This window comes from Antechinus flavipes, chromosome 2 (assembly GCF_016432865.1).
Source record: "Antechinus flavipes isolate AdamAnt ecotype Samford, QLD, Australia chromosome 2, AdamAnt_v2, whole genome shotgun sequence".
In the NCBI taxonomy this organism is placed as follows: Eukaryota; Metazoa; Chordata; class Mammalia; order Dasyuromorphia; family Dasyuridae; genus Antechinus; species Antechinus flavipes.
In genome coordinates, this window is record NC_067399.1 from 278141614 (window position 1) to 278264020 (window position 122407).

Genomic DNA, 122407 nt, shown 5'->3' on the forward strand with positions numbered 1-122407 from the left:
TCTCTGCCTCATCTGGTCCACTATTTCAGAAAGGGCCCAAGAGAGATACTTCACTTCCTATTTTCTGGCCAACTCCTTTACAATCTCAACAAGTTATCCTTTATTCCAAAGCTGCTTAAGCTGTGGGTCATGACCCCATATGAGATCTCAAAAAATTTGGTGATAGTAAAAGATATCAAATATTCTGCCAAAAGTTAATTATTTATATAAAACAAACAAGCACATCATTTCATTAGCATACAATTTACTTTCATCCTTAATAAAGATTATATATAATATATATTTATATGTACACATATACACACATACATATACAAATGTATATCAAAGAATTATCTTAACATAAATTTCCTTATGATTTATTATCATTTGTAAACCTGTTTTATATTCCTCTATATTCAAGGTTGCATAAAAATTTCTTGGGTGAAAAGGAGTCTTGAGTGAAAAAAGTTTAAGAAGTCCTGCAGTTTTTGAAATTAAGAACTATAATCCTATCTTTCTGCATCTGCAGAAAGAATCCAGCTGGCATGTCAGAGCCTTGATGCCTCACCTGACCTGCTACCTATAGAATTGTGTGCCATTGTTCCTGGATAGGCTGCATCAGTCTGCTCTCCTACAGAGTCACTTACCAGATGGATAACTTTTCAGACAAAAATGCTTCTCCCTGGCCACCACTTCCTCTGAAAAGTGTTTCCTCAGCAAGTGTTTCCTCCATTAGGATATAAACTCCTTGAGATCTATGATCATCTTTGCTTTTATTTGTATCCCTAAGTTTTATCTTAATGTTTAGACACATAGTAAACACTTAATAAACATTTTTTCATTTCATTCATTCTGACTACTAAAATGGCTTGTACTAATATTGTCTTAGTAATTAAAGTCCCCAGTGGTAATGACCTCATCAAAAAACAAAAACAAAAAAACAACAAAAAAAAGGAAAAACTCAAAAGGAAATCAGTCTTTCCCTTTTGATTTCCTCATTGCATACCTGTGTCATTGCTAGAGTTGAAATGTTATTATATATAAAGATAATGTAATGATATATATTACATATATACGTATTTGTGTCTGTGTATGTGTGTATGCGCATATATATATCTTGCTTGTATATAATTGTTTGCATGTTGTCTTGCCCATTAGACTCTAAGCTCCTTGAGATCAGAGACTATCTTTGACCTTTCTTTGTGTCCCCAGGACTTACCACAAATGAATATTTACTGACTACCCAACAGTTGGAAAATGGCTGAACAAATTATGGTTTGGCTGCAAAAATTGATGCAAAGTGAAATGAGCAGAAGTAAGGAGAACAATTCACATAGTAACAAGGACAAGAAAAACTTTTAAAGACTCAAGAATTCTAATTAACTCAGAATTTTTTTTTCTTTCTCTTTCTCTTCCTAGGGGAAGAAGGGAAAGGAACAAGCATTTATTAAGTGCCTGCTATATGCCAGGCACTATGCTAAATTTGTGAATATCAATTACATGTTATCAATCAATTTTTGCTTATTGAAAATATAAAATTAAATTAATTTTTTCAATAGCATTTTATTTTTCCAAATACATGTGAAGATAAATTTCATCATTCATTTTTGTAAGACTATGTGTTCCAATTTTTCTTCCTCCCTTATTCCCCCTTGCCCAAGATAGTAAGTAATCTGGTTTAGGTTAAATATGGTGCAATAAAATTAAATTTTTAAAAAATATTTCACTTGTGAAACTTTTGTAATTTTTATGTTTGATGGATACCTGTGGGCCCACTTACACACCTCTTGCTCCATAAGCCAGATACTAGCTTTGATGCCTTGGAACATAACAGCAGTGTTTACAATTTACATTCCAACTCAGACAATCACTGTCAGAATTATTACTTTTTTTTTCCCTTCCCACCCTTTTAAGGTATTTTCCCAGGCTGGTATTTCATTTCCTGTTTTAACTGCTTTTGCAGTCTCAGGCATCTGCAGAAAGAATCTAGCTGGCATGTCAGAACCTTGCTGCCTCACCTGACCTGCTACCTATAGAGTTGTGTGCTTTCTTTCTCCATTTACCCGATCTCTTCCTACCCCTTCCTTGGTACTCTGGACTTTTGCTCAAACCTTGCTGAGTTACATTCTTGGTCAGATTCTCTCTCTCTTGATCAGAGGGGTTTTTCATTCCTCGGGCCCTTCCCTCTGCAGGGATGAGTACGTCACACACATGGCCTCATCTCATAGAATTTCAGGTTTAGTTAAATCTTGTTCACTGCGATGGGCAGGCAGGCCCAACCACAGTGTCGTAGGTAGCCCCAACTAGGAACATCATTCACTCTCACCTCATCAACTACTCTCTCAGGAAAGCATTCCTCCCCTTACTCATTCCTCGACCATTAGTCCTTTCATTAAACCATGCCTGCTTTAGCCTACACCGTTTGTCTCCCTTGGAGATTCAATTCTGACTCCTCTTTTTTTCTTGAAGTTGCTCATATATGCCAGATACAGTGGATGGAGACAAAAAAGAGATCAAGGGTCCCCCAGCTTGATATCTCATAGTTTACCTCATAAAACACTGGGGAAACAGATCCTTGATGGGAAGGGAAGATAAGAGCATTTTGGAATGGATGAATGCATGTTAGGGCAGGAACTTCTTTTAATAATAGTTTTTTATTTTCAAAATATATGCAAAAATAGTTTTCACATTCACCCTTGCAGAACCCTATGTGACAAATTTTTCTCCCTCCCTTCCCTCCACCTCCTTCCCTAGACAGCAAGTCTTATATATGTTATATCTTCTCTACATATTTCCACATTTATCAATGCTGCACAAGAAAAATCCGATCAAAAATTAAAAAATGAGAAAGAAAACAAAAAGCAGGCAAACACCAACAAAAAAAGGTGAAAGCACTTATATTGTAATCCACATTCAGTCCCGTGGTCTTCTTTCTGGATGCAGATAGCTCTCTCCATCACAAGTCTATTAGAATTGGCCTGAATCACTTCATTGTTGAAAAGAGTCACATAGGTCAGGAATTCTTAACCTGCTTTGTGTATGGACCCTTTGACAACTTGGTAAAACATATGGACCATGTTTCAGATATTTGTAAATGCATAAAAAACAAAGGGAACCAATTATATTGACATAGAGCTATCAAAATATATTTTTTAAAAGCTTGCAGAGCACAGGTCAAGGACTTCTGGTTTGTGAGACAAATATTCTTTTTCCTGGTGGCCTTAGGGTGTCTTTGCAAATAGGTCACTGGACATTCCTGGACAACCTATCTAAAGGTGATGTCAGGTACCACTTAAGACAAAAATATGAGGAAGCATACCCTGGAGCCAGGACAAAGAGAGAAAGAGATTGGAGGGAGGGAGATGGTGAGCTCATCAGCTAAGAAACATTTCCTTATTGAGGGAAGACAGAGACCCTGGAGCTCATTTCCTCTTTGGTCTCCCCAGAACCAGGGGATCAAGAGAGCCATAGCTGGGAGGAGGCTTTGGACCTCACAAAAGCACTCTGAAGCCCACCTCTGAGGTAAAGCCAAGTGAATACCAGAATAGGGGCCCATTAGATGGCTCTGAAAAGGAGGAGATCACCTGGCTCACGGCGAGGGCAAAAGGGATCCATTTAACCATTTAACTAATTTTTCTAGGTAACTAATGTCAGTCGTTTCTACTTTCTGGTGGACAGGCAAACACAAAGTGTAGCTACATTGGCTTTTCCCTCCCTCCCTTCTCCTCCTACTTCTCCGTCTTCTTCTTCCTCTCTCTTTCTCTATCTCTGTCTCTCTATGTGTCTCTGTATGTTTCTGTGTCATGGTATCTTTCTGTCTTGTCTCTCTGTCTCTCTTTCTCTTTGTCTCTCTCTAAGACTTTCTCCTTCCCTCCCTCCTCCTCCTCCTTCTTCTCCTTCTTCTTTCTCACTTTCTCTATCTCTCTATGTGTCTCTGTGTGACTGTCTTTCTGTCTCTGTCTCTGTCTCTGTCTCTCTCTCTCTCTTCTCTAAGACTTTCTTTCTCCCTTCTTTCCTCCCTCTCTTCCCCTCTCTTCCTCTTCTCTCCCTGTCTCTGTCTGTCTGTCTGTCTGTCTCTTTCTCTCTCTCTCTCCATGCCAAATCAATGAAGTAAAAGCTCTATCTGTGTCTTCTGGTATATTTTTTGGGGTGAGGCAATTGGAGTTAAGTTACTTGTCCAAGGTCACCCAGCTAGTAGGTGTTAAAGACCAGACTTGAGTTCAGGCCCTTTTTACTCCAGAAATGGTACTCTATCCACTATGCCATTTAATTGCCTCTCCCCCTCACCCCCCTTCTGAATATTAGCACACTTGCATAGATAGATGCCCTGGAGTCAGGAAGCACTGAGTTCAAATCCAGACTCAGATAACTACCACCTGGGCAAGTTACTTAACCCCTGCTTGCCTCAATTTTTTCATCTTTAAAATGAGGATAATTACACCTGCTTCCCAAAGTTGATGAGAAGAGCAAATGTAAAACACCTATCCCAGGACCTAATACATAATAGGTTTTTTATAAATGTTGTGTAAGGTAAAAGCCCAGGCACCCTTATTTACTTAAGAGCTCTGGACCCAGAGACCCATTCTGACCTGACACTACTATATGGGGTCAGCTCAGTCCATAGGCTGAATTGCAAGTTTGAAAGATCCCACAAGAATACAAGTTAGTTCAAATATTGATCTATCATTCTGATTTTAGGAAGACCCATTAAAAGTGGAAGAACCAAAAGTATAAGAATATCCCATATATCTTGGGATGGGGACCCCTGTAGTCTTCCAGGGTTGGACAACAAATTGAAGGGTCATTTCAAATTCTGCTACATCCCAATCTATTTTAGAGATGGGGATTATATTAAAATGTCAAACTGATTTCCATCTACTGTTTATGTAGTTTAATGTGCTTATCTTATCTCCCCCAAAAGATTGGAATTGCTTTAGGGTCAGGGATTATGTCTTCTACTTTCCAATTGTACCTTGGAATATAATGCCAAGCACACGATGAAAGCTAAGTAAATGTTGACTTAATGATCAACTGATTTCACTGAAAAACAAGGCACAGAGAATAAGAAAACAGAGGCAGCAATATTGACCATACATCAAAGTCAAATAAACATCCTTATCTTGCCACCTTTTAGGGGCTGACCTAATTAAAAGGAAGAGTTTTTCTATCATGTCCTGAGAATCAATAAATCAAGCAAGCTAAGTAGAACTATATTTTCAAAAACAAAAACAGTAAAATGTTATCCCTAGATGAAAGGTAACTGCATCAGCAACTTGAAATGTAAGTCTAGAGCAGTAATTCATAACCTTATCTGTGCTGTGGACTCTTTTGACAATTTGGTAACTGTCTTCTTAGTCATTGGATTGACCCCTTCTCAGATTCATGTTTTTAAATGCATAAAATAAAATACAAAGAATTATAAAGGAAACCCATTATATTAGAAGGTTGTTATCAACATAGATTTAAAAAATAAAACAAGGGACAGCTAGGTAGTGCAGTAGATAAAGCACCAATTCTGAAGTCAGGAGGACCTGAGTTCAAATGTGACCTCAGACATTTAACACTTCCTTGCTGTGTGATCCTGGCCAAGTCATTTAATCCAGTTACCTCATCAAAAAAATAAAAAATAAAATAAAACAAAACCAAAAAATTCACCAACTTCCTGGACTCCAGATTAAGAACCCTTGGTAGAGGATATTCCTCCTGGAGTCCTGGAGATACCACTAAGAGAATCAGGCACCCAGAGTAACATGAATTTCTATAGAAAAGGAGATGGTGGGAAAAGGAATGTTGCCATAGAAGGGTGAGGAGAAAGAGCTAAAATAAGAAAAGATTATACCAGCAAAAGCTGAGCAAAGGGTTGACTGATTGAAAGATGATAGAAGAGAAGGTGAAGGAAGAATTAAGAAAGAAAAAATCACTATAATTCTGGGAGGGAGGATGTCTCAGCCAGAGAAGGGAAGGAAAAGAAGCAGTGGACTTGGGCAAGAGGAACAAAGCTAAGCCTTGAATAATGGTGGTTTTTCCCCAAAGAAGGAAAAGGAAGTGAAGGGTAAAGATGAATGGAACTGAATTTTCCCCTGGCCTGGGACTAGCTTCTTAAGAGAAGGAAATGAGTTCATTGAGTGGCTCAAGAGATGGAGTCAGGCACAGAGTCAGGAAGACCAGAGTTCTTTTTCTCTCTCAGATAAACACCAGCTATATGACCCTTCATAAAACACTTAACTTTTCTCAGATTTGGTTGTAAAATACAATTGTATTTTGTAATAATTGTAACGATATGTATATAAAATACAATTTATAACATCTGTCTATTGGGGTTGTTGTAAGAACCAAATGATATAATATTTATATAGTGCTATATAACTGGTAGCTAAGGGTGAAAATATTATTCTTTAATGTGTATTCATTTTCCACAGCCCTCTCTTTGAGTGCAGATGGCATTTTTTTTAATCCCAAGTCTGTTGGAATTGCTTTGAATCACCTCATTGTTAATAAGAGTCAAGTCTATCACAGTTGATCATCATATAATCTTGTTGCTGTGTATGGTGTTCTATTGGTTGTACTCACTTCATTCAGCTTCAGTTCACGTAAGTCTCTCCTGGCCTCTCTAAAATCATCCTATTGGCCGTTTCTTACAAAACAATAATATTCCATAACATTCATACACCATACATAACTTATTCAGCCATTCTCCAATTGAGGGGCATACACTTAGTTTTTTTAGTTCCTTGCCACTGCAAAAAGGGCTGCCACAAACATTTTTGCAAATGTGGATCCTTTCCCTTTTTAATGATCTCTTTGGGATAAAGATCCAGTAGAAACACTGCTAGATCAAAGGATATGCACAGTGTTATAGTCCTTTGGCATAGTTCCAAATTGCTCTCCAGAATGGTCTGATTATTTCACAACTCCACAAACAATGCATCAGTGTCCCAGTTTTCTCACATCCCATATAACATTCACCATTATTTTTTGCTATGATTTTAACCAATCTGAGAAATGTGAAGTGGTATCTTGGTTGTTTTTTTACATGATTAGAAATGACTTTAATTTTATCATCTGAAAAAGGTTGAACAAAGGATTATTTTGCCTTTCTTTTTCTTCTCATCAAGTTACACTTCCTCTGGAACAGAGTGGTCAGTCAGTCAATTAACGTGTGTTAAGCTTCTACTATGGGCTAAGTACTGAGGATACAAAAAGAAGCAAAAGACAGTCCCTGCCCTCAAAAGCTCACAATCTAATGGGAGAGATGACAAGCAAACAAAATATATAGAAACAAGCTCTATACAAGATAAATAGAAAGTAATTAAGGAGGGAAGGCATTAGAATTAAGAGGAGTAGGGAAAGCTTCCTGTAGAAGGTATTTTAGTTGGGACTTTAAAGAAGCCAGTAGATGAAGATATAGGGTCTTTTTAATTTATTTTTTTATTTAATAATTACTTTGTATTGACAGAATCCCTGCCAGGGTAATTTTTTTACAACATTATCCCTTGCACTCGTTTCTGTTCCGATTTTTCCCCTCCCTCCCTCCACCCCCTCCCCTAGATGGCAAGCAGTCCTATATATGTTGGATATGTTGCAGTAGAAGATATAGGGTCTTTTTTTTAAATTTAATTTTATTTAATAATAACTTTGTATTGACAGAATCCATGCCAGGGTTATTTTTTACAACATTATCCCTTGCACTCGCTTAAGTTTCGTTTTTTCCCCTCCCTCCCTCCACTACCCCCCCAAGATGGCAAGCAGTCCTATATATGTTAAATATGTTGCAGTATATCCTAGATATAATACATATTTGCAGAACCAAACAATTCTCCTGTTGCACAGGGAGAATTGGATTCAGAAGGTAAAAATAACTCGGGAAGAAAATCAAAAATGCAAATAGTTCACATTCGTTTCCCAGTGTTCCTTCTTTGAGTGTAGCTGTTTCTGTCCATCATTTATCCATTGAAACTCAGTTAGGTCTCTTTGTCATAGAAATCCAAAAAGATATAGGGTCTTAATAATTTTTTTTCCCCCTAAAGTGACTTAGGTGACCAAGGTCACAGGTGACTAAGGTGAGAGGTATCCTCGGCTTATAGCAAAAATTCAGTCGGGACAGTGTTTCTTAAGAATCTGGCTTTTTGGCCACACTAGTTTTATGGTCTTCATGTATCTCAGGGTCATCTATTGAGATATAACATCCATTTTAGTAATCTGTGTGGTCTCTAACTAGAAGGGAACATAGATAGAGAAGAAAGAAGGTAGGAGTGGTCTTGTCCCTGAGATCTTGTCTAACTTGACTAGACAAAAGGCAACTAGATAGTATAAAATGAATGGGATGAGTAAGGGATTGCTTGGCTACAAGCCCTGCATTTTATATCCTGAGCAAATCACAGAATCTCAGTGCCTCCAGGGCAGTTCTCTAGCATAAACAACTGTGGCTAATGAACATAGGGAGTGAGAGTTCTCTCCCTGTGAATTTCCTAAATCCATGGATACAGCTTCCAAAAAACCTCAGTCTCTCTGGCAGGAAGGACTGAGAGAAAGCAGAACAAAATCTAGGTGATTTTCCTTCTCCCTTCCACGCCCTTGATTGTTTCTCAGTTCTGGTCTCAGCTCCTAGGAAGTAAATGTAATCAGTTCCATCCCAAACCTGGATGTCATTCAATCCAGAATCCCTTAAGTCAAATCTCCCAAGCCTGCAAGAGAACTTGAAGGGATTTTCGGCCTAATTTGGGATTTATTCTAATTCCTAAACCTACACCGTATCTGGGAAAGAGTGAAAGAGCAGAACTGTTTGTGGCCTGGGAGTCATCCAGATGTTCTTATGGAAGAGCACATAGACTCATAAGACCATCAGTTTTTCAAATCAATAAACATTTATTAAGCATCTACTTCGTGCCAGGCACTGTGCTTAGCGGTAGGGAAACAGAAAGAACTAAAAGACACTCCTTGCCCTCAAAAAGTTTGCAATCTAATAGGAAAGAATTTAAAGCTGGGAGGGATTGTAGAGATCATAGAGTCCCACCCTCTCACAGAAAGAAACGGAGACCGAGAGAGCCCCCAGCTAGCCATGTCTGAGGCAAGGCTTGCACGCATCGGCCCGTGTCCTTTGCCCAGGGCAATTTTTTATCCTCCGGATTACTGCACTAGCCTACTGGAGCCTCTCCACGTGGCAGTCCGCTGCCTGTTCAGCTCCGGCAGGGACTTCTCCCTAAGGCAAGTCTGCTCATTTCGGAGGTATCAGCACCTGTAGGATCAAACCCAGAAGGGTGCATTTGGCGCTCAGAGCTTCCCAGAGCTCACCTCTTTCTGCCTTTCCTGGCTCTCTTTGAGAAAGGCACCAGGATACAGTGCAATGGCTTACTGACCCAAAGGAAGGTGGCAAGCCCCATGAGTAGATCTTTTAGGGATTTCTGACAAGGCTTGGCAAGGTGGGAGTGCTGGAGACCTCTAAAGAGGGTGGGCATCAGGGGTCTGACATAACTTGGATCTCAGACTGGATGACCTCCCCAGAGGGTTTGACCATGAAGCTAAACTGATTTCTATCAGAGCCTTCTCCCTGCCTATCTCTTTTCATTGCACTTTGGGGGTTGCGTCATTAACTAATTATAACATATTCCAACAAATGTACCTAATCTTATCTACATAAAACAAAATCCAGTGCGTACCAGATCCAAAACAGTAAACCCGTGCCATCTGTAGTCCTGTTTCCCCACAGTATCAATTACAGGGAACATAGGTTGATCACTGTTCACTATTACCTGTTCAAAGAACACTGCAGGGAATTTTTTTCTGAATAAGTTGATTTGTGTTTTTTCAGAGAAAATGAGATTTATTCCTAATCAAACAATATACTGAACCAAAAATGATGTGATCACTTACTTATGGGAAATATCTTGGTGCTTCAGGCCAACAACTAATTTTTTTACAACTCTTTACACACCTCTCCTATGATCCTTACAATAGCCATATAAAATTGTGCTGCAGATAAAATGCCCATTTTGCTGAGGTGGAAACTGACCCCTGAGGGAAATGAAAAGATTTCTCCAATATCACATTGGTAGTTAAGTAAGGACCTGAAGCAGAATTGAATCCCACTCTGACTGAGGCCTTTTCTGGGAACCATCCATCTGGAATTTAGCTTTTTAAATGAGGACCTTGGAGCTGTAAATTCATGTTGGGATTGGCTTTGAAAGAAGTAATCAGATTGTTGCCTCCAGTTGAGTAAGAAAGCTACTTAGCCATTTCTTTTCCTTCTTTGTAAACAGCCTATTCTCAGTAACTGGACAAGTATCAGCCAGCTGGAAAAGAAAGGTGGGTTTTACCACTGCTGCAAGTCACTTCTGGACTTGGTTTCTGTTTGTGCAGGCAAGGGTGAGCTGACTTGGGGGAAATTTTCCCTAGTGCAGCTGGGGAAAGATTTGGCCAATCAGGCACTTCAGATTCCACTTCTGAAAACTGCTGCTTGTATGACTTTGGGCAAGTTTTTTTTTTTTTTTTTTAAATAATAGCTCTTTATTTTCAAAATACATGCAAAGATAGTTTTAACATTTACCCTCACAAAAACTTGTATTCAAATTTTTCTCCCTCTTTTCTCCCCACCCAGGCAGCAAGTAATCCAATATAGGTTAAACACATGCAATTCTTCTAAACATATTTCCAATGGCAGAAATTAAGCATTGGCCTACAGTTAATATTATATACCAAGATAAGGTTGAAATGGGTCCATGATTTAGACATAAAGAGTGATATTACAAGCAAATTAGAAGAACATAGCATATTTTACCTCTCAAATCTGTGGAGAAGAAGGAATTTGTAACCAAAGAAGAACTGGAACTCATTATTGGACACCAAATAGATACTTTTGATTATATTAAGTAGAAAAATTTTTGTATCAACAAAAGTAATGCAGACAAGATTAGAAGGGAAGCAATAAATTAGGAAAAATTTTTACATTTAAGAGTTCTGACAAAGGCCTCATTTAAGATAGAGAATTGACTCAAATTTATGAGAATTCAAGCCATTCTCCAATTTGATAAATGGTCAAATGATATCAACAATTTTCAGATGAAGAAATTAAAACCATTTCTAGTCACAAGAAAAGGTGCTCCAAATCACTATTGATCAGACTAATGCAAATTAAGACAACCTTGAGGTAACACTACATACCTCTCAGATTGGCTAAAATGACAGGAAAAGACAAGGATGAATGTTGGAGGGGATATGGGAAAACTGGCACATTAATACATTGTTGGTAGAATTGTGAATAGATCCAAGCATTCTGGAGAGCAATTTGGAACTGTGCTCACAAAGCTATAAAACTGTGCATACCCTTTGATCCAGAAGTGTTACTAATGGGCTTATATCCCAGGGAGATCTTAAAGGAGGAAAAGGGACCCACATATGCAAAAATGTTTGTGGCAGCCCTGTTTGTAGTGGCAAGAAACTGGAAACTGAGTGGATGCCCATCAATTGGAGTATGGTTGGGTAAATTGTGATATATGAATGTTATGGAATATTATTGTTCTGTAAGAAATGACCAGCAGGATGAATACAGAGAGTCCTGGAGAGACTTACATGAACTGATGCTGAGTGAAATGAGCAGAACGAGGAGATCATTGTACATGGCAACAACAAGACTATATACAAAGATCAATTCTGATGGACGTGGCTTTTTCCAACAATGAGATGATTCAGATCAGTTCCAGTAAACTTGTAGAACCATCTACACCCAAAGAGAGAACTATGGGAACAGAGTGTGGTTTACAACATAGCATTTTCATTCTTTCTATTGTTTGCTTGCATTTTGTTTTCTTTCTCAGTTTTTTTTCTTTCTTGATCCAATTTTTCTTGTGTGGCAAGTTAACTGTATAAATATGTATACATATATTAGATTTAACATATATTTTAATATATTTAACTTGTATTGTATTACCTGCCCTCTAGAGGAGGGATTGGGGGGAAAAAGGGGAACGTTTTCCTATAGAAGACGGGATCTTACCTGAGCTGTATGTACTCATACAGCACATGAGTACTGAGATTCTGAAGCAATTTGTCATTGTTGCTTCTGGTTTGGGAGTAGGGTAGGGAGAAGTAAGGGAGAGAAATCCTCTTCCCCTAACCTTCACTACAAAATCAAAAAGAGGAATTGCATAAGAGCTGATAGTCCCTAAAGTATGTTCAGTTTGCCTTTATTGGCCAAGAGGGCAACTGCTCAGGGTATCCAGATTCCTTCTCCACCCTCCACTTCCCATACAAGGTCTTAGATAATTGCCTAGAGCACTTGAAAAGTGGTGATCTGTCCAGGGTCACACACAACTAGTACATAGCAGAGGCAGAATTTAAACCCAGTTCTTCCTCCCACCATGCCTTTGCTATCTTTTGTTCCTTCACTCTATGTGTTTAAGATGTTTCATCTTATAAAATACAAATTCTTGAGGTAAGGGACTGTTTGTTTTCAGAGGCCTGTTGAAGTAGACAGAGATTTATGCTGGAGGAAGGAATATCCATAGATGACATAGTAGATAAGAGTGCTGGGCCCGAAAGTCAGGAAGTCTCATGTTCCTGAGTTCAAGTCTGGCATTCACTAGCTGTGTATCCCTGGGCAAATCACTTCACCCTCTTTGCCTCAGTTTCCTCATCTGTAAAATGAGCTGGAGAGGGAAATGGCAAATCACTTTAGTAGCTTTGGCAAGAATATCCCAAATGGGGTCATGAAGAGTCTGACTGAACAACCACCACAAAAGGAAATCTGAGTTTAAATTTTGCCTCAAGACACTGACTAGCTATCAATTAACCTCTATTTGCTTCAGTTTCTTCATATACAAATTGGGGATAATAACAGTACCAATCTCCAAGGATTCTTGTGAGGATCAAATGAGATGATAATTATAAAGCTAGGTCTGACCTAGCTCTCTAGAGAGCAAGCATCTATATTGAAGAGGTTTTTTTTTTTTTTTTTTTTTAAGGCAGTTTATGAGGGTAGTGACTATGCATCATTTATAGGATTATAATTCTGTTGGCTCTGCAAAATGAGGCCCTTGTGGCAGGCAGTACTGTAAAATGAAAGAGCTATAAATGTTTATAGCATTGTATAATGGATATAGGAGATTATTTTTTGTGATACTCTATTACACAGAACACAACCTATATAATACATCTTGGTGAGTTGCTCTGGCCAAAACCACTCATTACTAGCTGGCCAACTGTTGGGGGATGGGCTTTTCTAAACTTAGGATAGATTGCCTATGTCAGTTTATATAAGACTTAGGATCCAGGGGAAACAACATTGGTTTTGGAATCAGAGGGCCTACATTCAAATATGATGCCTGTTCTTACTACTTATGGGATCCTCTTGGGCAAATCACTTTTCTTTTTTGAGGCAATAGTTAAAATGTGAGAAGGGACAAGAAGGAGGCTTGTACTAGATGATCCCTAAGATCCCTTTCTACTCTAAATCTGTGCTCCCATAATTTTATGATTAGTCCCATAATCTATTAAAAAAAAGTTTTCTCCTCTTAAAAAACCTTTTTGAGATAATGATGAAGTCAAGGACAAACATTGCCATTTCAATTTAGAAGGATACTATTTTTTGAGATCTTGTCATTCGAAGTCTCATTCAAACATATCAAAAATCTTAAACCTTAAGTCCAGCTTCAGTCTAATTTCAAGAGCTTGTGTTCTGCTGAAATAAACTTTAAGAAGCAGAATCTGAGAATTTTAGAAAGGAACTTTAGGGATCATTTCAACTAACTTTCTCATTTTAGAGATGAAGGACTGACTCCCAAGGAGGTAAAATGTCTTGTTTAAACTCACACAAGTATTAAGTGTCAGAGCCAGGACTCAAAACCTAGGATTTTTGACTCCAAGTCTTTTTAAAAATTATTATTATAGCTTTTTATTTACAAGATATATGCATGGGTAATTTTTCAGCATTGACAATTGCAAAACCTTTTGTTCTGATTTTTCCCCTCCTTTTCCCTACCCCCTCCCTTAGATGGCAGATAGACCAATACATGTTAAATATGTTAAAGTATATGTTAAATACAATGTATGTATACATATCCATACAGTTATTTTGTTGCACAAGAAGAATCAGACTTTGAAATAGTGTACAATTAGCCTGTGAAGGAAATAAAAAATGCAGGCGGACAAAAATAGAGACATTGGGAATTCTATATAGTGGTTCATACTCATTTCCCAGAATTCTTTCGCTGGATGTGACTGGTTCAATTAATTTCTGCTCTATTGGAACTAATTTGATTCATCACATTGTTGAAGAGGGCCATGTTCATCAGAGATCATCATATAGTATTGTTGTTGAAGTATATAATGATCTCCTGATCCTGCTCATTTTACTCAGCATCAGTTCATGTAAGTCTCTCAGGCCTTTCTGAAATCATCCTGTTGGTCATTTCTTACAGAACAATAATATTCCATAACATTCATATACCACAATTTACCCAGCCATTCTCCAATTGATGGGCATCCATTCAATTTCCAGTTTCTAGCCACTACAAAGAGGGCTGCCACAAACATTCTTGCACATACAGGTCTCTTTCCCTTCTTTAGTATCTCTTTGGGATATAAGCCCAGTAGTAACACTGCTGGATCAGGGTTGCATCAGGGTATGCACAGTTGATAACTTTTTGAGCATAGTTCCAAATTGTTCTCCAGAATGGCTGGATGTGTTCACAATTCCACCAATAATGTATCAGTGTCCCAGTTTTTCCCACATCTCCTCCAACATTCACCATTATCTTTTCCTGTCATCCTAGCCAATCTGAGAGGTGTGTAATGGTATCTCTTAATTTGAATTTCTCTGATCAATAGTGAATAGAGCACCTTTTCATATGACTAGAAATAGTTTCAATTTCTTCATCTGAAAATTGTCTGTTCATATCCTTTGAACCTAACCTCTTCCACTGATCAACTAGTCTATTTCTTAGCCAATACCAAATTATTTTGGTAACCGCTGCTTTATAATATAGTTTTAGATCTGGTATAGCTAGGCTACCTTCATTTGATTTTTTTCCTTAGTTCCCTTGAAAGTCTTGACCTTTTATTTTTCCAGATGAATTTTGTTGTTATTTTTTCTAGGTCATTAAAATAGTTTTTTGGGAGTCTGATTGATATAGCACTAAATAAATAGATTAGTTTAGGTAGTATTGTCATCTTTATTATATTTGCTCGATCTATCCAAGAGCACTTAATATTTTTCCAATTGCTTATATCTGACTTTATTTGTGTGGAAAGTGTTTTGTAGTTTTGCTCATATAGTTCCTGACTTTCCCTTGGCAGATAGATTTCCAAATATTTTATACTATCGGCTGTTACTTTAAATGGAATTTCTCTTTGTAACTCTAACTGTTGGATTTTGTTAGTGATATATAAGAATGTTGATGACTTATATGGGTTTATTTTGTATCCTGCAACTTTGTTAAAGGTGCGGATTATTTCTAATAGCTTTTTAGTAGAATCTCTGTGGTTCTCTAAGTTCTCCTTTTTCATTTTTAAGATTAACAATTTGATTTTCCTCTTTCCTTTTTCTAATCAGATTTACCAAAGGTTTATCTATTTTATTGGTTTTTTCATAAAACCAACTCTCAGTTTTATTTATTAATTCAATAGTTGTTAACTTTCAATTTTATCAGTTTCTCCTTTTAATTTTAGAATTTCAAGTTTAGTATTTGATTGGGGGTTTTTAATTTGATCTTTTTCAAGCTTTTAAAGTTGCAAGTCCAATTCATTGATCTTCTCTTTCTCTATTTTATTCAAGTAAGTCTCTAGAGATATAAAATTTCCCCTTATTACTGCTTTGGCTGCATCCCACAAATTTTGGTATGTTGTCTCATTGTTGTCATTCTCTTGGGTAAAATTATTAATTGTGTCTATGATTTGATGTTTCACCCATTCATTTTTTAGGATAAGATTATTTAGTTTCCAATTACTTTTTGGTCTTTTTACACCTAACTTTTTGTAGAATGTAGTTTTTATTGCATTGTGATCTGAAAAGAATGCATTTATTATTTCTGTCTCTCTGCATTTAATTTTGAGATCTTTATGTCCTAATATATTTTTGTATAGGTTTCATGAACTGCTGAGGAGAAAGTATACTCCTTTCTGTCTCCATTCAGTTTTCTCCAAAGATCTATCATACCTAACTTTTCTAATATTCTATTTACCTTTTTAATTTCTTTCTTATTTGTTTTGTGGTTTGATTTATCTAGTTCTGAGAATGCAAGGTTGAGATCTCCCACTATTATAGTTTTGCTGTCTATTTCTGCTTGCAGCTCTCTTAACTTCTCTTAACAACTCCTTAACTTCTAACATAGTTAGATGCTATACCACTTGGTGCATATATTTTTAATAATGATATTGTTTCATTGTCTATGCTACCCTTTAGCAAGATATAGTTTCCTTCCTTATCTCTTTTAATTAGATAAATTTTTGCTTTTGCTTGATCTGAGATAAGGATGGCTACCCCTGCTTTTTTGATTTCACCTGAAGCATAATACATTCTGTTCCAGCCTTTTACTTTTACTCTATATGTATCACCCTGCTTTAAATGTGTTTCCTGTAAACAACATATTGTAGGGTTCTGGCTTTTGATCCAGTCTGCTATCTGCCTCCACTTTATGGGAGAGTTCATCCCATTCACATTTATGGTTAAAATTACTAATTCTGTATTTCCTGCCATCTTATTATCCCCAGATTATGTTTTACTTTTTCTTACCTTCTTTACCCCCCTCCCCAGTATTAAACTTATGGGCACCACTTGCCTTACACAGCCCTCCCTCTTTAGAATCCCTCCCACCCCCTTTGAATTCCTTCCTCTTTATTATACCTTTCCCTTATAACTCTTTTCCTTTTCCCTTTTCCTCTCCCACTTTTTAATGAGGTGAGAGAAGTTTCTCTATAACAAATATGTCAATGATTTTCTCTTTGATCCAAATCTGATGAGAGTAAGATTCACACAATGTTCCTCCCCCTCCCTAAATTCCCTCAGATATGATAGGTTTCCTTTGCCTCTTCATGGGATGTAGTTTCCCTCTTTTTATCTCCCCTTTTCCCTTTTTCTGATACTATCCCTTTTCCATTTTTACTTCCCCTTTTTTTTATATTATATCAGTAAAATCAAATTATACATGAACTCTTTATGTATGTATAACAGAAATACAGTTCTCAAGAGTTCTTTTTACATTTTTCTGTTTTTCTTGAGTCCTATAGTTGGAAGCCAAATTTTTTGTTTAGCTCTGTTTTTTTCATTAGAAACAAATGGAATTCGCTTGTTTCATTAAATGTCCATCTTCTTCCCTGGAAGAAAATGCTCAGCTTAGCTGAGTAATTTATTTTTGGCTACATTCCAAGTTCTTTTGCCTTTTGGGTTATCAGATTCCAGGCCCTTCGATCCTTTACTGTGGAAGCAGCTAGATCTTGAGTGATCCTTATTGTGGCTCCTTGGTGTTTAAATTTTTTTTTCCTGACTGCTTGTAATATTTTTTCCTTAGTCTGATAGCTCTGAAATTTAGCCAGAATATTCTGCAGTTTTTATTTTAGGGTCTTTTTCAAAAGGTGTTTGATGAATTTTTTCAATGTCTATTTTACCTTTTGAGTCTATTACCTCTGGGCAGTTCTTTTTGATGATTTCCTGTAAAATAGTATATCGGCTCTTTTTTTCATCATAATTTTCGGGAAGCCCAATAATCCTCAGATTCTTTCTCCTAGCTCTATTTTCCAGGTTTGTTGTTTTTCCAAGTAGATATTTAACATTTTTTCTATTTTTTTGTTTGTTTTACTTGACTGATTCTTGATGTCTCAATGAAGCATTCATTTCTATTTGTTCAGTTCTGATTTTTAATGAGTTGTTTTCTCCATTAGCTTTTTTTACTTCTTTTTGTATATGTCCAATTGAGTTTTTAAATGAGTCGCTTTGCTCTATAGAATTTTTTCCATTTCACTAATTTTTTTTTACTGAGTTGTTTTTTTTCCAATTAACAAATCTTATTTTCCTGGGAGTTCTTTATCTTTTCCAATTCACAAATTCTGTTTCCCTGCACTCCCTGGGAGTTCTTTACCTTTTCCAGTTCACATTTCAGGAAGTTGTTTTCTTTTTACACTTTATAAAATTTTTCTTTAAGTGAAAAAGTACTCTCTTGCATAGCTTCTCTTTCCTTACCCCATTTTTCTTCTAGCTCTCTTTTAAGATCTTTTATAATTTCTTCTAGGAGAGCCTTGTGTGATGGAGACCAGGTTACATCCCCCTTTGGGGTTTTGTCTGGAGACTGTCTGCTATTAGTCTCCTTGGGGTTGAAAACCTACTCTCTTTCTGTATAGAAGCTATCCATGGTTAGCATATGCTTGGCTTTTTTACTCATTTTTTAAAAAAGCCCTTAGAGTCTGCTTTCAGGGCAGGGATGCTATTAGCTTCTCTGCAGAGCAGGGATAGATATATGGCCAGTAGCTGTCCTGCAAACGAATTGCTAAGAGCGGCTGAGCTGCGGAAGTGCCCTGGGAAGAGCCCCACACTGTAAGTGTCACTGCCCTGGGAAGAGCTCCTTGGTGATCAGAAGTGTGACTGCCCTGGGCAAAAGCCCCATGCTGCAGAATGGGGCTGCACAGCTGTGCTGTGGTCTGTGCTGAGTCACTTCTGGTGCTGGGTGGGTGTGGCCAGGTCCTGTTAGATTCTGGTGTTTTGGGGTACATTCTCCTTTGGGCTTTAACTTCTCCGCTGATCTACTGCTTTGCAACGAAAGCAGAGCAATCAACCTGTGCTAGAGTCCTCCCTGCAAATTCTCCACCTGTGGAGACTGCCCCATCCACTCAGTGTGCTAGCCTCTGAGTTCCACCTCCCTGCCTGTGCTGGCCTGCTCCCACTGAACAGGACAAACCTTTTCTGGCAATCTTCCAGATCATCTTCGGCTGGTAATTTGTTTTGCTCCCAATATTCATGGATTTTACCAGTCAAGCAGTATTTCTGAGGCTGAATTTGGTGATTAGTAGTGAGGATAGAAAGGGAGCTTAGAATGATGCGCGTGTTTCTCAGCCATCTTGGCTCTGCCTGACTCCATGTCTTTTTGCTATATTCTCATTGGCTCTAGGGCTACCTCTGTTTGCCATGATTGAGGCATGGATAAACAGCCTTAATTAAAAATAACTATTCTCTTAGCAACCTGGTTCTAAGATGACATATCTGCCAATGATATTTTCTAGGATGTGGACTTTATCACCAGATAAGGGAAGGCACTGTTAGAATTCTTACAAGGTGCTAAGTCACTGGAATTGATAGGCACTCTGGGAGAGTCACAAATCAGGATTCAGTTGGGAGATTCACAAGTCACAGCTTCCACAATCCTACTCTCTCTCGGAGGAGTCAACCTTTGAGTTCACACCTTTAAGAGATCATGAAAAAGGAGCTCCCACAAGCCAACTAGAGACTTTTGGGACATTGAGAAGCCAGGATTCAGTTGGCAGAACCAAGGATTCAGAGAGAGCTAGAGGCTGAAGCTGGCAGAGGCAAAAGGACTAGCAATAGGAGCTCTTGGAACCAAGGAGGGAGATAGGCCTCCCAGAAAACTAACCAGGCTATTTTGGAAGAGACAATAAAGGACTGGACTTTAATTCCTGGATGAATTTTAGGTGATTATTACTCTGAACTGAAACTAAGGCTGTCTCCAGAAGCCCCCCAAGAAACCTGCTCCCAGAGAATGATTATATTTTTAGAAAAGAGAATATTACAAAGCACCAAAAGTTGGGGTTTGGTCATGTGAAGAACTCACAATAGCCATTCTCTTTGACAAAAGGAAGATTTACTTAGGGGAATAGGTAACATACAAAATGAAGGCATACATAGACACTGGGAATGGTAAATATGAAATAGTGGGAGAGCATATGAAAGACAAGTTCCTCAGTGGAACTCACAACTATCCAGAAAGGGAGCACCCCATGTATAAAGGGATGAAACTCTTGAGTTCGTGCACTGAGGTTCATACAACTGAGCACTTAAGGCTAATTACTTATTGGACAATACTCTATTAGCATATGCTTGGAAAATGGCCCGCCCCACCATTCTGTGCTGGCTCGATGATTGGTGTATACAGAGAATTGGAGAAGGGATTAGAGGGTGGAGTAAGACTAGCCAGGGTGACTTCTGGCCAGGAGAGGAAGAGCAGAGGCACGGAGATTCCTGTGTCCATTCCTCTCACTTCGACAAAGAATAAAGATGAAGGACTTTTGCTTATCCTGATACCGGCTGATTCTAAGGTATCCAGGGTGCTAACATGGTCTTCACACCCATGAGATTTGGGCCTGCCCTTAGCTGGCAGGTTAAATCCTGAACGGGGCTTAGCACTCTAAAAAAGTTAGCTGTAAGGAGGAGAAGTGGGATCGGGAAGCATAGTGGAGTTAGGGGAGATACCACTTGGCATGGAGCGGGTAGGGAGAAAAAGCACCACAAAGCAGAGAATCCTGGCAGACTGACCTCAAGGAGAGTAGTAGCCATGGGATGGTCCATAAGTAGATCTTACAGGGAAAATTTAACCTCAGAGAAGTGACTGGGATTTCTGAGAGAGTTTCAGGAGTTTGACATAACTTGGATGACTGGGTAACTCCTTCAAAGAGCTAAACTGTTCTTTATCAGAGCTTTCTGCCTGCTTGCCCCATGGATCAATTCCTCTATTAACCACCTAACCCTGAAGATCTCATCACCCTGATTTAATTTTTTCTAAGAAAGATTTTTCTCTTAAAGATATTTACTAGTGCCTTGCCAAAATTTATTCAGAGAAAAGTTTCAGGGAAGAAGGGGTATCAAATAGACATGTACAATTTTAGGAAGCATCAGATAGAAAGTGGAAGACTAGTGAAGCAAATTAAGGACCCTTCACTTTACCCAACAAATAAGGTTGGAAGACAGAAGAAGTATTTGTTTCTATAAGAGGAACATGCAAAACAGTAAGGAATTAAATACTTATATTTACTTCCACACAGAGTTTTTACCAGGGGAGGTTATAGGGAGTGAGCCTTTAGAACTGCTACTGAATCTCCCTGTAGGGGGTGTAATCTTCTCAGTTATGCCTTGGTCCTTCCTCAAGGAAGGGATCAGCAAGGAGTTCATAACCAGGAAGATGAGCAAGGGGATTTTCCAGAGAGCAAGACTTAAAATGAATAGGATCAGGCCGGTGACTAGCAGTGCCATCTGGTGGTTAAACCGACATTTGTCTTCTCTACTCCACAGTGCTTTCCTGAGAGAGGATCCTCTCCCTGAGCTCTGTGCCCTCCTCTTCCTCCTGGGCAGAAGGCTAGTCCCGTATCTTCCCCTGTGTTTGTGGGTCGGTGGCTCGTTGCAGTGTTTCCCACTACATTTCTCACCTCTCCGTAGGTCTTCCACACTGCCGTCTCTCTGCTGGCTGGGTAATGCTGTTGGGGTGGTGGTTCAGTTGTTGGCTTGTGGACTACTCTGTAACTGAGGACCACAGCATGCCAAGGCTGCCCCTGGGGCTCTCCTGGCAAAGAGAAGTGGCTTGCCTTTCTATCTTTAGTGGATCAAGGAAACCATAGGTGTTGTCCAGAGTCACACAACATGTAAATGTCTGTGGTCAGATGTGAACTCAGGTCTTCCTGACTCCAGGCACAGCACTCTGTCCACTGAGGCATTTAGCAACTGAGGATCATTGTAATCATATTCTCTAATGTTAGTTCTTTGTTTCTTTCCTTCTTTCTCTTTTTTCTTTACTTTCTTTAAAATAATATTTTTTTTCCTAATACATGCAAAGATAGTTTTCAACATTCATCTTTGTAAAACCTTGTATTCCAATTTTTTCTCCCCCTTTTTCCCTCTCCCCAAGACAGTAAGCAATCTAATACAGGTTAAACATGTGCAATTTTTCTAAGTATATTTCCATATTCATCATACTGCACATAAAAAAACAGATCAAAAGGAAAAAAAAACCATGAGAAAGAAAAAAAGCAAGGAAATAATAACAAAAGGTAAAAATATTATACATTGATCCATATTCAGTCTCCATTGCTCTCTATCTGGATGTGGCTGGCATTTTCTATCACAAATCTGTTGGAATTGTCTTAAATCACCTCATTGTTGAAAAGAGTCGAGTCCAAAGTTGATCATAACATAATCTTGTTGTTACTGTGTACAGTGTTCTCCTAGCTCTGCTTACTTCACTCAGTATGTTAAATATGAGTTTATCCAGACTTTTCTGAAATCAGCTTGCTCATCATTTCTTACAGAACAATAACATTCCATTACATCCATATACCATAATTTACTCAGGCATTCCCCAACTGATGGATATTGACTCCATTTCAAATTTTTGTCACTACAAAAAGAGTTTCTACAAACATTTTTGCACATGTAGGTATGATCTCTTTGGGATATAAACCCAGTAGAGATACTGCTAGATCAAAGGATATGCACAAGTTTTGGGTTGTGGTTTTTAAAAAAATAATAATAGTTTTTATTTTTTTCAAAATAGATGCAAAGATAGTTTTCAACATTTATCCTTGCAAAACCTTGTGTTCCAAAATTTTCTCCCTTCCTCCCCTTTTCCCTTCTAGAAAGCAAGTAATCCAATATAGATTAAACATGTTATGCACAAGTTTTATAGTCCTTTGGGTAGAGTTCCAAATTGTTCTCCAGAATAATTATTTCATTCTGATATTCTTCCTGAGGTCTTTGTACCAAAGATGAAGATCTAAACTGAAAGCCAAGACAGCTGAATAGAGGAAGCACTACAGCTGAGGTCTCCTAATATTCCTGTCCAAGTAACTTAAAGTACCTCTTTAAATCAAATTCTGGAGCAGCAGAATTAACAAACAGTTGGGATGAGACACTTTTCCAACTCAAGACAAGTGAGGAGGTCTGACAGTGGAATGGAGGATGGCCCAGAAGAGCTCAGCCTCTGCAGCCCGTGATGGGCCTCAGAGGCACCTGGGACAGCAGCCTCAGTTTCAGAGCTCTCAGTCAGAGACAGTAAGTGGATTAGACTAATCAAGTGGTCAGAGAGAGATTATAGGATACTCCAGGGCTAGCTCTGGGTACAGGATCAGGTGCTGTTCAGCAAGACCATTACACATCCCCAGTTCCAGATCACAGTCCCAGGGTGAGAGGAGGGCTAGAGTTTTTGGCACAAGGATGCCCTTCCTAAGTGGAGAGCAGGAGAATGGTGACTATGCCTCTCCCAAGTTCACACCACACTGGAAGCACCGAACACTAACAAATCTCCAGAACTAGCTGTGAAAACAGCTGCAAGAAAAAGCCCAAAGCTTGGGACAGTGCCATCTATGCCCTGCAGGTGAGCAGTGATGGGCTGCCTTTTGTGAATGCCCCTGCAGTGGGACAGGGACTACAGTGTGCCTGGTGCTGCTGCCACTCATTCCTGCTTTATATCTGGAGACACACTGCAGGCTGCAAAGATCTGGCATCAAATTGATTTCCAAACCAAAGAGAGATATGGTCAAATCTGCATTTTAAGAAAGTCAACTTGATAATTGATTGGAGAGTGCATTAGAATAGAGAGAGACTTCAGGTAGAGAAACTTCACCAGTTGTAGTGTCAGAGGAGAGACGATGTCACAAAAGAAAAGTGTTGAAAACTGTAAAATATACAATTATTGACCACTTATTGGATGTGAGGGGGGAGGGAGAAGTAGAGGATGATCTTAGGTTTGGGCCTAGGGGTTTGGGATAGTGGTATCTCCCTTGACCATAATTGGGAAGTTAGAAAAGGGGAAAGTTGGGGTGGGGAGTAGAGATATAATGATTTTTGGACATGTTGAGTTTAAGATGTCTATGGCACATCCAGTTTCAGATGTCTAAAAGACAGCTGAAGATATGAGACAAGAAGCCTTAAAAGAAGATAGAGCTGGACAAGTAGATCTTAGAATTAGCTGCATATTGTTATTTAGTCATGTTCTACTCTTTGTGACTCTCATTTAGGGTTTCCTTGGCAAAGGTACTAGAGTGATTTGTTATTTCCTTCTCCAGCCCATTTACAGATGAGGAAACTTGCCCAGGTTCACACAGCCATAATATTTGAGGCTAGATTTAAACTCAAGTCTTTCTGACTACAGGACAGGTACTCTATCCACTTTACCACCTAATTGACACTGGTATAGTTGCCATATCTACATAGAGATGATCATTGAAATCATGGAAGCTGAGCTGATGAGATCCCCTAGTGAAATAACACATTTTAGGGAAAAAAGAAGATGGTCCAGTACAGAACCTTAGGGGAAATCCCATCATTATTGAATGAGATGCATATAAGATCCAGCAGAGAAAACAGAAAAGAAGCCATCAGACAGGTATACGGAGAACCTGGGGAGCAGGTCACAAAACCTTAGGAGAAAAGAGTTTCAAAGAGAAGGTGGTAGTTGACATTGACAAAGGCTTCAAAAAAGCCAATAGATTCTGAGAACTATGGACAGGTCGGTTGTAAAATTTGGTGATTAAGAGATTATTAAGAGAGGCCTCCTGCCTCTAGAGGCCTTCTTCAAAGCAGCCTTCAAACAATACATTCTTCATTCAGATGTATGATCCTATCACACACTTCAGTAGCTATCTTAGGATAAACCACAAATTCCTTAATAAACCTGGCATTCAAAGCTCCTTACAGTGTGATTCCAATCTGTCTTTCTATCCTTATTTCACAGTACACTCCTTTGTCCACTCCTCATTCTAGCCAAACTGAACTACTAGCCTGATCTTGTATTTCCTCCATTCATTTGTATAAGTCAGATCTCATACCTGGAATTCAATCCCTTTTCACCTTATGTCTATTGAAGTAATTTTCTTCCTTGAAGGCCAACTTTGTTTCACCGCAGTAGTAATAGCAACACTAGATTCTTGCCATATAGGGTAAATTTGTTTTTTTTCTAAAAGGCAAGGAACTTGCCTTGAAAACTGAGCTGATCCAGTGCACTAAGGCTGCAGTTGTTGACAAAGCTTCTAGGTGGCCTACCTCATGAAAAGCCCTGCCCCACAGGAGTCAGGGATTCTCCAATATTATGGAATTGCTACTTGGTGATTTTCTCTCCTCGTCCCCTCTGTCTGTCTCTGTCTCCCTCCCTCTCTCCCTTTCTCTTTCCCCCCTCTCTTTCTATCTCTCTTTGTCTCCTTCCCTCCCTCCCTTGTCCCCCTCTGTCTCTGTGTCTCTCTCTCTCTGCCAGGCACACTTTGTAGCGAGTTAGAGTTTAGTTCCCCCCAATTATCACTCTCAGCATATTCATTTGGTATCAAGATAACTGTTGTACACAGAAAGCCACCTCATCTCTCTGTCTTCCACTTTGCCCTTGCTAAGCCAGTCCAAGGTCATTTTCAAGATAAAATGCTCACCAGCTTGGGTAGCCTCAGCTTTAGTATCATAGTCTATCTGGAAATGGGAAGTTAGGGTGATGGATCAGTTCAGCTTCCCTCTTTAAGATTTTTCTGATCATTCTTACTGAGGGGCAACATCTGCAGGATAAGTGGAATCCATCCACTGGGACAATCCCGTTGGTGGCGGTGGCAGTGATGGAGGGGGTCTATACGAGGACCTATCTTTTCTCTCCCAAGGAATTAAACTTACTTTCCCTATCCAAAATTAATACCCCCTCTCAATCACCCAGAGTGTTCCCGCTTGACCTCTCCTAAGCCTGGTATCATTCACTCTGTTCCTGGAACTCTTTTCTACTAGGATGCATGGGAATGTGCCGACTCCTAAAAACAAAACCTGATTGAATTGAAGGAATTGAAACAATTCCTGATTCTTACAGTACCTTTGGACAGATGGCTCGAGGTAGCAACAGTCTTGAATACTGATAGCTTCTTAGAGGTGACCAGGGGATAAGTGGGGGCCTTTCTCTGCCTTCTCCCCAACCTTAGAGAGCCTCAATCCAGGATGATGGTGAGCAGCCTGGGCTGTCTCATATATGCCGGGGAAATCCTGGGATGGGGGAGCCCAGCCCAGCCAGTCCCTTCTGAAGTGGCTCCCATCACCAAACAAGTAACCCGGTAGAGAAGATGCCAGGGCCAGGCCTGATGCCACAGCACAAGGGGTACAGATGCGACCAGACAAGTGCCTGAAGGACTTGGCTGGCTGGAACGACGGGGTACAAGGAGGGCTGCCCTTGATCCCTGGGTCTGGTAGCTCCACGGAGCACCCTAGGAGCACAGGATCGCTGGAGCCCCAGCATCAGTGTGTGGGCTTCAGGTCCCCTTCATGCTAAGGTGGTGGGTGAGTAGGAGAAGGTGCAGGGACACAGCTCAGCGGCTGATGTTTGGAAGCCAGCTAGCCTGAAGGAATGGTGCATTCTGCCCCTGGGCCTCAGCCCACAACAACTCCGGGGAGCCCATTTCTCTCCAGGTAGACTTAGGTCTCCCAGACAAGCCTGAGATTCTGGCCTGCTCCAGCACCACAGGCAGGGGCAGCCTCAGGGAGAGGTGCCTGCTGCACACTCCAGGGAACCCTCCGCACAGCACAGGGATGGGGGCTTCCTGTTCTCCCAGGGCAAGCCATTCCCTGCCCACTGCTCCGGGCCTCCGGTTACCTGGTCAGGGGGCTGGCCAGTAGCCGCAGCTACAGCTGGAGCTGTATCCCCAGACCCTGGTAAGCAGCCCCCTCAGACTCCACCAAGAGCAACCCCATCTCCTCCAACGGAGGCACTTGAGAGCCAGGCCAGGAACCCTGTGGTGCTGCCCCAGAAGTTTCTGCCCTCAAGGAGCTTGCAGTCTAATGAGAGGGGACCACATGCAGACAAGCAGGTACAAAGTTGGCAAAGTAATGGATAAACAGTAAATAATTAACAGAGGAAAGGAACTAGATCTAACTGGCATTGGGGAAGATTTCAGGTAAAAAAAAAAAAAAGATTTTAGTTGGGACTAGTCAGGGAGGTCAATAGTCAGGGCAGAAAAAAAAGTGTTCCAGACTGAAACACAGGGTGTACTAAGGAATATAACATGAAATAAGACTAAAAAGGTAGTTTGGGGCCAATTTGTGGAGATTTTTACATGCAGGACTAAGAAGTCTTATTTTAGACATAATAGGGAGCTACCGAAGGCTTTTGAGCAGGTCTGTTACCTATTAACTATTAACTACCTATGGCTACTACTCTTTGAGCACTATGTTAACATATTAAAATGCCCTTTCTTAGTTGAACTGAAGATATTGAGCAACAAATATTTCTTCAGTATAAAGAATATAAGTATAATAATATATAATAAAAGTATAAATCGAGATTTATCACAATGAAGTTTTTTTAAATCCCAACAGCCTTGTCAGTATTTGATCAAACTTTGAAGAAGAAAATACTTCATGAAAAAGGATTAAGAATAGTAACTAGACTTAAAATAGAGAAATACCTTACCTCTATTTAAGAGCATAACCTTTCTCCTTCCCCAAGGGAAGAATGTATTGATCTGAGGAAGGAGGTCCCTTAATTGCTTATATTTACCTGTGGCCAGCTTATAGTGGAGATGGGAGGATTGGAAAGAGCTTTTGAATTGTTGTTATTGTTAGTCCTTCATTTTCGAAGTAGACTAATCATATCTTAGGTAATATTTTTACTTTCTAGTGAATTGGATTTAAGTTATGCAGAGTTGTACAAAGTGGTCAGCTTCACTCTCTCTTCCTGAATCATTAAAATCTAGTGGCAGCACACTGGTATTGGCCTAGGAAGTAGTGGATGACCTTTGATGTCTGACCAAGCTACAGCTTCACAGCATCTGCTTCAGCTGCCCTCATGGCCATTAGAACAAAGTGTTCTCATCTGTTTCATCAGGGAAAGTCTTCACATGCTTGGTGGTCACAGAAGGGCTGAATGGTTTTAGGAGAATGATTCCACAAGATTAAGTGAATATTGTTCAGGATTGACTAAGCAAAAAGCTAACTTTTACCTTACCTTGAGTTGTGCAACAATGTTTTGTTATATAATGAATTTTTTTTTGTTTAAGATTTCTTTGAATGTTATTTCAAAAATATTTTGTGGTAGAGACACATATCCTAGAGCATGAGGGAATGCTGTATTTGGATTGATTTATAATATCTCTTTCTCTCTGTCTCTGTCTGTCTGTCTGTCTGTCTCTTTCTCTTTCTCTCTCTTCTTTCTGCCCTTGCTCCCCGCCCCCAATAATGTGTGAATTTAGAATAATGATTACAGTAATAAAAATTGTTCCTTGCACAATTAGGCCTGTAACACAAGAGTATAGTTTTTCTTCCATACTACTTTGCATCTTTTTTTGGTCCTTATTATATTTTCTCTTGAATTATATTTATTTGTGTTTGGGTCATATCTATCATTTTTATTAGATTACTTTTTTAAACATCTGTATTTTTAATACCTGAAAGTAATAGGTATAAAACAAATGACGAAATGAAGATAGTTCACTTGCCTTCTTCTTCATAAAACTTTTTTTCTGAGATACCTCACTGGAAGTACTTCTCTCTCTTCTCCATGTACAATCAATGAATTGATTGATCCATAACAATTTATTGTCTAATGTGATATTACATCTTTATTGTAATTATTTTCTATATATCTTCCCCCCAGTAGAGTGTAACTTCTGCTTCTGTTAAAAGTACCATTATCCTTCCAGTCATCTGGGCTCAGAATTTTAGTCATCCTTTTATTTTCCCTCTCATTCCTGCTTCTCTATCCAATTAATTCCCAAGTTCCATCAATACTATCTCCAGAGGACTGTATCACCTTCTCTTCACTCCATCATCAGCCATCGTCTGGCTTCAAACCTTCATTAACTCTCATATGGGCTATTGTAAAAGCACCCTAATTGGATTTCTCTCTTTTATTACCTCCCTTTCTAATTTGCCCCCCATACAATTACCAAAAGAATATTTCCAAGCTATAGATTTGACCACATTACACTCCCACTCAAGAATCTTCAGTGGCTCTCATTGCTTTGAGCTTAAATTCAAGCTTTTCAGCTTTTCAGTTAAAGCCAGTGTCCTGTCCATTCTCCAATGATAACTATTTAAATGTTTGTATATTTTTCCCTCCCAACAAAATTTAAGGTACTTGAAGGCAGAAATCATTTTTCTTTTTCCTTTTTTTCTTTTTGTATCCACTTAGTAGGGGTGATACCCACTTAGGGAGTGAAAAGAGTGCCAAACCTAGAATCTGGAGGACTTGAATTCAAATCTGACTTGAGACACTTACTAGCTATGGGACCCTGGGCAAGTCATCTAACCCCGTTTACCTCAGTTTCCTCCTCTGTAAAATGAGCTGGAGAAGGAAATGGCAAATAAACGTCACTATCTTTGCAAAGAAAATCCCAAATGGGGTCTTGGAGAGTTGGGCCAGCCTGAATCTACCACCATCCACTAAGCTGAGGTATTTAATAATTGCTTCTTGATTGAATTGTCTCTTTAAGACTATGTTGATATTAGTCCTGATTCTACCTTTTGTGAGTTCTGCTTTAGGAATTACCTGGAAGAGGGCCATCTCTGTGTTATGGCACTCTGTAGAACATTAACCTCAATTTCTCCATCTGCAAAGGAGGGAGGTGATAAAACTTTTACTACCTATTAAAGGGTTTGTTGTGAGAATTGTTAGATGGTAAAAGTGAGATTCTGCTATACTGTGAGCTCCTTCAGGACAAGAACTATCTTTTACATTTCTTTGTATCCCTAATGTTTAGCATACTATATGACACACAGCAGGTGTTTCAATGCACGTTGACTGTCTGAATGAAACATTTGTTGGATTGGACTGAATTGTCTTATAATCCGATAAAAATGAGTTGTTGCCTTAGAGACTGCCTACTAAAGGGCACTGTATATACCGTGTAGGTACATGTTTTTTAATATTGCATCTTTGAGAATAGGAATTATATTTTTGCCTTTCTTTGTATCTCTAGTGCTTAGCATCCTGCCTAGCATACAGTGTTAGTATTTATGCTATATTGTTTGTTTGTTTTATTTACCAAGCACTAGTTTTTAGTAACTTCTTGTTGACAATTTAGTAGAAGAGCCAGCTATATACGATTCAGACTTCACTATTCTCTGGTCAGGAAGTCTTAGTCATAAAAATGCAAGAGGAAAGGAGAGATGGAAGAAATATCATCAAGTATGAGAAGAGCATTGGACTCCAAGTTCAAGATAACTGAATTCAGATTCTGGCTCTTCTATTAATGAATTACCGATGTAATCTTTAGCAATTTACCCCACTTTCCTAAGCTCAGGTTCCTTTTCAATAAAATAAGATGAACTTGAAGCTCCCCTTGAGCCCTGGCATTCTATGACTTTATGGGAATTTAGGGGAAAAAAACCAACCAATCTACAGTGACCACAAAGTTAGGAAGATCTTGAATCCAGTCCTGTCTCTGACGCATCATAGCATGTAATACAGGACAAGTTATTTAATGTATCAGTGGCTTAGGAAACATTCTAAAACTCTTAGCCAAAGTGCATCTTCATTCGAAGAGGAATTTTTCTTTTTTTGGAGCCAGTCAATAAATAGGAATTGTGCCAGGCACTAATGCTAAGTACTGGGTATATAAGGAAAGGCAAAAGAGAGTCCATGTTCTTAAGTAGCTCACATGAGATAAATTTTCAGAGGGAAGGCACTAATATTAAGGGAATTCCCTTTCTCCAATGAAATCATAGATCTGAGCCAACCAATCCATTAATAATAATAATAGTAGACATTAAGTGACTCCTACCAACCAATATACCAATAGTAGCTGACATTTATATGGCACTTTAAGGTTGTCATTTTTCATACTTATCTTAAAATAAAAAGATAGCTTGTGGTAAAAAAAGGATAAAGTTTTGGCCTTGGAATCAGAAGACCTGCCTCAGATACTTCCTAGCTCTGTGGCCCGAGGCAAATCACTTTCTCCTCCTCTCCATCATCATCATCATTATCATCACCACCACCCTGGGAGATAGCCGCTACAAATATTATGATCAAAGATCATAATCACTCAGAGAGTGATTTTCCTGGCGTTACATAGCTACTGTCTGAAACAGGACCAGTGCCTACTGGTCCAGCATGAGTGGTTTTTTAATTAATGTTTTTTTTTCCAATTACATGTAAAAACAATTTTCAACATCCATTTTTTGAAAGATTTTGAGTTACAAATTCTCCTCTTTTTCCTCTTGTTCCCCCTAACCAATATGGCAAGCAATTTAATATAGGTTATACATATATACTCGTAAAATATTTCTATATCAATCATGTTATAAAAGAGAAAAACACACAAAACAACTTCTCTCAAAGAGTAAATAACGTGCTTTGATTGGCATTCAGATTTCATCAGTTTTTTCTTTAGATGTGGATAGCATTTTCCATTGTGGGAAAATTGCTGTCTTAGATCATTGTATTGCTAAGAAGAGCTAAGTCTGTCATAGTTGATTATCAAACAATGTTACCATTAACAATATTTCTGTTATGATGCACAATGTTCTCCTGGTTCTGTTCACTTCACTCAGCATCAGTTCATGGAAGTCTTTTCTGGTTTTTCTAAAATGCTCATTATTTCTTACAATAATATTCCATTACTTACATTATATACTACAGCTTGTCAGCCCAACTGATGGGCATACTCTCAATTTCCAATCCTTTGCCACCACAAAAAGAGCTGTTATAAATATTTTGTACATGTGGGTCCTTTCCCTTTTTCTATGATCTTTTTGGAATACAAACCTTGTAGAAGTATTGTTGAATTAAAGGGTATGGATCTGTGCCCCATCCTTTTCTTAATCAATAAACAATTATTAAGCACCTACTATGTGCCAGATTGTTGTTGTTTTGTTCTTTGTTCTTGAAGAGTACCAATATCAGGAAAATGATACCATGACATGCAAGTGAATTCTATTTAAGTGAAGGAGGGCTGTGCAAGGTCACCTACATTACTTTCCACTCAGAGTCATTTGGGTCCATTGGCAAGATGTAGATCAAGATGACTGGAGATAAAACTGTCGATATCTTTTAACTCAATAATACCAGTATTGGGTCTGTATCTCACAGGTATCAAAGGAAAAAGAACAATATCAACAAAAATATTTATAGCAGCTCATTTTGCGATGGCAAATATTTGGAAACTGAGGAGAATAGGAGAATGGCTGAACAATTTGTGATATATAATTGTGATGGAATATTATTATGCTATAAGAAATGATTAGCAGGATAGTTTCAGAAAAACCTGGGAAGATTTATATTAACTTATGCAAAGTGAAGAGAGAAAAACCAGGAGAACACTGTATATAGTAACAGCAGTATTGTAATGATGATCAACTATAAAAGACTTAGCTACTTAAATCAAAAAAAAAAAAAAAATCCAAGACAATTCCAAAGGACCCATGATGAAAAATGCTATCTATCTGCAGAGAGAAAACTAATGAAGTGAGTGCAAATTGAGAATACTTTTAAAAAGTTTCTTCATCGTTATGGAATATTATTGTTCTGTAAGGAACGACCAGCAGGATGAATACAGAGAGGACTGGTGAGACTTACATGAACTGATGCTGAGTGAAATGAGCAGAACCAGGAGATCATTATATACCTCAACAATGATACTATTTGAGGATGTATTCTGATGGAAGTGGACCTCTTTGATAAAGAGAGCCTTAATTGATCAAAGATGGACAGAAGCAGCAACACCCAGAGAAAGAACACTGGAAATGAATATAAACTGCTTGCACTTATGTTTTTCCTCCCGGGTTATTTATACCTTCTGAATTCAATTCTCCCTGTGCAACAAGAAAACGGTTTGGTTCTGCACGCATATATTGTATCTAGGATATACTGTAACCTATTCAACATATAAAGGACTGCTTGCCATCTGGGGGAAGGGGTGTAGGGAGGGAGGGGAAAAATCGGAACAGAAATGATTGCAAGGGATAATGCTGTAAAAAATTACCCTGGCATGCGTTCTATCAATAAAAAATTATTTAAAAAAAAAGTTTCTTCATATTGAAACTATTTCCACTCATATGAAAATGTTCCAAATCACTATTGATCAGAGAAATGCAAATTAAGACAACTCTGAGATACCACTACACACCTGTCAGATTGGCTAAGATGACAGGAAAAGATAATGACGAATGTTGGAGGGGATGTGGGAAAACTGGGACACTGATGCATTGTTAATGGAATTGTGAACACATCCAGCCATTCTGGAGAGCAATCTGGAACTATGCCCAAAAAGTTATCAAACTGTGTATACCCTTTGATCCAGCAGTGTTTCTACTGGGCTTATACCCCAAAGAGATACTAAAGAAGGGAAAGGGACCTATATGTGCCTGTTTGTGGCAGCCCTGTTTGTAGTGGCTAGAAACTGGAAATTGAATGGATGCCCATCAATTGGAGAATGGCTGGGTAAATTGTGGTATATAAATGTTATGGAATATTATTGTTCTGTAAGAAATGACCAGCAGGATGAATACAGAGAGGCTTGGAGAGACTTACATGAACTGATGCTGAGTGAAATGAGTAGAACCAGGAGATCATTATATACTTCAACAACGATATTGTATGAGAATGTATTCTGATGGAAGTGGATTTCTTTGACAAAGAGACCTGAGTTTCAATTGATAAATAATGGACAGAAGCAGCTACACCCAAAGAAAGAACATTGGGAAATGAATGTGAACTATTTGCAGTTTTGTTTTTCTCCCTGGGTTATTTATACCTTCTGAATCCAATTCTCCCTGTACAATAAGAGAACTGTTCGGTTCTGCAAACATATATTGTATCTAGGATATACTGCAACATATCTAACATACATAGGACTGCTTGCCATCTGGGGGAGGGGGTGGAGGAAAGGAGGGGAAAAATTGGAACAGAAGTGAATGCAAGGGATAATGTTGTAAAAAAAATTACCCTGGCATGGATTCTGTTAATATAAAGTTATTATAAAATAAAATAAAATAAAATATATAATTAAAAAAAGGTAGATAGTTGATAGTTGTGAAAATCTAAAAAACATTAAAATATGGATTTTTATTATTAAATCAATATTTCTTCTTCACATTATTAATAATTAAATATTTAAATATTGAATAAATAATAATATATTAAAATATAATAATAAATATATTATAAATTATAAGTAAATATAAAAATAAAAATAAAATAATAATAAATTAAATATTTAAAATTAAAAAAAAAAAACCAAAACAACGATACTGTATGAGGATGTATTCTGATGGAAGTGGATCTCTTCGACAAAGAGAAGATCTAACTCAGTTTCAATTGATCAAGGATGGACAGAAGCAGCTACACCCAAAGAAAGAACACTGGGAAATGAATGTAAACTGTTTGCATTTTTGTTTTTCTTCCTGGGTTATTTCTACCTTCTGAATCCAATTCTTTCTATGCAACAAGAGAACTGTTCGGTTCTGCAAACATATATTGTATCTAGGATATAGTACAACATATTTAACATGTAAAGGACTGCTTGCCATCTGGGGGAGGGGATGGAGGGAGAGAGGGGAAAAATCGGAACAGAAGTGAGTGCAAGGGATAATGCTGTAAAAAATTACCCAGGTATAGGTTCTGTCAATAAAAAGTTATAATTATTTTTTTAAAAAAGTTTCTTCATTTTTCATGCTTTTTTGTTTTGCAATATGGCTAATATGGAAATGTTTTACAAGACTTCACATGTTTAAATGATATCATAGAACTTGTCTTCTGAATGAGTGGGGAAGAGACGAATGAGGGGAGGGAGAGACCGTGAAACTTAAATTTTTAAAAATAATAATTAATGTTTAGTTGTTGGTGGATCTGTGAACTGATCCATTCATTTGGAGAGCAATTTGGAATTAGGCCAAAGGACTATGAAACTGCATAGTCTTTGATCCAGCAGTGTCTCTACTGAGTCTGTATCTCAAAGAGATCATAAAAAAGGAAAAGGATCCACATGTGCAAAACTGTTTGCAGCAGCCCTTTTTGTAGTGGCAAGGAACTGGAAACTGAGGGATGCCCATCATTTGGGGAATGTCTGAATAAATCATGGTATATGAATGTTATGGAATATTATTGTTCTGTAAGAAATGACCAGCAGCATGATTTCAGAAAAGCCTGGAAAGATTTATGTGAACTGATGATAAATGAAGTAGAACCAAGAGAACATTGTACACAGCAATAAGATTATTTGATGATCAACGTGAGTGAAGGACGTGGCTCTTTTCAACAATGATGTGATTCAGGCCAATTCCAATAGACTTGTGATGGAGAGAGCCATCTGCACCCCGAGAGTGGACTGTGGGGGACTGTGTGGATCATAACAATTTTTTCACCTTTTTTGTTGTTGTTTGCTTATTTTTTTTCTTTCTCACTTTTTTTGTTTTGATCTGATTTTTCTTGTGCAGCCTGATAAATGTGGAAATATATTTAGAAGAATTGGACATGTTTAACCTAGATCGGTGGGAGGAAGGGCAGGAGAAAAATTTGGAACATAAGGTTTTGCCAAGGTGAATGTTGAAAACTATCTTTCCATATATTTTTGAAAATAAAAAGCTACTATTAAAGTTTTTTAAAAAATGAATGTTTAAAACAAATAAAAGAAAAAAAGCAATTCCTGCCTGAGAGGAGGTTACAGTCTAACGGCAGAGACAACATTCAAAAAAACCTGGTTCTTGGGCCCACAAGGGTGAGCTCCGCTCAGCCTCAGCCCCGTTAGAGCGGAGAGAAGGCCGCCTCCCTCCATCCGAGGGGAGGGACTCCGCCCCTCCCCGCCCCCTCGCCCTCCGCCTCGGCGGAGGAGAGCCCCGCCCCACGCAGTCTAGCGTCAGGACCTGGGCCCTCCTCCCGCACCTCGTCTCGGACTTCGGCTCCAGGCTGCTGCGTAGCGGGAACCGGCCCTCTGCAGTCACGAGCCCCAGACCTCAGATTGGCAGTTGGCGACATGGACGACAGGATTGATAATCTCTCCGTGGTGGTGCACGGACCCGGGGACCTGCGCTTGGTAAAGCAAGAAGGGAGGTGGTGGTGGGGATCCCGCTTCCTCTGATCCCTGAGCCTCCTCTCCCCAACACTCCCGGGCCCAGCACCGGCCCCCAGCCTTCCCCGAAAACATGTCCCCGCCAGATTCTGTCTCTCCACCCCTGCCTCTCATCCAGCCCCAGCGACCCCCCCCCTCCAAGGGCCCAATTCAGCCCCGAAGTATTCCCTCAACCCCCCTCAATTTAGGTACACTCAACTTGGGGTCTAAAGCCTTTGGGATTGGGAAAATGGGGTGCAGTCACTCTCCCCCGTGCTAACTGTAGCTGCACCCTCAGGTGCATTTGCACCTCTCAAAAGCGATACCAAGGAAAAACAAATGAGGTGACCCCTGAGATTCCTGGCCCATCCTTCTCTGAACCCTGGATTGTCTCCTAGCCTCGAGTATTCCCCTCAGTCTTCATACCCTGAAGGAGATCCCCCACTGTGGGTCATTATAGGTCAGTCAGTTCCCTCTACAGCCAATTCTGTCTTAATTCTTTCATTCTTCCCTTTTCTTTGGATTTTTGCCGTTTTCCATTTCCCTTGAGACTTTCCAAAGGTCCGTTCTCCTTCTCCAAAGGTCGCGATCTCCTTCTCCCTCCTTCCCCCCAGGTGCTTGACTTGCTTCCTGGATATTTGTCCTTTTTGGCCCATTCCTGTCTCCCATGCCCCTGGCTACCTTTGTCCCCCGCCTCTGGGGGCGAAAGATCCAGCAACTGCCCATCAGCGAAACTTTGGCCAATCCTCCCTTCACTCCCTTCACTTGAGCTCAGGTTGCTCAAGATTGGCAGTCACTCAGAGCACAAGGGAAGACTCTCCATCCCATGTAATAACTACTCGTGTTTTTCTAGCACTTTTAAGGTTACAAAATCCTCTTCTCATAACTTAACACATTGAAACAAGTTCAAGAGATGGTGGTCTCTTGTCAGTGTCATTCCACGCTGAGAATCCAGATGTCTTTTACCTAAGTGCTTTTTAACTGCGCCCCACTATTTCCCTTAGTACCTTTTGTGCCTTTGAAGAAAATAATCACATTTTGATTTTAAAGAAAAATTTAGAGTCTGTTGTATCAAACCCCAGATTGTCTTTTTAGGGCTTCAGTTTCCTCATTGAATCTGGACTGGTGATATCTAAGGTCATTTGCAGCTCTAAACAACTTACTGTTTTGTGATTAATAATTAGAGAGATGTTCCTTGAGATATTGGTATAGGGAGAAATAAAGTGTCCCAGGGTAAGTGGTCAAACTAGTTCTGCACCGAATTCACAGCCATGATCATCATTGACCCATGGTGTCCAGTACCCTGCCATCTCAGCCTTGTGTTAGATACATTGTGAGATGATATTTGGAACATTGGACTTGGAATCAAAATTACATAAATTCTATTTCACCTTAGAACTTGGGAAAGTCACTAAACATCTCTCCTTCAGTTTTCCCATCTGTAAGATCGGGAGGTTAGACTATTTGATAACCTTTTAAGTTTCCTTCTAGTTCTGAATCTCAGGTTCCATATTCTAACTGATAATATTGTTTTAATTTAATATTTTGTTTTTCCCCTATTAACATGTAAAAACATTTTAACATTCATTTAAAAAAATTTTGAGCTCCAAACTCCCTCTCTTCCTTCCCCTACATCCTTTTTGAGAAGACAAGCAATTTGATAATGGTTTGACATGTGCAATCATGGAAAACATTTCTATATTAGTCATATTGTGAAAGAAAACAGATTTGATACTATATTCCAAGAAGAGAGTTTGATATTCACTTGTCTTTCCTTCCTGACTTTCCCCCTTCCCCTTCCCAATAGTCCTTCAGCTCAGCAGGCAGAAATTAGTCCCACTATAGTTATTTGCCACCTTTTTTCCAGAATAAAGCAGGAAGCAAAAAGAGAGTATGAGGATGGGCTGTGTAGGTTACAATTCTGGGATAAACATTTGTATTTAAATATATGTGAGACAGGCAACCTTGTAAATAGGGAAAACCTGAATAGAGAGGCCCATCCCTTAGATACCCACTTATCTTGAACATTGATTGCAGAGCTATTGCATAAGGGAAAGATTCTCAATAGGAATTCCTTACAATTATGAGGGATCATTTGGGTATGCAAAATTTAGAGACCAATATTTCATGGAGCACCTGAGTTTTTAGTGAGAAGTATCGAAAGAAAGGCTGGATTTGGGGATGAGAAGGACAAATTTTGGATCTTTCTCCTGTTAATTACCTGTGTGACTTTTGGGTCATTCACATCATTTCTTAGACCTTATTTCCTCATCTGTAAAAACAAGCCACTTGTATTAGATAATCTCTCATATCTGTCTCTGAAATCTTCTGTTCCCAGCTGGGTTGTGGTGGTGGGGGTGGTGGTTTGCCTTCCATTCTCCAAGGGCACAGTGACATGCAAGTGAATCGGATTTAAGTGAGGGAGGGCTGTGCAAGTCACTGCCTCACCTTCCCCTCCAGAGCCAGATCATGGCTCCTAGAGATGGTCCTGAAGGAGTTGACTGTGAAACACACAAAGGAGAATTTACAGACGAGACCCAAGCAGAGACCCAATAGGAAGATCAAGGCCAGTGTTGTAAACGCAGCCACGAATTAGATATTAGTTCGATTGGTTTCCCTTCCTACAAGAAGGCTTCAGGGCCAAAGTAGGGTGGATGGGCAGGGGCAAAATGCTGGGAAACAGGTCCAATGGCTTCTGGAGAAGGTGGGCAAAACAGAGAGATTCAAGCAGTCCCCACCTTCCAAACAGGTTTTATTTCATGTGGGGGCTGGGGAAAGCCTATCTAACTTATAATGTAGAACTTTTAAATCTATAAGATTATTATCTATGATAGCTGGAATTCCTACACCAATAAAATCACAGGTTGGTAGCTATCTGATAGTTGTAAGAAAATCTTAGACTTAGGAAAGATTTTAAACATTGTCTAGTTAGTTTTCTCCTTTTTATTTTGAGGAACATTCTGGCCTGGTAGCTTAAGGCTGGCCTTGGGAATCAGGACAGTCAAGGTTTTTGCTCTATTTATTTTGACAGATACTAAGAAAATGTCAAAATGTCTCATTGCCCCAGGCTACTGTTTAAAATACAGATGAATTTTCCCTTTCCCTTAGCAAAGGTCCATATAGGCAGTGAAATAATAATAGTACTGATTATGCCAACAATAAGCTAGCATTTATCTCAAACGAGATATTTGTAAAAATGAGGACAGCCAATGAAAGTGCCTGAATTTGGAAGATGAGTGTCTTGTAGCAAGAACAGCAAGGAGTCCAGTATCACTGGAATGAAGAGTACGTGTGGGATGGAAGTATGACATGTAAGAAGACTGGAAAGGTAGGTGGTGGTGGTGGTGGTGGTGGTGGTGGTGGTGGTGGTGGGATAGGGTTATGAAAGAGTTTGAACATAAAATAGGGTTTTGCATTTAATCCTGAGGACAATAGGGAGCCACTGGAGTTTATTGAATGAGGTCTTAGAAAGATCACTTTGATAGCTCAGAGGAGGATGGGTTGGAGTGGAGAGAGACTTTTGGCAGGCATAATCAGGAGGTTATTACAGTAGTCCAGTCTGGAGGAGACAAGGGCTTTATACCAGGGTGGTAGAAGTATCAGGAGAGAAGACTATATATTGTAGAGATGTAACAAGGGTAAAAATCAACAGGACTTGGCAACAAATTGGATTTAGGATATGAGAGAGAGTGAGGAGTCAAGGATCACATTTGGGTTTCAAGCCTGGGGGATGGTTGTGCCCTTCATTGTAAGAGCAAAGTTTGGAAGGGGTAAGACTTTAAAGGGAGAGAGATGACTTCAGTTTCAGGCAAGACATGTTGAATTTATGATGTCTACAGAATATCTAGTTGGAGATGTACAATAGGCAATTGTATGAAAGGCAGATAGGAGTACAGAGTTCAGAGAGTTTAGATCTGAAAAAGTAGATTTGAAAATCATCAGCAGAGAGATGATAATTGAATCTGTGAGAACTGATAACATCATCAGGTGAAACGGGGAAAAGAGAAGGGCCCATGGCAGAACATAATGGAACAACCATGATTGTCGGGCTTGACCTAGATGAAGGTCCAATAGAGAATCCCAAGGAGTGGTCAGATGGGCAGGAGGAGAACCAGAAATTTTAAGTGTCCCAAAAATTTAGGGAGAAGAACATATCATGGAGAAGAGAGTGATGGACAAAAAGGTTACACAGAGGATGAGAATGAGGATTGAGAAAAGGCTATTGGATCTGGCAATTAAGTATCATTGATAATTTTGGAGATAGCAGTTTCAGTTGAATGATGAGATTGGAAGCAAGATTTTAGGGTCAAATACAGGGTGAGAGAAGAGGAAGAGGAGGTATTTGTTGAAGACAGCTTTCTCAGGGAATGTAACTACAAAAGGCAGGAGAGCTATGGGATGATAGTTACTGGAGATGGAAGGATCAAGTGAGATGTTTTGAGGATGGGTAGATGGACATACTTGTTGGAAGTATAGAAGTAGCTACTGGACAGGGAGAGAAAATATTTTAGAGAATGGGGATGATAGAGGAGACGATTTGCTGAAGGAGATGGGATAGAATGGAATCATTTGTGTAGGTAGAGGCATTGATTTTGGCAAATAGAAGCACTTCTTTTGTGAGACAGATGAAAAAATAGTGGTAGAAGGTATTGGGTGATTTGAGCTACAGAGGAGAAAATGTAGCTTTCAAAGAATGTCCTTGGTTTTTTTTTTTTTTTTTTTAATTAAATATGTGGTATTCCTCAAGGTCCTAAGATCCTCCAGGAGAGTAATTCTTTTCCACCATAGTCCATTTGATTGCAGGTTGACTGAAAAACAACCAAATAATAAAAAAGCAATCACAACACTAAATTCAAAGGCAAGGATAGAAGATAAACAAGTTTAATTATCAGCTCCTGTGCCTTTGCTAGGTAACTAGTTGATCTGCAGAAAAAAAGGAGATATACTTATATGTAGGATTTCATACAGCTTTCACATTACAGGTAGCAAAAAGCACTTATGTGAGGCTGTTCATCTGTTTTCCTTATTTGGGAGGTAAAATAATAGGGACAAGATGTTGGGTGGTTTTCCTGAAACTCAAGCTTGGGTTGTAGTTTATTAATCTTGTTTCTTGAATCACCTAAAATCCTGGCTGTTCTGGTGGGGATTTTTTCCCTCTAGTTAGTGTCATCAGATCATCTTGGTATGGGACTGGAAATACAGTTTAAGACTAATTTTTTCTGGCAAAAAATGTCCCCCCTCAAAAAAAATCATAGCATACAAGTTTTATTCATTTCTTTCATAATTCTCAGCTGAGAGGGTGGGGAAGGTTTGGGATACTTGAAAAGGGATGAAAAGGTTTAGAAGCATCTCTGTGAGGGCCCAGTTGAGACTAAATAATATAAATTTGTAATGGAGCCAGTTAGGATTGTTGCATAATTTTTGCCGCTAGGAATAAAGACTGTGGATGATGGGAGTGATCCAAGGCTGAGGTATGACAGGATATAATTGATATGATAAGAAGGCCAGGGACTCAAGAGGAATATAGAGATGAACCTGTTCACCAAGAGGTCAAGTTGGGGGGAAAAATTGTGGCTAATTTAGGGTTGATAGACTAAAAGAGACTTGAGAACTCAAGAGATTGGAGGTCACGGTATGGACAAAGTAGGGCTTGGTATTGGCAAGTAGTTGACTAGGATAAGAGAAATTCAGAGTTTATGAACATGGAGGGCGTATATCTTTATATTTGAGAGAAGTGAGGTGTTTGAGTATTAATAAGTATGTTGAAGTGCCCTAGTTTTGAGGTAAGGAGTAGGGGAAGAGATAAAAATGGTGAGCCAGCTGTTGAATTAATTGAGGAGGTTAGAATGTCCCTGGGGAATGGACAAAACAGTTATCAGGATTTTGACTGGGTGGTAGATGGGGATTGTGTCAATCTTAAAGGAGAAATTCCTGAGTGATAGTGGTAGAGGTAAGGGCAGCTAGGTGGTACAGTGGCTAGAGCACCAGCCCTGAAGTCAGGAGGACCTGAATTCAAATTTGGCCTCAGACACTTAATGCTTCCCAGCTGTGTGACCCTGGGCAAGTCACTTAACCCCAAATACCTCAGCCCAAAAAAACAAAACAAAACATAGTGGTGGGGTAGTGTACAACATACAAACAATGATATGTAAATAAGTTATATCCAGAATAAAATGGAAATAATCAAGAGAGAAGGCAATAGAATTAAGAGAGATAGGAAAAGGCTTCCTGTAGAAGATGGGATTTTAGCTAAGGGAAATGGGGATGGAAATGAAAAGGAAAATTATCCCATGAAAATGCCTGGAGTGGGAGATAGAATGATTATCACTTATTTTTCAAGCAAATAATGATTTCACTAAGAAAAGGTAAGGGAGCAAGGGAGAAAAGGCTAAGTTGATGTATGTGGAGGCAATTATATAGGGAAATAGCAAGAGTAGATTGAATTGTAAAAGAAAAAGTGAGGAACACTGAGCCCAGTGGAATTATTGATATTTTATTTAACTCTTAAAAAACACAGGGAGGTAAGAGATAATGTCCAAGCATTTAAAGTGATTGAAGTGTCCAATCATAAATGTAATCTAATGAATAGCCTCTAGGCTAACATGGTATCTAGGGAAGGAGAGATTTTTAACTATGTACAATTTGAGGAGCAGCATGGGTGTATCCTGACTGTTATTCACCACTTTTTTGGGGGGGGAAATATGGAAGATATCATGAAAATAGAGGAGTATGGACACTGGCTTAGCTAACCTCCAAGGAGGTGTTTTTTTTTTTCCCTCAATAGTATTTTATTTTATTTTTTAATGTTCATTTATCTTTATTTAAAAAAAATTAATAATAGCTTTTTATTTTCAAAATACATGTAAAGGTAGTTTTCAACATTTACCCTTGCAAAAGCTTGTATTCCAAATCTCTCCCTCCTCTAGATAGCAAATAATCCAATATAGTCAACATTGATTTTTCTTAAGATTTTGTGTTCATTTTTTCCCTTCTCTCCCCTTCCCAAAACAGCAAGCAGTCTGTTATATGTTAAACTTGTACAATCCTTTTGAACATATTTCCCTATTTGTTATGTTGTATAAGAAAAATCAGACCAAAAGGGAAAAAAAAATTTGAGAAAGAAAAAGCAAAGGAGACAAAAAATATGTTTCAAAACAATTTAATCCACAATTCATAGTCCATATCTGGATGTGGATAGTGTTTTCCATCACAATTTTTTTGGAATTGTCTTAAATCATCACATTGCTGAAAAGAACTAAGTCTATCACAGTTGATCACATAATCTTGTTGCCGTGTACAATGGTCTTCTGGTTTTGCTCATTTCATTTAGCATCAGTTCATGTAAGTCTCTCCAGGCCTCTCAGAAATCCTCCTGCTGGTCATTTCTTACAGAACAATAATATTCCATAACATTCATATACCATAACTTATTCAGCCATTCTCCAACTGATGGGCATCCACTCGGTTTCCAGTTTCTAGCCACTACAATAAGGGCTGCCACAACTATTTTTGCACATACGGGTCCCTTTCCCACCTTTAAGATCTCTTTGGATTACTGACCCAGAAGAGGTACTGCTGGATCAAAGGGTCTGTACGGTTTGATAGCCCTTTGGACCTAGTTGCAGGAGACTGTTTTTATTGTTATATACTTAGGATGGAGAAACAACTTAGGGTAGAGAGATAAAGGACTACTTTTTGGAGGCAGAAAGGCCTAGATTCAAATCCTTCACCTCATCCATAACTCTGTGACTATGAGCAAGTAGATAACACATGATAAGGTCCCCTCTCTTGGGTTCAGACCAAGACAACTAGATAGCAGTGGATATAGCGGGATGAGACTGGGTTCAGGAGTTCAAATCCCCATGTTAATAGTGGGGTGATCCCAGTCACCTTCATCTCCTCAGCTGTAAAATGGGGATGATAATAGCACCTAATTCCCAGCACCTAATATATTAGATAATATTTGTAAATATTTCAAACTCACTCCATTCCCTCTCATCCTTGTTAAAAAAAACAAAAAACAAAAAACAAACCCCAAACCAAAACCTAACAGTTTTTAGCACATACTTCACAGATTGTAACATAATTCAGAGATGGAAATCTATGGACATATGATAGCAAGGAATGTAGAAAATCTATTCTCTACTTTCAGGTACTATATACCATAGAGAGTTATTATTAAATATACTTTTTTTAGAGCAGTTTAAATTTACCTTGGATACTTCTCCACCTATATGATCTTGGATCCCCCCAAAAAACCTTTATTTTTCTTATCTGTCAAAGGGATTGGATTAGATGCCATCTGCTCTGAATCTTCATCATAAACTTTGGTTTTATAATCAACAATTCAGGGCAAATTAAAAAAGAGCCATTTTAGTTTGTAGTTCATAAAAATTATTAGCAGTTTATATTTATTCTATGATTACAAAGTACTTCATGTACACTGTTTAATTAGAGATGTTTTATCTTATTTAAACAGAAATTCTATATATATACTTTATGGTTACAAAACATTTTGTGTTTAGTGTTGCATTTTGATCTACATAATAATCAGTCTGGGATGTAGTTATTTTCATCATTTTATAAATAAAAAGTTGCATGGACTTTTTGAAGTCACACAACTGGTAATAATAACTCATACTTATTTGTTGAGTTATTGATGATATTTATTTGTTGTAATGATAATAACTGATGTGGTTTGAGGACCAACATGATGTAGTTGAGGTAGACACCAGTTGATGGTAGGTACCAGAAGTTGAAGTCTGGTCCTGTGAAAAATTCACCATGGCCATTCTCTTTGGTAAAAGGTGGATTTATTTAGGGGAATGGGTTACAGACAAAATGAAGGGATGCAAATAGACACTGGGAATGGTAAATATGAAATAGAATTGGGAGAGCATGGAAAGGGGTTTTCCTAAAAGGGACATAGCACCCTTAAAGACCTAGTTAGCTATAAGGAGGAGAAGTGGGATGGAGAAGGATAGGGGAGACACCACATGGCATTGTGGGTATGAGGGGTAAGGAGAAAGACACTGTGAGGCAGAGTGCAGTGGCAGTCATGGGATGGCCCATAAGTAGGAAAAATTTAACTTCTGGGACATGACTAGGAATTGTGGCAGGGCACAGCAAGATGAGACTGGTGGAGGCCCCACAGAGGGTGGGCATCCGGGTTCTGCCATAAATTAACATTTCAGACTGGATGACCTCCCTAAGGGATGGGATCATGGAGCTAAACTGACCTCTATCAGAGCCTTCTCCCTGCCTGCAACAATAACCCACATTTATTTAAGGTTTAAGAAAACACTTTTCTTCCTAACAAACCTGTGAGGATGGTTGTTAATGCATTTATTATTATCCCTATTTTACAGATGAGTAAAGCAAGGTTCAATTAGATTAAGTGACAGGGAAGTTGGTGGTTGAGTGGGAAGTGCTCTGGATTTCCAGTCAGATTTTTGAACCTAGAACTGGTTGTGCTCCAAGGGCAAATTACTTCTCTCTGGGCTTCTTGTTTCCTCATCAGAAGAATTAAGGGGATTCCTAAAGCCATCTCTAAACTTTGATTCTTAGTTTCTGAGTAATGCATCTGACTTTGGAATGTTTAATAGATTATGTAATTTTTTTAAAACTAGGAAGAAAATTATATAGTTAATCTTTAAGAGAACTATTGTACTTTTTCTTCATTGCAATTGTGAAGAACTGTGGTATAGCTGATTGTTGATTGCTTTTGTTTTTTCTCCTTTTTTGTTACAAAAGATATCTCTGGTTAGGGAAAGAAGAAAGGATATATTCAGAAATAAATAATGCAGCAACAAAAACCATCAATAACAATTTTTAAAATTAAAACATTTATTTTTAGAAAAATCCAAAATAACCATGAGTTGTATTAATTTAATTATTTGCATTCATATTTTGTTGCTAAAGGGAAGTCAGGATTATGTAAAGACTGTGCTTGAACTCTGAACAGTGGCTCAGTTTAGGGTTTGGCCGACAGCCTGGCTTTCTCCTGTGTCTTTCACTGAACTGTGGGATTAGAATTTCAAAGGAAAACCATTAATATGTAATAGGATTATACTTTTAATTGATCTGAGTCCAGGTGATGAGGGTAGGGTTGTGAAGGAGAGGTATGGCAGGGATGGGTGTGAGATCCTCCTTCTCCAAAGCACCAAGGTACCGGCGGCTAGCGAAGGAAATTCTCTTACAAAAAGACTGTGATAAAAAAAAAAGCTTTTATTGTTAGAAAGACACCAAGATAATTCTCTTGGCGGGCAATTATCATTCTCAAAAGAGAAGTGATTTTTGCAAAAAGACATTTTCTGAAGGTCTACTTTATACAGAGATAGAACAACAGAACAGAATAGACAAGATTACTCAAGTTTGTGTATGAAAGGGCATATTCTCTGGATATTCTTCTTGGCTCCAGAGGATGTGGGACCATCTAGGTTTGTATATGAAAGGAGTCATTCTCTGGAAGTTCTTCCTGGTTCCAGAGAATGTAAATCCATTTAAATTTGTATGACTTTTTATTAGTGATTTTACATAACTTTATAAGGCTGTCTGGTTTCGCTCTCATCACAGGAGTCCTGTTGATTAATTTCATAACCAGCCTAGACCTGTTACCTAAGATATCTAAAAATTTAACATTTTATTTTCATTCCTTCAAAAAAGGGGGAAAACAGTTTCTTCCAGATTGAGCTATGACCACTGGACATCATACTCAGTTCTTTACTCCGGTTAGATTCTCAGCAAAATCAAGCAATCTGAAGCCTTCAGATAGGATTTCAAGTATAAGGTTGTTGTGAATTCTTACTGTCTGAAAAGCCAGTAGAACTGCTTCCTGTTTGACCTAATTGTGAGAATACTGCTTCCTTTGTTCTATACCCTTGCTGTTGTTGGTGAAATTCATTTCTATTGTTTGTCGAACTTTGTAAAAATCCTGGGTTTATTATGCTAATTTCAAAGGAAATTGGAACCTAGATCTGAAACTTCTGTCTCCCCTCTCCACCTTTGGGCAAGTTGATTCTTTGCTTTTTTTGCATCTTAATTAAAATCTATAAGAAGCCTTTTGAAGTCTCCTTAATTTTAATGCTTTCCCTTTGAGGCTGCCTCCAGTTTATGTATTTGTAGGTAGTTTATATGTTGTTTCCCTCTTTAGACTGTGAGTTCCTTAAAATCTGGGGCTGTCCTTTCTTCTTCCTTAGGTGATTACTAAATATTTGTTTATTAGAAATCCTATCTTGGCCTTGCTAACTACCTAAGTTATCACTTTGAGAGGCTCTGGACTGTTATTTAGTCAATCAGCTAGCATTCTGGACTCACTAAGTGCAGAGCCCCATGAGACTTTCTTTTCCCCCAAAAAGAAGTTTCTGCCCTCAAGGAGTTTATATTCTCCTAGTGGGATATTGCTTATATATAAATTACTATATAATTTCTATAAATTCAGGATGTATGCAAAATAAATATGGAGTGATTATGTATATTTGAAATTTGGAGTGGAGAGGAACTTCACTGATGACTTTGGGAATCCAGAAGGAAGTGACCTTTAAAATGAAACTTGATAGAGAATTTGGTGTTCTCAGAGGTGGGGATAGAATCCAGGGATGGAGACCAGTTTATTTGAAGGCTGATGATAGAATATTGTATACTGGGAACATTGGCCACAAGGGAAAATGGAAATAATTTTGTGTGAACTGTTTTGAGGAAATAGGCTGGAGCCAGGTTGCAAATAGGCTTTATTTATTTTTTAAACTTTTGCAAATATGCTTTAAATGACAAAGAGGGGAGTTAGTATCCTTGGATCTTAGTGGCAACTGATGAGGTGCAAATGATGAGGTTAGTGGTAGTGAAGAGATGCAAGAATTGGGGTGGAGAATCCCCTCTGGTTGGCACAGGTACAATGTGAAAGAAGTCACAAACCTGAAATCTGTGGCAAAAAGGGAATTTTATTGCTCACTAAAAAGGATGCTTTCCTAGAGGGCAAAACTCTTCATTAGGAATTTGACAAAGGTTAACACTGAGGAGAGAATATCTTCAGAGTGGGCAAAAGTCCTGGCAGAAAGCTTTGCCAAGAAGAGAGCTTCCTTAGCAAGCATAATCCTGTTTCGGACTTCTGCAAGATTCAGGGTTCAGAGTTGTCTTTTATTAGCCATCTGAGGCTTGGGTTTCAATGTCCAGGTCTAGCTAGATTTCCAGTTGAAAAGAGATTACTTATTTTGGAGTTTTGACCCACTCAGTAAGGACTATCAGGCTGAGATCTCCAACTGAACGAGACCACTTAACTTGGGAAGAGTGTTGTCTGGGAAAAGTGTGCTTTTCCCAGGGGAGAGCCTGGAACCCCGAATCATCCGTTTTTTACAGATTAAAGGGGACACAGTTTCAGGATTCACCCTCATTAAAACTTTTTAAAGACTTTTATTAATATCTTTTGGTTTTGCATTGCCTAGATTTCTTCCCTTTATCCTTTCCCCTTCTAGGGAGCTGCCCCTTAAAACAAAAAATTAAAAGAATAGAAAGAGAAAAAAATTCACTAAAATAAATATATTAGAAAAAATTTGAGGTTAGATGCAATATTTCACACCTGTGGAAAGGAGGAATAGGAAAGGTCTTTTCATGTTTCTTCTTTGGGGCCACAGTTAGTCTTTGTAATTTTATGACTTTTGTTTCAAATTGCTTTGTGATTGTTCTTTCTAGTTACATTATCATTCCATTGAAATTGTTCTCTTCAAAGCTATTAATGATCTCTTAGTTGCCAAATCCAATGGCCTTTTTTCAGTCATCAGAGACTTTGGCATCAACCTTTTGATGAGCACAGGGCAGAGTTGTGGGAACCCCCTTCTAGTGGTGCAGGTCCTTTGTAAATAAACTCACAAACCCCAAAAGTTACACTGGCAAAAGAAGTTTATTGGCACTGGGAAGTCAGCTTTTGCAAAATGACTTTCTTAGTGGCAAGGTCCTGACAGAGAAGTAAAGGTCTAGCAGAGAAGTCCTGGAAAAGAGAGAAAGTTCTTAGCAGAGTGTGTGGGTCAGAAACCATTAATTAAAAAACTGGATAGATCTCTACAAGCAAAGCAAAGTTTATTATATGTTCTCAGGAGAATCGGGCGTCCATGCGTTGAGCAGACAATGGAAGAGAGGAAGCACCGTAGGGGGCAGGGTAGATGCTTTTAATCCCTAACGCAAATTCCCCCTCCCACCACTGACCCTCATCCTTATTGGCTGAGGATCTTACATTCTAAACGCTGGAACTACCCAAGAAATTGAACTTGACCAATAAATATATAGATGCCCATATTTGGCTGAAATAGGGAGGATAACAAGAAGGGGGCTTAAGTATGCCCTTAGGGAGATAGCAGGGAGGAGATTGCAGGGAGGAGACTTTAAGTATGCCCTTAGGAAAATAGCAGGGAGGAGTGAGTGAGACAAAGAGAGGTCAAGGTTGAAAGGAGAATGTCTTCTCAGTGGGCAGAGAATCCTCGAAGGTGGCTATGATTCCTGCTTTGGCCTCTCTGTGAGGAGTTGAGCCCAGTTCCTCTTTTTATAATTGAAACTTTGGCTGGAGGCTGGGGCAGTTTGAGTTGAAATCAGACAGAGATCTTCGCTAATTGAATGAGCAGGCCTAGACTAATCTTCAGCTCGATAGAGGGCAGGATCAGTAGTGAGTGTTATCAATGGGGGTGTGCGGGTATCCTCCAGGATAACCGAATGAAACTACTTGTCTTGATTCCCTGGGGAGGGTCTTTTGCAAAGGGAAGGGTTCAAGGAGAGTCTCAAGGAGTTTCTACCTCCCTCTCCCCCCAAGTCAGAGAGAGTTAGTTTCGGGGCTCCTTCGTTGGCTCTCCAACTTTGAAATTCTCTTTTCGTTAGGTTTTCTGGACACAGTTTTTTCCTAGTTCTTCTTCCCTTACCCATCTGACTGCTCCTCTGTCTCTAAAGTATCTCTCAAAGCTCTGCCCGGGACCCTCTTCTCCTCTATATTACTTCACTTTATCTCAACAGCTTTCATGGGTTTAATCACCATCTCTATGCTATTAACTCTCAAATCTATCGCACTCCCAAATCTCTCTGCTGATCTCCATTCTCACATTTCTAATTCCTTTTCAGATATCTTAAACTGGACTTCCAGGAGACATTTTAAATCAGACATACAAAAGCTCCTAATCTGGGAGTCATCCTGGATTCCTCCAAATCCAGTCTGTGACCCAAACCTCTCAATTTCACCTTTACAGTCTCTCACATGTGCTTTTCCCTTGTGTTCAACACTGCTACACCTCCGGGACAGACCATCACTGCACACAGAGATTATTTTAATAGTCTGCCTCAGGTTTCTTCCCACTCCAGTTTTTCCACCATTCAGCTACTGGAGTGATTTCCCCAAAGTATAGCTCCAACTGTGGCATCCTTATCCCATACCCAATAAACTCCAGGGGCTCTCTCTTGTCTCCAACATCAAATAGAAATGCTGTTTGACATATTTAACCTAGCCCCTTCCTACCTTTGCATTCTGCTTACACCTTACTTCCCAACACCTGCTCTTTGATCACTGACCTCCTGGCTATTCCACAGACAAGAAGCTTCTGGTCCTGGCTCCTGGCATTCTCTCTGTCTATACCCTATGGCTGGAAAGCTCCCCCTTCTCTCTGACTATTAAACTCCCTGGCTTCCTTTAGGCCCCACTTAAAATCCCACCATCTTACAGGAAGCCTTCCCCAACCTTCTAAATTCAGATACTTCCACTCTTTTTTTTGCCTTTCCTATTTATCTTATATGTAACTTGCTTTGTTTGTATTTATTTGCATGTTGTCTCCCTCATTAGGTTGTGGGCTCCTTGAGAGCAGGATTCTCTTTTGGTCTTTTTGTATCTCCAGGATTTAACACTGTACCTGACATATTAACAAATGCTTCATAAATGTTTAAATTTATCATAATCATAAATTGATTATGATTAAATAAATCATAAATTTATTGATTGTAGACATTATATATATTGTTGTCCTGGCCCTGCTTACTTCATTGCATCTGTTTTTAAGTCTTTCTATCCTTCTCAATAGTCATTCTATTTTTTGTTTCTTATAGCACAATAATATCCCTTTCATATATTACAATCTGTTTAGCCATTTTCCCAATCAATGAACATCTACTTAGTTTCCAATTCTTTCTGGCCACAAAAACTTCTACTGTCGGCCTCATTGGCCTATATGCTTAGCACTTGGAGGTTCTTGGGCAACGCAGCAAATGCCCACTTGCTGCCTGTGTCTTCTTGAGCTCTCTGGCCCTCAGTTTTCTCCTCTGTAGAACTAAGGGATTCAGTTAGATGGTCTTTTGAGTTTTGTTTGAACTTTGAACCTTTGCTTGGGAGTATCATTTGGGCAACTGGTGAGAGACTAGAGGCCTGGAGGCCAATTTGGAGGCTGTTGCCAGGCAAAGAGGTAGAGGGAAGTCCACAAGTTAGAAAAGGTATAACAGGAGTTCTTGACCTGTGGCCACAGGGGCATTTGTTTTTTAAAAGCATTTTAATAATTGCACTTCCATGTAATTGGTTTCTTTTGTGATTTTATGAATTTTATTTTGTGAATTTAAAAACATTATTCTAAAAAGTGGTCTGTAGTCATCATGGATTCCTAGAGGGCTAAATATATCCCTCCCCAAAAAGGGGTGGGTGGGAGTAAGAGCCTTTTTGTTGTGGTGCAGTTGTTTTCAGGCATGCCTGATTCTTCATGGCTCCATTTAGGGTTTTCTTAGCAAAGATCCTGGTGTGGTTTGCCATTTCCTTCTCCAGATCATTTTACAGATGAGGAAACTGAGGTAAACAAGGTCACACAGTTGTAAGCATCTTAGGTTGACGAAGACAAGGGCCACCTCATACTTCCTAGAGAGACTGCATTAAACTTAATTTGTACTTTATTAAAAGCACAATTGTTTGTGCCCTGGGGGTTATTGTTGGTTGTTTTCTGTCGTTTCTGACTTTTTGTGACCCCATTTGGGGTTTTCTTGGCAAAGACATTAGTGTAGCAGGCCATTTCTTTGTCCAGATGAGTTTTTATAGATTTTACAGATGAGGAGACAAAGGCAAACCATGAACTACCCAGAGTCATACTCCTAGGAAATGTCTGAGGGTGGATTTGAACTTGGATCTTTCTGTCCCCACTCTTATCACCACCTAGCTGCCCCAAGAACCTATAGTAAGATGAAATAGAAGAAGGGACTGCATCACTAATGATATTTTAAAGCAGTTTGTTTCTCATAGATATAAAAGTGACTATTTGCATTGTAATTCCACTGCAGTATTTTAAGAAGTAACTTTTTAAAGTTTTATGGGTGTTTTACATTGCATTAAAATTGTTTGACCTTGAAACTTGGAGTAGGATAAATTCTTTTGCGGGATTTTGATTCGAAATACCAGGAACTAAGTTTGGATTCTAAAAGTCATTGTTCAAGCGTGAATACATTCTGGTTGCTCAGTTATTTTTAAAACATTTTGGATCAGCCCACACTTTAAAAGGAATCTTTAGATCAGTGTTGTGGGTGGATTTCAGTGCCTGAAAATGGCTTTGCCTCTCAGACAGAGTCAAGGAACTTGAAAAGGGTGACTTCAGGGAGTAACATGTGATTTATTTTAAAGGAGAAAACTAAGCTCTCTTTGCCAAGGAAATTGGAAGAAGGTTTTTTTATTTGTACCCACACATGACCTTAAGAAAAGAAGATAGCTAAGACTATAAGTGACAGTGTTTTCTTTTTTTTCCTCCCTTTTTTTTTAAAATAACTTTTTATTGACAGAACCCATGCCAGGGTAATTTTTTACAGCATTATCCCTTGCATTCACTTCTGTTCCGATTTTTCCCCTCCCTCCCTCCACCCTCTCCCCTAGATGGCAAATGTCCTTTACATGTTGAATAGGTTACAGTATATCCTAGATACAATATATGTGTGCAGAACTGAACAGTTTTCTTGTTGCACAGGGAGAATTGAATTCAGAAGGTAGAAATAACCCAGGAAGAAAAACAAAAATGCAAGCAGTTTATATTCATTTCCCAGTGTTCTTTCTTTGGGTGTAGCTGCTTCTGTCCATCCTTGATCAATTGAAACTGAATTAGCTCTCTTTATCGAAGAGATCCACTTCCATCAGAATATATCCTCAAACAGTATCGTTGTTGAGGTATATAATGATCTCTTGGTTCTGCTCATTTCACTTAGCATCAGTTCATGTAAGTCTCTCCAAGCCTCTCTGTATTCATCCTGCTGGTCATTCCTTACAGAACAATAATATTCCATAACATTCATATACCACAATTTACTCAACCATTCTCCAATTGATGGGCAGCCATTCATTTTCCAGCTTCTAGCCACTACAAACAGGGCTGCTACAAACATTTTGGCACATACATGTCCCTTTCCCTTCTTTAGTATCTCTTTGGGATATAAGCCCAGTAGAAACACTGCTGGATCAAAGGGTATGCACAGTTTGATAACTTTTTGAGCATAGTTCCAAATTGCTCTCCAGAATGGCTGGATGTGTTCACAATTCCACCAACAATGTATCAGAGTGACAGTGTTTTCAAGGGAAAAATTCTGACCAACCAGCTTTTATGGGATAAAGAGTAAAGTTGTTTAACATCTGTTCAGCCCCTCACTAATGTCTAACATCCCTTAGAGATGAGAAATCTGCAACCTCCAAATCTCTTTAATATGCCTGATTGACCATCAGAAAACTTTGTGACCTGATGAAGACAGGAGACTTAAGAGACAGAATGAAAACTCAGGCTGTCATAGCAGAGCTAAGAGGTTTTGTATAGCAGCTGGACCAATGGAAGCACATTACCACAGGATTAGTTCAGGAATAGATCATGAAGGAAAATCATCAAATGGAGCAATTTGACCAATGAAGAACCACAAATGAAAAAAACAGACATATTATTCCTCTTTAAAAATGTAATTGCAGTTTAAAATGTGAACTATTTAGCACAGGGCCTACTATAATCTTTACCTGATCATATATTGATTAAACTAAAGTGATAATGTAAAGGAAGACTGTTTCTCCATTTTAAAGAAAAGCAACCAGATTTAAGAATTGAATAATTGAGGATCACTTAGCTCAGTATTTATAATTAATGATATTTTACCATGCCACAAACTATGATTATGTCATGTACTACTATATCATCTTTTGCCCTAAACTACTGTAATAATCTCCTAATTAGTGTTTCTGACTTACCTCTCCCCAGCCTAATTTATCTCAACACAATTGCCAAAGCAATTTCCCTAAAATGCAGATCTGATAATGTCGATTTCTGTTTCAATGAATTTCAGTAACTTCTCTTCTAGGAGTTTTTAATCTGGGGTTTATAAATAGATTTCAGGACACATGAACTTGGTTATCACATGATTATTTTTGCTAACTTCTAATTGAAATTTACCATTTCAATTTTTTAAAAACATTTTGAGACAGGGTCTCTTGGTTTCATCAGATTTCAAAGGGATCTGGGTATGACACACAAAAAGTTAAGAACTACTACTCTATGATAAAATATAAAATCTTTTGCCATTTAAAGCCCTTCATAATCTGCCCACAGCCTACCTTTCCTGCCTTACATGTTACTCCCCTGTACTTCATAGTGCAAAGTGGCCTTTTTAAAGCGTCTTCCTCTTTCCAATCTTTATGCATTTATGCTGGACAGTCTCCACACTTGGAATGCAGTGCCACCTCACTTCTGACTCCCCAGTTTCATTCAAGACCCCCTGCTTAATTCCTTCCTTTTTTCTAGCTCTCATGCCCAATCACCTTGTGTTTAGTTTATAAATGTATATATGAACAGGTGTCTTCTTCGATAGAATGTAACCTTGTTGAGGGGAGAGATTTAACTTTTGGCTTCATAACCCCCAAATTTAGGTCAGTGCCTGACACATGGTAGGTGCTTAATAAGTGCTTATCGATATATTATTTATATATGTATATATGTACATTTGTACATCTGTGTATACACTACGCACAACAAAGCCTGTAAGTGGTTAGGCCTGTTTAAATGCATTGTATAGATAAGCTTCTTTCCCTTTTCTTGGGAAGCCTGCTGCAGTCAGAGGTAGTGCTTGTTGTTCACTCGGGTCTGACTCTTTGTGACCCCGCAGGGGTTTTCTCCACAGAGACACTGGAGCACGTGGCCATTTCCTTGTCCAACTCATTTTTATGGGCGAGGAAACTGAGGCAAACGGGATCCAGTGACTTGTTCAAGTCACAGCTAGTGAGATCTGAGATCAGATTTGAAGGAAGGGAGATGAATCTTCCTGAGTCCGGCCCAGCACAAGGCGCTCCGCTTATGTTATATTCCTTATTCAATGGACCTTCATGATGCCTCCCATCTCTAATATTGTGACCAGGATCATCCTCGCCTTCAACCGTTATCAGTTAACTTTTAGTGAAGTTAGTACTCATTCCAGTCATTCTAAGCATCGTGAATTAATTTCTTGCTGTTTCATATGGACTGCTGAGGTGGGAAGCAGGGCCTGTATTATAATAGGAGGCAAAGGGAAGGAGGAGAAGGCCTCAGACAAGCTCTCTGGGCTCCGCAGAGAGTGGGCCCTCTGCCGGCCTGATATGGCTACTCTTTTTGAATCGGTCAAGATCTTATCTGGCGTTTAGGAAGAGCACCAGCACAGCACCCTCTAGTGTCGGCAAAGGGGCACTCTCGTGTCTTTGGCGTAGGCAGAACTCCAAGCAAACATTGCCTGCTTCACTGTGCAGGCTTTTCCTTGACTGTTTTAGTTAGAAAGCAAAGGTCCAGCAGGCTACAGTCTGATTCCTCAAGTGCTTTCTGGTTTAGAAAGCAGAACAGTCACCAGCAGCCTGGGAACTGCTGTCCCCTGAACAACAGTATCTCACAATCGTATTCTTTGCCTATCTGCAAGGAAAGGGTGCCCTTAACTAATTTTATACACACATGGCCTATATTATATATGCATACTGCCTATGTGGAATTATTTATTTATTTATTTATTGTTTATTTATTAATAACTTTTTATTGACAGAATCCATACCTGGGTAATTTTTTACAGTATTATCCCTCGCATTCACTTCTGTTCTGATTTTTCCCCTCCCTCCCTCCACCCCTTCCCCCAGATGGCAAGCAGTCCTTTACATGTTGAATAGGTTACAGTATATCCTAGATACAATATATGTGTGCAGAACTGAACAGTTTTCTTGTTGCACAGGGAGAATTGAATTCAGAAGGTATAAATAACCCGGGAAGAAAAACAAAAATGCAAGCAGTTTATATTCATTTCCCAGTGTTCTTTCTTTGGGTGTAGCTGCTTCTGTCCATCCTTGATCAATTGAAACTGAGTTAGATCTTCTCTTTGTTGAAGAGATCCACTTCCATCAGAATACATCCTCATACAGTATCGTTGTCGAAGTGTATAATGATCTCCTGGTTCTGCTCATTTCACTTAGCATCAGTTCATGTAAGTCTCTCCAAGCCTCTCTGTATTCATCCTGCTGGTCATTACAGAACAATAATATTTCATAACATTCATATACCACAATTTACCCAACATTCTCCAATTGATGGACATCCATTCATTTTCCAGTTTCCAACCACTACAAACAGGACTGCCACAAACATTTTGGCACATATAGGTCCCTTTCCCTTCTTTAATATCTCTTTGGGGTATAAGCCCAGTAGAAACACTGCTGGATCAAAGGGTATGCACAGTTTGATAACTTTTTGGGCATAATTCCAGATTGCTCTCCAGAATGGTTGGATTTGTTCACAACTCCACCAACAATGCATCAGTGTCCCAGTTTTCCGGCATCCCCTCCAACATTCATCATTATTTTTTCCTGCCATCTTAACCAACCTGACAGGTGTGTAGTGATATCTCAGAGTTGTCTTAATTTGCATTTCTCTGATCAATAATGATTTGGAACACTCTTTCATATGAGTGGTAATAGTTTCAATTTCATCATCTGAAAATTGTCTTTTCATATCCTTTGACCATTTATCAATTGGAGAATGGCTTGATTTCTTATAAATTAGAGTCAGTTCTCTATATATTTTGGAAATGAGGCTTTTATCAGAACCTTTAACTGTGAAGATGTTTTCCCAGTTTGTTGCTTCCCTTCTAATCTTGTTTGCATTAGTTTTGTTTGTACAAAGCTTTTTAATTTGATATAATCAAAATTTTCTATTTTATGATCAGTAATGGTCTCTAGTTCCTCTTTGGTCACAAATTTCTTCCTCCTCCACAAGTCTGAGAGATAAACTATCCTATATTCCTCTAATTTATTTATAATCTCGTTCTTTATGCCTAGGTCATAGACCCATTTTGATCTTATCTTGGTGTACGGTGTTAAGTGTGGGTCCATGCCTAATTTCTGCCATACTAATTTCCAGTTATCCCAGCAGTTTTTATCAAATAATGAATTCTTATCCCAAAAGTTAGGATCTTTGGGTTTGTCAAACACTAGATTGCTATAGTTGACTATTTTGTCTCGTGAACCTAACCTATTCCACTGATCGACTAATCTATTTCTTAGCCAATACCAAATGGTTTTGGTGACTGCTGCTTTATCAGGTACACCTAGGCCACCGGAAATATTTATTTAAATGTATGTATACATATATAATGTTTTATTGATGCTCTTTTGTATTTTTCACAATAAAATCTGCAAACACCTCCCCTTCCCTCATTGAACAATTAAGCATAAACATCTGGCAGTATCTACAACTGGCAACACATACAACACTGTCCTAGCAGTCTCTTTGATGCCAGGAGGAGGGAGGTGTATTTTATTGTCTGTTTTCTGGTACCTTCATTCTGTTCTTCAATTCCCAGGATTCAGCTTTTAGTGATCTTTTTGTTTATATTTCAGATATTGTTCTTTAGGTTCTGCTAATTTTACATTATTATCAGTTCGTTCAGACCTTCCCATGTACCTCTTAAGTTTCCTTGGAGTATAAAACCTTTAATGATAATGAATTATTACATAATTCCAAATTGACATCCAGAACATTGACCAATTCAAAGTTCTGCCGGCAGAGTTGACATGCTTGACTGTGTACAACCCCTCCACTGTTGACTGTTTTTGGTTTTGGCCATCTTTCCTTATTTACATGATACTTGAAATCTTGAAGTTGTTTGAAATTCTCTTGCTATGAGTCATTTGCAGCATATGGTTTGTAGTTTTCAGTTTTTCCTTTGAAAACTATACCTTTGAGGCATCTAGGTACTGCAGTGGATAGAATACCAGTCCTAAGAGTCAGGCAGACCTAACTTCAAATGTGACCTCAGACATTTAACACTAATTGTATGGTCCTAGGCAAGTTACTTAACCCTAATTGCCTTAAAAAAAAAAAAAAGTAGAAAGTGAGAAAGGAAACTATACCTTTTAATCACTTCTCTGTTGGAAAGTGGCTCTTGGTGTTACAAATTTGTGTTGATTCTCTACATATATTAGATAATAGACTTTGCTTAGTGATGTTTGATGCAAATATTTTTTCTCTGCACTTTCTTCTTGTTCTGTCTTCATTTGTTTTATTTTAAAAAAGGAGTATTTTATTTTTCCAAATACATGCAAAGATAGTTTCAACATTCACCTTTGCTGGAGGGGATGTGGGAAAACAGGAACACTGATACATTGTTGGTGGAATTGTGAACACATCCAGCCATTCTGGAGAGCAATTTGGAACTATGCTCAAAAAGTTATCAAACTGTGCGTACCCTTTGACCCAGCAGTGTTACTACTGGGCTTATACCCCAAAGAGATACTAAAAAAGGGAAAGGGACCTGTATGTGCCAAAATGTTTGTGGCAGCCCTGTTTGTAGTGGCTAGAAGCTGGAAAATGAATGGCTGCCCATCAATTGGAGAATGGTTGAGTAAATTGTGGTATATGAATGTTATGGAATATTATTGTTCTGTAAGGAATGACCAGCAGGATGAATACAGAGAGGACTGGCGAGACTTACATGAACTGATGCTAAGTGAAATGAGCAGAACCAAGAGATCATTATATACCTCAGCAACAATATTGTTTGAGATCTTCGATAAAGAGAGCTAATTCATTTTCAATTGATCAATGATGGACAGAAGCAGCTTCACTCAAAGAAAGAACACTGGGAAATGAGTATAAACTGCTTGCATTTCTGTTTTTCTTCTTGGGTTATTTATACCTTCTGAATCCAATTATTCTCCCTGTGCAACAAGAGAACTGTTCGGTTCTGCACACATATATTGTATCTAGGATGTACTGTAACCTATTTAACATATAAAGGACTGCTTGCCATTTGGGGAAGGGGGTAGAGGGAGGGAGGGGAAAAATCGGAACAGAAGTAAGTGCAAGGGATAATGCTGTAAAAAATTACCCTGGCATGGGTTCTGTCAATAAAAAGTTAAAAAAAAAATTTTTTTTTAAAAAGAGAGGGAAAAAAAATTCACCTTTGCAAAAACCTTGTGTTCAAATTGTTTCTTTCTCTTTCCCTCTTTTCCCCCTCCCCAAGGGAACAAACAATCTGATATAGGTTAAATATGTGCAGTTCTTCTAGCCATATTTCTGTATTTGTTATGCTGTCCAAGAAAAATCAGATCAAAAGGGAAAAAATGAGGAAAAAACACAAGCAAACAAATAACAAAAAGAAAAAGTTTGAAAATACTATGCTTAAATCCACATTCAATTTCCATAATTTTTTTTTTTTTCTGGATGTGCATGGCACTTTATATCACATCTATTGGAATTGCCTTGAATCACTTCCTTTTTGAAAAGCCAAGTCCATCACAGTTAATCATCACATAATCTTATTGTTGCTGTGTACAGGGTTCTCTTGATTCTGCTCACTTCACTTGGCATCAATTCATAAAGTCTTTCCAGATTTATCGACTTGCTCATTATTTCTTATAAAACAATAATCATTGGTTTTATTTTTGCAAAAATGTTTTTTTAAATTTCATAGTCAATACTGTCCTTTTTGTCTTTTATGATTTTTAACCCATTTAAGAACAACTGGGTGGCATAGTGATTATAGAGCTGGACCTGGGGTCTGGAAAATCTGAATTCAAATCTTGGCTTACACACTTATTAGTTGAGTGACCTTGGGCAAGATATTTATCACTTGTCTGCCTGCCTCAGTTTCTTAATCTGTAAAATAGAGATAATAATAGCACCTGCTACTAGAGTAGAATGAGATAATATTTGGAAAGTGCTTTTCAAATCTTAAAATATTATAGAAATGTTAGTTATGCTAAAAATGTTTGGTTAAGAATTGTGTCCATAGCAGATAATTGTAAAAAATACCAAATTTCTTAATGATGTGACCTTTTATATTCAATCACATTCATTTTGAATTTATTGGGAATATATTGTATAAAGGATTAGTTGAAATCTAAGTTTTCCCAAATTACTTAGTTTTCCCTGAAGTTCTTTTAAAAAGAGAATCCTTCCTCCAGTAACTAATTTGGGCTTTCTCAAGTACTGGCTACTATTATATTCCCTTATGATCAGGGATAATCACTTATGCTCTTTTACAATGATTTCCTCCCCAAAAGGAAAAAAAAAATCATCAAACAGCAAAGTGTCCAGCATGAGCTTGGGTGAAGGGGATGGAAGAAGATACAGAATAAAATGTATCAAATCTCTTAGTAATTGGGAGAACTAACTAGGGCTAGAAGGAATCTGGGACTATAATGGACAGGCTCTGAGAGTTACTCTCTACCTGTGTAATTTTAGAAAAGTGTCTATGTTCAAATCCTAGCTCCATACTGCCATTGTCTCTCAACAGGCAGTTGGAGGGCTCAGTCTCTTGACTATATTTGCCTCAATTTCCTCGTCTTTTGAAATGAACTGGAGAAGGAAATGGCCAACCATTCTAGTGTCTTTGCCAGGAAAACCCCAAATGGATTCACGAAGAGTCAGACGTGACTGAAATGACTCAACAACAACAATAACAAAAGTCACTTGACAACTCTGGGACTCAGTTTCCTTATCTGTGAGCTCAGGGAGTTGGGCTGATAATATCTAAAGTAATTTCAGCTCTGAATCCCATAATCTATCTTCTGAAATTGAAGTTTCTTCTTGCAAAAGATAAATAGACTGGATTAGATGACTTGTAAAGAGACCATAAGATCTTTCGCAATCTTAAATTCTAAAAACATTGTATTGATGCCCTTTTCTTTAATATTTCATCCTTTCTCAAATATACCTCCTCCTCTTTTGAGCAACTCTAAAATTCAATTCAACAAGCATCTGTTAAGCACCTACAATTATCGAAAACACAATATGATATTTTAGGAATATACAAACAATCTTAGTTACCCTGTCCTGATAGAGGAAGCCTGGCTGGAGGCAGCTCATAGTGGTTTTTAGAGGTGATGATTAAATATTCAGTAGAGAGTATTTATACCTTGGAAATCAGCAAGTGGGCTTAATTTATTGTTTATTGTCTATACTTAAGAAAGTAATAACGTGTTAATAATGCAGATTAAATTTAAAGGTATGACCTGCATACATTTTGTAGGGAGAGCCCACCACTGCCTATACGGTAGCTTGCATTTCCATGGTTAGAAGTGAAGACCATAATCCTTCGTTACATGATTCATCTGCAGTTGAAGATTTGATCCAGCTCAAAAGAGCCTTACAAGGTTAGCTACTGTCACAGGTAAGGTGTCAGTGACATATAATATACCAAATACGGGAAGCACATTAGGCTCTGAATTGTGAGCTAGGTTTTCTATTGAATTTAACTAAGTGCAGCACACATCTCCTTTTCTCCAAATGCTCTTTCCACCTTCTCTCTCTCTCTTTGCCTTTGCGCTAGCTGAAGTTCTGCCTCCTCTTTTCTTTGCTGCTTAGAATCTGACTTTCTTCAAGACACAGTCCAAGGCTTTCGTTGTTTGGGTCTCCTTCTCCCTTCCCACCCTTCTTTCTGCTCTTCCCCAGCTGAACTGCTTTATTCCATAAGGGTTAGCTTCCATCTGTCTCATCTATTCTATATGTATCTTGTATGTATTTAGTTATGTGACTGTTTTTTCCTGTGTTAGAATGTTAGCTCCTTGAGAGCAGAATATAAGTGCTTGTTTTCTGTTTGTTTTGGTAGCATTTAGCATCTGCTGAATGAATATCTGTGAATTGAATTATCTATGGCTGTGAGATTGGCAGGAGGATATTGACGGTTGCCCTCTCTGATTTCTACCCCAAAGGAGGGCACTTCTTGGGAACTTGATTTCAAGTGTTAATAAAACATAAAATGGACACTTCTGCTCTTCATTTCCCCCTTTTGCTGATAGTTACCAGTATTTTCTGAGACTGCGAGAAAGGGAAAATAACAACACAGGCGGTCTGTAGAGTTTAGAGTAGCTCTGAGTGTAGTGAAATGAGTAATGGTCTTTGAATCAGAATATCTGAGTCCATTTACTTGGTCCTCCATGAGCTGTTCTACTACAGGTGCATGGCAGCTAGATGGCGCCATAGTGCATTGATTACTGGGCTTGAAATCAGGAAACCTTGAGTTCAAATCCAGCCTCAGACACTTAGTGTGTGTGACCTTGGGCAAATCGTATAATCCCATTTGCCTCAGTTTCCTCATCTGTAAAAATGAGCTGGAGAAGAAATTGAAAAACCACTTGGTATTTTTGCCCAGAAAACCCCAAATGAAGTCACAAAGAGTCAGGCACAATTGAAAAAAAATGAGTGAACCATAGGCAAGCCACTTAGCCTACCTTCCCCTACTGGAATTCCTTGAGAATAGAAATGATTTTGTTATTTGTAATTTGTATCTCTAAGCTTAGTATACTGTCTGATGTTTGATAAATTTACATCGATTGATTGTATTGTTGTAAGGGAACTTTCTGTAAATCTTAAAGGATAGGGATCAAACCTATGATTTCATTACTACAGCTAAGTCTCAATTTTGATGCAAACAATTCCATTCCATATCAAATAATAGATGTAGGTTCATATATGTCCGAGATGGGACTTGACTTCCTGGTTTCAAGCCAGCACTCTTCTCAGGTTGCCTCTTAAACCTTTTAAAACATTCTGTAAATGGAAATCATTACTACCTTAGTTCACTTAGGTGGCCAAAAATCCTAAAACTTCCTTTAAAATTTCTAATGCTAAAGTGTGACCTGGATATTTTGGAAGATAAGGAGTGTGATAAACACTAGCTATCCATCTACCTTGAAGCTTTTCCCCCAATCTTTGAAAATTATAATATCTTCCTTTGAGATTATCCCCAATTTATTTTGTATATATGTTGTTTATATTGAGTAATTTGCACTTCATCTCCTTCAGTAGATTGAACTCCTGAGAGTAGAGACTGGTTTTTGTTGTAGTTGTTGTTTTTCCCTGTTTTTTTTAATCCCCAAGGTTTCACACAGTCTCTGGCAAATAATAAATGCCAGTTGACTGACTTGAGGGAGATGGCTGGGATGGATTCTCTTTCCATTTTTTATTTCTGTTCTAGCAAGAAGGTGCCCTTGGAATTGATTACAGAGACCAAACAAATAACTGTTTTACTATTTCTATGTTGACTATTGACTTATGTCTAGGAATATGTTTTTTTGCTAAAGGGAGGAATCCTAGACTGAATAAGACCCCAGGGCAATCCCAAAGACTGTTTTGTTAGAGACAACTGAATTCCAGGGAGTTGTGAGAGGGAGAAGGTGGGGGCAGAACACAAAAAAACAAGTGCACTCTCTTGTTCCCCTAAGTCCCAGGCAGTTTGTAGAGGTAGGTGGAAAAAAGATCGGTATTTGGAGCTTCTTCCCTCCTTAGCCCCTCCTGTGCCTGTCCCTCCACTCGGGGTTGGACTGCCTCAGAGAGCTATCTAGGCCTTTTCCCCTCTGGTTTAGCTGGCACTTCTCCAGGTGGCAGGGGAGCAGGGGTAGCCCTCTACAACTCTACCTCTCCTCTGCCATTGCAGGAACTTGTGGCATTGGTGTTACCCTCTTGGGGTTATGTGCAAACTTAGTGAGCTTGCTGTCAATGTTATTTACAGGTTAGTTGTTCCATTATTCAGGAAACCAGTGGTTAAATAGCAGAACAAACCTTTCCACAGCGTTGCTGCTTTATCCCCCTGGGTTGACTTTGGATCATTGGTAATTATTTGTGTGGTCTGACAGCCATCCAACAGTAATGTCATCCTGAGAGCTGCTTGCCTCCCACAAAAAGAAATGGTTTAGTGAAAACGGGATCGATAGAGATTGAGAGTCAGAGGGGACTCAGAACCTGTGAGGTGCAGTGTGCTACCCACAGCCAGGTGCAATTATATGATCATAAATGGAGAAGGATCCTTAAAAGAGCAGTCCAGTGATCTCTGCTTTTCAGAGAAGGAGAAGAAAGCCCATGGTCACTCAGCTAGTAAGGGTCAGCTAGCTAGATTCAAACATAGGCTTTCTGATTGGAAATCTAGGCTCCTTTCCATTTTACCTCTAATTTCAGCCAGAAGCATCATGGAAAAAATGTTCCAGGAGCAGCAGAGGCACTGTGGGAAAGGAGCTGGAACATTGAATTCAGAGTTAGGGAAGAGTCTTCCCTTGAACTTTTACTTGCTCTGTGATCAACTTTTGGGTCTCAACTTCTTTTTGGAAAGGGAAAGACATCATAAGTTCTAGCTGACAGGATTATGCTGAGGATAAAATGCATGTAAAATACTCTGAAGCACTCCTCGACATGTTGTTGTGGTGGTTATCCTGATGATAATGGATGCTGAAAATATTGTGTTTTGTTTCCTTTAGGAAAACTATCCAATTCATGAACCAGGCCCAAATGGTAAGTCTCCAGTAGGATTTTTTTTTTATTGTAGTAAGTTTGTTTATTTTTAATACACATTGCTTTATGAATTATGTTAGGAGAGAAAAAGCAGAGCAAAAGGGTAAAACCATGGAAGAGATTAAAAAAAAAAAAAACAGAAAAAAGAAGTGAACATAGCATGTATTGATTTACATTCAGTCTCCATAGTTCTTTTCTGACTACAGATGGCATTTTCTGTCCAAAGTTTATTGGGATTGTATTGGATCACTGAACCACTGAGAAGAACCATATTTTTCGTAGTTGATTATCACACATTCTTGCTGTTGGTGTTGTGGGTCTAGTGGTAGAGAATTGATGTGAGAATCCCCTCTGGTCGGAGACTTGAAAAGTCTGAATGGCACTGAGAAGCCAGCTTTGCTAGGAAGACAGACTCCTCAGTGGCAAGAGGTCCTATTATCACTGAGAAGAGAATGTCTTCACAGCGGGCAGGAGTCCTGGCAGCTGTACCAAGAAGGAAGGGCCCCTTGACAAAGCATAATCATATTTAGGATTTCTTAGGACTTTCTTCTGCAAAGATGTTGTCACTGCCCCCAGGCCTAAATATCCAGTTGAAAGTATTTATCTTGGGAGTTTCAAACCACTCAATAACTGGAAGTTCTAGCTACTTGGAGTAGTCTTGGGCTAATCCACTCAACAGAAATATCAGGTCAAGATCTCTAGCTGAATGATATCACTTAAACTACTGGGAGTGATCTTAATGATCTTGGCTAATCTTAATGAAACAACTTACCTGCTTGGAAGGATTAGGTGTCTGTCAGAGGAAAGTTTCAGAGCTCACTTGCTTCCCCTCAAAAAGTCAAGGGGGACACAATTTGCATCATTAGTGTGTACAATGTATGCCTGATTCTGCTGTTTCACTTAGTATCAGTTCGCATAAATCTTTCCAGGTCTTTCTAAAATCAGCTTGTTGATCATTTTTTATAGAACAATAATATTCTATTACCTTTATGTATCCCAGCTTATTCAGCCATTCCCTAACTGATGGGCATCCACTCCTTTTCCAATTCTTTGCTACCACAAAAAGAACTTCAGGCAGTATTTCTCTCCTGTTGTTCTGCCCATAGATGACCATATGGAACATTCTCCTCTCTCATTGTCTGCTTCCCTTGACTTGCCAGCCTGCCAGCTCAGGCCCATTTTGCAAAGTTTGGGTGGTTAGTTTAGTGGGAGTATATGGTGACACAGTGGAGACAGTGCTGAGTCTGGAGTTGGGAAGATCAAAATTCAAAGGCAAGCTCAGACACTTAATACTTCTTAATTGTGTGACCTTGGCTAAGTCACCTAACCCCATTTACCTCACCAAAAATAAGTAAACTAATTAATGGGATGTAATGAAAGTATTTTATTCTGCAAACTTTAAAAAGGAATAAGACAAATAAAAAAGGAAGCAAAGAGGCAAGTTTGAAAGAGGCATTCAAAGCATTTTTCGCATAATCAGAAATGAGAGCATAAGATATTTTCTCTTCCTCTTTATCTCCCTTCTCAAAGAATATAATTAATTTTTTTTTAAAGTGACTTTATCATCAAGTTGACTAACACTCAAATGGGGCCCCTTCATGTCTAGAATGTCTTTACTCTCTGCCCAGGATAATTTTGTAGGGGGTTGGCTTATGAGACCAGCCATTAATGAAAGTCTGTCTCAGCCCCTACAGAATGTATGTGTGTGTGTGTGTGTGTGTGTGTGTGTGTGTGTGTGTGTGTGTGTGTCTCTAAATGGGACAGAGGATAAAAGTCAAAAAGTTTGGTAAGTTGTTCTGCCAAAAGGAAGGGAAGCCTGTCCTTCTGTCCTACTTTGCTTCTGGTGATATATATTAGGTTTCTGGGCAGATCTCCCCTTGCCTTTCCCAGCCCTACAAACCTCAAACTCAGATTCATCCAAAAAGCTTCTGTTTCCCACCAAGTGTGTGCGGTGTAGTGCAGTGTATAGAGAGCAGAGCCAGGAAGGCTAAGTTCCAGTTTTGCATCTGGAATATCCTGCCTGGGTGACTCTGACTGAATCACTCTCCAGGCATCTCTCCAAGACTGCAGGGTACTCACAAGATGCTGATTGATATCAGCAAAAGAGTTCTTCACTTGGGGTGCTTTCCTTTTATAAATCACAAAAGTAATAAAAGCATCTCCCTCCCCCTTCCCTCCCCCCCCCCCCCCCCCCGGAAGATTCCAAGCTTCAGAAAATGTGCAATTTACTTTTGGAGAGGAATCGTGAAAGATTTCTATAGAAACTCCGTTGTGCTTCTTACACATTACTGGTATTGATCTATTTTGGAGAGTAGGGATGACTCAAGAGGGCTTTGAGGCCTTTATCTCCACATTTTACACAATAGTGATCTTTGATACTTGCAACTTTTGGACTTTTAGATTATATTGATTTATTTTATGGTAAATAGAGGAAGAATGAGGTTTCCAAAGAAATCTATTCAAAGATTTTTATGATGCATGGTTGGGTAATATAAATATTTGTCATTTATTCATTCAATTGTGGTTGGACTCTCTTGTCTTTAAATTACTTTCCATGTACTCATTTGTGTCAGTCAGTAGATAGTCAGTAACCATTTATTGAGTGTCTACTATGTGTCAGACATTGTGCTATCACATTGAGGATATAAAGTTTGAAGGAACTCATAGTCTAGTGGGAGAGACTATATGCAAACAATTATGTGCAAATTCTCTTTCTGCAGAATAAATTACAAACAATCAATAGAAAACACTAACTTTAAGAGAGTTCAGGAAAAACCATGTAGAATGTGGAATTTTAGCTGGAACCTGAAGGAAGCCAGCCAGGAGGTGGGGATGAGGAGGGACAGGATTCTAGGCATGCGTGTTCCCCAGATAAAATGGAAGCACAGTGGGGGAGGGGAGATAAAGCATTGATGTAGTGGAAAGAGTTCATGACATTGGGAGGAACAGGACCTAGATTTGATGGTTTCCTGTATGACTTTGATGAGGTGTGAGAATTGAGGGTAAGAGATCCCCTAACAGCTGAGGGATCCCCTTTGGTTTTGTAAAAAAATTGCAAATCCCAGTGAATATAGGCACAAGATTTGTGGCAGAGAATGGGATTTATTCATCAGTGGGCCAAGTCCAGAAAGGCAAATAGCTCCTGATTAGGAATTAGCAAAGGTGGATTAACACTGAGAAGAAAATATCTTCAGCAGTGGGCAAGATCCTGATACAACTTCTGCAAAGATGTCTGGGCATACATTCCTATATAAATTGGAGCTGCTTTGATCTTTGGCCCCCAGCTGGCCTAACTCCTCAAAGATGGGATTTTCAATTCAATTCAGCTCAAAATTGAATGAGATTATTTAACTGGGAGTTTGAGCCACTCAGTATTGCAATGCCCCAGGCCTAGATTTACAGTTGAAAAGAAATTACTTATCTGGCAAGGGTGTGGCCCCTCCCAGAGGAGAGCTAGAGACCCCAAATTAAAAGGAAACACAGTTTCAAGGCTCCCCCCAAAGGTTAAAGGGGATGCAATTTACTTCAGTTTTGAATAAGTCCCTTAATTCTCTGATCAGAGTTTGTGTAAAATGAGGGAGTGGGAGTGAATGACCTCTGTGGTTCTTTCCAGCTCTAAAACAATGAGTCTGAGTTTTTCCACACATAGTAGACTTTCAGTAAATGTTTGTTGAATTAAGCTGAGAAAAATTTAAGATATTTTTAAAATTCAGAACTATCTAAATGTTGATGCTTTCTAACTTGTGTTTTAAAACCGAGAACTAGAAAAGTTCAGTCACACCCAGTCTATTCTTGTAATTTATGGTGTGGCTATTCAATTAAGAGATTCAGCAGTAAAGCTGAGATTCTTCCTTTTTTTCCCCCTCCTTCCAATATTCTCAAGATAAAGCAGTCTTTTCTTGGGAGATATTTTTGTAATATATGTACTTTAATCTTAATATAAGTGAAGCAAAACTAAGCATTGTATAACAATTTTCCCAAGATTAAAACAAAATAATTAATAATGCAGTAGAACCTCATTAATTCAGACTAATTAGAGAGAAGAATAGTCAGAATTAGTGGAGGGTTTGAGTCACACATATTTTTTAAAAGAAATGCCATTTTATTACTTTTAATTAGAGATAGCAACTCACATTAATGGCTCACAAAATGGTGCCAAGTAGGATTCCTGCCAAATCTAATGGAGATATAAAGATTGCTGACAATTAACATATTAATTGCTTGAAAACAATCACTTGCTGATAAATAGTTCCTTCTCTTAAATCATTTAGACCTTCTCCTCAGCATATTCTGTTAATTTTCTTTTATAGACTTTTCCACCCATTATAAGCTTCCCCCAATTTATGAGATTTTATTGTTTCGGGTATGAATGTGTGAACTTGGGCAAAAGAAAGTCTTAAATCCTGACTGATTATATTTGAAGACTCTTCTTTGAAGTACTTTTTACTCTGTAACCAAAATGTCTTGCCTATTTCTCAAAATTATCCTCAAATGGAAATTCAATGAATGACAGTTTATTAAGTTACTGCACATACCAAGCACTATCTAAAGATCAAAATGACATAAGTCCCTGTCCTCAAGGAGTTCACATTTTATTGAGAAGAAAACATGTACACATATTCAATGCAGTAAACATTCATTTGTGCCTGCTATGTGCCAGGTATTGTGCTAAGGGCTGGGGATCCAAAAAGAAATGGAAACAAAGGCAAAAGACAGAGCAGCTGGTAAAGAGGTTCTGCTCTCCTTGATTCCCGGTGGTCAGGGAGCCAAATGGAGAAGTCAAATGATGAGGTTCGGCACAGGGCATGGAGTTGTGGGAACCCTTTTGGTTGGCACAGGGGTCCTTCGTAAAGGAATTTATGGACCTGAAAAGCTAGACTGGCAAAAATGTTTATTATTGGCATTGGGAAGTCAGCCTTTGCTAGAAAGACTGAATTCCTTGGTGGCAAGGTCCTGACAGAGGGATATAAAATTTCTAGTGGAGGAATCCTGATAGAGAGTTTCTAACAGAGAAATCCCAACAGAGAGATAAAGAGGGCATATAATCCTGTTAGGGAAATAAAAAGGGAGTAATGCTGAAGGAGAATATCATTTCAGCAGGCAGAGGGCTGCAGCTTCTGCCAAGAGGAGAGAGAGGTTCCTTGGCATAGCATGCTAGGTCCTCTGCAAGGATGAGGTTTAGGGTTGTCTCTTTTTATATATAATGTCTTTTATATAATGTGAACTCCTTGAGGACAGGGACTTATGTCATTTTGATCTTTAGATAGTGCTTGGTATGTGCAGTAACTTAATAAACTGTCATTCACTGAATTTCCATTTGAGGATAATTTTGAGAAATAGATTATAATATATATTTATTTATATATAGATTATTATTTATTATATATAGATTTATAATATATATAATATTTATAATAGATTATATAATGAGAAAACTTTGGCTAGAAGCTGGGGGCAGCTCTTGATGGGGGCTGGGAGCAGTTTGGGCTGGAATCAGAATAGAAAATTTTGCAATTGAAAGAGTGTCTCTGGGCTAATTTCCAGCTCAATAGTGTTAGGAGTCAGCCAGAACCACCCCGATAATAGAATGAAAACCACTTTATCTTGATTCCCTGGGGTGAGTTCTCAGGGGAGAAGTTAGTGTTCGCCCCAAAGTCAGAGAGAGAGAGAAAGAAAAAGTTTCAGGGCTTCCCTCGTCACTGGGTGGTACAGTAGTTCGGGCGCTGGGCCTGGAGTCAGGGAGATGCATCTTCCTTGGTTCATATATGGCTTCAGATACTTACTAGCTGTGTTACTTTATCTTCTTTTCCTTAATTCCCTCATCTATAAAATAAGTTAGATATTGGAGTCCAGCTCCTATGGTGAATTAAGGATGGGAAAACATTCCGGGGCCAGGTGGAGAAGTTCAAATTATGAACTTTTCAAAGTTTATTGATCAGAGAGACAAATATATAATATATATTCCTCAAATGCTCATAGACTTGATACAAAGTACACTCTTTGAAGTTTCTATAGTTTTCTCTAACAAATAAGATCTGCTGAGATGTAAATATTTAAGCCCTAGATCTTAGTTACTTAGACAGAGATACAAATAGTTAAGATACTCATTGGGGTAAAGTTTATCATACCACTGCCTTAAGTAACTTTCTTCCAAATGCTTTTTAGTCTCTATTATGAGCTGTTTTCCTGTCCTAAGTTCAGAGGTTTGCTTTTAATCCAAAAAGTAGTATTTGCATTTTGCTTCAATCACTAGATTATTAATTTATATATTGATAAGCAGTCTCTGCTATTTCAATTAAAAAAGGGAGTTTTGGTGAGCCAAATTACTGTAAGATTTAAGACCTAGAATGGATTCTTACCTCCTAGCCCTCTATAGTTAGAGAAGAAAATGTCTAGCTACTCCAATGTCTCTGCCAAGAAGAATATCAAGGATCTTACAGGTTAATCAATTTACAAATAAATATGTAAGGTAAAAGTTTTGGGTGAGTGGAGTTGGGGAAGACATGAATATCAAGATGATGAAGGAAAGGCTTGAAAGTCTCTTGTGCGTTTCAGAGTTTTTCAATTCTTTCTTTCTTTTCCCCCAGAGGTGCTGCTGAAAATGCATTCAGTTGGAATCTGCGGCTCTGATGTCCATTACTGGAAACATGGTCGAATTGGAGACTTTGTGGTTAAAAAGCCAATGGTGCTGGGACATGAGGCCTCAGGAACTGTGGTGCAGGTGGGAGCGATGGTAAAGAACCTTTATCCAGGTGAGCAGAGTTCTTTTTCAGGCAATCAGTAATTATTTGGGGAGTCTTCTTACTGGACCATAGATCTTACACGACGTACCTAGGGAGATCATTTTGTTTTACTCCCTCCTTTTCCTGATGGAGACAGGGCCTTGCCTCACACAAATAGGATCATAGGATCATGGATCTGCAATTGAAAGAGATCCCAGCATGTGGTACAACCCATTTTATGAATTCAGATTCTTTGTGTCCAATTCTGGAGCTCTTTCTACACAAGACTATTTCCTACTGCTTCTCCTGTGAGCAAAAAGCGGGCATTAGATAGTAAGAGGACTTCCCAGATTCCTCTTTGAGACACTTAATCGAGGAGAAAAAAACTTCACTTTTGAGATTCTGGGACTGTCTCCAGAATGTCTTGTTATAGCTGTTGGCTTTGATTAACATTCCAAATTATTGGCAAAAAGGTTTCTATAAAATCATATGGTGGAAACTGTTGGATTCCACCCATTCATCACATATTCAGCTCATTTCACGAAGTTCCTGGAGTCAAATTAAATTTACAGAAGTTGACTAAAGCAAATAAATGTGATTGGGCTCTTAAAGGGATTAGAGCTGTATCAGATGGTTCAAATTCGTAGCCCACATAATGAACAAAATTTCCCAGTGCAACCTGAATCTGAATTGGGAAATGTTTAACAAGATAAATGAAAATAAAATAAACTATAAAGTAATATTGTAGTTTTCTAAATCAATATGTGGCTTTCAGGGATCTGTTTGAGTTTGACATTACTAGTATCAGTCATCTGAAAATGTTCCCTGAAGAACATTCTGCTTTTGTATTGGTGATTATCAATGAGCTTGTCAATCAACAAAAATCTCTTAAAGCTACTCCTTAGAGCAATTAGACACTGGTTATCTGTGAGGCAGTAATAGAGAAAAAGTTCATTGACCCTTTAATCTCATATATATAAAGGTTATATTTATATTTTTAAAATATATATATTTATGTTATATATTTCTTATATAAATTATACATTTGTATATTAATTTTATAAACATACATGCATATATGATTATATATGTAGGAGATGTATTATACACATACATATGTGTATATGTATGTAGGAGATTTGAGTGTTTTATATACACATATAAATATATATATATATGTGTGTGTGTATTTATCTAGTAGATACATTATTGTTTGGAGATGTCTCCTAATTAGAATGTGAGGTCCTTGAGGGCAGGAACAGTTTTTGCCTTTCTTTTATTCCTCCAGCTTGGTATATCATCTGGCTTATTAAGCTTAATAAATGCTCATTGATCTGACTTGACTGATTTAAACTCACTCTTCTTACATTCATGTCCTTCCTGTGCTAAGTAATGTACCTTAAAACTTTTGGGTAAACAGCAACTTCAAGCCTTATTGTTGAGACCTGAGGCACTAGGGTGAATGAGTTAAATCTCACAGCAGTTTAATTCATTCATCTTAACTGAGTAATTTGTCTCTTCTATTTTTCTGCTAAGGGCTGCTTTTATCAGTCCATTCCTAAACTCTGTGTTGTTGATTGTTGTTGATCCAGCCTCAGTTTATAGGTCTTTCCTGGGGATTATATCATGAGGCTTTTTGTACCATTTGTGAGTAAATTCTGTTTAGCTACTGTATGGTTCTGGATAGCCAAAAAGGGAGGTTTGACATCTGAGCTATGCAGTCTGGCCCTCTGGCCAGAGGCCAGCCTCCCCAAGGGCGTTCTGGGCCCTGATTTGATTGGCTGCTGTGAATCACACCCTGAGTTCAGTTGTGTATACTTTTGTTTAGTGGACAACAATACCTGTAACAACAAACTTACCCCACTTCCTCTCTCAAATCTTTTTTCCTGAAAAGTCTGATTACCCATTTGGCAGATGTATAGATAATTTGGAGCCTTTTTCCATTTTGCTGTTCTGATCTGCTCAGCCCAGCTCTGGCTAACATTTGTGCTGGGTCAGGAAGGAGGTTAGGGTTGGGCCCTAGGATGAGTATCTGGTGTAGTTGTGATCTGCTCTAAAGCCAAATACAAATGGCACCTGGATTATCCTTTTCTTCAAATCATGCACACCTCATTCTTGCCCTCCATTAATACAGATAGTCAGGAGATTTTTTTTTTTTTTCACCAATTAAGAAATGCCCTTGAGCAAGGATACTTGGCATCATGGGATCTTAGGATTTCAGAACTGGACCTCCAATATCTAGAATTAGAAGAGATCTCATTGATCTAGATGATCACTTTGTAGATAAAGAAACTGAGGCTCACAGGCAAAGGGTTTGAGCCAGCAATTTCCTAAACAATCTCCTAAAGTCACACGTGTGATAAGCAAGTAATCAGTAAACAATTTATTTAGCTTTTACTATGGGATAGGCCTTGTACTAAGCATTAGTAAATGGCAGAATTGGGATTTGAATTAATGTCTGGAAACTCCAAAGGGTTAACAACTAGGTAGCATAGTGGATAGAACATTGTGCCTAGAATCACAAAGATTTGAGTTCAAATCTAATCTTAAGATACTTACTGTGTGACTGGGTAAATCATTTACCCTCTATTTGCCTCAACTGTAAAATGGGGATAAGGACAGCTAGGTGGCACAACGTATGAGTGCCAGGCCTAAAGTCAGGAAGGAAGACTTTTTTCTGAGTTAAAATTTGGCCTCAGACACTTACAGGCTGTTGAACCCTGGGCAAATTACTTAACCCTGTTTGCCTGTTTCCTCATCTGCAAAATGAGCTAGAAAAGGAATGGCAAATTACACCTCTGTCTTTGCCAAGAAAATCTCAAATGGGATCATGAAGAATCTGACCTGACTGACAAATGATTGAACAACTCCTTTCCTTTCTTCCTCCTCCTTCCTTTCTTTTTTCTTTCCTCCTTTCCTTCCTTTCTCACTCCCTCCTTCTTTCCTTCTTTCCATCTTTCCTCCTTTCTTCGTTTCTTCTTTTCCTCCCTCTCTCCTTTTTTCTCTCCCTTTACTTCCACTACAGTTTTAGAGATATTGTTATCCAACCTCTTTATCTTATAGATGAAGAAACTGAGACCCATGGTGGTGATTAGCTTAGCCTACTCACATAATAACCTCTTTCGGTCTCAGTTTCTCTTTTTATATAACAAAGGGGAGGGTACACTTGGTCCTGTTTAGGTCTTTACTTGTGATGTCAGTATCACATGGTAATAATTTTCAAAGTCAGTTTGCAGAGCTGTGATCCCAGTTTCTCTTATGCGTAGTCATTCCTCAGTTTTTGTTTTCTTTTTTTAATTGAAGCTTTTTGTTTTCAAAACATATGCAAGGATAATTTTTCAACATTGACACTTGCAAAACCTTGTGTTCCATTTTTTCTCTTCTTTCCCCTCACCCCCTTTCCTAGATGGCAAGTAATCCGATATATGTTAAACATGGTCAAAATATATGTAAATCCAATATAGGCATATATATTTATACAATTATCCTGCTACACAAGAAAAATCAGATCAAAAAGGGAAAAAAATGAGAAAAAAAACAAAATTCAAGCAAACAACAACAAAAAGAGTAAAAATGCTATGTTGTGATCCATACACAGTTCCCATGTTCCTCTCTCTGGGTGCAGATGGCTCTCTTCATCACAAGATCATTGGAACTGGCCTGAATCATCTCATTGTTGAAAAGGGTAGCCAGCATTTCTTAAAGCAATTTTATCTCATTTTCAGGACAGGCAGGCCATAAACTCCCAGCCTCTGCTACATCATTTTTTGGGTCCTTCAAAAGGAAATGAACATTGAGCCTGCTTTGGTCATGCATCAGCTTACTGTTTTCCTTAAGCTTGGTGGCACTTCAAACAGTTGGGTTACTCTTTGTTAGTTGGTGAAAGGCATGCCGACTGGTCTTTAATAAAATCAACAAAAGGGTTCCCTTTGCTGGGGAAGATGGCCATGTCCCAAATTTACTGAGAGCATGGGTCTTTGGCAGGATTTCTTTGGCTTCCTAAGATGGAGCCTAATAACAGATGCCCTGCAACCTCCTGGGGGAGATGTAATCCGGGTTTTCTCATTGTGGTGCCTGCTGATGAATATTCATCCCTGTACAACATCTGTACCTGCTACTTAGCCAGGGTAACCGCCAGCGGAGACTTTCTCCTGATCACAGAGAACAAAGAATCAAGAGCAAGGTCCTGGGGCCCAAATTTCAGTAGGAACTGCCACTCACTGCCCCTGTGTGTTGAAGGCTGCTTATTTTCTTCTTACAGGTGACAGGGTTGCTATTGAGCCGGGTGTTCCCCGAGACATCGATGAATTTTGTAAGATTGGCAGGTACAATCTGTCCCCCACCATCTTTTTCTGTGCTACACCCCCGGATGATGGGAACCTCTGCAGGTTTTACAATCACAACGCGGATTTCTGCTACAAGTTAGTACTACATGCATCTTCTAGACTGACTGTTCCTCCATGTAACAAAAATCTCTTGGCTTGCTCTTGTTTTTTTGATGGGGAAAACTAGAAGGGAGTGAGAGAAGATCATCTTTTGTATTTGTTTGTTTCCCCTCTTTCCCCCATCCTCCCAGCAAACTTCCCAGCATGTTATCAACATTCTGTTAGGAAAACCCTCCCTACAAGCATCAAGGCAGAACTGATACTTCTCCTCCCCCCACATCACAGGCGGGTCCCATCCTGATCTTGTACTTTTTATCTGATGTTCCACAGCACCCTTGCTTTCAAGTAAAAAATAATGTCAGAAATCACTCACATCCTACCCGTGGGAGAATTTGATCACAAAATGCTAAGCAAAGAATTTAGTCACAGTTTCTGTTTCTTTACAAGATAACTTCTGGTGAATCTACCTGAAAAAAAAAAATCTCATTCAAAACTTGTTCCTTGGAATATGATCAATAAGTCAAGTTGTTCTGCATACCAATGGACTGAGATGCTCAGTAGGGAGGGTGATGCAGAGAGAGTGTATTCAACCAATTGTTGAAAGACAATTTACAAAGAACTTTTAAGACTAGGAAAGTTTTTTAAAATTATTTTGATTTGCCTCTACTATGCCCACTACTATAAGATATAAGAGTTGTTTCAAAATAAACCAAAATGAGGCTTATTCTACTCTTCATAGAACAGACTTTTCCAAAACAAGAAGAGATCTTAGATCTTATTCCAGTCCCCTCATTTTATAGTTGAAAAAAAACCTGTAATTTGATAAGGTCAAGAAATTTGTCCAGGTTCACATAGTTAACTTAAGGAACTTTGAATAGAACTGTGGTCCTATTTAGTGATAACACTGAGTTCCTTGTTAAACTTTCCATCTTTCCATCCCGCTTTCCAAGATCCCTAACCTCATTTGGGTGAGACTTGTCTGTAGAGTTCATGCCCAGACAAAAGCAACTTGCCATTGGCCCTTCAGGCGGCCTCTGACCAGCCCCACCATTTCGCAAATTCTCTGACTTGAGTGTTCATGAGTACAACCCTGCAGACCTGAATTTGAGTCTCCCACAATGCAGCCTCTAAAGCCACAAATCTCTTTACATGCTTAGCTCACATTACCTGGGTACATTCGGCTTCTATGCACTCCTTGATAACAGAAACTATTTTTTTCATTTTGTTTGTGTAGCTTTGTCACCTAACACAATGCCTTCCTTAGGGTTTCCTTTAGAAGAAAATGGGTTATATGTGCAGAAGCCATGGAATCTTAAGTGTAATGTCTGATGTGTGACAGAGGCCCCTAAATAATAGAGGTTGCTTTCTACAAGAGCTGATGTTTTCTTTAGACATCATTCAAGTCTAGTTCAAAAGAGAAAACATTGTTTATAGCTCCTGATGTGGATGATAGAGAAATCTGCCTTAGAACCAAAGAACACTCTTTCCTCGCTATTCCCTCTGGTTGTGGAGTGGTTTGGAGACCTGGCATTAAGGGCACTGAACCCATCAGTGCATGTCCCTGATTCTTGGTTATCCCTGTGGTACAATGGGACTTGTGGATCTGCTTGAGACAGCGCTTGGAGAGCGGCAGCAGCTGCGCTGAGCCCTCAGCTAGGACACAGCTGATTTCTGTGTTCTAGATTTTGGTTTCAGCACCTCCCTGAACCTCAGCTTCCTCACTGCAAAGTAGGAAGGATCATACTGTGGGGGTATCACCATTACTATTAGATAAGAATGAATGAAGGAATATGCGGAACACACTCAAGTTTAAAGCTCTGTAGAAATGTCAACTTTGTGTGTGGGTGTTCTGTGTTATAACTGTCATGTATATGATGCGGAGGGTACGTGTTGAGTGGGGAAGGATCCAGACCTGTGACTTTGTAGGAACTTCCTGAGGCTGAAACTCTTTGTGCCGATGGGACTCATTATCAGGATCCTTGGGGTACCAGGAGCTAAGAGGCTAGTTTATGACAGCGGCAGAATATGAGCCCTGGCTTCTCCAAGACTGGCTCTCCAGCCTCTCTCCACACTGCCCTCCCCCCATCACCACCCCTTTCTCTGCCTAAAAGGGAGTACCGCCCTTGGATTTATTAAATTCATGAGGTGCCTCTGATAAGGAAGGCCTTGTGGTCGGTGACAGGGCTACACTAGCAAAATGAAAAATAGTCTGTTATCGAGGAGTGGATAGATGCCGTAGGTACTCAGATAAGTAAATGCAAAGTGATTGAAGGGCAAAGAGCAGTACCAAGGAGGGGATTAGAGAAGAGGAGGTGGCTCCTGAGCTGGAGAGGCCTGCGAGAGTCTAGGCTTGGAAGGCCGCCATGCACAGGACACAGAAGTGGGCTCTCGAATGGTGAGGTCCAGGAACCACTAAGAATGTGATCAAGAAGAATAAGGTGCAATAAAGTCAGAAAGAGAGGCTGAGGCCAGAGGGCCCTAATAGCAGGGCAGAGGGTTGTAGCTTCTTAGGCTAGAGACCCTGGGGGCCACTGGAAGCTTATGAGGAATAGTGGGTGGTCCTGGCCCAACGTGTGCATTTCTCAGAGCATGGTTTTTAGCAGGTGGGGGGGAGAGGAAGGAGGGGGATGGACTAGAGAAGGAGGAAATGGGAGTCAGGGAATCCAGTAGCCCAGACAAAAAATGGCGGAGGCTGGGACAAAGATCAGAATGTTGGCTGTGTTGGGGATCAGAGAGGAGGGATTGGAGAGATCGGATTGGGTGCAGGCTCTAAAGAGGAGAGAAGGGCCAGGTGGATGCTGAGGCTTTGAATTTGATGGTCAGTGTGGCTCTAGACTAAGGCTCTCAAGCCTTAGATCATCCTTGATCATCCTTTAGTTTCTTTTACAGATGAAAAGGGAAGCTGAGGGAAACACGGGAGAGTCAGTTAGGAGTGAACAGAAGGTTGCTGCGTAGCAGTGAGGGTTCAAAAGCAGATGGTGGCAGTCACCCAGGATGGAGAAGTAGCAGCAGCAAGCCAGAGGCAGCAAAGTGCCGGTCAGGGGAGTGTGGGATCTGAAGCCTGGCTCCTAGTCTGGCCAGCTATGGGACCTCAGGCAGCTTACAAAGTCTCTGTGTCTTGTTTCCTCCCCCATGAAATGGGGATAAAAATACGTGCCTCTACTGTTTTGCTGGGCTGGTGCAAAGCTCAAATTAGGTTATCTGATTGAAGCACTACTTAGGTTTGATAATGTGACCATGAAAATTGGATGGAATTCAGCAAGCATTTAGTTAATGTCTGTCATCTACTAGTTTAGATCAATAAAAGTCAAGAAGCATTTATGAAGTACTATAATCCCAAAACAAAACGAAAAATCCAGTCTCTCCCCTCACTTCCCTCCCCCCACCCAGACACCAGTCCCTGCTCTCAGGGAGCTCACAGTCTAACAGGGGAAACAGCGTGCAAACAACTACTTACAGAGGAGATATATAGGATAAATTAGAATCTCCAAGGGAAGGCCTCCTGCAGAAGGGGTGACTTTGGCTGAGACTGAAGGAGGCTGAGACCAAGTGCTCCAGACAGAGTGGGCAGCCAGGGGAAATGAACTGGGTTAGAAGACGCAACATCCTTTGTGAGAAACAGCTAAGAAGCCACTGTTGCTGGATCCTAGAAGAAGTGGAGGAGATTCATAGATAAGAAGACAGAAAAATAAGAAGGGGGAGAGGTTGTAAAGGGATTTAACGGCTAAACACAAGGTTTTATATGAAATCCTGCTGATGATAAGGAATAGCCAGTTCTTTTGAGTGTGTGAGTGTAGAGGGAGTGGTGGTGTGGCTGGACTTGTGCTTTTAGAAGCTGGGTTTAACATTGGGTAGTGGATGGGCCTAGAGGCCAGGAGACCAGCTGGAGGCCTATTTCAATGGTGTAGGAGGGAGCTGAAGAGCAGGGGTGGGGATCCTTCTTCCCTTGTGGAACTTAGAACATACAGTAGGACTTCCTGGTGGAATGTTCATGGCATGAGACACTTAGAGTGACATGGGTCCCTGAAGGTCAGTAATCTAATGCTGTACTTTTACAGGTGAGAAAGCTGATCTCTGAAAGGCTAAATGGTTTGCCTGGGGTCACACAGGTAGTATATGGCAGAGTTGGGATTGAAATTCAGGTTCAAGTTTGGTGATCTCTTCACTGAACTATTTTGTTTGTTTTTAAACTTTGTCTCCCTGGCTCTATGCCTTGGACCCTGTAGGTGCTTAACAGATGACTTGAGTAGAATTATCCAATTATAAATAGATATTGTTGCAAAATAAAATGAAGGAAAAAAGAGGAGGCCAGTAGATAGTTAAACTATTCAACTATAGGGTCAAGACTCATGAGCCAAAAGGAAAGAGAGAGCAGGGGAGATGAATTGGGAGAACAGAGATGATGAGTTTGTAATCCTCAGAGAGGCAGAGGGAAAAGTGGAAGGATGGGAGATTGTGGCTGAAATTTCAGAGTTTCATCTCAAGAATGTGGTATGGGTAGAGCAATCCCTTATAATAAAGAATAAAAAAGTGTGCGTGGGGGAACCCCAGGTCAGCAAAACTAGCCAACATCTGGGGAAAAAAGGCTGATGTATGTGGTGTTCTACACCCAGAGTCCCCATTCTCAAGAAAAAAACAACAGAATTTTGTAATATCTAAATTACTTTAAACAAGTTGTTAATAGACTGATGAAGGAGGAGATAAAATGTTACTATTTTAAAAAATATTTCCCAAACCTTCCTTCTCTCCCCTTCCCTTCTAAGAAATTAAAAGGGAGTCTTTCCACTTCTCCTTTATTAATGCAGAAACAGCAGTGACCCAGAAATATCAGGGGTATCTTTGAGAGTAATCTGACTCAAGTGTAACATGGGAGCCCAGAGGACAAGGGCTAGCCCAGGAAGCAAGAGGGACCTGTTCCACAGGGAGGTTTGTATCAGGGTGGTGCTGCTGTGGGTCATGACAGTGGTGTTTCTTGGAGTACTTCCATCCTTTCAGATGGCTACCTGGCTTCTCTAGTACACCATTAACCCAGTCCTAACCCTGCACTCTGCTTTCCACTACAGCCTTATCATGCTTCCTCTTTGGTTTTTTGCTTCCTTCTCCCCCCTCCCTACTGATTGCTTAATCATTCTGACTTCTACCCCTTTTCCTTATTTTCTGAGTCCTCTTGATGACTCCATCCACTTGCTTCATTTGCACACCTAGGTGGCTCCTCAAATGTGAGAGATAGAAAAGAAATTAGAACGTAGGATGCTAGAATTTAGAACAAAGAGGGTTAAAGCAGGAAAGGATCTTATAATATAGAAAGTTACAAGTGTAGAATATAAATCACATCCAAGCTAGAAAGGACCTTAAGGCATAAAATGCTGGAACATAAAACATCATAATACTATTTCATGTTTTTGTAAGGATTTACAATTGACTGTGTGCTTTCCTCATACCATAATTGTAAGTAGTTAGTTCAAATGCTATTGTTTCTGTTTTAGAGATAAAGAAAACTGAGGCATGGAGACATTATATGAATGACAGGACTGGGACTTGAACTTGGATCAACTGATTCTCAGTTGAGCTCATAAAATAATAGTGCTGAAAGGGACTTTAGTGATCACCTTATGGGTCAATTCATTGTTCTTATATGACTGATGAGAAAACTAAAAGTCCATAAGGGATCTGTGAAAATTATAAAGCTCATTAGAGGCAGAGCTAAGACTAGAACCCAGGTCTCCCGATTCTCAGTCTGTGGCTCCTTCTAATTTATCGTGTTGCCTCTCCCATTATGGTGTTTATCTGTGTTGAATTGTAAATTTATAGGGAAGAACTTACCTAAGGAAAAAAAAATCAATCAGAATGCCATGTTTCTTTTATAATCTTTCTTTCCCCTCTCTCCCCCACTCCCAAACTTGTCTCCCAGCACCCTATTCCCTTGATGTTTTCACTCTCAACTCAGGATAAGAGGTTTATAAGAGTATTTCAGGTCTGAACTCTGGTCACTTAATTTAGAATGGAAAAAGTCTTCAACACTGGCCTATTTGCTGTTCCATGAAGAAGAGTCTTTTACTCTGCTCTGACATTTTTTTTTTGCTTGAGCATCACAAGCAAACTTCTTTTCCAAGTTGAAAAAGATATATAAATATGGCCATTTTAAATAGAGAATAATAGGATCATAAATTTGGAATTAGAGGTGAACTCCAGAGAACCTCTAGTCCCAAATCCCTCATTTTGCAGATGAGGAAATTAAGATCTAAAGAGGTTTAAATAATTTGTCAGTCGCACAGAAAGGGGCAGAGCCGAGATTCATCTGATTCCTCTGACTTCAAGTCTATACTACAATAGGGACTTCTTGTTTTCTCCATTTGAAAGTTTTAACTTTAGTGTTTCATTCTTTGTATCTTCATCAAAGTTCCTGTCATACACTTGGTGCTTAATAAAGACTTTTCAATTAATTTTTTGATTGATTGCCAGTACACAATGGTACCTTGGTAAGATACTGCCTGAAATTTTTTAAAAAGAAAAGAAAACCTAAACAAAGTAATTGAACACTTTCTTTTAGGAGTTTATACTTTAAGGAAAAGATAATTTACATGTGGAGAAAGGCATCTTGCCCGAATCTTAAGAATTGGGGTAGAAGGTGACTTGAGTGCTTATGCTAGTCAGTTTTTTACTCTAATGGAAATAGTATTTGGTATGGCAAAGAACATCTCCCTAATGTCTGGGGCATTTTACTTATTCAGCCCCAAAAAAGTCATACACCTGTGCTTGTGACTAGCATGTGGGGTTGACCTGCCAAAAGATAGCTCTCTACTTTGGAAATGAATCATCCCATTTACTTTAGAAGACCTGTTTTCAATAAAAGCAGACAAATAGGGGCAGCTAGGTAGTGCAGTGGATAATGTGCCAGCCTTGAAGTCAGGAGGACCTGAGTTCAAATTTGAACTCAGACAATACTTCCTAGCTGGGTGATCCTGGGCAAGTCACTTAACCCCAACTGCCTTGACAAAAACAAACAAAAAAGACAAATAAAGTACATCACTCCCTGGGTGCTTGCCACTGGTTTTGTCTTTGAAAAAAGAGATTCTGTTCTTGAGCCCTAAGTGTTTGTGTCTTGTGGTTCCACAGACTCCCTGACAATGTCACCTTTGAGGAAGGGGCCCTTATCGAGCCGCTCTCTGTGGGGATCCATGCCTGTCGGAGAGGTGGAGTCACTCTGGGAAGCGAGGTTCTTGTGTGTGGAGCTGGTATGTCATAGATTTGATCCCAATTTCTGTTATATGCCTCCTTCACCCCCAACTTATAAGTATGGACACCCTCCCCTCCCAATTTCCGAGCTGTGACTGATTCTGGTTTGATTCTTAATAGAAACAATCATAACTTGGGCATTGGGGAGTGGGGCTGGGGGAAAAACCACACTGAGAAGGGAAAATGGAGTGTTCCTAAAGAGATCTGGTCCTGTGAGAGTTGTAGTGAAGTATAAGTATAATTTGCCCCTAATGTTCTTCCACCTCCCCTTTCCTACATCCTTTATCCCCTTTCAGCAGCTCTTCTACATACCTAGTGTTTGCATATTGCCCTTGGCTTCCCAGAAACAAGCTTTTTATATGCCCTATTGACTTTGAAATGAACTCTATTCAGCTTCCTTCCATCAAAATTTAACAGTCCTATGGGCCAGTTCCTCAGGACTTTGCTCTCTGCTAAGTAAAAGTGGGTGGTAATAAGTCAATATAATTATCAGATAAAGTAATCCCTAGTAATGTGTTAATTAACTAATATGTTACTACTCAGTATATATTGTTTTATCCTGTTTTAAGTTATATTTTAAAATACCTTAAGGAATGATGGCCATGCTGAGAATTTTAGCCATGTAAGACCATAACAGGATATTCAGGTAACTTAGTGATAATAATATTAATGACAGTTATAATAATTTAAAATTTTATTGATTTGGCCCTCAGTGGCTCCATTAGTTTTCTACTTGGGAAGATTTGATTGGTTCTAGAGTGGGCAGCTAGGTAGTGCAGTGGGTAGAGTCCCATGCTTAGAGTTAGGAAGACTCACATTCCTGAGTTCAAGTCTGTCTCAGGCCCTTTTTAACTGTGGGATCCTGGGCAAGTCACTTCTCAAGTCTCAGTTTACTCATCTGTAAAATGAGCTAGAGAAGGAAATAGCAAATCATTCCTTTGCCAAGAAGACTCAAAATGAGGTCATAGAGAGTCATATAGGACTGAAAAAAACATCAGAACAACAATATGTAGGTTCTTAAATGGTGGTTTGGGGAGAGAAAAGGAACATATTCTGAACTTTGAAAGACCTCTCTAGAAACTACAAGAAAATCAGGGAAGTTCCTGAACTAATCTGATCCACTCTTGAAGTCTCTTTGATCTTTAGAAACGTCTCAAAACAGCTTCAGTAAAATGATTAGAAATGTATGTTTTGGAACAGCAGAAAGAGCAGCAGCTTTGGTGCTGCTATTACGTCTCTATGGTCTTGGTCAAGCCACTTAACCTCTAGGCCTATTTTCTTATCTTCTAGATGAGAAGATTGGATTAGATGGCCTTAGGTCTTTTTAAAGCTTTAAACCTATGAACCTGATTCTTTTTTAGTGATTTTATTATAATAGTGTTTTATTTTTGCAAATATATACCAAGAAAAATTTCAATATTTACTTTGCAAAACCTTATGTTCCAAAATTTTCTCTCTTTCTTTTTTCCCCTCCCTCTTCCCCTAGATAGCAAGCAAATCTGATAGAGGTTAAAACTTCTGCAATTCTTCTAAATATATTTCCATATTTGTTATACTATGCAAGAAAAAATCAGGTCAAATGGGGAAAAAATATGAGAAAGAAAAACAATAAGTCAACAAATACCACTACCACCAAAAAAAAGTGAAAATACTATGCTTTGATACAAACTTAGAACCCCCAGTCTGCTTTTTGGATGTAGATGGCTCTCTCCATCACAAATCTATTGGAATTAGCCTCAATCACCTCATTGGCTCATAAGAAGAGACACATCCACTAAAACTGATTGTCACATAATATCTTTGCTGTGTGTAATGTTCTCTTAGTTCTATTTACTTCATTTAGCATTAGTTCATATAAGTCTCTCCAGGCCTTTCTGAAATCATCCTGCTCATCATTTCTTATAGAACAAAAAAATTCTATAACATTCATATACCATAACTTATTCAGCTATTCTGCAACTGATGGGTATTCAATCAATTTTCAGTTCCTTACCACTATAAGCTACTATAAATATTTTTGCACATGTGGGACCTTTTCCCTTTTTTGTTGATCCTCTGATTCTTATGAGAGATAGAGGCACAAAATATAGCCATCTGCCCATATCAAGTCCACATTTCATACCCATTAGGCATTCCATTTATAACAAAATCTTTCTGTTTTTGTTTAGGACCAATTGGAATGGTCAGTTTGCTGGTTGCTAAAGCAATGGGTGCATCTAAAGTGATAGTGACTGGTAAGACCTTTTTTTCTGTCTCTTTTTCCTTAAAACATTTGATGGGAAGAAAGCTATCACTCTTGTGGACAGTGATTATAATACCAGCATGGGTCAGGACATATAAATTGCTTTCCCCCCTTTACTGTGATTCTTGAAGAGGATCAGATAAGGCACAGCATCAACCCTTTTTATAAATGCTGTTGAAGGTGGGGGTTTTCCTTTCGGTGAAAATCCAGGCAGGCCATGTTGCCACCTTTGCTCTAAGAGGAAGTCCATGACTGGATGTGATCAAGCTTTGTTTCAAATAATGTCAGAGCGACCTTGTTAGAATGTAGGTTCTTTCCTTGGTATCCCTAGCACTTAGCTCAGTGAAATCCTTAACATTAAAAGGACTAGATATGGCTAAATTCTTTTGGAACTTAGCCCACTGTGAACAGTATATTAAGTCTTTGCCCCTTAACTGGGTTGGGGGGGAGGTGGAAAGGGAAAGAATTACTATGCTATTAACTTAAAAACATTTAAAAAAATTTTGGTACATCTAGTTCTCTTATCCTCCCACCCCCCTTTTAGCTTGGGGGAGGGGAGGAAAAAGGAACTAGATGTGATTTATTTATATTTTCTCCTATTTGTACAAATATATTTTAAATACAAGTAATTACAGTGTGTTTCTTGAAAGAAAGGTTTTCATCCTACTATATTTTTTTTGCCTTATAGATTAAAAAAGCATGTGTCAATTTAGTCCTTTGAAAAACTCTTATATTTTGGTCCTTCTGTTAATAAATGATTGAGATTGATAAGGGCTGTGTGTGTGTGTGTGTGTGTGTGTGTGTGTGTGTGTGTGTGTGTTTAGAAAGGGAAAGGAGGAAAGAGAGAAAGAGACAGGGACACAGAAAACAAACATCATTCAGGATTTAAAATATACTTAAGAAAGCTGCACAGATTCTGAGAAGGAAGACTTTGGTTGCTCCTATCTTCCTTTATCTCCCTCTGTTTTTTGGTTTCATTGTTTGATCAGATTACTTTTGTTTAATCTCAGATGTGAACAGCTCTCGACTAGAAAGAGCCAAAGAATGTGGGGCCACTTTCACCCTCCAGCTCGATAAAGAGAGCCCCAAGGAAATTGCCAGTAAAATAGAAAATCTCTTTGGAAACAAACCACATATCACCATCGAGTGTACTGGAGTGGAATCTTCTATCCAGACCAGCATCTATGTGAGTTTGACCCTGCTTAGCGAATCATAAATGGGTCTTATTTTAGCAGAAAATGAACAATGAAGACACAATGTATGTGGCTGATTTGAAGGGAGTATAGTATATTGGAAATTCACTAACAAGGAGTATGGAGATTTGCTTTCTGCTTCCAGATTTATCACTGACTTGTAGTGGACTATGGATTAAGCCATTGGTTGACCCAAAAAGTCATTAGTTACTTTCTCTGGATTTTAGTTTATTTACATGTAAAACAGGAATAGTAATATCTGTCCTGCTTAAATGACAGACTTGTTAGGAAGAGTAAATGAGATGAAATTATTTTTGTCTTCTCTTTTTTACATCATCATAGCTCTCTCCAATTTTTTTCCCTCCCTCACCTTCACAGAGAGCCATTCTATATAACAAATAATTTTTTGAAAGACATAAAAATAAACATAATCATGATTAAATCATGATGGATCAGGATTGATCCATTGAAAAAATTTAAAAATGTGTAAAATGTAGAGCATCTGTGCTCTTCATGTAGGGGATCCACATGAAATGATGGTTTGAGGGTATCTAATCATACCTCTTTCTTTGAGTCCTACTGGATCTTTATAATTTTCTTAATTTACTTTTGATTTTTTGGTGTGCTATTGTTCTTAACATTTCCATTGTTATACTTCTTGTTCATACTGTTTTCTTGGTTCTTCTTCCTTCACTATGCATTGTTCATGGAGCTTTCCATGCTACTTAGTATTCATCACAATCGTTATTTCTTATAATGCAATAATATTTCATTATATTTACTTACCACATTTTGCTTAGTCATTCCTCCCTCTCTGAATGGGCATCTACTTTGTTTCTAATTCTTTGTTATCACAAAAAGTGCTGCTACAAATATTTTGGTGTGTATGGGAAATTTCTTCTTATCAATAACTTCCTTGTGCTATAAGCTCAGTTATGGAGTCTTTAGTTTAAAGGACAGACATTTTAATAATTTTATTGGCATAATTCCAAATTTCTTACCATTTCACAGCTCTCCCAACATTGTAGCAGTGTGCCTATTATTTCATAACCTCTCCAAAATTAACTGTTGCCATTTTTGGTCCATTTTGCCAATTATTGAGATGTGAGATGAAGGGTGTTTGATTTGTATTTCTCTTATTATTAGCAATCTGAAGCATTCTTTTTTTTTTTTTAAATTTATTATTTATTTATTTATTAATAACTTTTTATTGACAGAATCCATGCCAGGGTAATTTTTTATAGCATTATTCCTTGCACTCACTTCTGTTCTGATTTTTCCCCTCCCTCCCTCCACCCTCTCCCCCAGATGGCAAGCAGTCCTATATATATGTTAAATATGTCAATAAGTATATCCTAGATACAATATATGTGCGCAGAACCAAACTCTTTTGTTGCACAGGAAGAATTGGATTCAGAAGGTAGAAAAAACCCGGGAAGAAAAACAAAAATGCAACCAGTTTACATTTATTTCCCAGTGTTCTTTCTTTGGGTGTGTAGCTGCTTCTGTCCATCATTGATCAGTTGGAACTGAGTTAGAGCTTCTCTTTGTTGAAGAAATCCTCTTCCAATCAGAATACATCCTCATAAGTATCGTTGTTGAGGTATATAATGATCTCCTGGTTCTGCTCATTTCACTCAGCATCAGTTCATGTAAGTCTCGCCAGTCCTCTCTGTATTCATCCTGCTGGTCATTTCTTACAGAACAATAATATTCCATAACATTCATATACCACAATTTACTCAACAATTCTCCAGTTGATGGGCATCCATTCATTTTCCAGTTTCCAACCACTACAAACAGGACTGCCACAAACATTTTGGCACATACATGTCCCTTTCCCTTCTTTAGTATCTCTTTGGGGTATAAGCCCAGTAGAAACACTGCTGGATCAAAGGGTATGCACAGTTTGATAACTTTTTGGGCATAATTCCAGATTGCTCTCCAGAATGGTTGGATTCGTTCACAACTCCACCAACAATGCATCAGTGTCCCCGTTTTCCCGCATCCCCTCCAACATTCATCATTATTTTTTTCCTGCCATCTTAGCCAATCTGACAGGTGTGTAGTGGTATATCAGAGTTGTCTTAATTTGCATTTCTCTGATCAATAGTGATTTGGAACACTTTTTCATATGAGTGGTAATAGTTTCAATTTCATCATCTGAAAATTGTCTGTTTATATCCTTTGACCATTTATCAATTGGAGAATGGCTTGATTTCTTATAAATTAGAGTCAATTCTCTATATATTTTGGAAATGAGGCCTTTATCAGAACCTTTAACTGTGAAGATATTTTCCATGTTTGTTGCTTCCCTTCTAATCTTGTTTGCATTAGTTTTGTTTGTACAAAGGCTTTTTAATTTGATGTAATCAAAATTTTCTATTTTGTGATCAGTAATGGTCTCTAGTTCATCTTTGGTCACAAATTTCTTCCTCCCCCACAAGTCTGACAGATAAACTATCCTATGTTCCTTTAATTTATTTATATTCTCATTCTTTATGAAGCATTCTTTTAAAAAAAATAATAGCTTTTTATTTTCAAAATACATACAAAGATGGTTTTCAACATTTACCTTTGCAAAACCTTATGTTCCAATTTTTTTTCCTTCCTTTCCTCCCATCCCCTTCCCTTAGACAGCAAGTAATCCAATATAGGCTAAACATGTGTAGTTCTTCTAAACATATTTCCACATTTATCATGCTACACAAGAAAAATCAGATCAAAAAAAAAAAAAGAAAAAAATGAGAAAGAAGAAAAAGTAAGCAAACAACAAAAAAGATGAAAAAATTATGTTATGATCCACATTCAGCCCATATAGTCCTCTGGATGCAGATGGTTCTCTCCATCACAAGTCCATTGGAATTGGCCTGAATCACCTCATTCATCACAATTATGGATGTTCATGTCCATCACAATTGAGCATCATATAATCTTCTTGTTGCTGTGTACAATATTCTCTTGGTTCAACTCACTTCACTCAGCATCAATTCATGTAAGTCTCTCTAGGCTTTTCTGAAATCATCCTGCTGATTGTTTTTTATAAAACAATAATATTCCATTACATTCATATACCATAACTTATTCAGACATTACCCAACTGATGGATAGCCACTCAGTTTCCAGTTCCTTGCCACTACAAAAAGGGCTGCTGCAAACATTTTTGCGCATGTGGGTCCTTGCCCCTTTTTTATGATCTCTTTGGGATACAGACTAAGTAGAGACAGTGCTAAATCAAAGGATATGCAGAGTTTGAAGCCCTTTGGACATAGTTCCAAATTGTTCTCCATACTGTTTGGATCAGTTCACAAATGCACAAATGTCCTAGTTTTCCCACATCCCCTCCAACATTTATCTTTATCTTTTTCTGTCATCTTAGTCAATCTGAGAAGTGTTTAGTGGTACTTCAGAATTGTCTTAATTTGCATTTCTCTAATAATAGTGGTTTAGAGCATTTTTTATATGACTAGAAATGGCTTTAATTTTTTCATATGAAAATTGTCTATTCATATAATTTGACCATTTATCAATTGGAGAATGGCTTGTATTCTTATAAATTTGAGGGGCAGCTAGATGGTACAGTGGATAGAGTACCAGCTCTGGAGTCAAGAGGACCTGAGTTCAAAGATGGCCCTAGACATTTAACACTTCCTAGCTGTGTGATACTGGGCAAGTCACTAATCTTAACTGCCTAACAAAAAGGAAAAAAAGATTAAATTTGAGTCAGTTCTCTACATATAATTTTAGAAATGAGGGCTTTATCAGAATCCTTGGATGTAAAACATTTTTTTTCAAGTTTTCTGCGGAAACATTCTTTCTTATAATTGTGAATACAAGATTCTTTTTCTAACACAGACTGGCTAGATGGAGCAAGCCACTTAACCTGTCAGTGCCATAGACAGCTTTCTAAGACTGTACATCCTGGAGGAGTTGCTAGTCCTCAGCAATGGAGAGAGTGCTTCCACATTGGGAGTTTCCTGCTTCATTATCTGGACCAAAAATAACTGTAATAATGCTCTAGAACATACAAAGTATATTTGAAATATGGGACTTTACTATCATTCAATAGAACAAAACTCTTTTTTGGAGTGCTAAGGGAATATCAGAGGCACTAAGGAAACCATGACTTGTCTCAGGGACGGAAAAGCACCTTCCATCCCTGCCTCTCTCATTTTATTCAAAGAGATTATTCTCCATGACTGTTCAGTATGAGATCACACCCAGCAATCACAGTGTATAATAAAATTAGACTTCTTCAAACATCATAGCTGGCTGCAAAACTTCTTCCTGGACTTAGATAGAAGAGAATCCAAAGACTACTTTATTTTGAGGGCCACCAGAGGAAATTAGCAATACTTCTGGAAAACACCAGGTTTAACCCATGACCACCCAACAAGATACAGTAGGTAAGGAAGGAGGAAAGGACGAAAGAAAGAGGAAAAAGTACTGAAAGTGGAAAAGAAGGAAAGCAGCTGGGTCATGGGGAGGGACCTGTGGAAAGAGAAAGAATAAGGAAAGTCCTGTGAAGAAGAGGTCGGGGCAAGTGACAGTGATGGGCATTGTCATTCATGGACATCCTCGAGAAGCCCAGGACTCTGGTCTGTCTTCTGGGAGCCAGCACTTCCTCCTTCCGTCTCTGAGTCACAGAGCTATTTTAGAGAAACTTCACGTCCCCAGGAAGAAACTGCTGTCCACGTGAGCAGGGCAGGGAGGGCAGCCACCTTTTCTGGTGTTGTAGGGGTTTAAGCTAGCACTGGCAGAGAACTTCACCTAGCCTAAAGAGGACCAGCCCCTCCCTTGATTTGTCAGACACACTTATCTTAGGTAATGGCTTGTCAGTCGTTTGTCAGTCATTATTGTCACCCTTAAATTTTCTGCAGTGCTCACTATGTGACTGAAACCGTGTTCAGAGAGAAATTTTAACCACTTGAGAATTCTTATTTCATTTAATCTTCACAGCCCCCCTGGGAAGTAGGCTCTATTTTATTCTCATTTTACAGATGGGAAAACTGAGGCAAACAGTGAAGTGACTTGCCTAGGTCACACAGCTAGTGAGGAGTTGAGGCTACATTTGAATCAGGGGCTTCCTTCCCTCTCCACTGCACCTCCTAGCCACCTAGTAAGCAGCAGTATCTGTCTAAGCAGCCTGATGGCTCAGTCCCGGGGCCGGATCATAGGTGGGGCCTTGCAGGGCAGTGCCGTCAGGGCCAGGCCAGCATGCATGACAGGCGAGGCAGAATGCTGTGGCGGGCTCACTGCTGGGGGCAGGGTGAGGTGGAGGCAGGGCCCTCAGGGCCACTTCCCCACCGGGCAGTGACTAGATAATGCTCAGCTGGGAGAGGCCACCTGTGCAGCCAGAGGTGAAGTGGTGGAAAAAGCCACACCCACAGAAGGAAGGTGATGTCCGTGTTTGGTATTGCCCTTCCCTGTTTGAAGGGGCCAGGAGGAGGAAGCATTGACTGGGAAAATAAGGATATTTTTTTCTTTTGGAATTTCTCATTGAAGTTTGGACCCGGACAAGCTTCTTATTCCAAGGCCATCCCAGCCCTTGGAGCAACATTTCCTCCTTCATTTCAATCTCACATAAAAGAAGTGGTCCTACTCCTAGCCAAGGATGAGCCCTCGACAGACATGCTGTCTCGATCTCCTTCCCTGACTTCTCCATCCAGTTGCCCTCATAGTCACCTCATCTCTTCTGTCTCTGTCCCTCTGTGCCTCTTTCTCTCTCTCTCTCTGTCTCTCTCTTTCTCTCTGTCTCTCTGTCTCTCTCAACAAGACTTCACTATCTAATGACTTTTTCTCTATTCCCTACAAACAAGCCAAACATTACCTTCTTTGTAAAAGATGTCACTTGAACCTGGTTATCATCATGTGTTAGTCTTTCTCTTCATGGACAAACTCTTGGGGGGAAACTTTCCACACTACATTCACTTCCCCTCTTCTCTTTTTTAAATCCTTAGATCTGCCTTCCAGCCTTATCTTGTGCTGAAATTGCCCTTTCTAAAAGTTACCCAAATTACCTTTTAGATTGCGCGCTCTCTCTCTTTCTCTCTCTCTCTCTCTCTCTCTGTGTGTTTTAGACTGCCTATTATGAGAAATCTTGGTCCTTTTTTCCCCTCCCACACATATTAGGAGATATAGTAATTGAGTTGCCTCCTACTTGCCAAATCTAATGACTTTTTCTCAGTCTTATTTCTTGTTAATCTTTTATAGTTGCTAAACCACTCTTTGTTCTCATACCCTTCTAAGAAGTCTTCTTTGCTGATTCTTCGTGTCGCAGCCTTGTTCCTGTTTCTCAAGATTCTGTTCTGGGTCCTTTTCTGTTCTCTTTCTAGTTTATACTGTCTTCATTGGTGATCTCTTTAGCTCCCATTGGTTCTTTATGAAGATGATTCCCAGATCTAGATATTCATATATGTATATGTGATCTGTCTGGGACATTAAAGAAGATGTATTAACGTTTGCTTTGCTGATGTCCTCTAAGGACCATGAGAATTTTTTTCCTCTTAACTTGCAGTTTAAACCTTCCATATGTGTTGCCTCCCTTATTAGAAAGTGATCTCCTCAAGAATGAGGACTTTTTAAAAAATTAATCTTTCCTATGCTTAGCCTATTGCTTTGCACATAGCAAGTATTTAACAGATGCTTCATTCAATCATTGATTCATGCATTTGTATTAAGATACTGACACTTCACCTCTGCCTCTTGAGTTTTGGGTGTACTATCATTATTCCCATTATTCAATTGAGGAAATTGAGGTAGACAGAAATGAAGTGACTTGTCTAAGGTCATGAAGCTAGAAAGTATCTGAAGCTGGATTTGAATTTGGGTCTTCTAGACTCCAGACCCAGTTCCCCACTTTGCCACCTGAATACCTTGTAGGCTCTGAAAGGGACCTCAAAGGCCATCTGCTCCAATCCTGTCATTTTAAAGATGAGGGAATTGAATCATAAAGAAATTAAGTGACTTCCTGAGTTCACACAGGTAGTGCTTGGCATGGAAGGATGGGGATGAAAAGGACACAGAAGAATTTGAAAACATGACCCTCACCCTCACAGTACTTCCAGTTTAGACAACTAGATAAAGTTTATGTTCTTGAAACAATAGAGAAGGATATAGCAGCTTGTGATTTAGTCTCCATCTGTGTGATATAGTGATTTTGGAGACAAGACAAGAAGGATTGGTGAAGTTGGGGGAGGTTAGGGAAAGCCTCCTAGAGAAGTTGGGGCTTGAGTTAGGCTAAGAGTAGTGGTTAAGATTGTCTTTTTTAGCAGTAAGAGCCAATTTACTTTCCTAATTAAGTTTTGCTTTAAGTCAATATGATAATTAATTTGTGCTCCTCAAGTACTCTCTGAATGATAGTGTGAAGAATGCAAGGAGAAGACATGTTGGAGCATTTTTATGATTATAAATTGTATGATGAAATTTCATGAGACAGATAACCTATATGTGGATTATTTGATTTGAGATGGTTGCAATATAGTATGGAAATTGTCAACTGTTAACTATTGCCATTTTCATTCCAAAGAACCCATGGGTATAGGAGTAGTTCATAATCAATGATGACAAGTATGATTAGACCTGAATTCAATTAAACAGGGATTTTTAAGCTTTTAGTATGTGTTTGGTGATACAGAATCACTATATTCAAAAGATTTTAAAGCATCAGCCTATTAACAGCTTGTTTATTTATTTAGGGGGTTCCTTCTTCCAATTTTTATTTTTTATAACAATAACTTTTTATTTTTCACTCTTGCAAAACCTTGTATTCTGAATTTTTCTCTCTTCCCCCCTTCCCTCTCCCTTAGATAGCACATAATCCAATAAACGTATACAGTTCTTCTAAACATATTTCCACGTATGCAATTCTTGTAAACATATTTCCACATTTATCACATTGTACAAAAGATTAAAGTAATTTTGATAGCTACAAATTTCTACCTTTTTTTCCCCTTGAGTTTGAGTCTCCCTATCTTGGTCAGGTGGGTGGGAGTATCAGTAAACATTTATTTAGTGCCTACTGTGTGTCAGGAACTGTGCTAAGCTATCCATTACTGATCAGCATGTAAACTTTGTATTATTGACCTGGGCCAGTCTGCTTCCATAGACATTTTGGTGGTTCTCTTCCTGGTGACTCACCATCTTGATGTGGGAATTTGTGTAGATAGATACCTTATCTGCTTTTTATCTTCCTGTGTCTTAGAACTCCCAAACCCAAACTATCAACCATACTTAGCTTTCCCCATTAGCAAGTATGTATTACCACACCTGGCTACAAAACAATAGCAATCTATATTCTTTTGTATATTCTTCTTTAAAACTCTCTCTCATCCCATATTATTTGGGTACAGGTTAAACTAGATTATGTTTGAGATTGCTTTTAATTCTCAAATCCCATGATTCATTTTGTCATTACAGCAAGACTAGTGAGGTCAATATAAAGCAGAGCCTGAAGCATTTGGTCAGTTGCATGGAGCTTGGCATGATAAGGTTTTGATTTGTGGGGGACACCCTGGGCTATTGTCTGGAGAAGTCTGGGAATGCTCCAATCCCCATTCTGTCATTATTGAGTTAATAAAGCCTTGGAAGGTTGTTAGAGGTCACTATTGTCATTAATCTTGTTTATAGGAAAGCATTCTTAGCAATACAGTAAAATGTGATTTTTGCCATTTGGGATGGTATTCTTAATGCAGGTCTCTATAGTGGCAAAGGATATTCTTTCCACATCTCTAGATTTACAGCCTTGAATAGGGGAAAGAGCCCTATATTTGTAAGCAAAGCATCAGCTTTTGAACACTGAAATTTGCTTGTTGTATGAAAGCTTAGTTTCTTCTTAACTAAAGTGGAAATAATAAAGTTTGCAGCATGAAAGGCAGCATGTTGTAGTAAATAGGGGAGAAGGCATTGGAGACAAAAAAAATCTAAGTTCAAATTCTGCCTCTGAACACATACTAGCTATTTGACCAAGTCATCTAAAAGCAAATACTGAACTGAGCTGCTGATTTGAGCAGTGGAGGGAGTTTCTATCTTTGGAATTGCACATAATGATTAAAAATCATAATATTTTGCAATAGCCATCTCACAGAGTAATTCGGAGGAGAGTTCCTTGCAAATTGTAAAGTTATTTGTCAGTCAAGCTGTAATTATTCTATAGTAGTCCAATATCTTTATTGTAGGTAAATTCACCAGTATCTTTGTACTGTTACATTGATCTAATCTTGAAAACTCCCTATTCTCTGGAGTTTTCACTAATTATACATACAATTTACCTAGTTTGTATTTAAGTAGATAGTGGGGCATCATCTGATCTTAGCAGAAAGCATCCCTTTGACTGGAGGTCTCATAGTACTTAGCATGGAATAGAAAAAAAAGTCTATATTGATGATTTCTGACTTTTTTTTTCCTGATCTCCTTTTAGGCCACTCGTCCTGGTGGGACTGTAGTGCTAGTAGGATTGGGTAAGGAGATAGTCTCTATCCCCCTGGTCCATGCAGCTGTGCGAGAAGTGGACATCAGAGGAGTGTTTCGATACTGTAATACGTGAGTATTCCTTGAGTATATTCTGAACTAAGATCCAGTGAATCAGGAGAAGACCCAGGTGGTTCTCTGGAGAACCTTTCCACCTTCTACAAGTTCTCGCCTGACTGTTGGACAAGGAACATAGGCCAGAAGACTGAGATAGATAAGTCCTCAACCCCAATCACTTTCCTGATCATTTATTAGAGAACCAAAGAGAATCAATTAGGAAACACTTTAATAAAAATTCCAATATGTGCCAGCCATTGTGCTTGCCTTGGAGACCAAAATGACATGATCCTGGCCCTCAGGGAGCTTACAGTCTGGCACTAGCAGCTGTAGGGGTCTGGAAAGGTTTCATTCAAGGGGAGTTTGAATTGAGTCTTGAAGGAAACAAGGATTTCTTTGAAGCAGAGGTGGGGACACACTACAACATTGTGTGAAAATAGGAGAAATCAAGTGTTGCTTGTGAGGAACAGTCTAAAGGTGTCTGCTCTTGAGAGAAGCAATTGGATTCAATAGGAAAGTATACTCCTGGGTCTGAAGTCTTTTTAGGATATGAAGTTCAGATCTACCATTTACTGGGCACGTGGGTAGTGACGTAAACAAGAGAGAGTTAGAAAGACCTGCATTCAAATCCTGCCTCAGATAATTCCTAGCTGTGTGACCCTGGACAAGTCCTCCTCTGGAAAAATGATTGTTTTCACATTATAATATTATTAGATTAGGATTTTACATTACCATAAGAAAAACATAATACTTAGGTTGTCACATAGACTCATATATATGTGTGTGTATATAGACACACATGCATGTAAATATGTATGTAGGTGTGTATATGTCTATATGTAGGTAGGTATATATATAAAAATATATAAAATATATTTATATATAAAATATATAATTTTTATATATATATAGTAAAATATATATAAAATGAGAATATCTTGTAAAAGCTTTGCAAACCTTAAAACATAACGTAAATGCTAGTTACTGTGTGTGACTGTGGACAAGTCAAGAGGGCCTTTTGACTCCATTTTCTTATCTGCATCCTAGGGATAATAAATACTCGTTTTATCTATCTCATGTTGTTGGAGGAGGGGAGGAAGGAGGAAGGAGAGGAGGGGAGGAGAGAGTGTGAGCTCTCAGAATACAGACTCTGGCTGGAGTCAAAGAACTCTGCCTGCCCAAGTGACTTCTCAAACTCCCCGAGCCTCAGTTTCTTCATCTGTAACATGAAGAAATTGGGCTAGATGACTTTGCAGGTGCTTCCCAGTTTTATACTGGTCAGCTCTATTCATGCGACCTGGTATTCTGTCATTTTTAGGGGGTAGAAGCTCTAGGGGAGGTGGGGCTGCTGACCATTTTATCTCAGCCACAGCTTCCTCTCACCCTGGTGCTGCTGAGCAGTCTTTTGTCTTCATAACTAGCCACTGCTTCCTGGTAGGCTTGTAGGATTAGAGCTCAATGGAGCTCAGAGGTCATTAAGATCTTTCAATCATCAGTTTAGGGAAGGAAAGGACTTAATAAGTCAGATTCCTTCTTTTACATATCTGGAAATGAAGACTCCAGAGATGGGAAGGGACTTACTTGAAATCACTCAGGAATCAGGATTGGAACCCAGCAGAACTTAGCACAATACTTGGCACATTAGTAGGTGCTTAATAAATGCTTATTTAGCAGTTTCCTGCATCTGCTTGTCTCTTCCCACCCCAGCCTGGAGAGGATGGGTGGATAGGTGGGAAAATAATAGCTTTAGAAAATGCTAAGTTGTTGGAGTCAGCACCTGTCCATTGATGCTGGAATGCGACTTCTACAACTTGTTGGTCTCCAGCCTTACCTGCCACCCTGAGATGGTCCATTTCAGGACAAGTGAGCAGTAGTTCGAGGCAAGAGAACAGGCAACTCGGGAGTAGGGTAGACAAGGTACGGGACCTTCTTTTGAATCCCCGCTGTCACTTACTTTCCATGAGGGCAGACGGGTAGACTGGTGATTGTTTGATTGTGTTTGAGGCCTGGACTATGCTGTACTTGCAGGGTGTGTCTAATTGGCGTGTGTGTTTTTCTCCAGGTGGCCCATGGCGATCGCGATGCTTGCATCCAAGTTGGTGAATGTCAAGCCCTTAGTCACCCACAGGTTTCCTCTGGAAAAGGCTCTGGAGGCCTTTGAAACATCCAGTAGGGGAGAAGGGTTAAAAGTCATGCTTAAATGTGACCCTGACGACCAGAATCCCTAATACTGATAGGAGTTTTTGCCCTCTGCCCTGACTCCTCTCCGCTTAGGGCCTCGCTGACCAGAGTGCTTTGGAGGAGATGGACTTTTTTGTTGAAGTGATTTATTTTGAATCATTAAGAGTAAATAAAAACTACACATTTTAACAGGAGAGCTTGATCCTGGAAGTAATTTACAATAAAAATACAAAGAGGGAGAACTTAAGGGGAATTTGTAGAAGTGGTCATCTGTTTACGTACACTGTGCAAAGTTCACCTGAGTAGAGCAGAGTTTGACACTCAGGTTTGGGAAACTCCCCTTCCTGGTGTGTTTTAGTTGGGCAAGGCTGGGAATCTGGAATCTTAACACAAGTGACACTTGTCCCATTTCTCTAAGAAAAAGGAGGATAGGGAGAAAAAAGATCCTTCAGTGGATCATCTCTGGTCTAATACACATGTCTCCCTGGAATCTGTAGATGGTGCCCAGGGACCTAGAGACTGATGGGGGAAGATCATTCATTTCTGTCCAAAGCAGTGTTGTCAGTGAAGGGGTATTTCACAAACACTTTTTCAGTTTAATGAGGAAAGGGAAATAGGAAAGGTACCTCAGTCCTCCTTAAGGTTTCTACTAACTTTTTTTAAAAGTGAAAATACTGAATCTGCATCCAGACCAAGTTTTTTCCCTTGGAATGTAAATGTGAAATAGTTCTTTAATCATGACTTTTTAATTGCTAAGACCCATCAGATTGCCAGCAGCTAGGGAGAAGTCTAGAGAGAAGAGCTGAGCCAAGTAGGCCCAAAGAATGAAACTTGGTTTGAAAAAGATAAACTACAGCTTATTTCATTTCCAGAGAATTGTCCTGGCCCTACTAAAACAAAAGTGCCCCAGACAGTCAACAAAAGTGCCCCAGACAGTCACCAAAAGAGTTCATCCACCACTCTCAAGTGTTTTGCTTTATTTAATTCTCAAATTGAGGAATCCACTAATTTCCTCAGCTAAGGCTAAATGTGGGGAAATTTAGGGGCAGTTGCCCCCTAAATTGACTTTAAGACAAAGCATCTGTGAAAATATAGATATTAAGAAGAAAAAGACAAAAAAAACCCTTTGATTTATAAGAAGACACTTTAAAGAAACTTTCTGTTTCTGGCCTAGAAGACTTTAGTCAGTGGCTTTGGTTCCCCTTATCAAATGAATTTGAATCTCCCTTAGTTCTCATTTTGAACCACCCAAACAACTCTCTTAAGCACTTCACTGATTAAAAATCAATTCCACTTAATTTTGCAGTTTCTCCAATTTGAGCAATAGTCAGTAAAGGATAAATGTCACACTTAAGAGGTTCTCTTCTCTTCCATTATTCCCCATCCTCTTACCCCTTTGGTCTTCCTTCTTGCTCCTCCTCTTGTGCAGGTCCATCCAGTGCTACATTTTGCTTGAACTGAAGAACTGGAAAGAGAGAGAGAGAGAGAGAGAGAGAGAGACTGAGCATGGCTTCCAACTGCTTAATTGATTTTCTGGGAGTTTTGAGGGCCATTAGGCAGAGTTTGAAGTCTTGAGGTATCATTCTCCCTTTTATCTGAGCCAAGATTCTTTGGCACCTCAAGACTTGATTCCCTGGTCCCAATCTCTAATATGGTTGGACTAAACCAAGGTGTGCAGTCTCTAGCTTATATATGAAGCTCTGAACTATTTTTAATTGATTTTTTTGGGGAAGTTGTGAGAGCAGGAGTCTGGATTTTAGAATGAAGGCAATAAATTCTGTTTATAATGTCTCTGTATTCTTTGATTCAATTAAATATCTTTTAAGTTCTTTTTATATGCCTGGAACTATTTTAGGTACTGGGAAGAAAAAGTTAAGGAGAAACCCCCTCCCCCCACAAATTCCTATCCTTAGGTCACAATTTTTGGGGACATAGGCCACAGGACTGTTCTCTGCTTACAGGAGAGAAAGATTATTTTTTGATGATCTTTTACAAATTTTTTTATTTAATGTTTTCCCTACTTAAATTTTTTTTAAAAATTTGCATTTGTTTTTAAATTTTTTCTCTTCCTTATCTCCACCCACATTAAGAAACCACATGTGAAGTTATCAGAACATTTCCATAAAAATAGAAAACATAATCTCCCACCCTACTGAAAATTAAAACCCTCAAGAAAAATCAAATTAAAAAGAGAATGCTTCAATCTGTATTCAGACATAATCAGTTTCTTCTCTGAGTATGGAAAGGATTTTTCATCATAATGTCCTTCAGAGTAGCAGTGGATGATTGTACTACTGAAAATGGCAAAGTTATAACTTTGAACATTGCGGTTATTAGATATACAGTATATTTCACATTGCTTGAGTGCATGGAGGACTTTCCAGGGGTGTGTGTATGTGTGTGTGTGTGTGTGTGTGTGTGTATGTGTGTGTGTGTGTGTGTGTGTGTTTATTTTCCTGAGAGCATCCTGCTCATCATGAGAGATTGCTTTTGTCAATGTTTCTTATGGTTTTTATATCCAGACTTTTCTTACCCCTCTTTGTCACCTATGGGTATGGTGTCCTGGAATGAGGTCCATTGAAGAAGGATTTTATTGGTGTCTGGGGTGACTTTCTTGTCCCGAGAGACTGAAGAACTGATACTTAAGTCAAAGTTCTTGTTAATACCCACTGATTGCCTTTGTGGTGTTGAACAGAGGCATCATATACAAAGCATGTGGTTTCATGGCACTCCTCAGTGTGACAGAATCTGATTTAAATGATTAACAAAATAAATAAAAATACAATAAAACATAAAATTAAACTTTTAAAATGTAGTCAATATACATCCCCCAGGGATTTCCATGGACATTGATCAGTAGCCTCCAGTTTCTATTTGAATTAGTTTCTATTGGTGTAGGAGGACAGTGAGCCTGCCTTGTAGCCAGCAAAATCCAGATCAATAGCCTGATGTTAATCATGTGACCCAGAGCAAAACACCTCACCTCTCAGTATTCCAGGCAATCCCATGAGACTGCACTTCTGAGCAGCCTGAGGGAATCTCCTAATTGGGAATTGCCTACACCACATCAATTAAGGAACATTATATGCCAATCATCCTAGGTACTGATAAAAGAATAAAGACAAATGTGTCTGCCCTCAAGATTATATTTTGTGGGGGACACAAATGGACAAATAGAGATACATGCAAAATAGAAAGTAATGGGGAGCACAGACCCTGGGGTATAAAGGAAAAGTTTCACAAAGAAAATGGCATTGCAATGGATTTTTAAAAATAGCTTATTTTTAAATACATGCAAAGATACTTTTCAACATTCGTTTTTGCAAGAACTTGTGTTCCATATTTTTCTCCCTCTCCACCTCCCCTCTCTCCTAGACAGCACATAATCCAGTATAGATTAAACAGGCAATTCTAAATGTTTCCATATTTATCATGCTGCCCCTGATTCTTGAAGGAAAGTAGGATTCTCAAAGACTGAAGTGAGGAGGGTAAATATTCCAAGTATGGCCAACAGCCAGAAACAGAAAAGCAATGTCACAAATGAGCAACAGCAGAAAAGCTTGAATGGATCCTAGAGTTCGTATATGGAGAGCAATGCATCATAAAACTGGAAAGAAGAGTTGGGACCATGTTACCAAGAGCTAGGCAAGTTTATATTTAATTCTGAAGGTAATAGGGAGCCAGTGGAGTTTATTGAATAAGGGGATGAAGAATCAACTGGACAGATGTGTGGAGGATGGGACAAAAAAGGGAGATCATGTTTTTGCTTCTCTTCCCCCCCCTCCGCCCCAAAAGGCAAATCAGATTCCTAGTGGAGAGTCATAATAGTTATTCACATTTAAAGTTACCAATGCAATGTGTTCTTATCATCGAGACATCCATTTTTGATCACATTTTTTCAAAGTTAATGGTATAATGTACCAGAGCTTAAAAAAAAAAAAAAAAAGATTTCAATGGTATTTTTTTCAATTATATGTAAAGATAGCAGAACTTTCTTTTTCCATTAGAAGATTTGTTAAGTTGGTATACTAGTGGTGTTTTTTTTTTTTAATGTAATATGACTTTTATGATATTTTTAGAGTTAGGCATGCTATAAAATTCAGGTAAAATAAAACATTACAATGTAAGTTATTTAATTTTACCTCATGAATTTAAAAGTGTGAATTGAATGTAGAAAAAAAGTTCACAATGCTTTCTGATGTATTTGAAGTTCAGTGAGCCAAATGATAAGACTGATATAGGCAATTGGCACCAAATGTTGGGGTTTGGTCATGTGATGAATTCACAATGTCTGTTCTTTGCTATAAAGGAATTTATTTAGGAGGACAGATTAAAATGAAGAGGTATGATAGACACCAGAAATGGTAAATAGGAAATAGAGTTGGGGAGAGCAAAAAGTTAGACAGGAAAGTGGTTTTTAACAATTAACAATGGAAAAAACAAGTTCCTTAGTAGAATTCACAATCAAGAGAAAGGAAATACTTCATGAAGTGGGATTGTGCCATTGACTGGCAGGCTAAATTCATAGGGGAGTTTAGCACCCTAAAAGAGTAAGTTAGCTGAAGAAGAAGGAATGGTAGAGGAATAAGAGGAAGGACACTGTGGGGCATGGGGCATGAGAAGGACACCATGAAGCAGAATGCCATGGTGGGCTAATCCAAAAGGGATTTGGCAAAGATGGAGTGGACCATAGATTTAGAGGGGAAATTTAACTTGTGGGTTTGGCTAACTTGGCTTTCTGATTGGATACAATAATGAATACAATAAAGTGGGGTATATAAAACCCCCCCAGGGGTAGGACTATCAGGCTGAGTCAATCCCCATCAGTGCCCTCAGGGAGAAATTTTATCAGTACTTCTGGCTGTCTGCCAACTGCATTTAGTGCTACAGGAACTCATTACTTTTCACATCACTCAGTGAGGAAGTAGATCGTGCAAGTATTAGTTTCCATTTTCTAGACTAGGAAAATTGAGGCTTAGAGATACTCATTAACTCACCTAAGGTCAAAAGGCTCCTTATATGGATGTCAGAAGACCAGGATTCTACCTCAGGTCCAGTGTTCTTGCCACTATCACACTGGAAATGATTTTTTTTTTTTTTTTGAAATTGGTATGTTTTCTAAACCAACTTGGCGTGCACTTGTCCAAGGGAAGAAGCAAGATGGATTCGCAGGCTCCCATTCTTCTTACCCTCTCATCTCCGTTGAGATTCTCTGGGGTGAGAGAGATCCTAAACCTTCCTTGCCCTTACTGCTCCCCAGGCTAACTTAAGCACATATTTCAGGGAAAGTAGAATTTGTGTCCTCATAGCTTGTTTGCCCAGAGTTGGTTTTTTTCTGATGGCCAGAACTCACATATTCAGAGCTAGAGTAACTTCGGATGCTACGTCATCTTGCAGGTGAAAAAATCAGAGGTCAGTTAAGTAATCCTCAAGGTCATGTAGGTAGTAAGCATCAGAGTGGGGAATTTGAACTCAGGTCCTCTAACTTCAGAGCTAACACTCATTCTATCGTGTTCTCTGCCTGATTCTCTCAGAGGCTCTCTCTGTGCCCAGCCCCTGCTTGTAGATTCAGTTGGGTTGCATTTTGTGAGAAGATCTTTGTCTTTTCTCTCCACACAACATGGGACTAACTTGGGGCTGTCTACCCTTGCAATAAGTAGCTATTTGCCTACAATTTCAGGAGCTTCCTCTCCATCTGTTTTATGGTGCCAGAAGTTCCCTTAACAATTCGCAAAAATCTTTGTACAATTAGGGACTTCAAATGTAAATCCATCCTGGAGGAGCTACCACTTTGGCTTCAATTCACACTACAGTATAAACGACCTAGAATCATTTCTGGAAACTTATTTTTCTAGGTAAAGAGAGAATCTGAAGGGGATGTACCAGAGAAAAGGATGTTTGAAAGACCCTAAAGATTTCTCTTAGGGGGCTCTTCTTCCTCCCATCCACATCCCCCTTCCCCTCCTCTCCAAATACCAGTTCTACAATATTTTGCAATTTCTGCAGCACATAGTAAGCGAGGAAGTAGGACAAAGAGGGAGATCGGAGCTTTTTGCACAGCGATTGGTCTGCCTCAACATTAATGGACCGATTTCCGGAGACATCCTGTTTCCTCTGTGGTTTGCCCTAGCTAGAATGAAATTAAAGTTAACTCCTCTATCCCTAAATGAAGAATTTCCTGCAGGAAATAAAGCAAGAAGACAGGCTATTTCCCTCCCATTCTCTGAATACAACAAATATTGATTGATAAAGATTTGGTTAATCAGTTCTCCCCACGGAGTCTGGCCACTCAGCTATGTTTCCATTTCATCTCCATGGTCCCTGACAGAGGAATCATAACTCCCAGGGTTGGACCAGTCCTGGGCTCTGTGTATTCTGTCCCCGGTGCCAGCACCTTCCTGGTTTTCAGTCAACATTCAACACCCCACCCAGTGGGATCAGCTGGAGCCAGATTTAACAACCAGGAGGACACCCAAGCCGGGTGGAGGGAACCTCCAGGACTTCAGCATGGAGAAGCAACCTCATGTGATAAACAGCAGAATTAAATCAAGAGTCGGGAAGGGTTATGGGTGGTGATAGGGGGAGCACAGGGAGTTGCTGCTTCATTCATCCATTCATATATTCGTTCCATAAATGATTATTAGATTCTGCTCGAGAGAGGGAAATGATAACAATAACTCAAATTTATAGAATGTTCTCAGATTTACAGTTGCCCCTGACTTTTTTTTTCTTGGTGATTTATTTAGGAACATTATCTCTGAGGGACAATAGCATGTCTGGCGTTCATCTCTGTCTATGCAACAGTTAAAAAAAACAACATTTGTTGTCACTTTGTCTCTTTCTGCAGGAAGTTGTACAGCTAATGACAGTATTGTAGCTGCAGAGCTGTCTCTGAGGCTACACTAACACTGTCAAACAATATGTATACAAACTACATTGTAAAAAAAAATTACATTGTTACATTACAGACAATGCACTCTAGCTGCTGTTTTAACACCCCCCATTCTATGCAAATAAACCTAGTACAAAGAGAAGAGTATGAATTGACCTCTGAGTTCTTTACAACTATATACACTATATACACTGTCTCAGAAGCATTACAAGGAGGGAAATTTACACTGTCCAAGGGGAATCTACTAAGCTCATGGATCAAAGGTTACTTTTGCTATTGTTGCTTGAAATTGTTGATTAAAAAGATTCTCTCTCCGTGCTTATGCAGATTAATTTGTGGCTATTTAACCAAAAAAGAAAAAAATAGCAGGGCTTAAAAGATATTTGGCCATAATTTCGTATGTCTCTTATAGAAGGAGGGTGGGGAGAGAGAAGGGAGAATATATGTTGGAACATTTCTTCCCACTTCTCCCTTCACCCTTGGAAATAAATCTGAGCTGATCCTTTGATAATGAGGAAAACCAGCCTCTGAATTTGTTCATTTAGATTAAAAGAAAAAAGTGGGGGTTGGGGTTGGGGAGAGAGGTGGTGGGAAGACGAGAGTAATGGTGGTGGATAAGGACCTGAAGAGTTTAAGATAAGAAGGAAAACATTTGTAATACATCCATGCAGATTAAAAATACTGGAGTGAGGAAGCATCGTTAATCTTCCACTAGGAGCATATAGAATCGCATCCTCACTGTGCGTTGTCCACTTGAACAAAACTGGATTGTCCCTGATTTCTTGGAGCTTATAGTGTACCAGAAGTAATGTATATACAATGTATATAAGTGCTTAAGAGAGATCCAAAACAAAATGGTACATAAGATATGAGTTTCCAGGGGAAGGCAAAAAGAAGGAAAGCACCAACTGTGGGTTACAGATGTACAGATATAGAGCCTTCCTTTAATCTTTAATCTATCTTCTGGGGGCCAAGGGGTTGGGGAGGGACATGGACAGTCATCCTGACTTATGTCTTGTCACTAGACTAATGACTAGAGAATGAAGCTGATGATTTTGTCGAGCTCTGCTTCATTTAAATCCAATTCACAATTCACAAGTCTATTTTTTGCAGTATGGAAGGTTAATCTGGAAGATGCCTCTCCCAGACCCAGTACTTTCCGATTAATCAAGATTTTCCTCCTTCCTTTATGAATTTATTCTTTCCTTGATTCAACTGACTCTTGACATCTCCTCTTTCTCTGTCTTGACTACCTGGGGTTTTAATTCCTTTGGGAGCCCATGGTAATAAGGAAGATAGCATCGGTGAGTTTTAGAGTTTGAGACAGGGAAGAATTAGGTTCAACTCTTACTCTTGAAACTTACTAAATATATCTATAAGTAAAATGGGGATAATAATAACACTTACCTCACAGGATTGTTGTGAGGATCAAATGAGATCATTTGTGGAATTCACTTTGCAAACTTTAAAGTTCAATGCAAATATTAGTTATTGTTATTATTAGCAAATCATTTAATCTTTTTGACTGTTCAGTTTCTTTATTTGTGAAAGGAGATGCAATATTTACACATTTTATTTTAGAAGATTATTATGGAAAGGATTTTTGTGAGCCTTAAAGCACTGTATTGTATCTGGCTGCTACTACTACTAGTTAATAGCTAAGAGTTTAAGTGCTTACTGTGTTATTCTAGGGATACAAAGAGAAGGAAAATTCTTTGTCTTTTAAAACTAATGATGTTCTGAACTGATGCTAAGTGAAATGAGCAGAACCAGGAGATCACTTTACACTTCAACATCGATATTGTATGAGGATGTATTCTGATGGAAGTGGATTTCTTTGACAAAGACTCAATTTCAATTGATAAATGATGGACAGAAGCAGCTACACCCAAAGAAAGAACACTGGGAAACGAATGTGAACTATTTGCATTTTTGTTTTTCTTTCCGAGTTCTTTTTTACCTTCTGAATCCAATTCTCCCTGTGCAACAAGAGAACTGTTCAGTTCTGCACACATATATTGTATCTAGGATATACTGCAACATATTTAACATATATAGGACTGCTTGCCATCTAGGGGAGGGAGTAGAGGGAGGGAGGGGAAAAATAGGAACAGAAGCGAGTGCAAGGGATAATATTGTAAAAAAAAAATGACCCTGGCATGGATTCTGTCAATATAAAGTTATTATAAAATAAAATAAAATATTTAAAAAAATAAAACTAATGATGTTCTTAGTGCATAAAATAAGATAATAGAAATAAAAAGGAAACCATGTTGAAGGGCACAGACCAAAATATTTTTTTTAAGGTTAATAACAATTGGCATATAGTGGGAAAAGAGAAGAGGACCAGAAAAAGAGCCCTATTTGAAACAAACCCACCCTTAGTGGGGGTGACATGGATGAAAAATAAACAAAGGAAACTGAGAAGAAGGGGTCAGATAGATAGGAGGAGAACCAGAAAAATAGTGTCTAAAGAAGAGAATGTATTCAAGAAGAGAGTGTGATTCAAATGGTCAAATGTTATAGAGATAAAAAAAAAATAAGACAATTGGGCAATTAAGAGTTCACTGGTACCTTTGGTAAGCATAATTCCAGTTGAATAATGAGATTTGGAAGCCAGATAAAAATATGAAAAAAGAGAAAGTGGAACCAACATAGATGGTGTTCTCAAGATGTTTAGTCATGATAAAATTCAACTGGAAGAACAAAAGGTGGAGAATATTAAGGGAATCAATGGGAGAAAATGTGAAAAAAAATGGCCTAGTAGTACCAGATTTCACATTATTATAAAGCAGTAATCATCAAAACAACCTAGCATTGACTTTTTAAAAGAGTTGAAGATCAGAGGAATAGAGTAAGTGATTATAGTAATTTAGTGTTTAATAAACCCAAAGGTCCAAGTTTTTGGGACAAGAATTCAATTTTTGACAAAAATTGCTGGGAAACCTAGAAAGCAGTTTTGCAGAAACTAGACTAGATCAGAATCTCACTCTGTATACCAAAATAAGGTCAAAATAGTAGATGATTTAAACAAAGAATATAAATAAATTAGGGAAGCATGGAAAATTTTATTTGTCTGATCTATGGATAAGGGAAAAGTTTGTCCCCAAACAAAAGATAGAGAGGATCATAGGAAGTAAAATGGAAATTTTTTATTTTATGAAATTAAAAAGCTTTTGCTTAAACAAAACAAATTCAGCCAAAATTAGAAAGAAAGCAAAAAACTGGGGAAAATTTTATAGCAAATTTCTCTGAAAAAGGCCTCATTGCACAAATATATAAGGAACTAAGCCAAATTTTTTTTTTAATGACGTTCTTCAATTGATAAATGGTCAAAGGATATGAAAAAGCAGTTTTTGGAAGTAGAAATAAGTTACCAATATTCATATGAAAAAAATGCTCCAAATTACTAGATTAGAGAAATACAAATTAAAATAGGTCTGAAGTATAACTTCACACCTATCAGATTGACTAATGTGACAAAAAAGAAAAATGATAAATGCTGGAGTGGAAAAATTGGGACACTAATACACTGTTGGTGGAGTTGTGAACTGGTCCAACTATTCTGAAGAACAATTTGGAACCATGTCCAAAGAGTTACAAAACTATGCATATTCACTATTAGATCTGTATTCCAAAGAAATCAAAGAGAAAGAAAAAGGATTTATTTGTACAAAAATATTTATAGCAGTTCTTTTTGTGATGGCAAAGAATTAGAAACTGAAGCGGGGGGATGCACATCAATTGGAAAATAGCTGAACAAGTTGTGGCATATGATTATTTTTTTCCCATTTAATAGTACTTTATTTTTTCCAATTATATTTAAAGGTAGTTTTCACTTTGTCAACTTTATGATTTTATTGTTTTCTGGTTATACATGTACATATATATTTATTTTAAAAATACATATTTCTTTATGAATCATATTGGGAGTGAAAATCAGATCAAAAGGGAAAAACCATGAGAGGAAAAAAAAAACAGAAGGAAAAGAAGATGAAGGGAAAAAAAGTGAACATAGCCTATGTTGACTTACATTCAGTCTCCATAATTCTTTTTCTGGATATAGATGGTGTTTTCTATCCAAAATTTATTGGAATTGCTTTGGATTGTTGAACTGCTGAGAAGAACCAAGTCTTTCATAGCCAATAATTGCACAAACCTGCTGTTACTGTGTACAGGGTTATTTCTGGTTCTATTTGTTTCACTCAGCATCAGTTCACATACATCTTTCCAGATCTTTCTAATATCATCCTGCTGATCATTTCTTATAGAACAATAATATTCCATTTCTTTCATATACTGTTATTTATTCAACCATTTCCCACATGATGGGTAGTTACTCATTTTCCAAAATTTTGCTGTCACAAAAAGAGCTGCTACAAACATTTTTGCACATGTGGGTCCTTTTTCCCCTCCTTTATGATTTCTTTGGGATACAGACCCAGTAATGGCACTGCTGGATCAATAGACATGCATAGTTTTATAGCCCTGTGGGCATAATTCCAAATTGCTCTCCAATTTCATTTCACAACTCCACCAACAATGCACTAGTGTCCCAGTTTTCCCATCAATATTGATTTTTTATAAGATTTTGAGTTCCAAATTTTTACCCTTCCTCCCTTTCCTTCCTCTCCAAGACAGCAAACAATCTGATAAGGGTTTTACATGTACAATAATGGTAAAATATTTCTACATTAGTCATGTGAAAGAAGATTCAAAACAAAAGGGAAAAAAATACAAGAAAGTAAAAACAAAAAAAAATGAAAATAGTGTCCTTTGATCTGTCCTTTGATCTGCATTTAGAACCCATCAGTTCTTTCTCTAGATATGGATGGCATTTTCCCTCATGAATCTTTGGAATTGTCTTAGATTATTGTGATGCTAAGAACTAAGTAAACCATAGTTGATCATTGCACAATGTTGCTTTTTCTCAGTACAATGTTTTGGTTCTGTTCATGTCACTAAGTATCAGTTCATGTAAGTCTTTCCAGATTTTTTTGAAATCTGACTGCTCATCATTTCTGATAACACAATGGCATTCTATTAGATTCATATATCACAATTTGTTCAGTGCTTCTAGAGAATTGAGCCTGACAAGGAAAGGGGATACCTCTTTATCAGAGACTGGAGTAAAAGAGATCAAAGCAGCTCTTGCTTTATGTAGAGGTCTGCAGATCACTATATACTTTGCATTCATATGAAGAAGGGAGGGAGGGAGGGAGGCAAAAAGGGGGCCCTGAAAGCCAGGACAGACAGTATCCCAGTGGAGGACAAAAAATAGACATGTTGGTCCAGATGCATAGGCAGGTGGGGACAGTCAGTCTCTGGGCACCACAGGTCTCAAGACAAGCTCCCTTTCTCAGGGAGTATTCTCTCCCTGTATTTGTGTGCTTTCATTTGGAGAGGATTTTTTAGGTTTTATATTGGTGGCATGGAGGGAGGGCAAGTCAGAGAGTACCAAGCTGAGGGGGAGTGGAAAGAGACAACAATACTAAATAGTAAAGTTAATGTAACTTTTTTTGGAGTGTGAATTTCTTTCAGAATTCATTATGTGAAGTCAAATTTGCGTAATATGAATTTACATAAAGTGAAAACTGTCTGAAATAGGGTTGTCTGAATAATGTGAAATGAATAAGAAAGGGAGAAAGGGGAGATCTCTAATAGTCTCAATTTTTTTTTTTCAGTGAGGTAAAAGGCAAGGTCTTCTGCTGAGAGAGTAAGAGAAGAGAGTACCATGGGAAGTTTGAATGCAGGTGGGAAGATTTAGAATTGATTGTACTCAGGAACATGGTCTTCCTTTGTATAATAGGCATTGTATTTATTTCTTTCTCAATGGGTGGGGGAAGAGGATGGAAGGAGGACAATTTTTAAAAATTAAAAAATGTAATTAAGAGCTATTTGTGCTATTACTACTAATAGTATTAATAATAGTTAGTGAAGTATACTTTGGGTCAAGGACTGATTAAATTCAAGGTTCCCTTGGTCCTCTACCCAATTTGTGTATGTTCCGCTTCTTTCATTTTATATACTATATATCTAACATTTATAAAGTAATTTATATTATTATTTCATCTAATCCCCACCACAGAGTTAGAGACAAGTGATGAAAATATTATGTCCATTTTGCTTGTGAGTCCAGAGAATACCCAAGGTCATGAAATTGGTAAGCTTTGCTCCTGAACTAAGATTGTAACATTCTTATGTTATGTCCCTTATGTATTAAGAAATATGTAGGATAGAAAGTGGCATTAGAGAGGCATAAGAGGATTTTTAAAATTAAAATTTAATTTTTAAAATCTTTAACCCCCTAAAAAGCATTTCAATACATATAGCAGAATATAAAAGAATATTGAATATGAATCCTTGACCAAATGAAATAATATTTATAAAGAGCTTAGCATAGTGGCTAGCACATAGTAAGCACTTAATAAATGTTTGTTTTCTTACAATTTTAAATATATTTTTATTTATTTCAGTAAATATTTACCTCCAATTTTTTTTTTAAAGAAGAGAACTGAGTATATAAATAATATACCAACAAGCTTGATTGATTCTTGAAAAAAATTCTAGAACAAATCATTATAAAAACAATTAGTGAATATCTAGCTAGGAGAGTAGTCATTACAAAGAGTCACTATGACTCCATAAAAAATGGGTCATTTCAGATTACTCTTATTTCTATTTGGATAGATCTTATTGTTGCTATTTGTCCTTTATTCTCAAAAAAATGACATGCAAATGAATTGGATTTAAGTGTGAGAGAGCTGTGCAAGATCACCTACCTTACTTTCTCCTCCAGAATCAACAGGATCCAGTGGTCAGATATAGATCAAGATGACTGGAGATGGTCCTGCATGTAGTAGGAGACTTTGACCTTTTTAAACTAAGATCTTTAACAGGTCTCAGTTTGACTAAGGTCACACCCATTCAGTGATTAAAGCTAGGTAGCAATTGAGGGAAAGAATGGCCTTTTTCACTTAGTCCAAAAAACAATTCTACCAAATAAGTAAATCATAGGAACTATGTTTTAGGAAAGCATTTGATAAAGTACCTAATGTTACACTTTTGGAGAAGATAAAGTGATATGGATAAGATAATAATACAACTAGATAGATTTCAGAACTATGGTTCGATATCAGGAAGTCACCAATGGGTTATCCAAGAATCTGTGCTGGCCAAGCACTATGACTTAGATGACTTAGATAAAAACATAAATGGAATCTTCATTAAATTTGCAGAGAGCTGGCAAGAATAATTAGTACTCTGGATGGATGACAGCCAAGTTTCAAAGAGATATTGCCTGGAAGGAAGGAAATAATCATTTAGTAAGCACCAGCTATGTTCATGGAATTGTCCTAATGCTCTACAAATAACTCATTTGATCATTACAACTCTGAGAAGTAGATGCTTTTACTGTCCCCATTTTACAGCTGAGGCAAACAGAAATTAAATGGCTTCACCATTGTCACAGAACTAAGATCAGATCTGAAGTGATGAAAATCAATAGGAGTAAGTTTCACACTTGGAAGAAAAAAAAAGTAGCTTTGCAAGTATAGGATGAAGGAGAAACATGGTAGGAGAACTTGAGAAAGATTAGAAGGTTTTAGCAGCCAATCAACTCTATTGTCAGTAAGGTGACATGGCAGTAAAAATACTACGTGATCATAATATGAAGAAAGTCTTAGCTCCCCAAGATATCTCTCTGTATTCTGTTCTAGGCAGACCACATATGGAGTATTCTAGGCAACATAGCTTTGTGAAGGACATTGACACTTGGGAGAGTGTCTAAAGGAATGTAACAGGTTGGTGAAAGACTTTGAAGCTATATCATCATCATCATCATTAACATTTATGCAGTGCTTTAAGGTTTGCACAGTATTTTAGATTCTTGGATCCTCATAGCAACTCTGGGAGGTGGGTGCTGTTATTACCACCATTTTACAAATAAGGAAATTGAGGCAGAAAGAAATTAAGAGATTTATCTAAAATCTGTTGAAGAAATTGTTGTTCAGTCACATCCAACTCCTTATGATGCTATTTGGGTTTTCTTGGCAAAGATACTGAAGTGATTTTCTGTTTCCTTTTCCAGCTCATTTTACAGATGAAGAAACTGAAGCAAATAGATTTAAGTAACTTGCCTAAGATCACACAGCTTAGTAAATCTTTGAGGCTGACCTAAGTCTTCCTGCTCCAAGTTCAACACTGTCCATAAGAGTATTAGTTGAAGAAACTGAAGGGGGCGGGGAGAGTTAGCCTAGAAAATATTGAAATATTTGACAGGCAGTTATTGAAAAGAGGGATTTGAGTATGGGTTGATCTTGAAATGAAGTGAGGTCCCTTCCAACTCTCACTCATTTGTCCTTGAATTCAAGTCCCCTGGGCCAGATGGACTACATCTTCAGGTCATAAAATAACTAAATCTCAGATGTTATTGCTAAGGTATTTGTCAATTGTAGAAAACAATTGTGGTACCACAAGACTAGTGAAGGGCAAAAAGACCACTCTTTTTTAAGAAAGAAAATAGTCTTTGCATAATAAGTCAGTGACTTGTATTTCTAGGAAAAATCTAGAACAAATCTTTAAAGAAATAGTTAATGATCAAGTAGTTAAAGAATCAGTGATTACAAAGAGATAAGCACGATTTAAACAAGAGGTTATGCCAGAATGACCTGATTTCTGTCTTTGATATGATTGCTAAATTATAAATGAAAACTATAGACATAGATTACTTAGAATTTTTTTTTTTAGCAAATCCTTTATAGAGTATCTTAAACTGTTCTTGCAAAAAAATTGAAGAAAGATAAGCTACATGAAAATACTAATTAGATTGATTCACACCTAGTCAAAATGCATTTAGTTGGTTCATCTGAGTCATAGGGATCCAGGGTCTCATGTAACAAGGATTTATAAAGAGATCCATCTGGAGCTTCAAGGTAAATTTCAATTTCTGCCTTTGTGGAAAATAGGAAAATAACTGACTGAGCAATCATGGTCCTATCTTTAAGAGCAGTATTAGACTAGAATTATATCTATCTAATATATATCAGATAATTGCAATCTAGGAGTACAATCAGAGGAGCAGGTTTACATAATTTAGTGTGCTGCCATACAGGATTATATACAGGTAATAGTGGAAAATTCTGACAAAAGATGATCCACCAGAGAAGAAAATGGCAAAATACTCTAGTATCTTTGTCAAGAAAACCTCATGGACAGTATGAAAATGATAAAATATATGACACTGGAAGATAAATCCATTAGGTCAGAAAGAATTTAACACACTGCTGGGGAAAAGCAGAGGACAACCACAAGTAGCTCCAGAACTAATGAAACATCTGGGCTAAAGCCAAGAGGAATCTCAGCTGCAGATGTATCTGGGGATGTCCAATCTGTCCTCAGTTACTAACTTAGCTTTGTGATTCTGAGTAAATCACTTCTGATGTCCTCAGTTTCTTCATCTACAAAATGAGGATTATAATAATAATACCCATTTCCTGGGATCAAACAAGATAACTGTAAAGTACCTAGCATAGTTTCAGGCACATAGCTTTTTTTTATTTGTTATTTGTTGTGGTTTTTTAAAAATTAATTTTCACAGTATTTTATTTTATAGTAAGTATTGTAAAAACCTTAGCTCTTATTATTTGTGTCATGGCCCCCTTTGATAATCTGATGAAATCTACGGACTTCTTCCCAGAATAACATTTTTTTTCATCATAGTATTTTATTTTTCCAAAGACATGAAACTATAGTTTTCAACATTGACCTTTACAAAACCTTGTGCTCCAAATTTTTCTCCCTCTCTTCTTCCCCTCTCCCCAAGAGAGCAAGCAATCCCATATAGGTTAAACATGTGCAATTCTTCTAAACATACTACTATATTCATTATTCTACACAAGAAAAATCAAATCAAAAGTGAAAATAACATGAAAAAAAGCAAATAAAAAAGGTGAAAACACTATGCTTTGATCCACATTCAATCTCCATAGTTTTCACTGTAGAAACAGATGGTACTTTCCATTATAAGTCTATTGGAACTGCCTTAAATCACATCACTGCTGAAAAGAGCCAAGTTCATAATCTTCTTGTTACTGGTTCTTGGTTCTGTTCACTTCACTTAGCATCAGTTCATGTAAGTCTTTTTTGTACAATGTCTACATTTTTAAATTTATAAAATAACATTTTAAAATTATTTTATGCATTTTTAACTTTAACATTTTAAAATATTTTTTTTTACATTTTAAATTAATAAAATAATATACTTGCGGTTGCAAAGAAAATCAAAGGTTAGCAAAAGTAAAGTAATTTTTTCTCTATCCTAGTCCATAGACTCCTTAAATCTACCCAAGAAGCCCTAGAGGTCCATGGACCCCACATTAAAAATCCCCAAATAGTCCAACCAGTACCTGACCAAGAACCCCCTCAATAATATCCCTGATAAGTGGTCATTCAACTTTTATTTGAAGACTTCTAATGAGGGAGAATTCACTACCTCTGAGGCAACCCATTCCCTTCTTGGGCAATACTTTAAAAGTTCTTCCTGACATCAAACCTAACTCTGACTCTCTGCAACTTTGTCCATCACTCCTAGCTCTGCTTCTGGTGCCAAATAGAATAAGCAGCACACATCTTCCATATAAACTAGCTCTAAATATTTATATTTATATGTTCTTTCATTATAATGTAAGAGTATTTTAGAGACCTTTAGGGTGAAAGTTTTGAGATACTGATTCTCTAATGAGAGGAACATCAGAAACCACGAATTAGGACGATGCTAAAATTGACTCCCTCAATTCTATCTATTCATTCCTGGGATGTATTTCTCAGATCTCTAGACTGAACTAATGCCAAGAGGTACAAATAAGAGTATTGTAGGAAATCAGTCACACATACACATGTATATAAGCTCCATAATAAGATCCCCAAATGGTTACATGATTATATATATATATATATATATATATATATATATATATATGTATATATATATATATATATATATATAATAAAGAAGTAGGGAAGAACATACCATTCACAACTATAGATAGGAGAAGAGTTGTATTTGATATAACCTATCCTAAATAAGGAAGAAATCTATATCTTGTTGAAAGATGCCATATATAGTGAAGTAATATCAACACCAAATATATGCATATAAATTTTTAAAGGAGAAACTAAATGAGTTATGGGAGGAAATAGACAATAAATCAGTGAGATGCTGAGTGAAATGAGCAGGACCAAGAGATCATTATATAATTCAACAACAATACTATATGATGACCAATTCTGATGGACCTGGCCATCTTCAGCAATGAGATGAACCAAATCAGTTCTAATGGAGCAGTAATGAATTGAACCAGCTACACCCAGTGAAGGAACTCTGGGAGATGACTAAGAACCATTACATCGAATTCCCAATCCCTGTATTTTTGCCTGCCTGTATTTTTTATTTTTTTCACAGGCTAACTACAATATTTTGGAGTCTGATTCTTTTTGTACAGCAAAATAATGGTTTGGACATGTATACTTATTTTGTATTTAATTTATCCTGTAATATATTTAACATGTATTGATCATCCTGCCATCTAGGGGAGGGGGTGGGCGGAAGGAGGGGAAAATTGGAACAAAAGGTTTGGCAATTGTCAATGCTGTAAAATTACCCATGCATATAACTTGTTAATAAAAAGCTATTAAAATTTTTTTAAAAAGTATTTCAGTGAGGGACTAGTGAGAACTAGATAAATCTAACCAAAAATAAACAAAAAAAAAAATTAAAGGGGTGAAGAGAGTTCTAGTAAAGTTAGATATGATAGATCTCTGGAAAAAAATTCAATGGGAATATACATTTTCTTTTTTTTTATTTAAATTTTATTTTATTTAATAATAACTTTGTATTGACAGAATCCATGCCAGGGTAATTTTTTACAACATTATCCCTTGCACTCGCTTATGTTTTGTTTTTTCCCCTCCCTCCCTCCACCCCCCACCCCAAGATGGCAAGCAGTCCTATATATGTTAAGTATGTTGCAGTATATCCTAGATATAATACATATTTGCAGAACCGAACAGTTCTCCTGTTGCATAGGGAGAATTGGATTCAGAAGGTAAAAATAACTCGGGAAGAAAATCAAAAATGCAAATAGTTCACATTCGTTTCCCAGTGTTCCTTCTCTGGGTGTAGCTGTCTCTGTCCATCATTTATCCATTGAAACTCAGTTAGGTCTCTTTGTCATAGAAATCCACTTCCATCAGAATACATCCTCATACAATATCGTTGTCGAAGTGTATAATGATCTCCTGATTCTGCTCATTTCACTTAGCATCAGTCCATGTAGGTCTCTTCAAGCCTCTCTGTATTCATCCTGCTGGTCATTCCTTACAGAGCAATAATATTCCATAACATTCATATACCACAATTTACCCAGCCATTCTCCAATTGATGGGCATCTATTCATTTTCCAGTTTCTAGCCACTACAAACAGGGCTGCTACAAACATTTTGGCACATACAGGTCCCTTTCCCTTCTTTAGCACCTCTGTGGGATATAAGCCCAATAGAAACACTGCTGGATCAAAGGGTATGCACAGTTTTATAACTTTTTGGGCATAATTCCAGATTGCTCTCCAGAATGGTTGGATTCGTTCACAACTCCACCAACAATGCATCCGTGTCCCCGTTTTCCCGCATCCCCTCCAACATTCATCATTATTTTTTCCTGTCATCTTAGCCAATCTGACAGGTGTGTAGTGATATTTCAGAGTTGTCCTAATTTGCATTTCTCTGATCAATAGTGATTTGGAACACTCTTTCATGTGAGTGGTAATAGTTTCAATTTCATCATCTGAAAATTGTCTGTTCATATCCTTTGACCATTTATCAATTGGAGAATGGCTTGATTTTTTATAAATTTGAGTCAGTTCTCTATATATTTTGGAAATGAGGCCTTTATCAGAACCTTTAATTGTAAAGATGTTTTCCCAGTTTGTTGCTTCCCTACTAATCTTGTTTGCATTCGTTCTGTTTGTACAAAGGCTTTTTAATTTGATATAATCAAAATTTTCAATTTTGTGATCAGTAATGGTCTCTAGTTCATCTTTGGTCACAAATTTCTTTCTCCTCCACAAGTCTGAGAGATAAACTATCCTATGTTCCTCTAATTTATTTATAATCTCACGGAATATACATTTTCTCAGTGGTATGTGGCACCCACACAAAAATTGGTTATGTATTTAAGCATAAAACTTTCATAATCAATATATTCTGCACTATAATTATTACATATATGTCATGCATAATCTATAAGCTCTGTATGGGTAGAGATAGGATCTTTCTCTTTGTAGTGCTAGTGCCTAATCTGTGTGTTAGGTACTATATTAGATGCTGGAGACACTATACAAAAAAGACAACATGTTCACAGAGGAGTTAGACATAGATTATATATACTTTTTTACCCTGACTCTTCTTTTATTCCTTGCTTATACAAAATAAAACCACAATGATTTGAAAAATGGCTAACAGTTAGGGAAATAAAAAAATAGAAGCTGAACTTGAAGAAGGGTGTTAAGAGGGAAGGTATGAGAAACAACCTCTACAAAGACATAAAGAAGATAGAATGTTATATATTATATTCTAGTTTGAGGATATTAATCTTTAAATAATGATATTGATAGCATACTTTCTATGTTCTGAGATTAACTTTTTTGATGGCCTGAAATTTTTCTTTTCTTTTTCTTTTTTTTTTTTGGGGGGGGGGGCAAACAATTAAATGATTTGCTAAGGATCTAGTATGCCTCAGACAGGTTGGATTTGAATTCAGAAAGATAAATCTGTTTGCCTAAGTTTCATCGTTTACAAAACGGGCATAACAAAACTTCTATCTGCCAGGCTTGTTATATATCTAAAATTAGAATATTTGTAAAATACATTGTAAACCTTAAAATGTTATGTAAATGTCAATTTTTTCCACTATCTTTTTTGGGAGAGTGGAAAGAGAAGGTAATGAGGGTTAGTCTCAAATGTCTGAGGCCGGATTTGAACTTAGGTCCTCCTGACTCCAGAACCAGTGCTCTATCTTCTGAGCCACCCAGCTGCCCTTTTCAATTTCTTCAATGACTGTAAACAAAAAGGTTAAAAAAATATAAATAGATCTGTAAATTTTTTTCCAGTGATGTGGGGAAAGGAGGAAGGAAGAAAGAAAACAATAATCCTTATTAATTGAAAAAAATAAAAATACCTACCTCAATTATATAAGAATGCATTTTAAATACTACAAATCTTAAAGCACTATTTAAAAGTGAAAATATTACCAGTCTTGTTATCATTACACTAGTGAGCTTACAGTGGCTGAAAGTTTGAAATTCATTTGTAAGCAAAGTTTCTTATTGTCAGGAAAAATCTCTAGTCTTTATTTTCAAGGTGGAATAATACCAGTGCTAAAGGTAGGTAGAATCCTCACCTTTGTGTTGTCATACTATTATACTTTCTCTGCTTTTTATTTTGATGCGATAGCATCCCTAGAAGTACTCTGTGATTGTTGAGGTATTTCTTTGGATTGATGGGTATGCTTTTGTGTAGTTACTGGGACAATTTTAGGGATCAGATTATAAGAATTTGGTAACTATCTTGTATCAGACACTACTCTAGATATTGGAAAGTACAGACAGAAATCAAACAATTTCTGCCCTCAAGGGCCTCATTTTCTAGGGTTTGAATTTTTTTCTGTAGTCTGCTCATTTCTTTTTTTTTTTTGCTGAGGCAATTGGGGTTAAATAACTTGCCTAGGGTCACACAGCTAGGAAGTATTAAGTGTCTGAGACCAGATGGGAATTCAGGTTCTCCTGACTTTAGGGCTGGTGCTCTATCTACTGTACCACCTAGCTGCCCCAAAAGTGTTTATTTTTACAGTATTGTCTCTATATAACTTGTTCTCCTGGTTCTGCACAATTCATTCTGCATGAGTTTACATGAATCTGAATCTTTCCATATCTCTGAAATAATCTATTTTCTTTATTTCTTACAATTAATCTATAAACATTTATTAAGTATCTACTATATTCCAGGCACTGTGCTACATTTTGGAAGACAAAAAGGAGACAGAAAGCAGCCCTTATCTTCAAGGAACTTAAAATCTAATGGAGAAGACAACAGATAAACAAAGTAAGCAAGCTATTATATACAGGACAAATGTGAAATGATTAATAGAGGGAAGCCACTAGAATTGAGGAATTGAGAAAGGCTTCCTGTAAAGGTCTTAATTGAGACTTAAAGGAAATTATCAAAGAAGAGGAGAAACACCTATATACACCCATATACACAATTGAATAAAAAATACATTTCGCCCTAAGGGGAAATAGGAAGGAAAAGGAAGAAGTCTAAGGGACTATTAGAGGTAGGGCATATTAAGGGAGGGATTAGTCCTGAGCAAACAAACTAAGAATGTGCAAAAATATTTTAGCTTTTTTTGCAGTGGCAAAGAATTGGAAATAGTGGTGCCCATCACTTGGGGATCAGCTGAACAAGTTATGGCATAAAATGTGATGTAATACTATTGTGCTGTAAGAAATGAAGAATGTAGTTCCAGAAAAACATATAAATTTGTGAAGAATTAAGTGAACACTTTATATGAAGATAACTATCACAAAATCAAATAATTTTTTAAGACTTAGGAACACTGATCTGCATTAAATGACCACCCACGACTCCAGAAAACTCATGAGGAAATATGCTACCTACCTTTTGATAAAAAGTTGAAGGACTAACATTTCAAAATGAGACTTTTTTGTGTTTGTAAGGAAGAGGGGGAACATGATGGAAACTTGTTTCATTTAAAAATAAATATTTATGTCAGGGATTTTGTGCTTCTTTCTTTTTCATTTGGAAAGAATAGGGGAGATGGGAAAGAGAGAAAGTGGATTTATGCTTATTGAAAAAAATAAAATTTAATCATAAACCTGGAGTGGAGAGGTAGTGTAAGGGAAAATAAACAAATATCTCATAGTACGATGCTTCTTTGATGTCTTTTGGTGCTAAATGAAATACAATTCTCCCTCATCTCTACCATATACCATTTCTTTTGTATAAGCCTGATTTCCTTTCATTTAAATTTTATACTGAAAGTGTCAACATGGATATTATGCAGTTCCTCCAGTAATATACTTATTCATAAGCTATTGGACAAAGATCTTACATTTAGGACATTAAGCATTAAAATAATATTTGTAGAGATCAATAATGCATTCAATTTGTGACATCCATTCTCATCTTTTCCATCACCCTGATGCTGTAAAAGTAGCTTGTCAATGAGCATTTGTTACTAAATATATATTAGGCACTGTTTTAAATGTTAATGCTACAAAGAAAAACAAACAAACAAACAAACAAAAAAAACAAGGAAAAAAAAACACCAAACCTCTTTTCTCAAAGAGTTTATACTCTAATGGAGGAAACAATATATAATAACTATGCACATATAAAATTTATACAGTGTAAATGGAAAGTATTTTCAGAGGGAAGTCCCTGAGGTGAGTGAATATGGGGAATGGAGAAAAAAGAATGGGTACCAAGTCCCTGCAGAAAGTAGGATTTGATTTCAGTTCTGAAGGAAGCCAGGAAATATAGGTAGTGGAAGTAAAGAGGGAGAATATCCTAAGAGTGACAAAAAAAACTTGGTCTCTTTCACTTTCAGAACCAGCCCCATCAGGATTCTAGGGTAGTCCTTATGTGAAATATTTTTAGCTAGGTAGAACCTGCCAGCATTTATATTTTCATAGAATAGCTTCTAAGAAAAGCTTCACAATAGAATGAAGACACAGAAAACAATATTTATGGAAACCTTAAACATTGAATGAATACATGTCAAGTCATGTCTGGAAGAGTTAGATCTTAAGAGCATTCATTGATTTACGGTGTTGCAAAAGATCTCTGGGAACATTTACTCTAATGATCTCATTATTCATTTGAGGAAATTGAGACCCAGAGATATAAAATAATTTTCTAAGTCACACAACCAATTTGTTGAAATCTAGAAACCATGTACCTTGACCATTAATAATAGCTAACTCGGAAATATAAATTCTAGAGAAACTGAGGACAGTACTTTTAAGATGACTTTCTTTGGCTAAGATGACAGGAAAAGATAATGACAAATGTTAGAGGGGACATGGGAAAACTGGGACATTAATGCATTGTTGATACAGTTGTAAAATGATCTAACCATTTTAGAGAGCCATCTGGAACTATGCCCAAAAGCCTATAAAACCAACTATGCCCTTTGATTCAGCAGTCTCACTACTAGGTCTGTATCCCAAAGAGATCATAAAATAGGAAAAAGGACCCACATGTGCAAAAATGTTTGTAGCATCCCTTTTTGTAGTGGCAAGGAACTAG

At 38.2% G+C, this 122407-nt stretch overlaps 1 protein-coding gene across 1 annotated transcript; it reads left to right on the top strand.

Annotated features, from left to right (window-relative positions):
* Window positions 1–35621: 35621 nt before the first annotated feature.
* Window positions 35622–98324, top strand: SORD (sorbitol dehydrogenase). The gene is made up of 9 exons (XM_051977253.1): window positions 35622–35886; window positions 64613–64646; window positions 71234–71398; window positions 75630–75789; window positions 82870–82988; window positions 85158–85223; window positions 86242–86417; window positions 95843–95964; window positions 98012–98324. Exons 1-9 carry the CDS (start codon window positions 35827–35829, stop codon window positions 98175–98177), a joined length of 1068 nt encoding a protein of 355 aa, XP_051833213.1. The 5' UTR covers window positions 35622–35826; the 3' UTR covers window positions 98178–98324.
* Window positions 98325–122407: the final 24083 nt, after the last annotated feature.

What these genes read in the sequence shown, in the direction of transcription:
- SORD (XM_051977253.1), top strand. Translation starts at nt 35,827, where the DNA reads ATGGACGACAGGATTGATAATCTCTCCGTGGTGGTGCACGGACCCGGG. An exon ending in GACCCGGGGACCTGCGCTTG is followed by an intron (nt 35,887 to 64,612) that starts GTAAAGCAAGAA and finishes TGTTTCCTTTAG; the next exon opens with GAAAACTATCCAATTCATGA. An exon ending in GTGTTTCGATACTGTAATAC is followed by an intron (nt 95,965 to 98,011) that starts GTGAGTATTCCT and finishes GTTTTTCTCCAG; the next exon opens with GTGGCCCATGGCGATCGCGA.